Here is a 132,440-nt window from a genome sequence, read left to right as displayed (position 1 = left end):
GGCGTGGAGATATATTCAAACACAGCTGGCAATTCAGCTGTGTATTCTAATTTGATGTTTTTATTTATTTTTAATACTTACATTTAGATATAAAAATAAACTAGCTTTCTAAATTACAAAAAAATATATATTATTTAACCTAACCATGCCTCTGCAGCCCACTAGGTGGCGCTCTGAGGCCCACCAGTGGCACAGTGGTTGAGAATGTAAAATCTAGAGTTACAAAGGCACTGTTTTTGGATTAAATCATTAAATCATTAATAATTAAACAATTTTCATCACCTATGACAACATTTCAAGTTCAGATCATCCATGTTTTATTATGTGCAGTTTTATTATCTGAGAAGTTGTCGACGTAATTTCTACTAGGTGGGACCCCCAAGCTCGCCAGTGGAGCTTTGTAGCAAGTATGGCTACACCCAGAAGCACGGTGGGAGTAGCTGTACTCAATGGCAAGTAAGTGAATCCACATACATCCAAGTTAAAGATTCATTATAAGCTCGCGTGTGTTTTTTGGGACATCTGTTTGTTGGCATGTTGCTCTTGTTCTCATGGATTCTGCATGCACTTATTACAAGTTGCTTTGTTAAAAAGGAAAAAAATCAGCCAAATTGACGGATGGATTAACGTTTTGTGGGTTTTTTGTAAGAGAACTTTGTGGTGTGAGAACTTAGAGCTTCACACGCTCTGCTTGTTTGACGGAAACAGAGGTACGATTATGTTTCTGCTTTCCTGCATCACACTGCAGCATCAAACAGTACTAGCAACGGTGACGGTACTCACAGTGACACGGCAGACAACCACGGCCACAAATGCACACACTAACAGCGGGATTTCACTTCAGGACTCTTCTCACTTGGTTCAGAGTTCTCCTGCAGCCGACGGCAGAAGTTATAATTGCAATGAATATTGCACTGTTGTTTTTATTATTCAGTGCCTCCTCGAGACGCTATAGAGGAAGGCTTTTTAGATGCTAATTAATATAGTAAAAACTGATTTGTGCGAAGCATGCCCAGCAGTAGTGTGCGTGTGCGTGTGCGTGTACCTGCATTTGTGAGTGCATGGATGTTGTGAATTCTCTGGGCTATCTGCCTGATGGAGCTCATTACTTGCTTGACTGGTTCTGATCCACTTCTTTCATCGCCCTCCCAGCTCCACATCCATGGATGCCTGTGCACACACACACACACACACTGCACACACACACACTGAGCTGCAGCTCAGGGTTGCAATGCCTCCAAGAGCTTTGGGTGATTGATTTTGCTCACCTCATTTTGTCCCCGAATCCTGCAAAACACACGCACATAAATGCACCATTGTCAATCTGTTTCAGTGTTTAATTGAAAAGGCAGATTCCTGAACTGTGTGTGTGTGTGTGTGTGTGTGTGTGTGTGTGTGTGTGTGTGTGTGTGTGTGTGTGTGTGTGTGTGTGTGTGTCCAGAGGGTTAACAGCATCTTGTGTGTTCCTCAGGCTGTATGCAGTAGGAGGTCGTGACGGCTCATCCTGCCTGCGCTCAGTGGAGTGTTTCGACCCCCACACCAACAGGTTAGAAACGAGGGACTTAATTTGACCAGAATTAATTGCAGTGTCCTGATTTATTTGCCGTCTGCAGTACTTTCTGGTGAAGCGCCTCTGTGCTTTCAAGGTTATTTACCCACAGATCAAAGGAGACAGCTAGCTCTCTCAGGACGTTAGAATAGACCACATTCAAACAACTTCTGCTTATGAAGTACATTCATTATGGTCTTCACTGTAAGGGCTGAGACGAGGCTCTTAGTGGTCCCCTGACACTCATCTCCTTTTTAAAAAGACGGATCACATTTGTCAGGTTTTCCTCAGTGTTGGAGAAAGGGGAAACTATCATATACTATACTATCATCTACAGGTGGAGTGGCTGTGCTCCTATGGCTAAAAGGCGTGGAGGTGTGGGCGTGGCCACATGGCATGGCTTCCTGTACGCCATCGGAGGTCACGATGCTCCGGCCTCATCTCTGGCCTCTCGGCTAAGTGACTGTGTGGAGAGGTGAGTCTATATTCACTGTGTGTGTGTGTGTGTGTGTGTTGTAAAATTCTGAATCAAATCGTTTGACAAAGAGGACCTTTAATTCTATATAGTTCTAGGTTTGCATACCATATATTTGTTCCTATGTCAGTGTTTTTACTCTTATATTTTAAGAATATATACAACATGGAGATGCTTATGCAATTACACGTTTTCTGTTTTAAGTTACACTATTTACACATCTGTTCCCAACATTATTCAGAATCACCTCTTCAGTAATTAATAATTCTAATAATTATTATTGTCATGTTACCTATATACATAAGCAACACACTTCATATACTTCCCCTCTCATACCACTGTACCTGTATAATTAAACCGACAAAAACAGGTGTAATAGGAATAGAATGAATACAGTTAAGGGAAGGGCAAAGGGCAACTAGAGTTCTGGCATGGCTCGTATCAATGGTGTCCATCTGTTAATGCTGTTTTCAACTATGATTTCTTCATGATGGAAACATGTTTTCCCTGTCTCTGTTGTCATATAAAGACGAGACTTTCCCATTGAAAGTACAGGCTAAGTCATGTTTTCAGACCTAAATAGCAGCATGTTTTCATTCTCAGTGCATTTTTGATTATACCATTGGGGCGCCTTATTTGCTTTCTTGTCAAGAGTTATATGAACAGACCGATACTACTCAGTCAGTGAGGGACTACTGGGCTGGAGTCAGGCCATGATTAGCTTAGCGTAGAATATATAATCTGTTAGCGGGAAACAAACAGAAGACACTTTGTGGTTTTAGGCGGGGTGCTTCTGCGCCTCCAGCTGTAGCCCGAGTTGCCATATACAGTCAACGAGCACAGCCTTTAATAGCACCTATACCTAGATAGATACCTAGCAACCCCACAGTGGAGACGAGACTCCAGGAAGTTAGTGAGCCAGGAAATACTGTAGTTCAAGCACGTAATGTACTGCAACATTGTGTGTATGGATGAAACAAAATGAGTCTTCTCATCTAATTCGTGGAAAGGAGGCGAGTGAGTGTATTTCCAGTAATGTTGAACCATTGATGGTGATCTGTAATAAAATACTTATGTTAATGTAAGTCTCACTTGGTGGTGTGTGTTGTCTGTGTACAGGTACGACCCTCAGACAGACGTGTGGACAGCAGTTGCCCCCATGAGCATCAGCAGAGACGCTGTCGGTGTTTGTCTCCTTGGCGACCGTCTCTATGCTGTGGGCGGTTACGATGGGCAGGTGTATCTCAACACCGTTGAAGCTTACGACCCCCAGACAAACGAGTGGGCACAGGTACACACCCCAACGCACACACATGCAACACACACATGCTTCATGCAGTTTATATGGTCGGAGGAAAGAGTGTAGAATTGAATAACTCTACTCTCGTCTAGTACACACACACACACACACACAGGTTTATATGTCTCTTCTTGCTCATATGTACATAAACAAACTGACTGGTTCAATAAAAACAAGAAATAAATCACGATGTACACCAATAAAGTTGTTGTGCAAACACACACAGTCACAGATCGACCTGCTTGAGCTCCTCTCTCATGTATCTTGGCGTGATTCTTCCTTGTTATGGAAATGTGTGTTTTCCTTATGCTAATATCGTCCTTGCCGCCACCGCAGCAGCAGAAAGAAGGGACTATTTTTTCCCCCAAGTTGAACGATTTCACTCATACTTCAATTTATACCTCTTCTCCTGCATAGCCCCAGAGGATTTTCAACCAAAGTCGCTGAAAATCTGCTATTTCGGAGACACGCACCATGCTGAGAACAAGAGCAGCGTAGATGGGTGGATACAGGATACAGACAGCGTTCTAACTGACACGGGGATGTGAGGGGACATGTTGAGGCCGTTAAATGTGCCGCTTCATTGTCAGAAGCTGAAACAAACAAACCAGCGGATCGTTAGTCTGTCCTGTCCGAGTAGCACCACCTCCTCTGCTTGCTTTAGCACAAATCTGTCGATCATTTCACTTGAAAGACCAACGCCACGGATGGTAAGATGGTGTTTTTTAAATCATGTGACTGACAGACAGCTTTGACTATCAGCGTAGAAGCAGCAGCTACAAAAACTAACAGGACGAGACAACCACAAAAGACACAAAGCTTCCCTTAGAGCCAGCGGATTATCGTCTCTTCCTGCTCTGCTGAACTCTGCTGTGTCTCCTTGCAGCAAGTGATGAGGTCACAGCCTAGATGCCAAATCTACAGTCTGTGCTGGGCATATGCTCCATTCACATAATAATCCATTCCGGTCCTGTTGACCAGCTGTTGGCAAAACAATCTCACCCCGAGGGCCATTGAGTAGTTTTTCAGGATTTTGATCTGATCACATGATCGTGATCTGTATCTGGATTCATCCAAACACAAGCCTCTCTGTCATCACGTATGACCCACTAGAAGTGTGTCATGTCTCCAATAAGCAGGATAAATGGACCTGCTGTTATATAGCACCTTTCTAGTCTTCGGACTCAAAGCGCTTCACACACTGATGGGGGGGGGCACGAGGATAAGATTCAATTAGACGTCGAGCCACTCTACCTCTGAGTCGCCCCAGGGTGCAGCTCGTCCTCATTCTGGGCTCAAACAGCGGCGCGTTGTCACGGCCCTCGGCGTACCGAGGCAGACCGTACAGGCCTGCAGGCACGGAGAGAGCAGACAGGGTGACTGCATGCGTTAAAATGCTGCACCTTCCCACAGTGTTGTGGTGGGTTGGATCGGGATGGGAAGATATTGCGGTAATTAAAAAAAAATCACACAATAAGTTGATCGTGGTGGATTTCCATTATCGGGATAATCGTGTGCTGTGTAGCTCACTATCATGGTAGACAAGAGAAAAATAGAGCCTGATTTTAAACTCCAGGATATCATTATTTATTTATCCTTAATTTATTCAGGGAGAACTTATGATTTATGATCATCGTATTTAAGATTATTTGATTCTTTTTTGAATATGCTCACTAAAAATCGAATCAAATTCTTGCCAGGATAATCGCGACATGATATTTTTATATCGTGCCATGCCGAGGTGAGGATATGTTTATATGTGCTTTAGAGCGTAACCACTGTGAATAATAACTAATTCATGTCTTTGTTCTCACTAACGCTGGTCCCTCTCTTCATCCACTCTCAAGCTCACTCGTCCACCGATGCCCGCTCTCTCTCCCTCTTAAAGCATAAACTCGCTATGAAGCTCCATAATGCTGAAGGCAGCTACAGATTTGGTTGATAATTCTCTGTTCATCACGGCGAGTGGACTATTAAACATAACACACGGCCATTTGAGCCACTGTTATTATAATTATATGATATATATTATATTATATTTTCAATCTTGGTGAATGTGTTGGATTGACTCCATCCAATAGGTTTATTGAGTGTTGTGGTGCCCAAACTGGAGCATGTAGTCTTTGAACTCAACTGAACACATGAAAATGACTACACTTGTGTTGTCTCCTGTCCAGGTGGCCCCTCTGTGTCTGGGCAGGGCCGGAGCGTGCGTGGTGGCCGTCAGACTGTGAACACACGTAACGCTGACATCCCGTGGCCGACCGCACATGACGTGGCTCAGGTCGTCCGTGTCGCCGCCGATGTGGTCAGCGGAGTTCGCCCGCCAGCATGTGTCCAACGCCAGGAAGCGAGAGACTGACTGCTGAACACACTTTGACTCTCCTTAGAGACGGAGTCTCCGTGTTTGAACATCCTGATAACTTCTGCCACAGAAGTGAGCCGCCTCCGCCACCCATGATGAAGAGTGCAGTGTTTATCTGAGCATGACAGAACACCTGTTTCGCAGCTCCTTCGTTTTTCTCTTGCCTATTAGTTTGTTCCCGTAGACGAGGAGTGACACACACACACACAGACCTACATGGTTGCTTTCAGCTTCTATTTCTGCTGACAGAAAGGTGAGAGAGATGCAGAGAGATCGTGGAGACTGTTGAGGCGCCTCATCACTTTACGCGCCGGCTTCTCCTAACAATTTCTGATGCCGCGTATTGATGTTATTTTAATATATTCCCTGTTATTTTATGCTGCGGTTGGCGAGTTGCTCTCCTCCTCGTTCTCTCTCTTCCTCGCTGACAGGTGGAAGAAACACTTTTGACATAATCAGCACAACCTTATGAGCAGCCAGAAACTCTTTTTTCAGTCAGAAACACATCATCATGCTTTTATCTAATCTTTCTGTGTGTGTCTTCCATGTTGCATCAGCTCACATCTGAAGCACACAGCAAACTGTGATGTGCAATTTATTGTAGCTTCTTTCTTTTTTTTAAATCTACCTTCTATTTTTGGTTTGTTTTGTTTGTAACTTTGTCATTCTGCAGTCTGTGATCCGTTGGGTTGCTAACCTGAGTGCTAATAATGAGAGTTCAGGCTCAGCTATTTACAGGCTGGAATACAGGGTCAGTTGAGGGTTCCTGTCCTATCTCTCTGCTGTAGATACTTCCTGTGTGTGTGTGTGTGTATGTGTGTGTGTGTGTGTGTGTGTGTGTGTGTGTGTATGTGTGTGTGTGTGTGTGTGTGTATTTTTATCTCAAATGAGAATCTTCCCCCTTCCCCTCTCCTCATTTTCAATTCCCTGCTGCTTTTTCTTCATCCCCATTTTCCCATTTCATCACCACACACACACACACACACACACACCCACACCACTACATTTTAGAGCAGAATTGGATACCCAGACAAAATGAACAACAGATCCTATAATGAGACCATGAATTTAATAACGTTGATTCAGCTGGTGCCGGCATTTTGTTTGATGTGGAGTTCAAAGCGTTATTAGATTTGATGCCGCTGCACACAAACTATGAGGCGTGAGTGGAGAACGTATCCTGGGAAACCTGGGTTCATATTTGTGGCCTTGTTTGAGTAAACGTCCATGCCAAGAAATACAAAGATGCTGACTTTAGTTACTGACACACACCACTCATTTTATGCCTTACACTTAATTGTGTATTTCCCGTGTGTGTGTGTGTGTGTGTATGTGTGTGTGTGTGTGTGTGTGTGTGTGTGTGTGTGTGTGTGTGTTTAGTGTACAAAGAGCAAACTCCTGACAGTGAGAGGCAAAGCAGGCATCCTGCCTGAACTGACAGATCTAGAGCTAATGTAGCCCTCAGGATGCACTTCACAAACGCACGGTCATATCACACACACACACACACATACAGAGACACACTTAACCACACAGCTGAAAGCCATGTGCCCCAGGAGCCAGTGAAGATTGAAAAATCTCCCAGATTTGCCGGCATGACATCTAAAAAGCAGAGAAGGTGCCGGCTAGCGATTCCCCAGCCGAGCTGCTGTTTGTTCAAGTCTAATGCTCTGCTGCATTATTGTATTTTCTCCCCCTTCGAACCAGCCCGCTGTTTATTTAGAGAGCAACTCTCTTTAGATCCGAGCAGAAGTGTGTCACCTCCGCCGTGTAAAGGTAGTCGTAGAGTTTGACTTCAGTCAGAGGTTAAAAATAAAGAGACGTTCCAAATCAAGCTATATATATATATTGTGTATATGATGTATATAAATAAACATGTATCACACTGCGTTGTGCTGTATATGATGCGACTCTATGCCATGTGTCGTTGTGCTTTTCTTTTTGTACCATGAGTTGCGACGAAGAAGAGGTGTGATAATAGTACAGAAGCTCATCTCCTCTTTTTGTACCATGATATTACACCTCCTCTATTACAATATAAATTATGTATGTACAATATATGCTGCTGTAATATGCCGTTATTGGTCTTTTATACATTAAAGATGAGATGTGATTCAACACTAGTTTCTGTATTTTTTCTTTGTAAAATAGTAATGTACAGTTTTACAGCAACAGCTCAATCACATTTATGGTGCACATGTTTCTGCAGCTTCCATCTGTCACAGAAGCAATATAAATGCCGTTATGATGTAAAGTTGTGTGTTTATATGTGGCTCTTATCTCTTAACAGCATCCCTATCAGCAGAGCCCTGACGACGGTCTTCCCAGTTCAAAGGTTTCTGTGATTTTAATGCTGGTTTTCCTGCTCTGATTTAATTTTCCGGGCCTGCGGGTTAATATGAATCCACATTACTCTTAAGTGTGGATGCCCCATCTTAAAAGCTGCAGCCCGAGCCAGAGACAGCAGCAGGGTGAAACGTTCGCTGTGTGAAACGAGTGTGAGGAAGAGGAATGCTCACAATTTACAGATCCTTTAACCCCGGGACAGCAGCCAGTAGCCAACTGATTCACTCTGTTATTTATTACAGGGAAAGCTTTTAATCATAAGCAGCTCTGACAAACGGCTCCCGGTGGAGCCGGGAAATGACACCGGTGACCTTGTCTTGCCGCCTTAAGAGAACCTGAGTCCATTAATGCCTGACAGGAACAAGAAGGAGACAGGAAAGGGCCACAGCCCGATGCCACATGTTCCACATCCAAATGTTCAGGTAAGCTGCGAACGGGTCAGACATGCAGCTGCACATCTTTCTGGTCTACACAGGTGTACACATCTGTATGTAGCAGGCAGCTTCATGACCTCGCTATTTGTTGAAAAAACAGAGTATATAGATTTTATAAACAATCTGGAACATCTCTACAACACAACTACCCCTCCACCATCAACATTGTCATCACTGTAGATATTTTGCGATGTAAAGTCTACCTTTATTTAACGCTATTAATAGATAGCAAAATTCGGATCAGTTGTCGTTGCAATTTGAACATTGCAAACTCCATCATGGATGAAACCAAAAGCTCCAGAGCAGCTAATGGAGTTCACTCTGAGATGGTTTCTATTCATAGTGTCGTGATATTCATCACAGGCATATATTCAAATATGAGGGCCTCTTGTCATCCAGGACTGTCTCACTCTGGCCAACATATTCAGGACAGCTGCAGTTTGCATCCATGCATGTGTGTGTTGTTCTGTACAACTTGGACTGATTCAGCGTTGCTCCATTGTATTAAAGAATTGTAGCAAAGTGATCATGGACAAATGCCTGAAATGTTCTTTCTGATTTGTGATGCAGTATTTAAGCAGCAGCTACCAAACACAGGTACAGCTTCTCAAAGTTCACCAGAGTACATTCATGGTGCATTGACTTCTTGTTTAATTAGCGAAGCATGAATGTTTATATTCTGCTGATTCATGGTAACCTGCATAATAAGGTGTCCTGCAGGGATAGCCAGCAGTCTGATGGGAGTTAACCAGCCCATATCAGAAGCTACAGGAGTCCTGCAGTCCTCATCTACAGAGTCCTGCAAGATAAACAGATGTCCAGTCGGATGTCCAGTATGACTTTGCATTGCCCACCTGTATAATCCCTACAGGGCTCCTTCACAACTGAGTCTCTTTGAGAAGTTTTCTTGTGGGACATTCTGTTTGATCTCAACACATTGAATTTGATTAAACACAGGAAATCATTGACATTTCATGATTTATTTATTTATTATTTAAATTGGTCTAATTTATATTATTATATTATGAACAGTTTATTTCTTGAAAATGTGTTAAACAAATTGTCTTCTTTTGTTAGGAACTGTTCGTTATTTCCCCCCGGACAATTTATCAACTCAATATGTCACATCCCAAATATTGAGTGACGAATGATCAGTTATTAATACTTCACATCAATAACACGAACATCTGCTCCAGTGGTCCATTCCATACGGAACGGTCCCTTATTGGATTGTATAACATTAGAACATTTGGCTGTAAGACAATGTTCCTTAGATTAGAGAAGCATATCACCTCACTTGGGGGTTTATTGTCTCACTGGCAAAACACATTTCAAAACGTTCATTTTTCATCCAGTGTGCTGTTTTTCATCTCTCTGCTCTAATATCGCCGTTTTGCCTGGAAATCATATAGCTGCTTCCTCCAGTGCATCTTAATGAGATCTGAGTCAGCAGGGTGCTTCCTGCTTTGGCACAGTGAATATTTGTGTCACAGCTGGCATTTCTTTCCAGGTTTGTATAGCAATGATAAGCTGTCACCCTTTCATCAATATCTGGGGAAGCACAGAAGGTGCTGTGTCACCAGAGACTTTCCCTCTGCCTTTCATCAATAATGAAATAACAAGAGAGAGACACAGAGAGAGAGAGGGGGGGAGCAGCTGACCTTGATGTATTTCAGATGAACAGAATGGTACAGTGATCCTGCTCGGTAGATGGACGAGTTGAAGATGGTGTTTTATCTCTTTCAACAGCAACACTGATTGCTGAAAGGATCACAGGAACGATAAGAGCAGATGTCAGGAACGTGTAGTTTTTAAATGACGCGAGGTTGCCAGCTACTGGATCCATAGTGAAAGCACACGCTTTTAGGATCACAAGATTCAATGACAGTAAAACTGCTGTTCTGTGGTGTAACACCATGTGTGTTCAGCACTTGACTTCAGGTCTCATTCAAAATATATTTAAAGTGCCATAGTTAAGGCATTTATAATGCAGAGTGGCCCATTTGAGAATCATATTCTATTTAGGGATTATTGTTATTGATGAATGTATGTGTAAGCATCACTTCAATATTGTAGCTGGTAAAGGACTAGGTATGATTACTTTATATACTGTGGAGTAGTTCCATCTATAATACATCACCATTATTATTAATTGATTATATTTGACACATATATATATTTCAAAGTTACATTGTTTTATCCCTTTAAATTGTCCTAAGTATATTATCAACTTGCCATTTATTGTTGTATGTCACCCTGAAATAAACCAGAAACCAATATAAACATTGGAATTTATTTATATGGATTTGTCACACAAAACTGTCCATTTCTGTATTTTTCTGGTATCTTTTGAATTATGAAAACAGTCAAAGTTCACTATCACATCGCCATTTAAAACCTACACATGTGAATGAAACTTGTGTGGCTAAGCTTCGTCTGGAAGAGGTGAAAGATGAGTGAAGATAGAGAGAATAATTTACCACTGAATCGATGAAGCAGGATGTTTTTTCTCGACTTGAAAGCAGAGTGCTTGTGATTGGCACATCGATGCTCTTGAGGTTTGCAAGAAAGACCAGCAGACATGCCTTATGAGTACAAATGTACTATGTATTTATTTTGCAACAGGTGTGAAGATGTTACTGCATTGTGTTTGTAGATGCTGTCCCTTGCAGTGGTTTAAACAGGTGAAATAAATATGGGTCAGAGAGCAGCTTCCCTCTCCTACAGCCAGCAAACAAAGACATCTGCTTACTGTACATACACGAAGAAACAGCACGATCATATATAATGAAAGTAACAGAGAAGCTTAATTTTACAAACCGTATTACCACTAGCCACAGGAAACAGCCACTGGGCGATTCTACAGATTTACTGTTCATCTGTGGTGTCAGTATTGCAGCCTGGGGGGCGTTTACAAGCTGCATTTACGCAAATCCACCAGATGGGATCATCTATTCAGTAAGCGGAGCAACATTACACATGGCGTAACTTTGAGAATTAATAAATCAGTTCCACTATTTGCTGTCTTGGACTTCATGAAACATCCAATAAGTGTCTAGTTTGTTATTAATGAGCTGCTCTTTCAGTTAATTGCATTTGTCAATAAACTGTGAAATGTCATCTCAGCAAACACAGCTCGATTCCTCCAGGCTCGTTTTATATTGGGTTGTTTGATAACTTCTAAAGAGGCAAGGGAGTACACAGAACCTTTAAATCATCTTCAGCTTCACAACCTGTTTAATCCTTCAACTTTTAAGTGGATATATAATATGAGGCATTTTTCAGGTGTGTGTGGGTGGGTGTGTTGTGCAGGAAAAATCAGAAAAGAGGAGAAGGTTTTAAGAATCAGATTTGGACACATTGATCATTAATTAATTAATTTATTTATTTATTTAAGTATTTAGTTATTTGTTTCGTTTTATTAATATATGGTTATTTGATTCACACTCCATACCAGTTGGTGGCAATAATGCACCAGACAGTTGTTTGCCAACCGCCAAAAAAACTAGAAAGAAAGACAAGAAAGCTCGAGACCAAACTAAGCCATCATTGGCTGATGGCTGTTGCCATGACATCGCAGTCTTCTGTGGACGCTTCAGAGTGAAGTATTGTGGGATACACACAGCAGACGTGTCGAAGAAGTTTTGAACAGAAATATCGATTTAATGCATAAACGCCATCGAGATGAAGGTTAGTATCGGCGAATTAATTTACAACGCCAGCATTCCTTCTGGTCCCATTGTTCTAGGGTTGAGTTTTATCACGGAACCTAGCTAGCTAGCTAACCGGGCTACTTGCTAACGCTACTTTCATTGTATCACACTGGGAATGCTGTCTCGTTAGCTTGATCAGCTATTTTGTTGAGCGTTTTTAAAGTCAACTAAGTACCGTTTTAAAGTTAACATTTTACAGGTTTTCCCCAAATGTCAGGATACGTTAAACAATAAGACCATGTGTTGTATTAAGCAGAATAATCACAACAGTGTAGACGTGCTCACGGTAGCCTACATCAGCAATTAGCTGTTTGTCTGTAATCCGTGTAACGAATTTCAACTTTATAAATGAGGTAACATTACAAACAGGGTATGGGTTTATGCGGAGTGGAGATTCGTGTTTGTCACTCTGTATCACATTCATTCCATTAAAAATCGCCAAATTCCATCCAGATAAGAACCTGTTGATAACACCTGAAGATGTATCATTGTCAGCCCATGATAAATACATACACCTAACTGTTTGATATTTCTGTGGTTATGCTTTGAACAGAAACGGTTCAGACTTCCAGCACAGAGGCTTATTAATGTGCATCAAACAACGTGGGGGAAAGTTTGGACACAAAAGCCATGCCGGACCAAGTGTATGTTAAAGGGGCACTCCAGTAATTTAATACTGCACTTTCATATAGTTGGGGAATATCCCTCAAACTCCAAAAATGCCTGATCCTCAACATCTCATAACACAAATCAACACTGTCTTTCATCAGATTGTTACTGCTGGGACAAGAAAAAAAACGAGAATGCTAAAGTGATGTCACTTGAGTAATTTAAAGACTTAATTCCCTTGGACGTGTAACACTGGTGGAGTGCCCCTCAAAAACACAGAGACAGAAATAGCATTTTAAAAAATGTCAAGTTAGTTAAAATCATGTCTTCACTCATGTCTACACCTTACTTTTAGGTTTTTGAACAGATTGTTTACAATAATATTGCTCCGGGTTTGTCAATAATGCTGAAATAAAGTGTGTTCAAAACATTTGAATGATTACGAGCAGCTGAGCAGGAGTACTATGCAGTAATAGCTACCATGAAGTAATCTTTCCGGTTAGGATGAGTGGAAACTATTATTGAGTTTGGAAGTTATGGTATAAGTATCTGTAGAAAACTATGAACGCTATACTTTGATTTCAAATATTTGTATATATCTTTTTCAAAAGACACCTTACTTAAAACATAATCTTTCTGTGCACAGAGCGTTTTCGTCCTAGCCGACAAAGCCTGGACAGGTTCCGGCCTACTGTATAAGTGGCAGAAAAACCTTGGTAATTATATCGCTGTTGCAGGGTGAGTAAAAACCAAGGAAAACTGTAATAATCTACCTGTCCTTATACAAGATTTAAATCTATGCCGTACCTAAAATGTGCATGATATCTCTAATCATACAGACAGGACAACTCAGTGAAAATATTTGATCGACATGGACACAAGTGGTCTGAGCTCAACCTTCCGGGGTAAGTGTGAGAACACCATTTTTGGCTCCAGTTTTGTCTGTTAAATAGTATTTTACAGTATGTTCCTTTACCTTTTCTTCTTTCTCCCACTCCCCTTAGGCGCTGTGTGGGGATGGACTGGGATAAAGATGGGGACATTTTGGCAGTGATTGCTGCAAAATCCAGCTCCATCTATCTCTGGGATGCCAGCGTCAACAAAACATCCCAGATAGACAGCGGCATGAGGTATAGTGAGCAGGGAGAAGTTATCAGTGCCTTAATTCTCTGGAATCCAATGCCAGTGTTAAGGCATTCATAATTCCAGCCCATATTACTCAAAAAGAGAAGCTGTCATTTTTCTTGATGACAGTAGCTGTGGAAGTATTTTTAATCACTCCTTATTCTCTGGGTTTGGTTCCTGCTGTCATTTCAACAGAGATCAGATGTCCTTCATCTTGTGGTCAAAGGGTCCACTGTTAGCAGTCGGGACAGTCAAAGGAAATCTGTTGATTTATAACCAGCAGACCTCACGCAAGATCCCTGTTCTGGGTAATACACACACAACACACTGCACAGATACTTGTTTACGGTTTTGTTCGTTTTTTTTTGCCACTTCTGTTATATTGATTGTCTCTCTCACCACACAGGTAAACACACCAAGAAGATCACCTGTGGGTGCTGGAGTGTTCAGAATCTACTGGCTCTAGGGAGTGATGACAGCACTCTGAGCATCAGCAATCACGAGGGGGACACCATCAGACAGGTAGCATCAACACACAGGCGGCACACATTTTCAGACCAGGACCATTTCACTGTTTGCATCATCCAGTTGGACTCACAAATGCTCAGGTTTCTAGGTAATTCGTATTATGAGCAGCCAATGGTAAAAGTAATCATACTGCGGTCGCACTGTATGTGATGTGAAAAATGAAGTTGACTGTGCAGGACGGCACGGTATCACGAAGTAATGGAGGATCTAGATTTTCATTCTGTTCTTTTTCCAGACAACACTTCGTGGTGAGCCTGCTGAGGTTTACTTTTCAGTGATGAAGACTGATGAAAGGTCTGGGCAAGGAGAGAACACTGTACGTTTGTGGGCTTTTTTAGTGTTTGGCTGTTTGCTGTTTACTTTTGTTGTAACGGGGAAAAATATAAAAACACATTTTTATGAATTTTTTCGCAAAATATCAACCCTTCAGGTGAGTTTATCTGTGGACAAGAAGATACTGATGCTGTTCAATATCAACGAGCCAGAAAACCGGATAGAGTTGACCTTCCAGCGCCACTACGGACACATTGTGTCCTACCGATGGTACTGCACATTATCCCACACTAATGAAACGCTAGTACTGAATAATGGCGGTATTTGTACTAAAGTGAGTCCTCTGTGTGTCTTTTCAAGGTACGGTGATGGGTATATACTGATTGGCTTCTCCCACGGGTACTTTGTGGTTATTTCCACTCACATCAGGGAGATTGGACAGGAACTCTATCAGGCTCACAACCATAAAGATAGTCTCAACAGTGTGGCCATCTCACCAGCATTAAACAAGGCTGCCTCCTGCGGGGACAACAGGTACACACAGGCTTTCTAAGGAAACACACACGAGCTGTTTTTGTTTGTGAAAGTGAAAAAACTACAGCCCTGTGTTCTTGTTGCAGCATAAAGATCCACGAGCTGTCCGAGCTCAAAGATATCAGCAACGTCGTTCGTCTGGATGATGAGACCAAAGGTAAGACAGGCCTCAGGAGGCACGACACATTCATGACATCTTGAATGCACCACCCACTTCTCCTTCATCCGGCTCTGACTCTCCTCCCCCAGGCCTGGACCAACTGAACTGGACAGATGACGGTCAGCTGTTGGCGGTCTCCACACAGAAAGGGACGCTCCATGTCTTCCTGACCAAGCTGCCCATCCTGGGTGACAGCTTTGGGACCCGGCTCGCCTACCTCACCTCCCTGCTGGAGGTCACTGTGTGTAACCAGGTCGAGGGGGTGAGGACACACACACACACACACACACACACACACACACACACACACACACACACACTGCATACCTCCACCCAGGACGCACAGTTTTTAAGATGTATTTACCAATAGGAAATGTGTAAAGCAGAAATGTTCTGCATTAGTGATACAGAGTAATGCTGTGTGGTTGAGTAGTTGATGGTTGATGACATCAGTCCAAGGATGTCACACGGTGGTTCTGGTTCTAGGAATACTTGTGCTATAATATTGATAAGACAGCAGTTTTACAGCTCAAACCCACTCTCAATCACTCTTTGATGCATTGTGCATTTTTCCAGGAGAGTCCCGTCACCATAGAAGTGGAAGTGGAGCCTACTTTCATTGCGATGGGACCGTACCATGTGGCTGTAGGAATGAACAACAGAGCCTGGTTCTACGCCTTGGTAGACCAAGAACCTGGTGTGTGTCTAAACCAGGAAACCCATGTTGTAGCTGACATTATTATTATTATTTGTCATCTAAAGTATTGCCTTGTTTTGTCACTCAGGTTTTAATAAGCTAAAGGACATTGAGTATTTGGGGACGATAGCCAGCATGTGCCTGAACTCAGACTACGCAGCAGCGCTGTTTGAGGGGAAAGTGCAGCTCCACATGGTGAGCTAGTGCTTCGTGTCTCTTTTATTGATCAATTGATTGATATTGAGCATGCTTCATTATTTTATTTTAGGACAACCTGTAGCCCATAGAATTTACTACAGGTCTGTTTGTATGTGTTTAGATTGAAGGCAAAGACCAGGATGAGAAGAAGCAGATGAAATTGTTTCCAGATGATGAGAGAAAAGGCCGGATCCTTTGCCACGCACTCACCGCTGACTTCCTCTACTACGGCACTGATGTAAGGCTCAACGCATCCTCACAGTCAGTCCACTACATTCTTTTGTAGCGAGGCATAAGAGGAGGACACTATTTAGTTCCATGTTTCCTCAAGACTTTTCTGGAGCCTTGTGAATGTAATGTGTCTCCTCAAGCCAGTTCTCAATGAAGGTGCTGCACAAGTAATGAGTGGAAGCCTGAGTCCATGTTTGCTCTTTTCATCATCCTCCCCTGCCTTTGTCCCTTCCTCTTTTTCTAATGATGCTATGTGTTTCCCAGTCAGGTAATGTGGTGTGTGTCTTGGTGGAGGACTGGGAGACTGTGTGCAGCTATAGCCACTCGGTTGGTGTGAGGAAAGTGTTCCCAGACCTGAATGGCACACGGCTGGTTTTCATCGACGACAAGAACAGCGGCTTCCTGCTCTCCCCTTCCAATGTTAGTACATGTGGTTACTTAACACATCTATGCATGCATACCATTGATAACATTATTAATAACGTTTATATGGAACTTTTTAAAACCAGCGATGACAAAGTGCTTTACAAGGGAAAAGCAGTGTGATGTCATATAACAGATTTGAATTAACAGCAGTCTCAATCTGTGTTTGTGTGCATCCAATGCAGGCAACAGACTCCTGCTTTGAGCTCCCCAACTTCTCTCCCACCATCACAGGAGTGCTGTGGGACAACTGGCATGCTGACAGAGGAGTGTTTGTTGCTTATGATGACGACAAGGTCTATACCTACGCCCTGCACAAAACCACCATATATGGTAGGGCGATGCCACAAGGACATCATGCAAAAGAATCTGGCTGATAGTACCCATGACATACTCCTGTTAGCATAATCAAGTGATGTAATTGTAGGCACTCTGTGTGTCCAGGCCCCCGGGTGGTGTTGGTGGGGAGCACCGCACTCCTCTTTTCCCAGAAACCTTTGCTCTTGCACAACGGGGAGCTGACATGTCAGACGGCGAGTGGCAAGACCAGCGAAGTGTCTCTGAGCACTCACTCGTTCCTCAGGAACTCAACCGGCACATCGACGGATACACAGCCGGGGCTCAGCAAGCAGCTCGCCCAGGCACTGATGCTCAAGAGGTCAGCCATGTTGGAGATACTCATGATGTGTGCTCCTGATGGACAAAGAGATATCCATCTTTTATACATCTGTATATTTGTTTGTTAGCCCATAAGGAAAGACCAATCTGTGCTTAGTTGTATAAGATGATGCTGTTTAGGGTACATATGGATGCCCTAATGGACGGTTGATCTGTAATTAGGAATGTCCTGATCCCATCTCAAAGATCAGTATCAGTATCGGCTGCCACACTGTTTTTACTCATGCAGCCGCTGTCAACTCTCCAACTCTGCTGTCCGTCTCTCCTCCGCGGAGCTCCATGTGTGAGCTGGGGCTGATATATCTGAGTATGAGTAGCTCAGTATGAGAGTCTCTTGTGTCTCGCCGTCATCTAGGGTGCACGGTGTTTCACCGCGGACAACACAGACAGAGAGTGGTAGAGAGCCAAAAACAACCACACTCACCACGCTACTAAAAGTCAAAGTAATTTATCAACATTATCGATGCAAAAGATTTACAATTGATGAAAGGGAAAACAGAGGGATTTGTCCAAATGTATATGTCTATAGAATTGGAGAGAAAAAATGATGATGTAACTCCTGTCCCTTTATAATAATTAGAATAATTTTAATAATAATAATAATAATACATCAGTTTTATATAGTGCTTTTCCAGATCTTCACTTTCACAATAGCAACTAAATTCATACAAACAAAACGGAACAAAACAAACAAAATTATAAAAAAAGAGTGTGAAAAGGTGTGTTTTGAGGGCTGTCATGAAGAAAGGAAGAGTGTTGGCATTGTGGATATGGCTGGGAAGGGCATTCCTGAGGGAGGGGGCGGCTGCAGCAAAAGGGCTCTGTCGCCCGGGTACAGGGCTTATATCTTCCATTTATTGTTTTAAGGATACCACAAGTATGCACAACATGGTAGATGTTACATGTATTAGACAGTTTGTGAAAAATATGCAAAGACAAGACATGAATTGGTTTCTTCCGGACATATTTTCAAGATGCAGTAAAACATGCTTTTCTAGTATTTTTCTGGTTTCTGGTGGTTTTTTTTGTTTTTGATCTCATTCTTCTCACATCACCTTCAACTTTTGAAATATGTATGTGCGTATCTATATTCCTGTCCAGGTTCCATGAATCCTGTGCTCTGTGCAAGTCTGCAGGCAGTACCACAGACTGGGCAGAGGTAGGCAAAGCCTGCCTGATCCACATGGAGGTTGAGATGGCCATCCAGGTCTTTAGCATGAGCGGCAATGTGGGGATGGTCCTGTCACTGCAGGGCATCCAGGTACGCCTCACACACAAACCGTGGCTTGTATGTCACACCCTCTTGATGATAAACATTCGCTTCAGTCTGACAATTTTGATGCGCCCCCCCCCTCCCCCCTCTCTCTTTCTTTCTCTCTCCATCTCCATCTCACTCTGTCCAGGGTATAGAGGACAGGAATTTACTGGCGGGACATTTGGCCATGTTTCTCGATGAATACAACCTGGCCCAGGACTTGTATCTGTCCTCAGGCTGCCCAATCGCTGCCCTGGAGGTAAAAAGACATAGTTTCTCATTAACAAAGTCAGAGTATAGTATGTCGTAAACATTTTTATAATATAGTATGCCATAAAAAAAGTAATTACATGTGCTCAGTATGGAATTCAAAGCAAATCTATTGCCTCCACTTGACTCTCATTATCGAGACTGCTGGGCTGACGGCTCGCAGCTAACGGTGCTAACATTGCAAACAGTGCTGACAGAGCGAGGTGTTAACCTGGTGATGAACTGGAGGGTGCACGCTACGCATTCATGATGACATCAGCTAACGTATGAGCACAGAGCAGATTGGCAGCCATGAGCAAGATTAGGTCATCAAAGCATGTGGTGTGAACGACTATCTTTGGTGAAGTGGTCCTCACATTTGACTTATACGCATTGAGACAAAGTGTTGTGTTAATGTGTGTGTTGTAGATGAGGAGAGACCTGTTGCAATGGGACAGCGCTCTTATGTTAGCCAAGAGGTTAGCGGAAGACCAAATTCCCTTTATATCCAAGGAATATGCTGTACATCTGGAGCTCATGTAAGTACACACACACACACACACACAAACACACACACACACCAGTCAGTAGACCTGATCCATCTAAACCTCTTTCTCTCCTTGTAGTGGCGACTATGTGAATGCTCTAGCACACTATGAAAAAGGCATCACCCACGATAATAAAGTAAGTGCAGTATGTGAACTTTCTGCAGTGATAAGAGTATAAGATGTTTTCTTTATGTTTACCACATGCGACCTCGCTAGTGACAACTTTCCACCACTCATGATATATTATCTATTATTTCCTGTAATAATCAATGGCATGTTCAGTCCATGTTTGATGATGCTTCCTGGCTGAAAATACCTCCTAGTCGTATCTACTGTCCTTTCTACGCTGTTTGTATTTACCAAGAACACTTAGCAGACAGGTAGGGAGGTTTACTATACTTTTTTTATGATTTGTGTTTGTCTACAAATACATGGAAGGATCTAGTCAGTGTTAAAAAGGTGATCATAATGAAATCATTGTACTCTGAAGAAGCCTCTTTCCATCAGCTTCCATCTCTCCCCTGGCTCTGCATTTCCAGGAGCATGACGAGGCGTGTCAAGCCGGTGTAGCCAGGATGTCCATCAGGATGGGCGACACCAGGAGAGGAGCCGCTCAGGCAATTCAGCACCCGAGCAGAGTCCTCAAGAAGGAATGTGGAGCCATACTGGAGAGCATGAAGGTAGAGAGTCAGCCTTCCCTGTTTTCTTCTTCTAAACTATATGTTTTGGTCAATTCCCATATCACATATCCCATATCACATATCACATATCACATATATAGTGTGTGTTTCTCGAGCAGTGTTACAAGTATCTGAGCATCAGATAATGTTTTTCAATGAGAATGTTTATTCTTACAGCAATTCCCTGAAGCCGCTCAGCTCTATGAAAAGGGACAATATTATGACAAGGCTGCGTCGGTCTACATTCGCTACAAGAACTGGTGAGCCAAACGCCAACACCCTCGGACCCGCAAGTTTCTCTCCTCCTTTAAACAATTCTGCTTCATGTTACTCCATTCGTAGGGCGAAGGTGGGCGAGCTGCTCCAACATGTCTCCTCTCCAAAGATCCACCTGCAGTACGCCAAAGCCAAGGAGGTGGACGGCAAGTAGGTTCTTCCTGTGAATGTCTGTGATTTTGGAGATAATCACATCATTATAGAAGATGCCGATGTAATGTGTACTTGTGTGCACCAGGTATAAGGACGCTGCTCGGGCCTATGAGAGTGCAAAAGACTGGGACAACGTGATACGCGTGTTGCTGGACCACCTGAACAACCCCGAGGAGGCTGTTCGCATCGTCGGGGAGACACAGAGCATCGACGGTGCAAAGATGGTTGCCAGGTAGGACAAACAAGAGCACAGGTGTTTTCTACTTACCTAATTTATTGTCACGGCACAGGTATTACTGGTAAACACTCAGTTATGTTTCATAAACTTAAAGATTATATAATTTTTGTATTACTAATTGTCTCTGTCTCCTGGTCTCGTGTTTAGTAACATCATCAAGTTGCAAATCCCAATGGAAACGCTGAGATACTTACTTTCTTGTCTTGTTTCTTGATGACTCAAACCATCACTCAATTATCAGTGTGTTGCCAAATTATTTTCTGCGGACCAATTACTCAACTATTTGTGTCACCTCTGCCACGTTTTCCTATTCCTCCAGTAGACCTTGAACATGTGTTTGTGTCTCAGGTTCTTCCTGGGGTTGAATGACTACGGCTCAGCCATCCACATCCTGGTGCTGTCTCAGTGCAACAATGAAGCTTTCCAACTGGCACAACAGCACAGGCAGATGGAGGTCTATGCAGACATCATTGGTCAGTCTGTGTGTAAATGTTTATATGGACTGTGTAGACAATTTTACATTTTTCAAGCAAACATTCTGAATGGGTCTACCTTAAATGATTTAATTTATTTAGTGTTTGCTAGTGATTTTTAGCACTGCGGTTCCAATGAAACGGTCTGTATGACTGTTGAGGTGTGTGTTCATCAGGTCCTGAGGCGACGCAGGAGGACTACCAGAGCATTGCTTTTTACTTCGAGGGAGAAAAAAAACACCTGCAGGCTGGAAAGTTCTTTCAGAAGTGTGGACAGTACAGCCGAGTAAGAATGCTCCTTTATTATTTACCTCTATGACATGAATGCACCTCTTCAAACAGCTGTGGACTTTGACTCACTCTGACCCGTCCGTCCACCAGTCCAACCAATGTGTGGGCCTCTTCTTTCTTTGACTCTCAGGCTCTGAAGCACTTACTGAACTGTCCGAACACTGACGACAACACGGCTGTTGAGATGGCTATAGAAACGGTGAGAGGTGCTGGGGGTCAGACCGAATATCTTAGTGCAAATAAAAACGGTGAGAATGAAAGAAGAAGAATCAAATGTTTTTGATGTGTGTGTTTGTGTCTCAGGTGGGTCAGGCCAAGGACAGTTCTCTGACCAATCAGCTGATAGAGTACCTGATGGGAGAGACCGACGGTATGCCCAAGGTAATCAATACATCTTGTCTCAGTGGATGTGACTTTCAAAGCAACATGATTTTGCTGTGATCCAGTAATATATCATTGTTTTAAACATTTCTCTCTTTAACGGCATACTATACTATGACTTATATATTCGGTTTTTATGCATACTATACTAATGGAATTTTAATGGAATACTATACTGTTAAATAGCAACATTTACTAATAATTGTACATTTAAATGACATACGATGCCTATTTTCATTACATTTTGTTGGCATATGATACAAATATTTTTCAATGATTTCTTAAATGGCATAATATACGGTGACTTTTTAATGCGATTTTAATGGCATACTATATAATATATGTTGCAATGCTTTTTATGTTATTCCAGCATCACTTTTCATTTCCTTTGATTTGGCTCTTTTCAGACACTTAAGTTCAGCTGACACTCTGCCCTGCAGAATAGATGCACATGTATTAGATGACCCCCGTCCCTCATTGGGTCATTAGCAGTGACATTCATCACTGCTAATCACACAGAATACAATGCAAACTGAATGAAAGCTGCAGCACTAATGCACCCTGTGAATGTATGTAAATCTGTCTCTGGGTGCCGCTGTTAATTAGACTTGTGATGGTAAGTTGACCTTTACCTCCTCTTCCCAGGATGCAAAGTACCTGTTCCGGTTGTATATGGCACTGCAGCAGTACAGGGAGGCCGCTCGCACCGCCATCATTATCGCTAGAGAAGAGCAGTGTGCAGGTACATATTCACACAAACTCTGTGTACCAGTGATAACCGAAGATAGTTAGTTAGTTAGTTAGTTAGTTCAGCAGTTTGCTTCAATAGATATACATTTTTTATTTTCTGTTGTAATTCTGTCTGATGCTATTGTTTTGAATGTGTGGTTTACAGTTTTTGAAAACTGTGTTCAAGCAATGAAAAAAGAGCTAGAGTTTGGTCATCCTCACTGCTGCTGTGCAGACCGTAGCTCGAGTTTTGCACATGTGACTCCAGTTGTGCTCGCTGTCGTTAAGCAATTGGAAAAAAAACTGTGATCAAATGTGTTATGATTCCTGCTTCTTGTTTTCGCATGTCCTACAGGAAACTACCGTATTGCCCATGATGTGCTGTTCAGCATGTACATGGAGCTGCAGGCCCAGAAGATTAAAATCCCCGCTGAGATGGCCACCAATCTGATGATCCTCCACTCCTACCTACTGGTCAAGGTCAGTACTCACCTGCCATGTGTCAGTCCAGATCGTTTACTGTACTCATGGTGAATCTCTTGTTTTATACTCTCTCCAAATGTTTTATATCCTTTTGTTGGGAGGCATTGGACCTGCATTTATATAGCACTTTTCTAGCTTACTAGCTACTCACATATTCTGCTTGAAAATATTTTTTGTACAAACGTGACTGTAACACGTAGCATCTCATTAATGTTAACATTAACATAAGTGTGTCATCTTTTCTGGCTGTGTAAATGATATTATGTAGATCCATGTTAAGAGGGGAGACCACCTGAAAGGAGCCCGCATGCTCATCCGTGTCAGCAACAACATCAGCAAGTTCCCTGCACGTGAGTCTACTATTCAATCCATGTGTCAATCAGTTCAGCTGTCCAACAGAAGTCTTATCAGTGTGTGTGTAAGTTAGTAAGTAAAATGTATTTATAGAGCACATTTATAACAGTTCACACTGACCAAAGTGCTGTACATAGTGCATTAAGAAGGTCAACAAGTAAAAATAACATTGCTGAATAAAAATACACATAAAACACAAACATCCACATGCTAACAGACAAAGTGCAGAGGTAATATAAATAAAGGGGGGAGAAAGCAAGGGTTCGGAGCCTTGATTTAAAGGCAGAAATGGAGTCGTGTATGTGTGGTGGCAGTTGGTGGAGCCGCACCCGCAAAGGCCCTGTCACCTTTTTGTTTCAGTCTGGAGCAGGGGATGTGGAGAAGACCCTTATTACAGGATCTTAAGGACCTAGTGGCTGAGTGGGGGTGTAGATGGGGCCTGGCCATTGAGGGGCTGCATTCTGGACCATTTGGAGGCATGATATGAGGGACTGGGGAGACCAGGGTAGAGGGAGTTACAGTAATCCAGCCGTGATGTTGTAAAGGCATGAATAACTTGTTCCAGATTGTGATATGACAGCCAGGGAGTGTTTTATTTTAGAGATGATTCTGAGCTGGTAGAAGCTGTTTTTCACTAATACTAAAAATGACACCCAGATTTCTAGCAAATGGTTTTATGAATGGGTTCAGAATACTCAGGTCAATTAAGTGTGTGTGTGTGTGTGTGTGTGTGTGTGTGTGTGTGTGTGTGTGTGTGTGTGTGTGTGCGTGTGTGCGTGCGTGCGTGCGTGCGTGCGTGTGTGCGTGTGCGTGTGCGTGTATAGATGTTGTTCCTATTCTGACGTCAGCAGTCATCGAGTGTCACCGTGCCGGACTGAAGAACTCGGCCTTCAGCTTTGCTGCCATGCTGATGAGACCAGAGTACCGAAACCAGATCGACCCAAAGTACAGGAAGAAGATCGAGGCTATGGTTCGGTGAGTGATGGGAATGTTCAAGCCTGTGGTTTCCTTTGTCAAACTTCCTCTCCTGCCATTTCCTGACCTCCTCCTTCTTCACCTCACCTGGCCATCTCTTGCCTCCTTCATCCTCTCTCTCACCCACTCTCCCTTTCACTACATGTCTGGCCACACCACAGACGTCCAGACACATCGGAGCTGGAGGGGGAAACGACACCATGTCCATGCTGTGGCTTTCAGCTGCCACAAAATGAATTACTGTGCACCTCCTGCAAGAACAACTTGCCCTACTGCATCGCCACGGTACAAACACACAGTCACTGAATTATTCATAGACACACTGAACAAAATAGTTGCAGTGCACTTGTATCTTTATCATTTAGTACCTTTTTCATTCTTTCAGGGTCGTCATATGCTGAAAGAAGACTGGTCTGTGTGTCCTCATTGTGAATTTCCTGCACTCTACTCTCAGTTCGTTCTGTAAGTCCATCCTTTTTGTAAAACTGCCCAAACACAGGTATATGGATGTATGTTATATATTGATTCAGAAATTAGTTATTTATTTATTATTTTACCTGCAAGACATTTTTTATATAAAATGTTGAAAAGTGATCAGCTGGTAGAAATAAAAACCTACTTGATAATACTTTCTAAAATCAAATTAGTTGGTGGCAGTTGGCTGGCTAAAAGTACGAGCACCCATTTATTTTCTAATTTATGTTCTAATTTTAAGTACCACTATAAAGGTCCAGATATGTAGAGGAATTTCAAGTCTGGCCATACAGCCACCTACTGACAACTATAGGACACATTATCACTAGAGCTGGCTCACATTAGCCCTCCTGAATTTTATCAAATATAATGAACAGTTAGTTAGTTATTGTTAACAAAGATGTTCTATTTCACTCAAATACACCAATGTGAGTTTAGAGATGTAATGATGCTTCCTTCCTTCTTATATTGTTCTATACTTTGGGAAATATCCTTATTTGCATCCCCCATAATGTTGAACTATTCCAGTATAAGCACTGGTGAATCTATTCGCTCATTCATTGTCACATTCACAAATCTAGCCTGAACTGTTGTGTGTCCAGGTTGCTAGAGACAGAGACGGTGTGTCCCATGTGCTCCGAGACTCTGAGTGTCACACGGATCAAGAAGATTGCAGATTGTTCCAAATACCTGCAGACTGATGAGCTGGATGAATGAAGGAAAGACGACCAATGTCATGTATTTTGTATTTGTTTAAATATGTCAAATATACATATATTTTGGATGGATTGTATGCAGCTTTGAGTTTTGTATGATGTAAAAATCCAGGAATACTTTCAAAGATACTTGATATGCCAATGTTTAAAACACAATAAATCAAACAGAAAAACCTTTGTGTATGTAGGTGAAATGTTCTTTATTATTAAGAAAAGGTCTGAGTACCGTATGCTGAAAATAGTCATAAGTCATAGTATGGTACATCGAAAAAAGTCATAAAAGAATGTCATTGTATAATGTCGAAAAACGTCATGGTAGAGCATGTCGAAAAAAGTGATAAAGTCAAAGTATATCATGTCAAAAAAAGTGATGCTATTTTAAAATCATAAACCATTTTCTGAAAAGCATCCGTTAGAGAAATCAATCACTGACACACAAGCAACATATTTCTCTTTTAATCCTCATTACGTTGTTTTTTTTACAAAATTGCAATGTACAGGAAGATCTGTGCTAGCCGTGGAGCTAAAACATTTCTGTATCATCGTCATCATAGCAAAGTCTTTTACACCAGTCACATTATTTACAGCATGGACACCTGGAAGGAAACGCACTATACTCCTGATGTCACTACAGGTACAGATACATGATACTGGATGAACGAGCAGAGCACACACATCATTCGTTCAACACGGATGGAAACACAACAGGAAGTTAAAAAAGTGGAAAGACATTTCTTACTAACTTAGTGTGGTAAAGTCGAGTGTTGATGAGGGACAGATGAGTTACCTGCAGAGGTTAATACCAGTATCACTACATTCTGATAGTAAAGGATCATTGCAAGTGCAGAGAAAGAATATTACAGTCTGTGTGGGCCGTGGGAGGCGACCAGAGCAGCTTTCCTCCTCTTCGTCATTTCTTGGCCTTGCCTTTCCCCTTGCCCTTCCCCTTGCCTTTGTCCTTCCCAGGATCTTCCTTCTTTGACGGCCTGCTGGCTTTGGCCTTCTTCTGCTGCAGGGAGGAACAAGACAGAGACGACACATAAGTAGAGAAAAGCCTCTAGCATGGCATGTGCCCCAAAGTGTTTGCACGTCGTTAATGCTCGTACTTTGATCATGGCGTCAGTTTTGACGTTTTCGTCTTCAGATTCCTGCTGTTCGTTGTCCACGTCCTCTCCTCCCAGCCCTGCCTCCCCCCCGCCACCACCGCGGCGGCCCTTCTTCACAGCTTGCAGCGAGTATGGCGTCAGGTGAACTTCTTTGTTGTAGGCCCGCGTGAAGGCAGCCTTCACCTGCAAGGAGACGGAGTATTTCATGTAGTGACGTAAAGGACGTTGACTCCCATGAACGCTGATGACATGATCAATCATCAGCAGGTGGATGTCGAGAGCCATTAAGGACCTTATGATATGAGATGTTATCGGAGATCGGGATATAAAAACAAAAAAAACATTCACAATAAGTTGATCGTGGTAAATTTTCATTATTTTATTATTATATAAACGTAAACATCATAAGTGCCTTGTTGTAGTTCACGAAAGTAAAAATTACAGCGCAATTTAAAAATACACATTTATGAATGATTTATTTATGAAGGGAGACCTTATGATTACCTAATTTAAAATTGTAAATTTGTTGTTCAGTAAAATAAGTGTTCACTCAAGAATTGTTCTCTCTCTGATTTGAGTGCCATTTCCAAGCGTTTTAAGCACATTTGGATGATTATCGGGATATGATAAAGGTCTATTATGAGACAATTCGCTATGTTTGTTGTTAAAACAATCAGGACTGTGTCCCTTAGCTTTTTTATTTTAAATATTCCTTTAAACTGTTTAGGTGACAGCAAGTTTAAACGGTTCATTATTAACATCCCTACAACAGCATCATGTTCTATTTATAATTTGTTACAGTGAGAAAGTGAGGATTATCTGATGAAGTAGTAAATAAAGCAGAAGGATACTCTGAGATGCTGCAAGTGCCTTCAGCCAATCACAATGGCCTGAACTAACTGTGGTATAATTCCTTATACGTCACTTTGAACCACTGCTTCCATTCTGATCACCAATATCACACTCCAGCCCTCCCGCCTGCTGCTGACCTTAGAGTCCAGTTTGGAGTAGGGGTCTGCTTGTCCGCCCCAGATGCTGATCTCCATGATGCTGTCCACGTCCTCCTTGACGAGCTGGTAGTTGTCCAGCAGCTGCACAGCGTCACCGGCGCCCTCCGCTCCATGCCTCTGAAGCGGACTCAGCAGCGCTTGCCGCAGGTAGTGCAAGTAGTCCAGGTTCACCGCCTGTCTGCTGCTCATCGTCCTGCACGGGCCGAAACATGCAAACGCTCGAATGCGAGTTTGTGTTCGACGATGTGTAAATAGTTAAAGGTCGTGATCAAGGTCTACTCACTTCAAGCCCATGTGCGAGGCCAGCTCCTGGACGATGCGGGAATGTTTACTGGTGGAGGAGTGCTTACCGAGCCAGCTGGGGAAGGTGGGGAACTGACTCATGTAGCCTTTCATGAGCTCGCCGGGTAACACACTGGCATAGATGGCCTACAGCGCGCACACACACACACACACACACACACACACACACACACACACACACACACACACACACACACACACACACACACACACACACACACACACACACACACACACACACACACACAGTATTTACATACAACATTTATATGTTTGTACACATTTATGTTATGATTTGGTATGCCATAAAAAGTGTCATGAAATAAGTCATAATATAAGGTTAGGGTTTACTACTACAGCAATTATTATCATTATCAGTAAGCTAAGGGGCTGGAACTTTTCCCCCCGACCTCTTTCTGACCTTTTTGACAATTTGTGTTTATTGGGTACAATTTCTGACGTACGCTCCAGATATTACACATATTTAACTTCAATACATAATAAAGATCTGTGCTCCTTACTGGGCATCTGGTTATGTTTTAAAAAGGGGAAGGAGAAATATTGTAATTTAAAATATTTTTCCTGCAATTCTACACCTCCTAAACTTGTGTGTGAGGAGTCAAACCTTGTCCTAAAGACCTCTAAAACACAGGAAATGTCTGGTGACTTTTGAAACTGCAACCTTAAAAGCCTACTTTTATCAAGGACACAACAAAGAATGTCTAAAGAAATATCTATCTTTTTATCGTTTAGTCATTGGACCAGTGCTGTACACCTTAAAATACAAGCATGATTCCCACACTTCTTGAGTTATTGTGCAACTGAGTGTGCCCAAGTGTGTGTGTGTGTGCCCAAGTGTGTGTGTGTGCCCGAGTGTGTGTGTGTGTGTGACCTGAGTGTGTGTGCGCCTGAGTGTGTGTGTGTGTTACCTGAGTGTGTGTGCGCCTGAGTGTGTGTGTGTGTTACCTGAGTGTGTGTGTGTGTGTTACCCGAGTGTGTGTGCGCCTGAGTGTGTGTGTGTGTTACCTGAGTCTGTGTGTGTGTTACCTGAGTGTGTGTGCGCCTGAGTGTGTGTGTGTGTTACCTGAGTGTGTGTGCGCCTGAGTGTGTGTGTGTGTTACCTGAGTGTGTGTGCGCCTGAGTGTGTGTGTGTGTGTGACCTGAGTCTGTGTGTGTGTTACCTGAGTGTGTGTGCGTCTGAGTGTGTGTGTGTGTGTTACCTGAGTCTGTGTGTGTGTTACCGGAGTGTGTGTGCGCCTGAGTGTGTGTGTGTGTTACCTGAGTGTGTGTGCGCCTGAGTGTGTGTGTGTGTTACCTGAGTCTGTGTGTGTGTTACCTGAGTGTGTGTGCGCCTGAGTGTGTGTGTGTGTGTTACCTGAGTGTGTGTGTGTGTGTTACCCGAGTGTGTGTGCGCCTGAGTGTGTGTGTGTGTTACCTGAGTCTGTGTGTGTGTTACCTGAGTGTGTGTGCGCCTGAGTGTGTGCGTGTGTTACCTGAGTGTGTGTGTTACCTGAGTGTGTGTGTGTGTTACCTGAGTGTGTGTGCGCCTGAGTGTGTGTGTGTGTTACCTGAGTGTGTGTGCGCCTGAGTGTGTGTGTGTGTTACCTGAGTCTGTGTGTGTGTTACCGGAGTGTGTGTGCGCCTGAGTGTGTGTGTGTGTTACCTGAGTGTGTGTGCGCCTGAGTGTGTGTGTGTGTTACCTGAGTGTGTGTGCGCCTGAGTGTGTGTGTGTGTTACCTGAGTGTGTGTGCGCCTGAGTGTGTGTGTGTGTGTGACCTGAGTCTGTGTGTGTGTTACCTGAGTGTGTGTGCGTCTGAGTGTGTGTGTGTGTTACCTGAGTGTGTGTGTGTGTTACCTGAGTGTGTGTGCGCCTGAGTGTGTGTGTGTGTTACCTGAGTGGGCAGCAACGACCAGTTCTGCCTGGAGCGGATCTGCCGGTCCACTAGGTCTCCGTCAGAGATGGATTCAGCTGTCTTGCTGAGCAACATCAGGTGGGACTTCAGGTCAGCACTGTGAAAAGAGACACAAATTACTAAAGTAATAGTTTTACATTTGTTTTTTTCCCCCCGTCGAGAATTGAGAAGAATGACACCACTGTCGTGTTTGTGTATTAATGGAGCTACAAGGAGGCAATTAGCGTAGCTTAGCACAGAGACTGGAAACAGGTGGAAACAGCTAGCCTCTCTTACCCAGCAGCCTTTGGCCGGACGTGCAGGTAGTTCTCTTGGACAAAGAGCGGCGCTAGCGAGTAGTCGTGGAAGAAGAGGTCGGACTTGTCGATGAGGCTCATGTGGGCGGTCTCCTCCCCGAAGGCAAACACCTTCCTACAAACGTCAAACGGCCCCAGTTTCATGTCCTTGCGGGCGCTGGCGGCGTCAGACTTGCACTGGTCGTACGTCATCACCTTGTCTTTGGCCGACCACATGCTCAGGTTGTGGATCACCTGGAGGAAAGCGTGGTGAGAGGGGAGTCCGGTGGCGAGTAAAGACATAACCTCAGTGTGAATTTATAATACTACGTTGTCGTTACCTGTCGGACATCCTGATTGGAGGCTAGGATAATCTCGTTAAGAGCTGGGGGTGGGATCTTGATTCCCTCCTTGAAAGCGAGCGACATCATGGCTCCCTGAAAAATTCAAAAACAAAACAGAAATGAAGTGAGTCCCGAAGATTTATTTTAACCCCAATGCTGGAAAACCTGTCGTGTGTGTGTGTGTGTGTGTGTGTGTGTGTGTGTGTGTGTGTGTACCTTGATCTGTTCCACTCGTGGCCTCTGGAAGCGCAGATCGAAGCAGTAGTTGGCCAGTGACCTGATCTTCTGGTGGTTACGATCGTTGCACATGCAGATGATGGGAATCTTGGAGTTCCTGATCAGGCCGATCATCTCCTGCAGGAGGCGAAAGGTCAGAGGTCAGTATCAACATGATGTCTGCCCACCACTTGTAATTTTCAGTCCCCTGCGGCAACAGTGGCTCTGAGCAGTTAACTTAAACAACATATGATGATTTGACAGCAATCATTTCTGTAAATGCACTTACAACATTTAGATGAACCAATCTCATAACAAACTGAACTGTTGTTTTTTTACCTGGATTCCTCCACGGTCCTCGTTGCCAGCCATGCCATCGACCTCATCCATAATCAGGACGTGTTTGCTGCTCACTTTCTGAGATGTGCCTACAAAACACAACAAAATCATTTCACCTAAAGCTTATTGCGCTTTGTTAACGGACGTGTACATGCATGTGTTATCGTTAGTTACCGTGTACTCCTCCAAAAGTCACTTCATCACTTACTTTCAGAAACATTCTTAGTTTTTTCCTCATGCTGTATGTGACTACATACTATTAAAGCACAGGTATCTAAATCTAAGGCTTTTTTGACAACCTTAAACTTGGGGGAATAATAGCACCACAAGATGCTAACAGTTGTCAGGGTTTTCTTGCACTGCTGTTATGCAACCAAATCAAACTCAAGAACACAATTCAAACTTTCCAGAAGGAAACACGGAGAATCAAAAATGAAATGATGGCCCACCTTTGTAGAAGCCCTCAATGCTGGTGTTGTTAAGCGACTCTGCAACGACTTCCTTCAGACTATTTTTGCTGCGCGTACAACTTGCGTTCATCTCCACGTAGCTGAAGCCCAATTCCTGCAGGCCGACACAAACACAGTGGAGAGGTTTAGTCCAAAAGAGGCTGGGATCAAGGGAAAAGGTTTAAGACGTGATTCGTCCCAGATGGGAGTCATGGGTGCAGCAACACTGAAAAATAATAGACGGTTGTGAATACATAAAACTAGGGATGCTCCGATCGATCGGCCGCCAATCGTTATCGGCCGATATGGACCCTAAACAGGTTGATCGGCGATCGGTCAAAGTACCGATCGCATATTTATATATTTTTATTACCCGAGACTGTTTTTCTGCGCCTGACGCAGGGTGGGAATTTCGTGGCCGGTGGCCTGTCAAAGTTCCAGTGTAAACAACGCTAGTGACGTGTGGTGGGCTTTTATCAGCCACCCTCGTGCGCACAGTCGGCTCGTCCCGTGTCTGTTGATCAGAGCGCTGCTCCGCTGGGATTGTTCCAAAATACAACGTGCGCAACTTCGCGAGCCGCGCAGGTGAAGTATCAACATCACATGCAAGAACGTCAGCCGTTCGTCAGCTTAATTACAGCCACCCGAGTGGAGCTGAGCGAGCGGGCAGTGGAAGCACACAGCGGCATTTTTATTATTAAAGTACGCTCCGGTTCCCGTCCCGTTCCGCTCCCTGTTCCGCTCCGGTGTGCGCACATGTTTGTAGTCAAAAGGAGCGTAGCTGAACGAGCAAGTGGCCACGAGCGGGCAGCGGATTTTGCAGAGAGCGGAGCGGAACCGGACCGGTACTACTCACACCGCGAGTCTGAAGCCCAAGCCCGACCCAGAATCCTGCTGTGTCCTACACAGTCATCGACAGTATGTTCAGTCAGAAAACGGCTCTATCATTATTATTCTCCCATCCATTCTGTGATTGGTGATCGGTATCGGTATCGGCCGATTTATGATTTCTGTGATTGGTGATTGGATCGGCCCCCAAAAATGCTGATCGGAGCATCCCTAGTTTTATTCATTTTTTTTTCTTAATGCATTGCCAAAATGTATATGATCAGGAAAAATTATCGGGAATGATCGGAATTGTATCGGGAAATATCGGGATCGGCAGACACTCAAACTCAAACGATCGGGAGCAAAAAAACGTGATCGGGACAACCCTACATAAAACAATGCAATGAAAGCCTCCAAATCCATGCCTGTGGGGTTTTTCACACTGACCTCACAGACGAGGGCAGCTGTGGTGGTCTTCCCCACGCCCGGAGGTCCAGAGAGCAGAGCAGCTTTGTATCCTGATCCGTCATCTTTCCCTCCAAACTTACCGAACCTTGCAACTGCACAGCAGCAAACGGCACAGAGCACACACTATTTAATCATCACATTGATCAACTAAAATCCACTGAATCTACACAAGCTCTGGTGTTTGATCACCACTCACACACCTCAAAATCAAAGAGATAAACTGTCTACTACCTGGTGGCTTGGAAGTGCCCCCGCTGTGGTGTTTGGACCAGTTTTGCAGCCAGCGGATCAGCTTATTGGCACAGCTCTGATCTCCCTGTTGACCAATTACAGTCTTCAGAGAGCGTGGGCGGTACTTGTCCACCCAGAGCAGACTGAAGTCCTCCCCGGATGGAGACGGGGGCGATTGTCTCCGTGCTGGAGATGAAGACGTAGAGGAGGAAAGGCCCAGCCCCCTGCGAGCTGTGTGACCTGAACCTCTCCCAGGTGGAGTGCTGCCAGCTCTGGTCCTGGCAATGTGGCCTTGAGCCAGGCCCGTCTTTGATGGGCTCGGGGTCTGAGGGGACCTGGAATTCCCCTTGGAGGGAGAGATCTTCTGGGCTTTGGGGGTGCTCTTTGATATTTTGCTGGGGGGAGTCTTCGTCTTTGAGGCTTTGCTCTAAAATAAAAAAGAAACAAAGAAAAAGAAAATAGAGTTAAGAACTGAAATGAAGTTGCATGTTTCATCTGCTACAAGACACACATATGCTCTGTAAACCAGCCAATTGAACATTCAGATACATATTTGTTCCTTTCTTTCAATAAAACAACATTAAAAATAATATAGAATTTGATTTGTACTGTAAAAAAAAGGAGATATTGTGATTTATGTTGGACTTGGGGAAAAAAAGGAAAATGCAATGTCTAAACAGTGTTTATGGTAAATGTGGTCAACTGAAGCAATACATTCCTGTGCATGCTATATTTCTCCAGCACACAGAGCCGCACCAGCAGTGTATACATGTAAAAGGATGCATTGCACCATCAACGCTGATTGGACCTTCAAGTAAACATGTAAAAGCTGACCTCCGCCTCTGCAGCGATCTCGTACTTGGACTTCTTTCCTGGTTTGGTTCTGATCAGCTCCAGCAGACCATCCTCGTCTATGATCTTGGTACCGAGACTCTCCGCCTGAATATAAAGCCAACCGTACAAACGTTCTATATCATTTGCTGTACAGATGAAGGGAAATACTACAGAAAATAGGCAAGAAGGGCTTGCTTGAATACTTAATAATTAATCATTTCACGCAGGTCTCCCCTTACAGTCTTTTGGTTACCGAGATGATCAGCATATCAAATCATTTGCAGATGGATGACTTTTCTTGTTGATTACTATCATACATTATCATACATTAAGTATACGCATCCATTCCAATAACACAGCACCCGATTGAATTTTAAAATGCTCAGTATTGAACACTGATCAACATGTACAATGTATCAGTTGTATATGCCATGATGTATTACAGCAGAATGTAGCTCTGGTTTGCTCCTACTGCACCTATAAAGCACACTTCTGTGGGTGTGAATCTGTTAGCGTGGATCAGGTCACCTTCTCAAGCTTCGACACTCCGCTGTCTCTGCCCTGCACCAGGTAGGTGGTCTTCTTGCTAATGTTGCCCGTCACCTTGCCGCCGTAGCGCTCGATGAGGGATTTGGCGTCATCCCTCTCCATGGACTCCATGACCCCCGTCAGCACAAACACACAGCCCTCCAAACAGTTCTCTGCTCCCTAGAAGACACACGACATACAGCCAGTCACAACAAGACAAAAGGCCTGTGTGTGTGTGTGTGTGTGTGTGTGTGTGTGTGTGTGTGTGTGTGTGTGTGTGTGTGTGTGTGTGTGTGTGTGTGTGTTACCTGAGGGATTTCCTTGGAGCCCAGAGCTCGTGGTCCATCTCTGTTGAGGAAGTTCCTGAAAGCTGCAGAGTTGCCCTTCTTCTTCTCTGCGTCGTCCGGACTCGTACTGGTGCTCTGATCAGATCGACAGCCAGAGAGCATTTACTCGTGTACTATTTCAAATTGTTTTACTTTGCATTATATATGATGCTTTCTTTGTGTTTTATCAGGTACCACATCCAACTTGCTCACCTCTGGTTTCTTGGGAGAAGTTTTAACTGAAGCGGGTGTGGTTGCAGTTTTGGGTGTGAACTTCTTTCCAGGGCTCGGCGGATCGAGGGGCTCCTTTTTGGGAGAGATTTTTATTTTTGTGGGCAAATTTGCCGTTTTGCTCTTTGGCCCTTCGTCTCTGTCTTCTTCCTTTTTCTTCATCATGGCCAGTTTGGAGCTGGCTTTGACGGGGGCAGGGTTCTTCCTCGGAGACGGACTAATCACATCCTCCGACATGCTGCCCCTTCGCTTAATCTTTGACGGGCTGCTCTTGCTGCCAGCAGCAGAGTCTGCGCTGCTCCTTTTGGGAAATGTGGTAGCGGCTGCCGTTTCATCAGAGCCTTTACGAGCCTGGATGAGGACGCACAAACAAAATTATATTCACTCACCACTAATATCACAAGCCTTCCTGTTGTGGTCAATGCTTTTTTTTTTTTAAATCACCTTCTTCGATCGAGGCTCCTCGTCCAGCATGGCCAGAGTTCTGGCAAATTCCTCGTCCTCGTGGACCAGCTTCTCCAGCTGAGTGAAGTTGGATCGAGGTAGCACAAATATGAGAATTAAATTATTTAACGGAGCAGCAAATGTTACATTTTATTTTTAGAGACTTTTTTACATCCAAGTATTCAAGCAAACAATATATCATTATTTTGGATTTCATTTTCATATTTCCAGGCATGAGAGGCAGATGGATTGATGATGAATAACGATAATTTTCATTATTGATCAATCTGCAGATTATTTTCTCAAATTAATCTTTTTTGTTTGTTAAAATGATGAAAATTTTAAAAAAGCCATTATAATTTTCCAAAACCTACAATGATATTAAAACTGCTCGATTAATCCAATCAACAGTATTTAACAGTTTAAAATCACATATCATAAATAATACAATTCTAAGTTTTTACATGAAAAAAGACTGAGAAAGTTCAACTAATTATCAAAATAGTTCAATAGTTCAATTATCAAAACTGAGTCATCGAGTGCAATGCACCAGCAGCTGTCGTGTCGATCAGCCTACCTCCATGTCCTCATCCATCTGCAGCTGTTTGGCGATTTGCTCGTCACTCTTCACATCATCGGCGTCCTGAGTTGGCTGAGGAGAAAATTACTTTTACAAAGTCGGTTTGTTGTAAAAGCATGCACATTTCATATTGCAATGAAAGGCTGACAAAAAGGGGTTCAGCGGTACTCAGAAAGCCATCAATCGTGACGTTTGGATGAAAAAGCACTCACAGCCTTTCGTTTGTTGCTGGCTACGAGCTTCTTATCCGAGCGCTGAACGGCCGCACTGCCGAAGAAGTCGAGTACCGAGGTGGGGGTCCTTTTTGGTGGTGGAGGCGGGGCTGACTTTGGGGTGACGGGCACAGGAGGAGACTTCACCGCAGATTTGCCCTGTGTGGAGGCGGCCCTGGCAGGAGACCTCAGACTCTCTTTGACTCCTGGACGAGCGCCGCCTGCATCGGACTTCGCCTGTTTGGCCATGCCATTCTGCTTGGGGTTGGAGACCTTCTTCAAGCTCTGAAAGTTGTCACTGTCTGAGTCTGCATCCCAAAAAGAGACATAAGTCAGTTATATTCTTACTAATGAGTCTCACCAATATGTGTTGACAGGAAAACATTTATTTTGCCTGTTGCACTTCCTAACCGATTTATTTCCATGCTGATTGCTGAAATGCTTTTTGTGGTCATACTCTTATAAGTGCATAATCAGGGTTCCCACTCTTTCCTGGATTCTGAAGACATTTTCAGTGACAATCTAAATTCTATAACAGACACGGATCTCATTATACACTAATAAGTTCATAAATTATGGCAAATCGATCATGAAACAATAAAATAATAAACAAACCACAGTTACCAGATAGATAGATAGATAGATAGATAGATAGATAGATAGATAGATAGATAGATAGATAGATATTGTAATTGCAGGTTATACAACAAAACTACAGGAGGAGCATAGCTCTTGTCTTTCGTTCAAAGCTAGAAACAAAAAAATATAAAAATGTGAGAATATAAATATAAAAACGAAAACACGATAAAATGTTTCTGTTATTATGATCCTGAACATAACTTGTGATCTGTTTTGGGGAGCAAAAACAAATCATTGTTCAGTGGAAAACCTTTATTGTGCCGATTAACTGACACAACTTGATGGAGAATTAATCAGAGCTCCATTGGGAAGACAGGAAGAGTGTAGTGGTATTAAAAATCAAATCTGTTCCTAAATCTTCATCAAGGTAAACGGGTCATGTTTCACAGCCCAAGCATGCAGGTCTGCAAGATAATGGTCAAACGTCACACATTACCCGTTTCAGAGACATACTGCACGGGATCTTTTTTGGGCAGTGGCTCCATTTTGCTCTTCTTCCGTTTCTCTTTGGGGGATTTCTTTGACTTCCTCATTGGCTCCTCATCCTCGGAGTCTGAACATACAGAAACGAGACGAAAAGAGGCGGGGGAGATGAAGAGCAACGTATCAATCTGTTGACCATAGCTGGTCTGAAAGAGTCCCTAGCTTGTGCCGCTCACAGAGCAAAGCAGCTATTTTTATGAATAAGAAATCCTTGGAAATCTTGTTTGACAACATTATTTTAAAAAGGTATTTACAGAATCATCAAAGATGCTTCTAACCATCTGGATAAAAACATTCAGTTCATTAGACAATAATTCCTTTAAATTTATTCGTCTCAACTTAGGGAACATATTTTAAATATATATTTTTTCAATTCAATTATAAAACAATTTTCTGCATATTTTAAAGATAGCTTGAAAACATTGTTTATGTCATCTATAATGACAATAACAGAGGAGGTGCAGGGGAACGATGGAGCAGCACAGAAATCATACAAACCTGATCCGAGGACTGCATGCTTCTTCCGCCGTTTCTCGCCACTCTTCTGTTTCTCCTGTGGTTTGGAGCTTTTCACCTGAAGCACAATAAAACATGACGAATGAGACGAGGAGAAGGATGCAACTATAAGGAGAGCAGGGGGGAAACGTCATCTCCTTGCCTTGGTGGTCTCCTTCTTTTTCTTTCTCACTTCCTCGTCTGAGGAGAGAGGACTCTTCTCTGTTTTGATGTTTCCATTTGGTTTCTGCACCGCAGGCTTGGCTGCAAAGAACCGCCTGATGTCCTGTGGACGGAAACACGGACGGAAACACACACACACCACACACACACACACACACAGACAGACAGACAGACAGACAGAGACAGAGAGACAGAGAGAGAGAGAGAGAGAGAGAGAGAGAGAGAGAGAGAGAGAGAGAGAGAGAGAGAGATTTCAATTTCTGACACTTGTTTATGGGGAGAAAAGTGCGTCATTAAAGCGGTGCTAAGCAACCAGCGGGCTCATGTCATCTTCTACACGACAGCAGAACAAACGGTGATATCTACTGAGGTCCTCGTTGAACTTTTCCTCGCTAACTTCGGAGAGCAGCAGCTCATCTTTAGCCGTAGCTAACACTGCGCACTTGACGTTGCGACGTCAGTTAAACACGATAACAGGATTATTTCCGTCTCATACGGGCTCGTTGCTTCTACAGGCAGCTCGCAGACACCGCGAAGAAAGCGTTTAAAAGTGTAACGTACCATTATGAACGCGCTTTCTCGCGGTTTAGGGTCAGTTCAGCTGTCAGAAAAAAAGTAGTTAAATTCTATCAGAGATTGGCGCGAAGCTGGATACTGTCGCTGGGAGATGACGCACTACCGGGGAGTCGTTGGTGTACGTCACCTGCGTCACCGAGCGCGCGTTTGGGGTTTATTTGTTATACAAAACTAATTTATACAACGAGAGTGGGGACAACAAGGAAATCACTCAAAATACGAATATATATATATATATATATATATATATATATATATATATATATATATATATATATATATATATATATATATAATATCATATGTACACTAGAGATGATTAAAAGATCATTTTTTGTCTTGTTTTTTTACTCCAAAATTTAGATGAATTGTAGTTACAACATAACTTTGGTTAAACCTCTTTTGCAGTAGTGTCATGGCCAAGATAGCAGCACCACAGAGAACATAAAACATAAAGATTAGAAAAAATATAAGACCTATACAGACTTATAGTGAATGATAAAATCTCGGAATAATCACATGCTGTAACGTATGCTGTAACTATTACCCAGTGAAATATTCTAACTATTAAGATTAAACGAGAGGTTTGTTTTTGTCTTGTTTTCTTTTAAAGAATATGCAAATAAATGGGGGACTTTTTTTAACATTTGAAGGCACCGAGTTCTGTATACCTCTACAAAACGTGTGTATGTATATAAATACTGAAAATACACATTTTCAATATTTTTAGAAATTATATTTTTATAGAAAAATTAAATATACAGTTGTCCATCTCAATCTTATTTTTTTTTAAAACACATCTCAAAACACTGATATCAAATGAGTATAAATGGCATACAAAGGATCAGCGGCCCGCTATAAGCTTTTTGCCTTTTGAGTTCTTGGCTTACGGCGGCATTTTTTTTTTTTTGCACCCCTTTTTAATGAGTTCCCTTTTTTTGGGGGGTGCTGACTCCTTTTGAACTTTTAAAATTTTACCTCGACTGTTAGTATTTTTCAGTACATATTAGTACATAAAGTACATATTTTTCATGTAGGAACTATTTTCTTTCAACCATAATACGAAACATACTTGTTTGAACATTGGACTATTAAAGATAATCTGATGGAACTTTGTTTACATAGTACTGGCTATGTGTATGCTTGTTATGCCCAGTTTGTTATACAGCACAAGGGGAGAAACATTGATTACTGCAGTCACATGAAATTGAATTGAATGAGGACCACCCCTAGTTCAGTCTGATAGACCGTCAATACAGTTTCAGAGTTCACTGGCTTCCACATTTAATTATGTTTACTACACTTTGGGTGTGAACAAAGACGTGATAGATTAATGAATGGAGGTCCAATCTCCCTTTATCACATTAAATAATTCTCAATTTACCCAATTCAGTCTCCATTATGTCCCATTTGTGATCACACACACCTCTCTATTCCTTCCAGAGATCAGAGGAGCTACTTACTCAGGCTGCGAGGCTCCTGAACTCATCCTCCACCATAGAGGTCTATTAGTTTGGCTTCTTTTCAGCAGATTCCTTGGTAGCAAACTGAGACTACAACTGCAATTGGTTGTGCAACAACAAACAACTTACAATAAACAACAATAAAACTTGTATTCCACAAATGCTGTTTCAACTAAACTCACAGACAAGCTAAACAAATAGAAAGGTGACAAAAAGAACCGGAGGGGAAATTAATTGGAAAAGTTGGTAGTTTTATTGGTCATAACAGGACATGGTGGGACATGGTGAAACATTATTCAACATCTTGCTCCACCACGGTGGTCTTCTCGCTGACGTAGATGCCGTCCAGGAACTTCCTGATGTCCTTCTTTCTGACCGTGGTGGCCTGTTGGATCAAGGCCGCTGAAACAACAGAAATATATAACATGTTAAATTACTGAGGCCCGATATCCCCAAGACGTGAGCACTATTAAACACTATGTTTCCTCAGAAAACATTGAAATAACTCCGATATTAGATGCATGCCGCTTTAGTCAATATTAATTAGTCTCAGTGGAACTGTATTGTGGCGATATGATCCATGTAAACTGTCCTACTCCACATTAAACAAATTCTAATTATAAATACAGAGTGTTTACTTGCATGTAAAGAAGAAGCATCACTCCATTAACAACTCAGTGTGTTCCGCAAAACTTTGTATCTCAGTAGATAATTGTATTTTCCTCCACATACCAGGATTGAACAATTGTATCGACTATTTTGGTCAATTATTTCACTTCATTTTCAAGCAAAAATGCCAAACATGTGCTGGTTGTAGCTTTCTATATGTATGGTTCAGATGCTTTTCTTCATCATGGATGACAAATATATTCTTTAAATACTGGATAAAAGGTGGGATTAAAAGAGCAATTTACAGACAAGTCTTTGGACGTGATGATTACACTGAGCTTTAAATGTTTCCAATTTTAGATACAACAATTCTGAAAGAAAAACATTTGCTGGAAAAACAGACCCAAAAACATTACAATGGTTTGTCCATTGCAAAGAAAATGTGCAGAAATCCTACAGAGGAAAGAGCAATTAAAGAAATGAAAAAAAGGCAAAAGCATCACCAATAAGACAGACTGCAAGTAAACATGCAAAGAAAAAGAAATAAAATACGACAAAGGGAGGCGATGCAGAATTGTCTAACCTCAACGAATGCAGGCGTAACTTTTACTGAGGGGCATCCACTACGGTTCCCTTCTCAGACACATAAATACCGTCCAAGAACTTTCTGATATCCTTATTTTTGACTGTGGTGGCCTGTTGGATCAGAGCAGCTGGAACAGAGAAGGTGGGATGATGAGCAACACTTCACATCACACACAGGATCACAACAATCACAGAGGAGGTTGGAAGGGAGAGACTGAGGGGAGGAATTATACACACATCAGGGGAGGGGACCAAATGGATTTTTGCAGTAACAGAATACATAATCTGTCAGGTAGAAAAGTTGCTGGAGAAGGCAACTTACAAAAAACAGCAATGACAAAGATAGTGTCTTTTCTATAATATGTCATTACAGATATCTGAAGTCAGTGGGTTGGCACACATGCAACCTTCAATTTGCAGCAAGCCAAAAAACACTGCTGAGGAGCACTGAGTGTCATGTCTGAACAGCTCGACTGGTTTCACCTATAGGCCTACGTGCCTTACTGGTCAAAAACATTCCGTTAACAGACTCACCGTTAACATCCCTATACTGTACATTTCAAATCACACAAAGAAGGTGCCGTTTTCTGCATAAACACTTTTCAATGAAACAACTATGAGTGCACCTCAAAGAGTAATGAGGAAGACCACTTCTTTATGTGACTGGAAAAATACTATGTAATGACAGAAAAAATGTCAATAGTTCAGGGGACAAAAGGTGAAAACAGGGGTTTTACAGGATTCACTACAATACCATATGATGCAAAACTAGAACAGAAACGTCTACTGGTTTGGGGAAAAGGCTCCAGCCAATCTGACAATAATGCATCACCAGCAGATTTACTGATTCGTGTCTGGAAGTATTACACCATCGAGGTTCAAGGCAGCATCAATTAAACTTAGATTATCAGGGATCCTGCTAAGGACATAATGACAAAGCCCACAACATTTGAGTTGAGGAGAGTTTTAACATTCAGCAAGCAGAATGTTTGTTTGAACATGGGAAGGATCTTTGCAGGAATAGTGTTATGAATCGTTAAAATCTAACGTGGAGAAAAAAGGACGATGCCAAATAAAGAAAAAGGTGAGGCCGTACCCGAGTTTGAAACCAGCTCAATGTCGTTACCCTCCAGCACCAGCTCGTCCTTCTGGGCAGCAGAGACTGAACAATTCACACCTGTGTTAACAAAAAGATAGTTTTACTATTCACATTTACCGTCACACATTGAAGAATTAAATACAATAAGTGGTAAAACAGACTGCGCTTCTAAACCGGAGGACATGCTAACAACCTCCTCAATGTAGACATATCTTAAATGTACTTCACTTATAAAAGGCATATGAGAAACGTATCTTACAGAAACTTGATAATTACATTATTCTTGGAGCCTAACTTCTATATTTCCATAAGTTGCAGCAGACTCACCAGTCCTCATTCGGACACGGCGGATGTACTTCTCTCCCAGGAAGTTCCTGATCTCCACCATGGTTCCAGTCTCCTGAATGACTACGTTGATTGGGAAATGGGCGTACACAGAACGCATTTTGTACCGGAAACCCTGCAGTCAGACAGGCAAGAGAGGCATTGAGCCAAAACGTAGAGGAAAACTATTTCTATAGCAGCGAAAACAGCCAGAGAGAACAGAAACCATGCCTATAAAAACACTAATCCCACCATACAGGCAGGGCATGGTTGTTATTGTAGCAGTTTGGCACCTGCACAATTAGCTTTTGTCAATATCTCAGCATCAGACAAACTGAACTGCAGTCTCACCAGAGTGACTCCCTTAATCATGTTCTGGACGTGGCTGCAGATGGTGCGGACTGTAGCCAGCTCCTTTCTGTTTCCCCACCATTTATCCACACGAAGCTGAGGAAGACAGTACAGCGGCTCACATCACTTTCACGTGGAAAACCAAAGCAATTTAAAGACATCACTGATATCACTAAAAGCCATTTTAATCAAGTTATTGGCAATTTCCCAAAAAATAAATTCATTGTAAAAGAACTCAAATGTAACAAAATGTGGTCAATGTTAGCTTCAGTTCTAAACTGAATATCACAAAAACTACAGGATCCTCTTCAACAAATAGCTGATAAACAAAGTTATTATTAGTGCGTCAAGACAACAGCTTCTAAATATCGTCATCCAGCTTTGTGACGTTACAGACAACAATTTGACCCCCAACAACTGAGATGACTTATTGAACTTGAAACTCATTTGTCACATGAGAACAAACTCTTCATACCTGCAGACCACAGTTCACTGATTTGTGCCACCGTTTTAGCATCGGACTACAATTTCTCACAAGTTATCATGCTAACAATTCACACCAATCTTCCAGTGGAATTGGAGCCTGCATACACATTGCCATTACATTATAGCACAGAAGAACATGTTTACCTTCTTCATTTTCTTGCCCAGCAGACTGAGCTCCAGGTTGATGTGGTTGAACTCCCTGACGAGTTTGCCACGGGGCCCTTTGACAGTCACTGTCCGCCCCTTCAACCTCACCTCGACTGCAAAAAAACACCAACAGAAGGGTAAGAAGACACACTTCACACAACTTAGAGGTTAATAAATAAGTCAGGATTGTCCCGATGCAATGCAACAGTTGCTTACCATTGTCGGGGATATCAACGGTCTGACTGCTGAGAATGGTCTTCATTCTGTGAGAGAGACAGACGTTGTGTGGTTAACGCTGCTCTGAGGAGTGTTTGCATCCAGATGATACGTGACAGCTTTACTACTACTTTAGCGGTGGAAAGCTTCCAGGGCTGACCCGGCATGTGGTACATGACACTACAGGACAACGGTTGGTTTCACATTAAAACGTGGGAACTGTGATGCTAAGCAGCAAACATGTCAATGTATGAATACCAGTATAGCAGGAGCAGCTGAGCACAACCACACTGCGTTACCTCAAGTAGCATTTGTGCTAATGCTAACTGGAAGCTACGTTAAGCATTGGCAGCGGTTTTCGCACATGTATTACTATATAGGAACACGTCTGCAATACATTTTAGACGTAATTAGCAGCTGAAAACAGAAAGAAATACTGTCTTTAAAAAAACATAATCTAGTATAACGTGCCGCGGCCCTGAACACGATTAGCTCCAACGCTAGGCCTAAAACAGAGAGCGATATCGGTTGGACAACAACATACATATTTCTTATCAAACCAAAAGTTACGGCAAAAATACCGCCTATGTAGTGAATCAAAATAATGTCCGCGTCTGATGTTCTAAGAGTAAGCCCAAAATATGTTTATTTGACACAGATGGAGTTAGATGAAACCTAAGGGGTATTTGTTCAGTTATTCTCACCTCGCCGGTAGCAGAGGAAAGGGGGAAGGAAGGACGTCACGACGCAATTGTAGAGCACGTACGTGGCGTCATCAGGCATTACAAGACGATCCTTGAGACGAAGAGCTTATGATTATTTTCTTAGAATCTGACGGTTATAGCTATAACAGAAATGTAGCCATTAGCGTAACATTGTAGGTGCAAAATTGTAAACAAGTACCAACCAGTATACTGAAGTTGTTATTATGTCCATCTATCAGCGACATGGTCTCTCATTTAGAGCTGCCGCATTCACGTCGGCTTATAAAGACGAATAGTGGGAAATAACTTACTTCAGCCTTCTATATGTTGGGTCGTCTTTGGGCACAATATGTTTTCAGCTTGATTGGGGCATACCTTATTAATTAAATGTGGTTGATAAATTAATTTCATCAGCACATTTAACCTGTGTTGGAGTGATCCGTGAACGTCCAAAGTCTGTCACAAACAGGAGGTTGTTCTATCTTCCCATTCTGCGTACACCGCGTGAACGCAGCACCAGACCAAAGCAGCCACTCGTCGAGGTTTGTTCACCAATGACAGTCGCCTGCTAGCTAAAGTCATGGCGCTGCTCAAACAAAGTTGTTGTGTAGCCGGCCGTTTCTCCACAAACCATCTCTGGCTGAGCCCCCGGTGCATCCCACACGTGAGTATTTCTGCTGCTGGAGACTCTCCGCCTCTAAAACACCGACGGTACGGGCGACTATTAACGGCTACCGTCAGCTATAAGCCCGGCCACGGGCCTTGAAGTACGGTTGCGTATGTTTTTGTAACTCATCCGTAGTGACAGTGAGGCAGTTTTCAACTCCCCAGATAAATGTTTGGTTCGCGGACTCGTTAACCCCATGGCGGCATAGAATCATAGGAAGGGACTCTGACGCAGTGACACCTGAACTAACCCTCGGCTCTTCCTCTGCAGGTTTACACCACCAGCAGTCTGACAACTGTGGCGAAATCCTCCCCGGAGCGGGCGGATAGAAGGAAGGAGCTTCTGAGCGACGAAGGGCCGGATCTGCAAGACTTCATTTCAGGGGACTTCACGGAGAAAAGCAAGTGGGCGGAATACAGAGGCAACCTGAAGAGAGAGAAGGGAGAGAGGTGAGGCGGCTGACATAACAGGAAGCGAGAAAGTGGGAATTTCCAGTTCCCTGTTTTATCTGAGGGAGAAGGGTTCAAAGACTAGATGAGCCTTATCTACGAGACTGTGCTTCAGGGTTAAGTCCCATACTTTGAGGTGGCATGCTACCCAGCTACATCCTCCTAGTAATGGTTCATTCCTTGCGCAATTCACTGTAAATGTGTCTGATGTCAATGCAGGTGGCTGTTATTTCAGGCAGCTGGCCGACCTCTGCTGTAAAACACTGCAGGCCACCCTGCTCTTACATTAAATCCGTACTTCATTTGTTGACTTGAATCTAATAGGTTGGATGTAACAGGAAGTTGTTGTTGTGTCATCACTGATTCAATCACAAAGAACAAAGAAGAGATGCGCGTTGGCAAACACAAGCTCTGCTGATGTTTTTGTGACAGGCTGCGGCTTCCTCCATGGCTGAAGACTGAGATCCCCATCGGAAAAAACTACAACAAACTGAAGAGCACGCTGAGAGACCTCAACCTGCACACAGTAAGTTGTGTAGACGGGTGGCTAAATAAAGGGAACAGTCCGCAAACCTGTGTGGAGAAAAATAAACGTTACAGGTGCAGATGCTTCACACGTGGCAGACATTGACATCCCACGTTTGGGTCCACCTTCAACAAATCAATGCAATATTTTGCACAACAAAAGTAATCTAGTAATTTTAAGAAACATTTAGTTTAAAGAGCAGAAAATGATGTTGACATTTTTTAAGTTATTCATGCAGATAGAAAATGGTGGTTTGGCTGTAATATTTAGCTAGAAGTAAAATAAGGTCTCTGACATCTTGAAACTTACATACAGAAGAAATGTTTGCTTCAGCTTAATCTTCAAAATTTGAGGACCGTGCGTGTTTTTTTCTCAGGTGTGTGAAGAGGCCAGGTGTCCTAACATCGGGGAATGCTGGGGAGGGGGAGAGTACGCCACGGCCACAGCCACCATCATGGTAAGTCTCAAGACACACTGGGACTCTGGTGCAGTTCTGGTAAAACTATATCTCAAGGGATTGTCGTTGTGATCAGTGTTGCCCAACTGGGATGGAGTTCCACCCAGTTGGGTCATTTATGAAGCGTTGTTGGCGTTTCTGGCAAAGTCAGGATTAGGGTTGTTTTATTGAATTGGGCTGGAAACTGGCAACACTACTGTGGTCCATATCTGTCTGGATGACATGTAACTAAGTTTCCCCCTGCTGTCTTTGTATGTAGCTGATGGGGGACACGTGTACCCGTGGGTGCAGGTTCTGCTCCGTAAAGACGGCCCGTCGGCCTCCACCTCTGGACCCAGACGAGCCCTACAACACAGCTAAGGCCATCGCTGCCTGGGGGCTGGACTATGTGGTTCTCACCTCAGTCGACAGAGATGGTAACGGCTCCCCAAATCCCTAATCTCCCTAATTCTTCCTAGGTGTGACATTACACCATTGCTAGCAATTCAACTTTTTTTACAAATTACACATTTTTTACAGAATTAAAAATGTTCTCCAATTGATTAAAAAAAGATGTACAAAGTATTTACTGTAAATGCTTACACATTTAAAAATAACCAACCAACCAACTTTTATTAGCTAACAGTTCCGTCAACAGCGTGTAAAGCCCCGCTTGTCTTTATTTGGCAGATATTTCCGATGGAGGGGCAGAACACATTGCTAAGACCGTCTCCAACCTGAAGGAAAGGTAAAATCTCTTCCATCTCTTTTGGATTCCTGGCATGTCTGTGTCTTTTATATCTGTGCAAAATTAATAAATAAGCATCGTCTTCCTCATCTAAGGAGCTCACAGATCCTGGTCGAATGTCTGACCCCTGATTTCCGCGGTGACTTGGCAGCAGTGGAGAAGATCGCTCTGTCAGGGCTGGATGTGTACGCCCACAACGTGGAGACGGTGCGAGAGCTCCAAAGGTACGGACGGAGCCTCAGCATATTGCCTCTGGATTTGAACAACCTTTAGTTTATTGGCTGTATTATAACATACTGTATGGCTGTATTATATTCTATATAGAATATTATTTATGTATAGAATATTAATAGTCTCTCAGCTAACAAGCCAAATAATAACAGGTGTCTTGCAGAGGTATCGCTGAAAAATTGCAGACAAAAAATTATTTCAAATACATTGGCAATGCTTTGCTTTGCCACAAGAGGGCAGTCAGTCATAGGCAGGACAGTAATACACACACTGACCAGCAGGGGGAGCAGCAGAGCAATTTTTGTTTGGATAAATATTGGAGAAGTGTGAACACACAGCAGACACTCTCTAGAAGTTTAATAAATAATTATAAAAAAAGAATCTGGGGATGTATTTACCCAGATTGTTTTAATAATCTGGGTAAATACATCCCCAGATTACTTTTTAATAAATAATTGCTCAGGATGTCCATCCGTCTGTTTGTAGGTTTGTGCGTGACCCCAGAGCGAATATTGACCAGTCTCTGAGCGTCCTGAAGCACGCTAAAAAGGTCAAACCCACTGTACTCACCAAGACTTCCATCATGCTGGGACTGGGCGAGACCGACCAACAGATACTCAACACCTTGACCGGTGTGTACACGTAGACATATTTCCAAAATCGTGATGCAAAGTACAACAATGTTGTGACCACACTGTTTGGGTGCCATTGCAGAGCTGCGAGAGGCGGGAGTGGACTGTCTGACACTGGGTCAGTACATGCAACCCACTAAGCGCCACTTAAAGGTAAGCACATCACACTTTTCCCCATTTACTCTGGGAACAGTGCTGTGAGAACAATGTACATGTGGTAAATTAGTCCCTGATGTGCATTTGGGTTTAGGTGGAGGAATACGTCACTCCAGAGAGGTTCGCCCACTGGGAGAAAGTCGGGAACGATATGGGCTTCATTTACACAGCCAGCGGGCCACTGGTGCGATCCTCCTATAAAGCAGGTGAGGACAAACGCTCCGTCTACAGTTTGAATAAGCGCAAGTTATGGATGGCTGAATGTGTTCTGGTGACAGGAAGGACAGCTTTATTGAATCATTTTATCCTACAGTTACTGAACGAGTGAATCACTGTATAAAGGAGTAGAACAGCAAATTGCAAAAAAAAACACAATAATTTTCTCACTCTGTAGTAGTATCTAGACATGCAGATGGTTTGGGTTGGATGGCTGTTTCTGACACAATATGTTGAATATGATTTTGTTCATGCTGGAAATAATCTTTCAGTAATGATAATAATAATCCACACAAATTGCATTTGTTTGGCTATGAAGTGAGTGTGAGGATTAGTATTTTTTGTAATGTGGATAAACTGACCTTTTTCAATTCTTATGCAAAGATCAAGGTTTTCTCACGACACGCACTCTCAAGCACACAGCGATCATGTAAAACCAAAACGGGTCACAGGTCGGAAAGTCTGGTCACTGCTTACAGTCCTTATTTGGCTTCAGCATAAACTAATATACCATATATCCTAAAACAGTCTATTGAACTGTATTGTTCAGTTGGTCGGACATTTTCCCTGACCCACTCGACCCCTTTCTGGTCTCATTTATTAACACCTTCTTGTCTATTTTGTGTTTATTAGATGTTACACATATTTTTCTTTAGAACAGTAAATCATAACAAAGATCGATGCTCCTCACCCTGGGAGCATGGTTATATTTTAATAAGGGGGATGAAATATTAGGGATACTGAAAAAATATTGTAATTTAAAATAAATTTCTTGCAATTCTGCACCACCTACACATTTGGATAAAGTCAAGAAACAGACACCTGCACTGGTGTTGATCAGTATGACAGACTGCTAGGAAAAGCAAGCATGCATCAAGAAAGGTTTATTGGCAGAAAAATTCTGAGCAACAGAGAAACAAAGCGTGCATGTAACCATAGCAACTCACTGTCACTGTTGCATGCGTGTGCACGGTGTAAGAGGAGAGGTAGAGACGCTGACTGAGATTACTCTTATGCTTGTAATGAATTTAAATATACTAGATCTGTGTATATTTCTCACTTTATCCCTGATGGTCAAAATAATTAATGTGTTTATTTGTAAACTGATGGTTGAATAGCCCTGTCATAAAACATTAGACAGCCAGGTGAATGTGTTCATAGGCGTCGGACAGAATATATATTTTTCAAATCTGTCTTTTGTCTTTTCCAGGCGAGTTCTTCCTGAAGAATCTGCTGAATAAGAGAAAAGCAGAAGCCACTATAGCTGAATGAAAAGCACCACATCCTCCTTCGAGTCTCCGCCTATAACTACACACACTTAGTGACAGAATCAGCTTCTTCCCTGATGTACCTTAATGCATCATTGTAAGCACAGGAAACACTTTAACATATATGAGTCCTAACAAGTCCAAGGAGACGGCCGGTTGCTTTAGATAAGAGTAGAGAATGGTACAGGGACCATGCTGCTCCTTTCTGAGGTCCAGTGTTTAGGAGGAGATCAAAGAGAACAAGCAGCAGCCAAAGGCGTGCAGAAACAGAGATAAACAATACAACCTGCTGTCAGCAGCTCTAATTTGCAGTCTCTCCACCATAGGGGCCCCTAAATAACAAGAACCAGCATGAACGCCCTCCCCTCGAGGGCCCTGGACTTCAGGTAGAGCCGCTGACCTTTAACTGCAGCTCCGTCCATGGACTCTTTGATGTCTGCTGGTCCAAGACTGATTTAATGAAGCATTAAAGAGAGATTTCTTTTGGTCTGGAGGATCGTTCAGAGGCTCCATGACACTCGTAACACTGTCGAACACTGTGCTTACATTTTCTATTACATTCCAAAAAGTACAATTCAAGCCCAGACTGGCCTTTTGTTAGGTTCTGATAAAGAGCCAATTTGGACTCAAACTACTTTTTGTAATGTAAAAAAACTGTTTAAACTTTACACCTTGGAAAGAAAGACGTGCATTTATTTTGTACACTGTTCGCACAAAAGGAATCTCTTAAATGCACATTTATATTTAAAGAATTAAAATTCATAAGTGCACATTAGCTGGTTTAATGTTTGTCTATTTTTCTTCTTTCCGTTGATTTGAAATAATCAACAAGCACAAATCAAAGACATGCCTCACATTTTATTGCATTGTCATTTTTAGTAAAGTCACTGATACAGAGGACAATACTGATTTACAGTAAGATGATCTATAAAAAATATTTTTTAGAAAAAGTATAAAATTATTTTTGCAATTTAGCAACAATACTTGATTATAGTAAATACTGTAAGAAAGTAGAATCACGTTAATAGTGTTCATTTCAATAGTAAATAAAAGCTATGAGATTAAATGAATACAATGATGCACAGTTTATACATTTCCTTCTTCCCCTCAGACGTACTGCAGTTACACTGTTTTGGTCCTTTTTGATCATTCGGCGTACCAACAACAGAATGGGGGAGGGGGGTGGACCAGAATGAAATGCAATAAAAGTGTGTGTGTGTGTGTGTGTGAGTGTGTGAGTGTGAGTGAGTGAGTGAGTGAGTGAGTGTGAGAGTGAGAGAGTGAGAGAGTGAGAGAGTGAGAGAGAGAGAGAGTGTGAGAGTGTGAGAGTGAGAGAGTGAGAGAGTGAGAGAGTGAGAGAGAGAGAGAGTGTTAGGCCTTGGCTTTCTTGGTGGGAGGTTCACTGGTGGTGATGCGAGGACAAACGGCTGCCGGGGTGTAGGGGATCCTCGTTACCGTCACCTTCTTACCGATTGTCTCGATCTGCGGACAGAAAAAGCAGCAACGATGATAGAAGCTCAGTGTTTCATTTTAGTTTAGCGTAGTGTGTTTTCTGTCTGCTCACCTGGAAGCCGATGTCCTGGAGGTGAGAGTGGAGGTGGTCAAGCACTCTGCGACCATCGAATATGAAGGCCGGCTTCAGCATCTTCTTGTAAATCTTCTCATAGTCCAACTCCTACGGTGAGAATTAGAGGGATATGATGACTTTTTTTTTATCTCCAAGATGAAGAAATGTATAAGGTGGTAGGAAAACAACATGATAGTGACCTTAAACATGTCCCACTCAGTGCAGATGACCAATGCATGTGCACTCTGGCAGGCGTCATAAGGGTCAGTGGTCACAGTCACCAGCTCAGACACTAAGAAGAAGAAAAAACAAGTCTGTCAGAGAAGAGTTGCAGGTTCTCATTTCAGCTAGTGATCACTGCTGTATAGCATTCAAAAGAAGAAATGGCTCTCTTTTTAAAAACCCAACAAACCTGAGTTTGAGCTGGGTGTCCATTCAAATCAGGAAATACTGGGAACTACTTGGTTGGCCTGTTATAGATGTTCTTCTCAAAATAAATTACCTAATAACAGCTAAAGAACTAAATGCCTAAACTAAATATGATTCAATTAAGGCTGCGTTTTTTTAAATTTGATATTAAGCTGCCAATTCTTTTGGCGCTTCCAGCTATGAGCGCGTGCACATGAAAGAGGCAGCGTTTGCAGCATTTGACCAATCGCAAACATGGATCAGTGTATGGCAGCAGAGCGGCATATTTCACGTACGAGGAGCGAACCATAATCTTACAGAAATAAGAAGTTAAACGTATAATACAGGTAAAAGGCAACAATTTAATCTGCCAAATGCAGGAACAACAGCTGGCAAAGACTGGCCGACTGTGTGAATGCGTAACTTGATTAATAGTATTAATAGTAATTAACTCTGTTGTACAGCACTTTGGTCAACTGAGGTTGTTTTAGATGTGCTTTATAAATAAATTGTGACTTGACTTGACTTGAATAGTCGTATAATATGACTATCCCATCAAAAGGACACAACTAGATCTGACTGATAGGAACATAACCTGCTCAGAGTTAGCTCTGCAGCCTAAGTCACCATGGCGATGTACCCCGGTAAGAAGTGAACCACCGCTTTAGGACTGAAAATCCAGAGTTAACCCTGAAGTTACCTCGCTAAGCCCAAATCCTGCTTCGTAGTACAGGCCTCTGGTGTGCACCCTGCAACCTCCCCCTCCCTCTCTCTCCTTAGTTCTTGTACACTATACTTTATCTTATGCTATAAAAATAATAATAAATTCCTAAAAATAAAAAAGTGGTTTTACAAGCTTTCCAGAGCTGCATTTGAACCTTGGTAAGAACACACACCTCTCTCTGGGTTGTCCTCTGAGATGCTGGGCTGGGAGAGGTCATGAATGATTTGTTCCTTAAGAACTTTGGGATCATAGATGAACAGCTTGGCTCCCTCATCCATCAAATACTTTGAGATGTAGATACTTGACGACTCCCTGGAGTGTACACACGTACACACGTACACACACACACGTACACACACACGTACACACACACGTACACACACACGTACACACACACACACACACACACACACACACACACACACACACACACACACACACACACACACACACACACACACACACACACACACACACACACACACACACACACAGATCAGGGCCATAGTTCACCACAGTATGTTTGCAGGAGATCAGTGGAGTAAAGTGTAATCTTACAAACAATCATGGGTTAATAAATAACATTACAATGCTGTTGGAAAGAAGTATAAAAGAAAAAGAACTAGGAAGTGACAACTGTCCACAAAGGTGTGGGATAAAAATCCCAAACAACATGAAAGGAGACTAACCTTGTGTCACCGGTGTCTTTTTTGAAGGAGAAGCCAAGCAGAGCAATCTTTTTACCAGTAACAGTGTTGAAGAGACAGTCAATGATCCTGCAGGCAAACCGCCGCCTTTGGTACTCATTCATGTCAATCACCTGATCACAAACAGATTAGAGAACAAGGTGAATAAAGCCAGCAGAGAAAAACATAAAAACATAATAAATCGGTGTAGTTCTCACCTGCTGCCAGTAAGAGGCCACCTCAGGCAGGTTGAGGGCCTCGCAAAGGTATACCAAATTCAGCACGTCCTTCTGGAAACAGCTTCCACCAAAACCTGGCCAGGGTGTTAGAGAAGCAAAGAGACGGAAGGCAACACTTAATCTGTGTTTAAATAAATGCAGCCTTACATAAAAGCTCCCTTTAAGCATCTTTGGATGTGTAACTTACCTACGCTGGCTTTGAGAAACTTGCTGCCTATTCTCTGATCCATACCAATGGCCTTGGCAACCTCCTCCACATCGGCCCCGGTGGCCTCACACAGAGCGCTGATACTGTTGATGCTGCTGATCCGCTGTGCCAGGAATGCATTGGCTGCCTGCGTGAGCACACACCATGTTTTTAATCACAATTCAAACGACTGTTTTAGGCATTTTTAATTCAAAAGAACCAAACATTGGCTGGCTCAGGCTTCTCAGAATGTGAGTTTGGGACTATTCTTTGTCGTTTAACATCGTGAACTGAATATCTTTGGGTTATGAACTGTAGCCTGACACTTTTTGAGCCCACTGTGGTTGTAAATTGTATTTTACTTTTTTAAACAAAAACACATGACACACACACTCTCGCTCTGTGCCATCTGAAGTAGCAGATTGATCGATGGATGGATGGATGTCATGATATTATTGGTTCGAAACCGGGTGGTGGTACATGCTGATGTCAACACAATTTCTTTCAACATACACTATATTGTTAAATAGGTGCACAATATGACTGGGATGTGATCTAACAGGGTTTAAAAATGCGTTCACCATTTCAGTGCGACTTTAAAACAAGCAATTTAAATATGCCATCTTGAGGTTGACATTTTTCAGACAAAAAGATTAATACATTTGAGACAATAACCAGCAAACATAATAAAAAAGAAAAATGAAAGTAATGGTGAGTTGCCACACTCACCAGTTTGGACAGCTCGGATGACCATGTGTTGGTGGTAATAATGCGTGCTTTTGGCACCCAGTGTTCATAGACGGCACACAGCGCTCGGATAGCCCTTTGACCTTCGTCAGTTTCGTCTCCACCAATTAGGACGCGGTCTGGCTCCTTCAGATCCCGCACTGCTGTTCCTTCTGCAAGGAATTCTGGGTTGGACAGCACCTACAGCAGTGGCACGACAACTTCAGAGACTTGCAGGATGACAGAGATCGGTTTCATTCTTATAAAATAATACACACTTGTAGGTTGAGGCTGGGCTTGGTGTTGGCATCAAATATCCGTCTAATGCTCTCAGCAGCTCGCACAGGGACTGTGCTCTTCTCTGTGACAATCTTGTAGCCGTTAGACACCTCCACAATCCGCCGGGCACAAGCCTCAATGAACTTGAGGTCAGCCGCACGACCCTTCCCCATGCCATAGGTCTTGGTTGGGGTGTTGACCTGCGGGATGGGGGGGAGGGAGGAGGAGTACAACCATAATTCATGTATGCGTGATAAATGTCTGATTTATATCTGTAGCTGGTCATAACTGTGTAATTATATGTGTGTGTGTGGGGTGGAGGGGTATAACCAATGGACTCACAGAGATAAAGACAAGGTCCGCGTCCCTGATGGCTGAGTCTATGTCTGTAGAGAAAAACAAATTTGTCCCTCTGCATGATTCAACCACCTCTTTCAGACCCGGCTGTTGGACGAAGTGGAAAAACAAGACAGGGAGGGTGTGTCAGTGAATGTGCCAGACAGAAATGGTACAAACAGATACAAATGTAAAACTTGTTCTCAATGATTGCTCACTAACTGCCCTTTATGCTAGTAATGATGATGTAATACCCTGTGGTCTTGGCCGACGTAGAGAAGTTGCGACACCCCGAGCAGTCTGGAACTAATTTATGGATGGAGCAATAAGTAAAAACTGTGGCTGGAACAGTCGCCTGGCTGCATCTACTTTTCCAACACTACTGTTAAGTTCAACTAATGAAACTGGCAACTCCTTCCAGATATGCGGCTCTCAAAAGGGAGATGATAACGTAGGGGGGAAAGGAATGCACAAACTATGACCCGGTCCAAGTTAAACTTGTATTAATCCTGTTATAATACGTTCCGCCGAGTTTCTTTGAATGAGCCCATTGATATCATACCTCGTATATGGGCAGAGTGTCCGAGTTCCAGGCTTTGATGCGCGACTCATTGACATCCACGACGGTCACTGTGATCTCTGGACACATGTGGGCGATCACACTACATGTTGGGCCTCCTACATACCCAGCACCAATGCAACAGATCCTCTTTATCTGAAACATCTGAAAAAAATGTAGAGAGGGGGGGGGGGTATGAAGCACAACAGTAGGTCAACTTTTTACTGAGTCCTAATATAACTACGGTATCTGAATGTCATTTATATGTATATATTTTATACACGCACAATTACTACGTTCATGTTTAATTGCAGTTTATTAATGCTGTGAATATGATAAATATAGAGCCGGAACTTAAATTATAGCCTGGTCGATAGTGGGTTTCTGAAGCCAGCGCTGAAAACAATATTTGAGAGTTTAAAAAATCCAATCATGATATATTGGCTGACAGTAATTTATAAAGGCACGATGGCTTTTTAATTTTTTTTTATTTGTAACCAAATACATACTGAGTGGGACATTTATTTGTTATTTGCTCTATAAAAAGGTAAGACTATCGGATATCAGTGCATTTGGTTTTTATTTGTAATATTCCTGCTCAAATCAATTAAACTGGGTTCAACCAGTCTTAATTATTCGTTAATTAATCATTTAGAAACATTAAGTTATTCCAGTAAGTCTTTGTTTAGGGATTTCTTAAAACGGCAGTTTAATTGATCAATAATGAAATTAGTGGTTGAAGCGTTTCCATTCATCTGTCATTCATCCATATATTTCACTGTGCTTAAAAAACATGTCTCAACTTAAAAATGTGAGCTCAACAACAGACAGATTTACGAGCAAAGCTCCACCAGCGAAGCTGATCTTGTTGCATTTCTAACACTTTGATCTTCGTCTCTAAATCACCCGGGTCTTCACCAGTACTGGCTGAGCAGCACCAGTCGCACCGTTACAGCCTGCTAGAAAATAAAGAGCCTTTCATCGCAGCGCCACGTCCAACAGCGACCTCAACGGACCTTTTTTATCCCAGATACTTTTCAGATAGTTTACGTTAGCTGCCATAGAGCCAGCGTCAGTGATTTAAGGCTGACACTACACATTGACATGACCACAATGGCCTTCGTCACATCTTCTTTTCCAACGGCGGCGAGCGAACTAAACACAAGAAGTAAATGAATGGGCGTCTGTGTTGAACCCGCTAGCTTACGAGCGACCATTAGCTAGCTAACGTTACATTACCTTTGCCAACTCGACAGTCGGTCAACTTCAGGAATGCGCCGACAGTGTTAGCTCCTCTCTTAGACGTGTTGAAGTCGACCACAGCCGTCGGTTCCGGAGCCGGTGACCGGTTTGAAACTGTCTTTAACTAACACTTAAAACCGACGAGCCAACTCACACATCAAGGTTCCTCTCGCAACTTTTGCTGCACCACCTTTACGTACACTGAGATGCTTCTGCTGGGTAGGTATTAACGTTACCACCCCAGTCTGCATCACACCGAGAAGCAGCCCAGGGGACACTTCCGGTCCGGTATTTTCAGAGTAAAGCACCAAATAATCCACGCTCTGACGCTATTAATGTAAAATAATAGAAGTAGCCTACACTAACATTTTAAAACTAGTGGAGGAAGTTTCACATAATTGACTTAAGTAAAAGTACTAATACCTTATTTACTATGTTACTTAATGTACTCAAAGTACTTAAAGCTGAAGAGACTGTTATACTATTATATAGTGTATCATTAGATCATTATTGCTTAGGTATTAATGTAAAAATCAGAGTTTTTCATGTTTCCATTTTGTTGTGTCTCAAAAAGCCTCTAAAACAACAAACTAAAAATAGATATTATAACCTTAATAAAGGCAGTGTTTATTGCATGGCTGTTGTATCAGAATACAATCATTTTAGCAAGCCCAAGAAACTGGCAACCAAGCGTATTTAATTGTCATTCATTTTGTTCTCAAACTTGCGTCCCTTTTGCCCATGTAGTACGTTGATCCGTACCTTGATACTGACATGTCACCATGTCACAGGAACACAACGTTTCAACAACTGTCAACATTTCACCAAAAAACATAAAAATATAAACTTGCATTAGAGCTCCTGGCAAATATAAAACCTATAACATGTACAGAATAAATATAGAAAATTTAGCAGGTGCCATCAACTATGTTCAAAACACAACACGCAGTAGAAAACCTATAATTTAAAGGTAACATAGAACCCACAGATATTTTAAGTGCGGTATGTTACATCTCAAGCACTATTTTCGGAATGGTATCGTCTTATTCGGTGGGCTCCACGGAGGAGGTTCACTGTCTTGGAGTATCGCTTGTATTACTTTTTCCTCTTTTTGTCTCTTCTCTTCCAGATGTTTCCGTACCTGTTGGAAAAAAGAAAAAGAAACAATCAGAAACATGCACCCTTCCAGATACCTCCAATACTCACGTTCTGTGAGTACTGGGGTCTCAGTAAATGGTCAGCGTGGAAGAAATCACTGGTGCCACAAGCTATTCTACTTACCAGCCAGTTTTCATACATCTCTAGGGCCATTTTCTCTCTCTCTTCCTTAATGTAGCGGTCCTCCTCAGCTTTAGTTTTGATTCCTCCACGCTCCACTGTGACTTTCTCATGGAGAACAACTTTCTTCTTTTCATACCTGAAACCGTTTTAAGAAGAAATGTCAGTTTAGACGGTTGAAACACAGGTGATGAAATGTGGCTTAACTTTGGCTGCCATCTAGTGGTTGATGATGTGCACACCAAGATACTGTATGTTTGTGTGTGATGGGGCAGCACTGTTAGTGACAAAAGTACACACATTCTGTACTCAAGGAGAAGTACTTCTTGTGTTCAAAACGCTTTTCAACGCTAACTGAATCTCGCTTCATATTTCTAAGAAAACAGTAATTCCCCTCAAATGCATTAAAACTAAGGTAATGAGCCTGTTTTGAAAATGTAAGGAGTAGAAAGTACAGGGGTTTTTTTATGATGTAGGGAGAAAAATAAAAACTCAAGTAAAGTACAGATACCTGAAAATTCTACTTAAGTAAGTACAGTAACAAAGTACTTTGTTACCTCCTGCCTCTGGGTGTGACCATAGGTTAAAGAAACTGCTAATTGCCCCACACAACAATATGAAATGCACTGACTGTGCTGGCTCTACTGCTGAGATACTACAGCCACGGTTCGCTTCCTTGAAAAAGTCAACGATTTACACTCACCAGTCAGAAAATGCAGATTTGCTGTCCCTCTTTCTTTCTTCCTCCTTTTCTTGTTTTCCAAACTGAAGTTTACTTTCCGTTTCCCTTTGTTTTCTGGACTTTTCTTTGAGGACATGGTCATGCTCACATTTCCATTTTTCAAACACCTGTAATGTTTATAACATAACTGATAAGTTTGTGAAACAGAGGTGTTTCTTGTAATTCATAGTAAATCGACCAATATACCTGCTTAGCAGATAGCTTTTTGTCTTCTTTCTCTTCAGTCGCTCTTTGCTCTTTCGTGACCATTTCTTGCTTTTCTTTGGCTTTTGCTTTGAGACTCTGTGCTTTCTTTTGTTTCCAAGCCTCGTATGCTGCAATGGCGTCTTCCTTTTTAGCCTCCTCCTCCTGTTTTATTTTTGAAATAGCAGCAAGCAGCATGCAAACATGTTAAAACCTATTGTTTTTATAGTGATGCATAACAAGCGGTTCATCTTATTTCCACTTTGCATCACAGATTACTAACCCTCTTCTTTTTGCCTTTCAGGAGTTCCTCTTTCTTCTTTAGTTGCATGTTCTCTCTTGACTTTTCTTTTTTCTTCTGAAGCCATTCCTGTTAGAAGGACATGTCAGTGGTCCGGGATTTTAGTTGACAGAGAAAGCATGAAAAATAAGTATGCAAAAATATACATCTTTGTCATCCAGGTGCTGAGGAGAGATACAAACTAATTGATTTCTGCCTCCAAAGAACTGGCAAGTGTATAAGTATAAGATGGGGCTCCTCTGGACAGTGCTGAGGAGAACCACGCTGGTGGCACATTGTCCTTCCCCATAAAACACTGAACTCAGGAAAAGCACTGAGGAGATTTTGCTCATCATCACACTGACCTGGTAAATGGCAGCTCGGAGTGAATCCGCTGCTGGAGGCTGCGACTCGTCCAGTGAGACTTTGCGATCCAGAAGTTTGAGAGTTCCCAAATACTTTGATTCCACTTTCCTGGAGCACACACTCTGCGATCTCTGCGTGGCCTCAGAGGGAGAACTCCATGTCCTGATTAAAATGTTCAGTTAAGTCACTGCCCTGATCTCTCCACAAACCTACAGCAATATCTATTGTTGCTTGTTTACCAACCTGCTATCAAATGTTTTTTCATGGGCTTGAGGGACTTGATGCGAGTGATCTCCTGAGTCTGCCTGAGAGAAGGCAATAAACACATTAACTGACTAAGAATGATCGAGATAAGAGGCAGAGCATAGCTAAATATCACAGCCAGGCAATGAAGGTCTTACCTTAAACTCTTCAAATGATGAGGAGTACTTTCTCTCCTGCTCTTTGTTGTCATCAGAAATAAAGCCATCTGAAACATAAATACCAAGAGGATTAATGAGCTAAAAATACGATTAAAACATAAATGCATGATGCTGAAGATGCCAAGTATTACCTCTGGATCCAGAGTCAACTGTGGACTTGGTGAAGAGCTGCGATTGCTCACTCTTACTTGAAGAGGATTTGCCGAGGCTGCATGAATCTCTGAGACCTCCTTCTGTCCACTATACAGTGAAAGGAAATAATAAACGTGCGCCGATTAGAAGATGTTTCAAGCACAACCAGTGAATGACCGAGCATTGAGACATGATGTGGACCTCAGCTGCATACAGTGATATTGCTGGACATGTCGGTGGAGAGGGGAATGGATGCAGAGGAAGTCTGGGGCCTGCTGACATCCTGAGGTTCAGCATCTTCAGCTATCTTCTCTGCAGCTTGATGGCTCAATCCAAGAGTCCTTTGCCTTGGCTTCGGTCTGGGTGGCTCCCTCTTGGCATCTGAATAATGACAGTTCATAGTGATTTAACTTCAAAAGTCTGCAGGAAAATCTGCAAGAGTACCGTGCGCTGTGCCCTTTGTGACTTACACATGCAGCAGTGTAAACAAACCTGCTGAGGACACGTGCTGGAGGTCAGTAGCTGATAACTGCAGAGGTTGGGAGCCCCCCTTCTCCTCGGGACCTGGAGTTCCTGCCACACTGCTGTCAGATGGTAAGGGCAGTGGCATGTCCAGCAGAGTGTCATCGGATGTTTGGTATGACAGAGATTTACTTGAGCTCTCTTTTGTGACTTGAGGAGTGGCAGACTCCCTGTCGCTGCTTTTGAATCGTGTGTTATCTTCACTGAGCTCTGTGGAGCGTTGTGGGGAAAATGAGTCGTCATCATTGCCCCGATGATTGGTGGAAGACTTGGGCGGCTCGTTTTCTCGTGACTCTGACTCTGTAGTGTCTTCCGCGGGAGAGCCGATTCTTTGGGTTTTCAGAAATGAAACTCTCTTCGTCCTACTGCGTTTGCCTTCGTCGTCTGAGATGTCAAAGTTATTAATTTGGGATTTACCCTTTGCAGCCTTGAATGTACTGGCCCTCTTTTTTCTTGATTTGAGAAGTTCATTCAAAAAATCTGTGAAATATTGAAGATAACAAGTCAATGACAAATTAGCAACAACCATCAAACTATATCTTTTGAGCTTGACAAAACAATCAGAGTCATTCCTGAAAATCTCTTAACAATCTCTGCCTCAATCAATCAATCGTCATTGGACACAAATAAAGATGATGCACTGCAGACCACAGTTCCACATCCTGAGGATCTTCAAGCCCTCTTACCATCTTCATCGTCGTCGAAGTCATCAGAGTAGGAGAACTGATGTGTTTTGGTTTTGCTCGCCCTGGCGGAGACAGCAGCCTGAAGTTCATCCTGCAACATCATGTCACATTAGATCAGACGGACTTTGTTCTCCATCTGGGCGGCTTCTCTCCAGTACAGCAAAAGGGCATTCAACATACACACCACGACATTAACAGCATACATTTAGAGCAAATGGGCAGAGAATGAGTAACCCTAGATGGAACCGTTGTTCGTAGGACCAAGCTTTTACCTGAAACGTTGTTCTCCTCGATGTTTTCGGGCTTTTCGTGTGAGCCAGCGTCCCGAACTGCTGATCCGTCATTCTGAAAACTACACACGCTTTCCTCTGTTTGCGTTCATTCACGTTAGCATGCTAGCTAAGTTTGCCTTAGCTAAACTCACCGCGGCGAGTAGCTAGCTGGCAAGCTTCCAATGCTAATGGCATACAATTATAGCTGTATGGTTGTGCTGTCTGGTTCAATACACAACGTGCAGCTATTCGTCAATGGTACACGTTAAAGGCAAAGGAACGCTGACGTTCCGCGCTAAAGCGGTCGAACCGACTTGTTGATGGTTACCCTGGGAAACAAGAGACCAGTTCCGTTTCGCAACTACGCATGCTCCGAAGATTACATTTTTTTCTCAGTGAGATGACCTTACTTGTTGGATGTGATTTAGATGATCCCATCCTAAATCTGTTAAGATGAGTCAGTCATTCATATGTGGTTATATTATCCCTCACACAGACGTTGTCTTATGGTGTGTTCAGAGACCTAATTGAGGGTGGGATTTTAGTGATTTTTTTTTTAATTTAATGACAGAAAGTTGCTTTTATCCCTAAAACTAAAGTTGATTTGAAAAAATAGGAAATAAGTAAATACCATTGTAATGGAACTTTGTGGAACTTTGTCTCCACACTGAAGTAAATGCATTTAGTTATGGTTATACGCATTATATTGCATTAATGGACTAATAAATAAATAAATGACTCATTGGCCAAGTGTTGAGAGCCAGAAAATAAAAAATGTTATGTTGTGTAAAACTGTTTTAGTGAACGTACGAGCTTAGAACAGAACACAGGCAGACAGTGAGACTGAATTATTTATTTTATTGTTTTGTTATAGTAAAAGTGCATAGTTGAAGCCCTTTTTTCTCATCAACAGAAACAGTGTAAATCAAGGTCTCCTGTGGTACCAGACAGTCCACTTGTTCATCTCAACAATCTAGTGAAGGGTTCCCTCGTTATGAAATACACCTACTTATAGTTTGCTTAACTTAAATCTGTCCTTATATCTCCTCCCTGCCATCACCCATTATTACTACCATTATAGGGCATTATTCGCTCATATGGAAATTAGGAATCGCCAGCCACTGAAGACTGTTGGGATTAAATCGGGCCAAAGCTGTTACAGATCATATTCAGGTTCTGAAATCTCACCACGTATTCAAGAAAGACACTTCGATTTTAAGACTAATCCATGTATTTTCTGGTTCCAGGTACCCTAGAGTCCAAGGCTCAGTTACACTTTCATAGCGTGTTGCCATTATACCGGCAAATGACGGTGACTAGAAAAACAGGAAACCCTCTATCATGTACCGCAGTAGCCAACAATATTTATTTAAAAAAACACTTATTATATGCATTTTTTTCTTGAGATTGTATCAAAGTAGTGTGGATCTTCTTCTGGTGCTGTTGAACTGTATTATAACTCTCCAGCCACATTTACATACACGCTTAAGAAACAAATGACATTCACCACTAATTGTTCTGCGTGTCTATTTTTCTATTCACTGTTTATATTACTAGCTTTTTTTTAAATTAGTTGTTCCAGCGTCGAGCCCAGAACTTTAAATCCACATTGGCACCTGTCCTTCTAATGGGGTTGACATTCTTGTCACCATACAGATGCTGCAGGAGTAGAAAGTTTAGATGCTCCAATGAACCCAGACTGCTGCCCTCGTGTAGACAGCTGAACCAGAACAACACACCTTCATAAAAGAGACGGCATACCGCAACACAAAGTGCTAATAATATATGATTCTCTGCTTCTAACCGAGTATACAATACAGATTTTTAAAAATGCATTTAACCACAAAACAATTACAGTACAGGAAATCATCTCAATATGATTCAAAGGTTTGTGCCGAGTACATTGTTATATAATGACCATGATTAATGTAACTATGTGAAATGAGAGCATTTGAATGGTCAAATCTCAACCTCCAAAACAGATGAATTAGGATCCCTCACCGCCGTCTGGATTACTTATAGTACAAGAACAAAACCAACAGACGTGTTCTTGGAAACATAGGTCATATAAATGTACAGACTATTTGCTGGAGTCTAACTGAGATGAGTATGTCAACACAGAGAATTTACTGCAATATAATGATTTTATTGTAATCCTAATTCAGAATTGTATTGATCTGTATAGCCAATGATCATCATTCTGCTGGTTTGAATATGCGATTAATGCAACACGTGATATGACATGATTACTGGCACCGTTTGTAACTTTAAAGTGGAAAGAGAGGAATGTTTCAGAGAGACTGGAGAACCCACCACCGTCATTACTCAGCAAGCACTCGGACATCAATTGAACTTCCCCTTCCAGCTCCACCAACATGTGCGACACAGTCCTGCATTTTCAGTTCGGAGCGTCGGCACGGCGGTTGGCACGAGAGCCAGGACCAGAGAGCCACTCAGAACGACCAGAGACTTGGTGAACACCACATGGAGCCCAGCTGATACATCAACATGCTGATATTGTCGGCCAATATTAGCAGTCAAAACTGGCTTGCATGTCTGCAGATATGCAAAACAATGGTCTCACTACTTATTTCCAGTTATATGCTTGTGGAAAAGTAGACATGATTCCCAGGACAATTTCAGATCAAAAGGTTTCTGTCCCCGTAAAACACCCTGCCTCTAACTAACTATCTATGTGATTTTATACAACTTTGAAACATCAAATCCATATTAGCCTCATCGATCCAGTATCAGCTGGGCTCTAGGAACAGGAATCATAGACAAATCTACCCCAACAAACACAATGGCATTAAAATAGGAGAAAAGCAAAAGATATTTGAATGAAGGGGAGGTGACGCTGTCATTTGTCACAGTCACTAGCAAACTGTGAAGCTCCAGCAGTCAGAGCCGGTGGGTGAGTGCTGGTACCCTCCACGGTTAGTCAATAGGTGGTGCTGGAGGCTCTCTTCCATCGCTCTGCAAACCAGGACAAGAAAGCGTTAACTCCCCGAACCCTTAACAACAGAAACAAGTGGACAGTGTTGAGGAGGAGGAGGATGCTATTCTGAAACCACAACTGCAATGATGACGATTTTCAGCTCACTATAATAATAAGTGATCTTATAATTTGGACACATATGTTCATCTGGGTGTGTACAGGCTGAGTCACTGAGTTGGGGTTGACAACGTTGGAGAAACCATTTATCCAACTGAAAAAAATTTAAATTCAGCCCAGCATTTTGAAAGTAGCAGCACAAGCTCCAAAAATTGTTAATCTAGCAAGAACTAGCATGAATACAATCCTACAACAGAGAGGTTTTTTTTTCAAATTTTTAAAAACATTTTGTAACAATAACAACATTTGATTTATGAATTGCTGTCAGGATGTAAAGATAATTTCAACAAAACTTTAAAAAAAAGGGAGAAAACAAATTCTACAAACATTTCCCACCCTTGTTTTAAAATATAGCTCCACTTCACACCAGTGTGTAAATTAGTTTATGGTTCATCCTTTTGGGAGATCATTGCTAATCTTTGCAAATATTGACCAAATTTCTCAAACAAAGCAACTGTATACATAGCTTGCTAGGACTTGACTAAAATAGAATAAAAAACAATAAAAAAAAAAAAAATAATATTAACAGATTGGTCTAAGAGCAGGTGTAATTTCACACCAGCCTACAAAACCAGAGCTCACTGACTACAATTAAATGAAACAAACCAAAATCAAATGTTGACAGAATAACAACTGAAGTCATATTATAGCATTTTCCTGCACATCGTTTATTGAAAACGAGGCAGTAACCTTTAGAAGAGATGGGCTTCATAACTAGCATGCAGCAAAAATGATCAACTTAACTAATAGCATATATTTTGTGTTTCTAACAAACATGTTTACATGTTTAAAATGTCCAAATCCACTTTGTCTGCAAAAAAACTCAGTTTTAGCACATTTCAACAGAAATGCATTGGAGCCAACAGAGCTGATGGAAACAAACTGAAACGTAAACGCTCTAAATGTGGCCCAAAGTGCGACATGGTCTTGACATCATAGAGTTGTGACATCACTACTGTACGAAAGCGCTGATGGCTGGTTTAAAGGCACATTCTGACTCTGTATTTCTCTATGGACTGAGCATTTACTGTATGTACATAGTACTTTAACCTGCTTTAGAATTAAAAAAAGAATGTGGAAATCTCACTTCTTACAATATTGGACCTTTAAAGTCAAGCTGAAATTTAAAAAAAGCATGTTAAACCTTTTTAGATTACATCTTCAGTCATATGGATCACAATTTATGCCAATCATTTCTTTGTTTCGAAATCCAAATTCTTCTTCTTCTTCTTCCAGAACCACAACACAAGATGCATGTTAACGTCAGTTAGTACCAACCAATTTCAGCCAATAATATCATGACATCCATTCAATCATCTACAATGGTTTGCAGCACAGAGCTAGAGATAGTGGTGAGCTCATCTTTTCAAAAATCAAATCAAATCCCTCCCGACTTTCTGTGCTGCCTGCCGATCTTGTTTCACTCAGAAATAGGTCACCATACAGAAGATGGTGGTACTTTGTGTACTGAACCTACATGTAAAATATCATTGCTATGTGGTCGGACTGTGATTGATACTGACATTGTGGGGCCCAGTAGGTTTGCCTGTGGGACGGGAACCCCTGAGACTGGATGGGCGGAACAGGAACAGGAGCAGAGCCAGCACAGCCCAGCCCATCATAACCATGGGGAGGGTCAGGTCACCTCCTCCACCGACTTGCCCACTGGGACCTGGCACTGAAAACAAACACATCTTTTCACATTTAATAAACACTGGCGTATTGTAATAATGACACTTCAGTGGTCATACATACGTTCCTGAGGGCAGTCTGTGTCTGTGCAGTAGGACTGGGATTGCCTGAGCTGAGACAAAGAAATACAGGATCAAAGAAGATTTAATAAAACTCCACTCATTAAGGGTGAGAGAAAAGACAGCTAGTCTGTAAAGTCCCATTCAATAAAAAACAATCAACTCACAGCTTATAATTAATTACTGCACATGTTTACCTGTGGATGGTGTAAAACAACCTTCTGAGCTCCTACAATACACAGTTCTCACTGGCAAATTCTATGTAAATTATCAAGTTATTTGGACTCCACCCTTCCCTGCTGCAGGGTGAATCAAAACCCTCAGGGTGGTTTCAATCACTGAGCCAACTACAGCTCGCCATGCAAGTTACACCTGTGTACAAAGAGCCAATGAGGTCACTCTGGAAACTGACACAACATAACCACAAGCTGTATTCTTTCTTTAACAGTCTCTCTCAATAATTTCTGAGCTCATCTTTTCCCACTTTCCATTAAGACGAGCCAGAGAATATTTAGCAGTGTGAAGCACAATGGAGAGCAGCCAGTGCGATAAAGTGACACGTCTTTGTGCGGAAGTACTGATTGGCTCTCAAGATAAACACTTAGCAGGAACTAGGATATGTTGGCTCAGTGCCAGTCAGCAGCTTTTCATTTCCTTCTTATACATTTACCTGCTAGTTGTTTCTAACGTTAATCTCTTTGTGTCCTTCTCTTGATTTTGGCAGAGAACTCCGTGCTGCATACTTGGGTTACTTTGACCTGTCCCTGCACCTCAACTCTGTTATAAGTCCTCCACTTAAGATATCAGGCGACAGTGAAGGACACTCAGTTCCGTGACTTACCAGATTGATGAGGCGCCTCATAGCATACTCGTGGGTGCAGATGCACTCACAGGGGTCAAAGCCTCCCTCTGCCATGTCTCAGTTGACGATGGTCACCCTGGAACAAAACGAAAGGGCTGTGTGCAACCAAGACGTGCATGAAACCTAATGCTCCCTCTTGTCGGTGCTGTCCTCTATTGTTGTTTCACAGACACAGTTAAGAGGGAGGAGACTGCTCAGTTAAGGACAGTCAGCACACTCTGTGGTTGTATTATCTTGCTGCATGTAATCCAGGTCATGGTATTGAAAATAAACCCTAATAAGACCTTCATTTGCAACACACTGGATACTTTCTATGAGTTGATTCTGGTGCCATCCATGCATTTTACAATGTAAAAGTTTTTTTTAACAGGAGGGTGAGAACAAGCACATACGCTGAGTAAAAACAAAAAATATTAACAACTGTCCTGGCATATTGATTAATAACACACAAACAATGCTGCATTATTCCACCTGCCACTCAACAGATTACTATTGTTTTTGTTGGCTTGAAGCAAATCTAGCTGCCACGTGTATATTTTTACCAGCTTTTAGCTTGTGATAAGTGTCAACCTTAAGTTGCTGAATTTCTGTCTTCTGTATTGTTGTCATCTTTTGGCAGGATAGCGGCCAAAAGCAAGTCTGAAACCAAGCAAGTCTAATAACATCCCAAGAATAGTGACCACCAATATGTTTACAGAACAATTAGAGACTCGTGTCCTTTTGTACATAATGCTGTCTGCATTGTTTGCACTGCTTAAATGACTAGAAACATTGGCATCATGTTTGGCAAGTGTGTCCAGACAAAAAAAACCTTCTAAACTGTATGTTTCTTTCTCTTCAATGTTTGTCTAACGTTAGACTCTGTCCAACGAAGTAACTATGGCTCTGCTGGACCACGCGATGCTAACATTTAAAACGGTCTGCCACTGTGTAACACTGACTGACAACACTTCCTCAACTACAAACGTGTATCCGGGTTGTAACGGTACATCACAACAGGAGCACGTTATATTTTCCACGGCTGGTCGCCTGCATATTTCTACAATGACGAACAAACGAAGAGGCCAGTTCATCTTGAGCCCCGCGGAGATCCGTTCAAGGGCAGCAATCATCACTTCTTACTCGTCGGCCCCTTTGTTTTACTGGACAACAATAACACTGAACTCGAACTAAATGTATCTAACGTCGGGCTAGCTCCCTGCTAAGCTAGCCAGCTAAGAAAGCTCAGCGTTTCTTTTCTCCTCTTGACTGATAACAATGAACGACGGTTAGAGACAGGTTTGAGAGCGAAACGACATCGAAACACGACTCACTCGAGTGTTGTGGACGTTGATAAACCGTTAAAGGCCCCGGGTTGCAGCGCTGCTGTCCCCACCGAAACCATTAAACAGCAGACATGTCAATCTACCGTCTGTGTGTGTTTTGTTGGTGCACGTGAGCCAACCAGCTATTCTTCATGACAGACATCCGGGAACTGCGCGCACGGGGTGACTAAAACGTCACCCTATTGGCTCGCTACATTTGACGGGCGGCCTTTTGAGCCAATCACAGGAAGAGACGAAAATAACGCCTCGATAGTAAACAACAGTCTGCCGACCATCCTCGTCGCACAGAGGCGGACGAAGCGAGCTCCCGCCGTACATGTTGTGTAACCAAGAATACAGTGCTGGAATTTAACTATTTCTCCCCCACACCTCAACGTTGTACGCTTGCTTGAGTATTTTAATAGTATGCTACTTTCTACTTAACATTGCAGGGGAAAATATTTCACTTTTATGCAATTACAAATATTCGATAACTGTAGTTACTTTGCATATATTCACTATTTTATTGACAAAACAAGTCATCTGTTTATAAAATGTGATATATTGATAACGATCTGTACATAAAGCAGAGAAAATGTGAAAATTCTGATTAAACGTTCATCTAAAAATCTAAATAAATACATCTTAAAAAATCTACCACTAAGAGGGGCTATTTTGCTGCATTATACTTTTAAAATATACTTCCACCACCGCCGCATCAATGTATAAATATATTATAATACATTTTTTTTACTGAAAATGTATTCCATTACACTGCTGTCACACGTTTTGTAATTTCTTGACTTACACAAATGTGATTTTTTTCAGCTATCTGCGAGCAAGGATAGTATCCTGGTGGTTGTATCATAGTTAACAAATATCCAAGTCATGATAGCATTTGAACTGTCAGTGGTGAAAAGCTGAATTTGAGTTAAATATTCAGTTTAAAGTTGAAGCGCAGTGATTGTTGATGTGTCAGTTTAAATGTCAGCTGATATGTAGGCGGTGATAGCAGTTTAAGAGAAAAATGAGTTGAATCTGACATATTACCTTTATGTTTTTGCTCCATATTACAAAACAACAAACAATGAAGTAAAACCCCAATAAGACAATCGTGTAGGTGAGTGAAGGCAGGGGCGTCAATTGGGTATGCCAAGCTGCCACACCTTGGCTCCAGGGGAAAATGTAAATATTCGTTTTTTTTAATACATTTATGGAATTACTCTGTGTCAATTTGTATTGATTAATCTATTATTAATAGATATAAATAACTACAAGTGAAAATCCGAACAACACAATCGATTTCTCTAGATAAAAAATAATAAAATATATTATATATAAAAAAAAATTTTTATTTTGTCTGACAAATATTTTTACTATCAATAGAAATCATAACGGAATAGAAATAACTTTGTCCCCGAGGGGAAATTTGCCTTGGGCACAGTGCTATATTTGTTGCTTCACAGAAACAACACAAAAAACAATTATAAACACATCTCAAAATATGGAACACAATACATTTTAACAGTTTAGTTGTTCAACAGCTTGGTTGAAGTCAGGAAAAATGATAACTTCAGTCAGTATGATTTCTATTGATAGTAAAAATATTTGTCAGACAATATAATTATTTTTACATTGATTCAGCACAGTGTTGCCAACACAATGAGAAAAGGGAGAAGGTGTATTAAATGTACAACTACTCCAAAGACCACTCGGTAAGACAACAGGCAGATGACAAAGACCACAAGACAGACCAGTGTCTTTAGTGCCCTAGTGGTTGTGACCACTGGCCGTGCCAGAGACCAGCTGGTCCCGACCACACGGATCTTCATAATCAATAATAATAACAATATTAATCATAATAATTCTATTTTATAGACAAAAGACTATGATCGCTGACATTTATCCAGCTGACAGTGCTGCCAAAACGAGTGTAAAGGGGAGAAAATACTAAAGCTGCTTCACAGACCACAGGTACCACAGGGCAGATCACTGAGGAGCTGGTCGGGACCAGTATCTTTAGCGCCCCTAGTGGTTGTGACCACTGGCCGTGCCAGAGACCAGCTGGTCCGTGCCACAGAGCTACTGGTCGCGACCACTGAGGAGCTGGTCGGGACCAGTGTCTTTAGCGCCCCTAGTGGTTGTGACCACTGGCCGTGCCAGAGACCATGGTCCCTGGACAGACCACGGAATCGGCTACAAGTGTGTGTGTGTTTGTGTGTGTGTGTTGTCTAGTGTGTTTATTAAACTTAGATTTATGGCACTGTCTCTTTCTCTCTTTTGAAGGTGCATATAACAATCCAGCATGGGCAAAATTTGCCCCAACTGGAGCAATGCAGGACATGCTGCAAACGGGTCCATTGCCCATTCTGCAGCTCAACTTCGTTTCAGCCAACAAAGGTGAGCAAATGTAGAATCCCACCTACAGTCCCATTTTAACAGAGCTGTTAATTATCAAGGTAAAGTCTGAACACATTCTTGTAGGACATTCTTGACTTCTTGTCTTCTTACCTGATAGGGAAGCCCAGGTCATGTTGTCACACTTTTCAGACTCTTTTTATATATTGTAGGATCAGTGCATTATATTTTTAAAAACAGCATACCAAATGAAAGAATAATGTCTCAGGAAAATATGTCAGCAAGGACTGACTAGTAATTCAATTCAAATATGTTCTTTTGTTTAAGGATATACAGAGCAGGTCTTCCTGGCAGGGCCTGTTATCCATCAAAGGTAAGAGGAGAGAAGTAGGAATTTCTAAATACATTGATGGTTCTTCTATTCCAGTATTATTATTCCAGTAGTATCATTTTTGTCTGTTTCAGTGAAATGGACGAGTTCTTCAGGAGGCTTGAAAGGCAGAAAGTGAAAGCCTGTGCAATAAAACATTTGAAACCATTTCATTCCATTGTAGGCTATGTTAAGATTGTTTTGTCATTATAACCCCATGCAATAGAACATTTAAAAGCATGTCATTTCATTGGAGGTTAATTATTTATTTAGCCCAAACATTTTTAAAAGTGTTCCAAGCCTCACAAACAATTCGATTTTGGTGTTTTATTTGGATTTTATTTATTTGTTTAGTCCAAAAGATTTTTAAAAAGTTTAAAAGTAATTCAAGCTTCACAAACTAATAGATCTTGGTGTTTTATTTGGACTTTGCCCTGTCAAAAATCCATAAGGGTCCAGACTGTGTGCAGTTGCAGTTTTACAGTCAACCAGTAGGTGGCACTGTCAAAAAACCACAAGGGGTCTGAACGTGCGGGTCCAGAAGTGCGGGGGCGGAGCCAGAATTGCGGGGGTCTGAATCTGCAGGTCTCCGGGTCTGCAGCGACATCCGACATTTCCTAACCACACAGATAAGCTACATAGCAGACTTGTCACTCTTGTTCTGATTATTTGCTGGGCATGTATATTGATTTATACTGTAGTTAAGTCATGTGACTAGTAACCTTGCCATACCTTAGCTTTGGCTGAATTGACGCCACTGAGTGACGGTGCTGGTCACCAGCACTAGAAAATAGAAATCAGGTGTGTTCAGCACATGATGAGAAAATCCTGAACGGCACGTTTGAAAAGAATATAAACCCCATCATGAACCAGAGCCCATAAATGAAACTTCCAGTTTCTCCTCCATGTAGCTGCTCTGTGTGTGTGTATGGCAAGCCGTTTTAACATTTAATAGCTAGACTGAATATGTATTGCAGATATCTGTTATTCAGTTCTTCCTAGTCAAAAAGAACATTTCAGATATCCACAATGACATTCTTCCTATCCACAATTGTCATTTCAGATATCCACAATGGCATTCTTCCTAGGACAAATGACGTCACTTTTGCCATTCATGTGTATTGGGCTTTCAATTTCAGATATCCACAATTACATTCTGGATATCTAGAATGAACATTCTGGATATCTGCAAATGAATTCTTACTAGGAGAAACTCCCATTTCAGATATCTTCAATCCAATTGTTACTAGTCATAATTTTAATTTCAGATATCCAAAATGAAAAACTATTCCAGATATCCAGAATGTAATTTTGAATATCCAAAAATACACTGTGACTAGTAGAAATGTCGTTATGGATATCCACAATTCGTATTATGACTAGTAGAAATGTAATTTCAGATATCTACAATTAGAATTATGACTAGGAACAATATAATTGCAGATATCCACAAATGTATTGTTGATATCTGTTGACAGACAGGACGCCATTTTAAAACATTTTAAATTATGACTAGTAACAATTGGATTGAAGATATCTGAAATGGGAGTTTTTCCTAGTAAGAATTCAATTGCAGATATCCAGAATGTTCATTCTAGATATCCAGAATGTAATTGTGGATATCTGAAATTGAAAGCCCAATACACATGAATGGCAAAAGTGACGTAATTTGTCCTAGGAAGAATGCCATTGTGGATATCTGAAATGACAATTGTGGATAGGAAGAATGCCATTGTGGATATCTGAAATGTTCTATTTGACTAGGAAGAACTGAATAACAGATATCCTCAATACATATCCAGTTTAGCTATTAAATGATAAAACGGCCACTTATACTTTTTAAGGATTTTTAGATATCTTAAATTTAGTTTTGACTAGTACAATCAAAGTTGTAGATATCTTAAAATATCATTTTTACTAGTAAGAATGTATTGTGGATATCTTTAATTACCATTTCTCCTTGTCAAAATTACATTTTGACTAGGAGAAATGCTATTATGGATATCTAAAATATAATTACAGATAGTAGTGTGGTTCGATTAAATGTTTAAACGGCTTGCCATATGTGTGTGACCCGTATGTTCTGGACTGGGCGAGTGAGAGGAGAGGAGAGCATTGGAGCAGGCAGACCCCACATAGAGAGAGAGAGAGGGGGAGAGAGAGAGAGAGAGAGAGAGAGGGAGGAGAGAGAGAGACAGAGAGAGAGAGAGGCAGGCCCCGGGTCTGACTTCAAGGCAGCAGCAGTTCAGCAGACACAGCCATGGCTAACATCGCGGTCCAAAGGATCAAGCGGGAGTTCAAAGAAGTTCTCAAAAGCGAAGAGGTGCGGTAACGTCTGTCCATTAACGCCACTTTGATTCCGCTCCCTGTTTCTGTTGTTACTGTTTCAACTTAATTAAAACGAGAGTGGCTGTAGCTGCTATGGCAGATAACGTTTCCCAAACCCACCTACCGCTAGGTCCCGGTCCCGTGTTGCAGTAGGTCAGGCCCGAACAGGAGAACTTTAGCTAGCTTTAGCTTGGTATCGGTGCCTGGCCGAAACCTATCTTGTTATGTCAGGTGGGTGTTTTCAGGAAACACCGAGGATTCAGCTTTGTCAACTGACAGGCCCTCTGTTTTGTAACACATAGCACCGCATGCCTTTGGATACTTAACTACAATAAATATAAGTTGTATGGCAACGCACAAAATACCGTAGGTGTTTACTAACGCGAGTTACTTACTGACACTTGGAGCTAGCAGCTTTTAGCTTGCTAACGCTAACCTTTTTGACACCTCGACCACAGTTAGCATTAGCTGAGTTGTTATGATAGAGCTAACGTTCACCAGCCAGTCTCATTTACTAAACGCTCGTTTCCATTGGGAGGAATTTAAGTCGTTTAACGTGTGTGTTTTGTCATGCTACTGTCCCCAAGTCTTGTTATTGTGGGTTTGTAGTTACCGGTATGTCAACTTTTGCTAGCTTGACTCTAGTAGCAAGCCATCGTTGCCGCTATTAACGTATTTAAACGTTCCGACAGCTCCGTTTGAGCTCTGTAACAAACCGACTGGTTGACGTTGACAGCCAAGCTGTAATGTATGCAGCTTTACGTTTGTTTGTAGAAGTATGTGCTTTCATACTTGACGTAAACATGTCGATACACACAGGCTGAGGGCTGTGGCGACGTTGTTTCATTGGCTCCCTCTCGTTTGTCCCAACCCACAGACGAGTAAAAACCAGATAAAAGTAGATTTGGTGGATGAGAATTTCACAGAGCTGAGGGGGGAGATAGCAGGTCCTCCAGATACACCATATGAAGGTATTGTCACAGGCACCCAGCATTACAATGACCTGACAAAAATATTTGCTGCCAGACTTTAATGTTGGGGTTTGTCATGCTAAAGCATTTTTGTTTTCTCTCTTTCCAAGGTGGCAGATATCAGCTTGAAATAAAAATCCCAGAGACCTATCCATTTAACCCGCCTAAGGTATGTGTTACAGTTGCTGCCTTATGGAACTTTCCATATGTAATTTATGTCTCAACATGCTTTTACATGCGCACGCAATCATCCTTGTTAGCATCGTCATTTGGAGTCAATTTATTCTGGTTTCCAAAACTTGTAAATGCTCTTAGTCCTGTTTTGAAGGTGCATGAAGATGCTGACTGATCAGCTCTGCCATGTGCACAAGTTTGCCCTCAACTCTACTTACATGGTAGTATCAATAAAACGATAACGTGATGAGAAGAGTGACACTCTGCATGTTCAAATGAAAGAGAATGATGTTGAGGAATCAGAGATGCTCAAACAGAAACCTGGATACTGTACTCGTGTATAAAGGGAGCATTGAATCATGATGAACCACGTTAAAGGACCTTAAGTTGTATGCTGATGGTGTCATCATGTGTATATAACATCTACTCAAATGTCACTACAAGTATTGAAGTAAACAATAAAAGAAAACTGAACTTTCAGACTTTAAAGTAAATTAAACTAAACATGAATCGATAACCATCGTTAAAGAGTAAACATCAATGTCAAAGAATATAGAATCTGAAAAAAATCAAATATTTGGGGATACATATTCACACACTTAAACAAAATGTATGAAATGAGCAGCCTTTAGAAGACAAAATTAAATCCATAGATGGAAAAGGATACCACTTTTGCAGAGCAGAAATAAAGAGATCGTGGTGGTTTAGCCATTCCTAACCCTCAGAGAAGGGCAGCAGAAATAACAACAATAAAGTTATGGCAGAAAGAAATGTTGTTTCTGTTTTTTTACTTTTATTTATTTATTTATCTTTTTCTGTTTGTATCATTGGTTGTATAAATACAAAACAATAGTAATTTATATATAATATATAGTATTTATGTAGCAAATACAGATTTGAGCATTCTGTGGGTGTATTCATTCATGAGTTTATTCCAACAGTTGTTTTGAATAAATAATAATAAAATAACCAGAGATGAATGTCTGGTTCTGGAGAAATAAATACCTTAAAACAATGAATTACTTTACTTTGTCACATTTATGCAATCCAAATGAAAACCCACTATTTCAGTGGAGGATCAGGAAGCAGTTCTGCTCATTGATTTTAACATTGCCCACAGAAGCCTAATACACCCAGAGATTATTATTATTATTATAATCTACCCAAATCTGATCAAACCAAAGATGAGACTCTAGACCAGGATGCAAGTGTGCATGTAAATGTAGCCATTATAAACCACACATGCCCTTTTTTCTTCTAGTTAAACCATTTTTATTCAGATAACCTCTCATGCATGTTCTCCTCAGGTGCGTTTCATCAGTAAGATCTGGCACCCTAATATCAGTTCTGTGACGGGAGCAATATGTCTGGACATTTTAAAAGACCAGTGGTGAGTGAGTTGTATGTGAACCTACTGTACTCGATGTTCCTGTGTGTCCCCCTCCTTTCAAACGCCCTCCTTTAATCTGTCCCACCCAGGGCAGCTGCGATGACCCTGCGGACGGTGCTGTTGTCTCTACAGGCGCTCCTCGCTGCAGCAGAACCAGATGATCCACAGGATGCCGTAGTAGCAAACCAGGTGGGAAAAGTGTTTGGAAACATGTGGCCCGTCTCCCTCTGCCTTTTTACTGTTTGCTGATTTCTCTCTGTCTACTTCCTCAGTACAAGCAGAACCCAGAAATGTTCAAACAGACTGCAAGGCTGTGGTCTCACGTCTATGCAGGTGCTTCTGTCTCCAGTCCCGAATACACGCGCAAAATAGACAAACTCTGTGCTATGGGCTTTGATAAGGTCAGAACCACTTCCTGTATTTTTGATGTAGCTATGGTTGCGAAGATTTTCTGGTTCCACCCTCAAATGTACTTATTTTCATTTTTTAGTCTTCTGTGATAGGCTTATCTTCAGGACTGTTACAATACATGGTGTATTGGTCAAAAATTAAAATAGTCATTACAACCTAATATTTAGTGTTCATAATAGCCCACTTCAGAATAATTAAGTGTGTATTAACATGATCTTGCCATCAACACACGGACTACAATACAATGTTTTTGATACCCGTTTCCCCCTGGCATACAGAATGCAGTAATAGCGGCCTTGTCTTCCAAATCCTGGGATGTGGAAACGGCGACGGAGGTGCTCCTCAGCAACTGAAAAGCAGCCAGGTGTGAAGATCCCAAACTCCCTTCATCATAGCTCCTCCCCGGCATCCATTTCATCATTGCCTTTTGTGACACAGACAACACCCCCCCCTCCCCACTCCCCCATTCACCACAGCAGTCTGAGCCTTTCTTTTATAACAAGTTTGTTTGCTACAAACTCAACACTGGGTAGCACCATAATTGCCAATATGCACACCACCCTGTTACCTGTCTGACCCCGTATGTCCATTACACTGTCTTTTCTTCCACTAACTCAGAATATGTATCCTTGTAATATGCCACCAACTTTCATTAGTGCATGTTGTCTTCCATGCCCTTTATTCATATTGGCTATGAAACTTTAAAAAAAAAAAATGTAGATTTGTCCTGAACAGTTTATCATAGATGCTTCGATCGCCTGCCGTTTTTTTCTTTTTTTGCCTGTAGAATCAGAAAGATCACAAACAATCTCAAACATCTGCACAAAAGGAAAAACTTACCTGTAAATAGATGCGTGAAGTTTCTTTTCCTTACATGGCATTGTAAAACTATTTTAAATATAAACTATGCCTAGTTTACAGTTACATGGAAAGTGATCTTTTTATGATTTTGTGATCCATGAGATATCCCTCTGAATGGCATGTTGTTTTTTTTTCTCCTTAAGATTGTTGTTTGGGGATGGCACAGCCAAAAATCCTGACCCTCATGGGACAGGAGGGGACCGCCAGCTCTGGCCCCTGAAGGTCATTACATGCCACCATTCTGCTACACTACAATCCAGCGTGTCTTTTATTGTCCTTGCATGTTCGATGCTGCCTTTTTGATTTCATTTGGCCAAATGATGTGGTGAAGTGGGTGTCTGTTCGACCCACCGTCCCTTCAGAGACAAAGCGACGCCTGGAAGCTCCGTGCAGCAAAGCCACTTAAGCACAGTTTGGCGCGACATTTGTAGCGAACCAAAGTCTCTTCTGTGGAGCATGTTGCTGGAAATCTCTCTCTTCTGCTCTGGACGCAGGAACCGACAGGAAACACCACAAGAAGAAATTATTTTGAATCTTATCCAGGTTTTTTTCAAGTTTGCAATGCTGTGGGTTTTTTTCCTTACGTTTTTTAACTCATTTCAGATATATCACTTTCAACCAGCCACGGATTAAGGATCCATTCACCCCCGCAGTCCTGATGTTGATCATTAAGAGGGGGAGCTTTATCACTAATCACTGATCCAATCCAGCAGAATTGAACCGAAGCGCTGACGTTCCCAAACGCGCTTTACTACACAGCCAAATAAAACGCTCAATGAGGTCGTTTTTGAATGATGTCTTCTGTGTAGTCAAAGAGGCTGGAACTCCTCTGAAGCAGATAGCAGGCCTGCGGTGGTCTCAAACATTTTGATTTATTGCTACATGGACTGTAATGAAAAGTTTAGCATATAGTGAAGTGGGGTGCTGATGAATCCTCACACATGGCCTTTTTAAAAAGAAACTCTTCCTTCCAGTCCCTACCGACACAGTGGCATATTACAGTACAACACGGGGTTTTCGTGCTCCCTCTCCGTAGACAGTAAACAGTATGCAGCCAGAGCCAAAATTCTCCTTTACTCTGAAGTCCTCCAGTTCTCGATAAAGAGCTGCCTCCATATCACTAGAGTGCACCATTGATGGCTGGATCTATATTTTGTAAGAAAAAGAAAAGATAAAAAAAAGGGAGAAGAGGCCCCCTCCTCCCCATCTTCCTGGTTTTCTCACTATGTACAGTAATGCTCGACGATGACGCATAGATCAAAGGGGCTGTTGCATCTCAGTTTCTCCATTTGGATCGAGACTTATTTTCCTCCTTTGTTTCCTTGGAAGCGAGCATCGGCAGCATAAAAAGCATGGTTATTTATTGTGACAGTGTCATGTTTCTTTGATTAAAAAAAAAGTGGAAAATAAAGTTGGATTTCATTGGGTTTCTTTGCTCCTGAAAACGGCACCTCAAACACGGCGACCAAGACAAACTCACTGGTAACATCTAAAAGTATTTATTTTCAGGGGGAATTAAATATGATCATGAGAATATTTTAAGGACAAAAAATAGATTTCCACTCACTCGGTGCTTAAAAGCAGCAAATAACTGACAAAAGTACAAAAAAATATTTAATTGTAAAAGATGAACAAAGACCTGAACACATACTTCTATAGTAATATATCATTTATGCATTCCAAAGTGAAGCACCGTAAGCAGTAAAAAACAGAATAAGAGGGTAAATCGAACCCAGCTCAACTTCCGAGCCCCTGACCAGTCGAGGAAAGAGGTGGCTAACAGCTCGGAGCAGAGTATCCAGAAATGTTTGACAGCTTAAATGTGTCCATTAACACACTGGGAATAAATTGAAAAGGGCTTGAAAAGCATTACAGGTGGCAGTTAAGAGGCCAGTTTCTACCGACCCTCGAGAAACACTAACCAAGCTAAAGCACCTCAACATACCAAAGTTAGAAACCTAAACAGTAAAGTTCATAAAAAATGTTGGCGTTTGTACATCTGTTAAATGCATAAATCTTATGCCATGTTGTTCCTGTATTTCAGCTATTTGCTGCAATTTGAAACAAGCTTGGGTATTCAAAAACTTTAACTGCAAAGTTGCACATGGGTATTTACAAGACACAAGCGTGAACTGGGTGAACTCAACATAAAGATATTGTGCAACAGACGCGAGGATGAAGAGGTCAGGAGACATACGGTAGGATTTTTCCCAGGGAATTTAATAAGCAACAATCATAACCAGATTAAAACGTTTGTAAAATGTCCATCCTGTTTTTTTTTCTTAAAAATGGCTCCACAAAAGAAGCAAAGAGCAACAAACACAAAGGAAAAAAAAGAACATGTTTTTTGAGTAAGACCTACATACAATGAGCTTCAATCATGACTATAAGGTATTTAAAACCTTCTAGGATGTCAGTGGTTTGTGTGTGTGCGCGCGTGTGTTTGTTTTAAGAAAGGTCCATAATGTGTCCAGGAAAGCTTTAGAGTCAGAGGAGCGTGTACGTAGGGTTGGGGAGGTATGAGGAAGAGTCTGGCCCGTTCTCTACCGTCTTGATTTCACAAACACCAACGTCCTCTTTACCTGAAAGACAACAACGTTTAGAGTCAGCCCAGTCACAATGACAACCTAACAATCATATAGTTATCTTAGGCTGGCTGCTTGAAGAATACAGTTTTCCCCCCTTAAAAAGTACAGTACAGCACTAATTTTGTGAAGACAGCAACAAGTACTAGCCAATCAGAGGCAGAGTAGGGCAGGTCCTTGCAGATGGCACAAAAACTAAATCAAACTTCCAGTGTACAATAATAGGGATTCAACAGTTGGTTGCCTTTTTACTTGTTAATTATTTATTTTAAGCCTATCTTGCTTTTTTTAACCAATGTTTCTCTTATTGAACAAACTGTCCCATTTACTGCGGCAACACTGTAAATGTCCCAACGAGGGACAAATAAAGGACAGTAATTTTGGACAACCAGGTGAAATATATTACTTCATCTCCAAAGTTTAAATTGACATTAAAAAAGGAATCTAGGCTTCCAATCACAATCACTTTGCATTGAGAGAATTCAAACAGCTTTTGACCGCAGCCTGTGTTCAGAGAATTCTTGGACTAAACCAACTCACTGCCAGCTCCCTGATGGGCTCTCCCTGACTGCCAGAAGGAGCTCCCCTCCTTGTAGATATGGTATCTTCCGGCCTAAATGTGTTGGACCAGGCTGCACAGCTGCTCTGTCCTTCCTGCCACAGATACACTATATTGCCAAAAGCATTCTCTTGACTCGCATATGAATTTGAGTGACATCCCATTCTTAATCCATCGGGTTTAAAATGACGTTGGTCCACCCTTTGCAGCTTCAACTCTTCTTGGAAGGCTTTCCACAAGGTTTAGGAGTGTTTATGGGACTTTTTGACCATTGTTCCAGAAGCGTATTTCTGAGGTCACACACTGATGTTGGAGGGAAGGCCTGGCTCTCAGTCTCCACTCTAATTCATCCCAAAGGTGTTCTATTGGGTTGAGGTCAGGACTCTGTGCAGGCCAGTCAAGTTCATCCACACCAAACTCTCTCATCCATGTCTTTATGGACCTTGCTTTGTGCACTGGTGCACAGTCATGTTGGAACAGGAAGGGGCCGTCCCTAAACTGTTCCACAAAGTTGGGAGGATGGAATTGTCCAACATCTCTTGGTTTGCTGAAGCATTCAGAGTTCCTTTCACTGGAACTAAGGGGCCAAGCCCAGCTCCTGAAAAACACCCCACACCATAATCCCCCTCCACCAAACTTTACACAATGCAGTCAGACAAGTACTGTTGTCCTGGCAACCGCCAAACCCAGACTCGTCCATCAGATTGCCAGATGGAGAACCATGATTGGTCACTCCAGAGAATGTCTCCACTGCTCTAGAGTCCAGTGGCGGCGTGCTTTACACCACTCCATCCGACGCTTTGCATTGCACTTGCTGATGTATGGCTTGGATGCAGCTGGTCGCCATGGAAACCCATTCCATGAAGCTCTCTACAAGTTCTTGAGCTAATCTGAAGACCACATGAAGTTTGGAGGTCTGTAGTGATTGACTCTGCAGAAAGTTGGCGACCTCTGTGCACTATGTGCCTCAGCATCCGCTGACCCCCCTCTGTCAAGTGATTGGAACACCTGATTTCAATTATTGGGATGCGTGGTGTATGTTCTGGTTCCCGGACATAGAGCAGCCCTTTTAAATGATGCAACATGATTTTTTTTTAACCTAATTATCCGAAGTCTGCCCATATGATTTCCAAAAATAGAACTTACTGTCGAAGCGGTATTTTTTATGATATTCAGGGTCAATTAAAATAAAATGTTGACCCATTCTTTCACATGTTTGTAGGAACAGTCTGCATGCCTAGGTGCTCGCTTTTATATACCTGTGGCCATGGAAGTGATTGGAACACCTGATTTCAGTTATTTGGATGGGTGAGTGAATACTTTTGTCATTATAGTGCATCAGTCTCTGGGCTGGACTCCAGCTTTAGCTCAGTGTTGCCCTCGCTGCCTAGCAGGGCGGTGGCATTCCCTACAGCTCTCCCTGTCTCCTCTCCAGGCTCCTACTTTCTCTCTCTCTCTCTCTCCTCTCACATACGGCCACCTGATGAGAAAACAAAGTTGACATCTGAAAGACAATGAGACTTTTGTGCAATCTCAGGATCTGGTTAATTAGCCAGTGGAACTACAGAGTGTTAAGGGCCACTGTCAAGCCTTTTTGATAAGATACGCTACTTTGGTACGTTCCATTCTGTTGCACAGTTTCGCACTCCTCCACTCTCACCTCTGCAAGTCAATCTGTCTCTTTGTCCCTTCATCGTTCTGCTGCTGCTGTTTTGACATCTTGATGTTGATGGAGTCTGCCGACGGGTTGGAGTTGGGTTCAGCTGCTCTCTTCCTGCCTCTGCCAGCGCTGCCTCCTGTTGGTGCTGCCGCTGCCTCTTTTTCAGCCGCAGCAGGAGCAGCAGCGGCCGTCTTAGGTGGACGGCCACGTCGCTTGACGGGCAACGCTTCCGTCTCGTCGTCGGGGGTCACATTCTGACTGGGCTCCTCCTGAGAGAGAGAGCTCGGTCAAGATAACGCTGCAGCATGTGCATCTCCAGCAGACATGGTGCGGTCCTCTCTCAGCTTACCTTACTGCCTTCTTCATTCTTGATGACAGGGTTTTCGTTGTTCTCCTGCGCTCGGCTCTCTGATGACTCGGTGGCAGCATTGCTGTTACTACAAGACATGTTTAAAAAGTTGAATCAAGCAGTGACCTCTGACACGTGTGTGTGTGTGCGGGCATGCGTGTACCTGTTCTTATTGAGAGTTGAGGAGCTCAGCAATGAGGAGTTGGGGCTGGTGTTGCTGGCTGTGTCTGAGGCTGTGGTGGTTTTGTTGAAGATCCTCCTCCCTGGTACCGTCAGAGGCTTGTTCACAGCTCCCAGCACTGGAGCTGGTTTAGGCTGTGGAAAGGGAAGGTGACGTTGTAGGTTGCAGTTAATGGAATTAAGCTGTTAAAGCATGTGATAGTTTATCTCATCCCCGATGATTAGGCTTCATGTGTTCGTCATTATGTATTCGTCACCTCCGCCCTTCAAATCAAATTACACCCATTATAGTGTTGAACATAATTAACCTCATCTTTACAGTGGTCATGAAAACATTTACCTTTCCAGAGAGCAGCATTTGTCTCATGTCTGTCAACAGGTACTCTTTATCATTTTTGAAGTCCTGTGGAAATAAATTACAACAGAAAACTTTGATTAGCATAAATGGCTAAACTACAAGTTCATGATTATGTCTTCAATTGTAAAAGCATGCCCAGATTCATCAACCACCGAGTGGATGCAAGTCGTTCTTAAAGTTTCTCTACATGACATTCAGAGCATCTACACAGCAGCAAACAACTATTTGCTATGTAACGATATAGTGAAGTACCGTCTACCTGAGAACAGGATGAAGTTGCCCAGAGCTTCACTGTGCTTTGTTTACATAGCAGGGAGGGCCGCACATGTCTGTTAGTGCAGGTGAGCTCGACGCATTGGGTCGCTCATGAATTGTGCTATAACAGTCACAATAAGTTAGTATATAATAATAAGTACTCACAAAACAAATGTCTGCTTACGCATCTCATGAAACAATGCATAAATAAATGCAGAGTGATTTGTGTCTGTAAATCTGGATCTGTGCCAACTAATTTACAGCGCCAGCATTTGTACATCAACTTACTTTCAAAGGAGAGGCCGACTGATCTACTGTGCTGTTTCACACACACAAAAAAACATGTTTTTTTGCAAATCATGAAGGTTGCATTTTAAACTGTTAACGTATTTGTGTATCTCAGTGGATCCTTTTACCACGTCGTCGTGTCCCACACAAAAAATAACAAGTGCAGGTTAAGACCCAACGCTCTCCAGTAGATGGTGGTAATGCAATCTATGTTTGAAAACCACTGTTCAGAAGAAGAAAAGAAGCCTTCGCCAAATAAACTGAACAAACCAGGGGTCATCACTCCCACACTCCCCAGGGAATTTGTTTTCAAAAGGCTCAGCAGCCAAATTCTCAATTTCAAGCTTTTATAGATGAAAAGCATCAAAAGGTCAATGAAGAATAAGTATGGTACTATCAGCATAGTGTCTGTCTGCCGCATTCTGTTTTGTGGTTTATGATGCTTTATCATCGTATCTGTTTCACAATTTCTATCTGATGAAGTGGATTCCTGAGATGACACATGCTATTATAGCTGCTTGAACAGGAAACAACAGGAATGAAGCTGTCCGTCATGACACTTAGAACTATAGTGAAGGTCTTTCCTTCACACTGGTGACTCTCTTTACAGCCATCTGAAGGCAGCAGGTATCTGTTCTGTACCATCGGGCCACGTACAGCACATCCACAGCATCAGACTGTTGTACAACACAACCCCCGTGTTTATGTGCACATCAAATACTTTGATTATTTTGATTAGATATTCCTCAGTTTCTTCTGCGAACCAACAGGCAATTTGGAGACACATTTCCACACAGCTCAACAGGAGGAATGTGAATCACTCAAAACTTCTGGCTCTACTTATTACTCTCTGAGGAGCATCCTTTCTAATCCCACCTAAGACAGGCTGCAGTTCACATGAATAGAGCATGTGGTATCCTTTGTTTACAAGTGTAGGGAAGACCCACAATGTCTGCACAAGTCTCAATCCACACGAATCCACAAATACGTTTCCAGTTTAAAATGCAATGGTGACAACTGCAAATGAATATAAGGATTGGTAATGTTATTAAGCCATGCAAAGTGCCTTGTTTTAGTAAACATATGACTATTTGTACAGCTGTTTGTGTGTATTTACAAATGTTGCATTACCACCATCAGTATTGACAGAATACTCTTCAACATCAAAAAAGGAAGCGTGGAGGTTGGATTTAGTGCAGCAGCACCACGAGACTATCACCCTCCACGGCCGATCACCCAGCCACACCTGCCGGAGGAAGGTGAGCTAACCCAGCTAGGACCTAAAGCTACTCCACTACCCAGCATTCTCCGGGCTGTCTGATGTCCCATAGCAGAAAAATAAGATGGATGAAATAAGACCTCAGGCTAACCCTGCAGTGACTGTTTGTTCCGACATGTTTCAAAGAACTGGTACTTGGTGACCTTGGTGCTCTAACAAGGTCAACGTTGTTGGACTGTGTTTCCCTGCTGTTTAATGTAATGCCAGTCATGGTATTAGCCAAGAGAATTGTTTTTATCTCATTCATTCCTTCTGAAGCAAATTAAAACAAAAAAATTACTACAGGAATAAATGCACTACTCTTTTGTTGCCATGTCTGTCGCTCTCTTTTTTAGGAAATGCATCCCTGTTTTGCACAATGACACAACAAATCTTCAACAATAATATTAGTATTTGAACTTGACATCTGTTTGTGAATACGTATGAAGGCTGTTTAACACCATACTCATGGCTGCTACGCTGCAAAACCTCATACAGCGGTTAGAAAAAAGCGTCCACCGTCTGGTTTCCCGTCAAGTTAACACTGTTAGCGGTGAGCCGCTGGCTCAGCCGTCTCCATGTAAGGGAGGTGTGGAGGCACCAGACAGGCTCTGAATGTTGTACTGAGCATCTTTAAGAAGAGTTTGAAATGCTAACTGATGACACTTTTTTTTCCAAAAAGAAGTTTGGGAAAAGTTGTATTTATGCTTCAGATGTCTGATAGGTTTTGTTTTCTAATAATTTCCCAAACCCATAATGTATCTATGTGTGTGTTTGTGTGTGTGTGTGTGTGTATTGCCTTGTCCTGTATGAGGAAGAACTTGGAGGGCAGGATGGGGTCTTTCGGAGAGTCCAGGTGACATGCAGTGCTCTTGTTGGCGATAACGAAGAGAGCGACATCACAGACAATGTACAGCTTCTGTTAACAAGACAACAGGAGACACCGTTAGCATTGTTTGAGAAATTGTCCAGTTGTTGGTAGATCACCGTTTTTGCTTCCTTGCCTCTTTACAAAGACTACCTTCCCACGAATATAAATTTCCCACAATAATTCAAAAACATTACAGACACTAGCGTGTTTCCCTAATTATGCTTCATGTTTCAGAATTAATTAAAACAATTTTGTTTCAAGTAAAGACAGCAAGATAACGCACAGAATTCTCGATCAGTGTGTGTGTGTGTGTGTGTGCGTGCATGCATGCGCACGCATACCTCATTGGCTTTTGCATCATCAGGACACTGTGCATCCTTAGTCTGTTTGATGTTTTCTACCATCTTCCTTAAAAAGGCATGACTGTTGTTCTCATTCTTGGTCATCAGCACTTCCAACATGAACCACAGACACCTAAGCACATAAACACAATAAACATATCACAGATTCAGTATTTAACACTCATATCGCATTAGTTTTTATGTTCTTATAAGGATTTTTTAAAGACATATTCTCAGCTGTACACTGATGCTTTATGACAGAAAACCAAAAATATTTTATGTCAACACTCACTCTTTGATGTCTTTGAGCTGTTCATATTCTTGTGGTTTTGTGAAGTCTGGATCGTGGGCCAGCAGGTGAATCATATAGGGAACGACATACTCAGGAAGGAGGGAGACAAGTTTTTCTGTTGGGAGAGAGGGAATAATACAGTTTCCATCTTCTTCAACACAAAACTCACAAATATAACAAAACAATCAAATTATTGCAAAAAAAATAAAATAATTAAAAACAAAATGCGACAAAGTGTAATGGAAGCAATTGTTTTCATGGTCTTAATAAATGACGACTATGATAGGAGTGACTTATACTTCCAGGCTTGCATCTGCACTAATGAGGAGCCAAAAAAGTGCAGACAAACACATTAAAACTGTGTGATGGGGGTGACTGTAGTTGTCCTTTAAAGCTATATTTCTATGGTGGCTGGGATTTTGTTTAAATTCATATAAGAGGTTCTTTTAGTGACATCATCTTGTTGCCCTTCCTTCTTCTGCAATCGTTTACTGGCTCCCGCAAATGAGCACCACACAAACACAATGCTGTCATCTGGATCCACCCAATTCCTAATATTTGCATAAAAGAAGTGGATGGAAACAGGCACTCGTTGCTACTGACTGCTGTTCAATAAAGAGAGCCATATTCTCCAAGATGTGTAATAATGGCACGCAATACGTTTCTGCATGAAAACATCCATCGTGTGAACACTGACCCTGAGCGAGTGGGTTTTGTTTGATGTACTCTCTGCGGACGGAGATGTTTTTGAGCAGGCACTGTCGGGCGTGTGCGCGGCGCTCCTTCACCGGGTCCTTGGCACACAGGGCGAAGACGGCGAGGTACTCCAGGGGAAGCATCAGTTTGACGAGAGCCAGGTGCAACTTCTGAGCAAAGATCTGACGCACCTGATAGCACTCGTCCTGCACATATGAAGGAATAGATGTGAATCCATGTCAATCACAGAAGAGAGTAAAGTAGATTATTAGCACTGACTAATAAGAGGTTCTTTTCACCATATAGCACATAGGAAATGTCAAAAATAGTTCTCAATGTGTACATTGTGCATATTACAGCAGGTCTTTTTCACAATGACATTCTGACTACTATGCTGTCATAGTAGGAAAATTAGAGGTGTTACTAATGGGCTCCATTCTGACATTGATCCAAAAAACCAGGACAAAGCAGCTTATTCATTTGATCATTTCTAGCTGTGGTTCGTCTACCGAGACATGCCAAAATGGCGATATAAAAATGTTCTGTAAAAGCGAGACTGACATTGATTACGAGGCCGCAGAGCTGAAACTGTTCAGGTGTGATGATGTCATGGTAACAGGGCTCCTGGGCCAACTTCATAATGGCTCCTCCTGCTGCCAACCTCAGACGAGACATGTCTGACTTGCTGTGAAGAGGAAGACATAAAAAGGGAAGAACGATAAACATACAAAAACGGTTAAATTTGTTCTGCAACTGTACCCCTGAATGTGTAATAACTGAATTGCCCCAACTATATCTGAAGCCTCCAACAGCTCTACTATGACCTTCAAGCCCCAAGTCACCTGATCTTCTTCTGCTCCGTGAGGTCTCCCTCGCTGACCAACATGGCTGACAGCAAGCGCAGAGTGGAGTTTGCTGACTTGGATTGGTTGTTCTTCATTCCTAGTAACCAACGCACTAGCAGCTTGATGGCTTGCACCTGGGAGATCAGGGAAAGCATAAATCAATTGGCAAAGTGAGCTTCCCAAATTCTGAAAATATATCTATCTTTCTGTTTCTAAATCATTGTCATCAACACATGATCGTGAGTGTGCATGCTTGAAGTAAAAATGCAAAATCTAATTGGACAAGAAATGGAGAGAAAAAACCCCCCGCCAGCTCTTACCTTAGCTAGGACCTCAGGTGAAACTTCCTCATCAGCGGTCCACAGCTTCCCATTCTTGTTTCCCACCGACTGGAGACATAACAGGCACATAAACAGTCACATTCTCACTCTGTTGTTTAATGGGTTTATTTGTTGAAAGTTGGAATTGATTAAAACAGGATTCATGACATTGCTGTGAATCTATATTTAGCAAGCATTTTAGTACAGTTTTATCTCCACGCACCCGGTCATTCATGAGCAGGTCCTTGACAATGAAGTTAGCCACGATGGACTTCATCGGTGAGGCGAACTGATCTGGGGCTAGCATGGAGATGTGGCCCAGGGACACGAGGGGAGTAATGAGCTGTTCTGGGACGTCTGCATTCAGACTACGCGACAGAGGCTAGAGGTGAAGGGGGAAAAAACAATGCAAGTTAAAATAAATAAAAACATATGAGACTATTGTTTACTTATAACACAAGGTGCATCCTTGCAAATCAGTTAAATAGAAAAAATGACCCTAACCTCAAAGATCTGTGCCAACTGCACTTCCTTGTTGTTAAAGATGGCGTGGATGCAGTGGACAGCCTGCTTGGCCTGGTGAGGTGTTCCCCGCTTGGCTTTCTGATGCAGGACAGGAATCAGAGTCCTGATGGGCACACAAGAGCAGACATTAGGAAGACTTACACAATGTAGATTATTTCTTTAATTGACCATGATGTTGAGCAGTAGCACTGTGTGTTTAATAGGCGTGGGCCCTTTGCCGGTAGATTCATAAACAGACAAAGTAATTACTCTCTTACGATCTTATCTGTTGGAGCTCCGTCTCGATCTTCTGCCCTGTGTTTCTGAATATCTGAATGGCTGCTTCAGCCACTTTTTCATCCTCCATCTTCAAACACTGCAGCAGAGACTCGTAGGTTTCTGCTGAGTGGAATGCTGTGGGGTGGGTGAATGACAGGACCTACAAGGAGTGTGAAGAAAGAATTATTCACTTTAACATTCATGTCAATCGAGCCTTAAGAAGACCGTAACCGTATGTTGAAGCCCTCGTTAACTCATAATGACACACTTTGACAATTGGCCTCCATTTATTACAGCTCGCCTGGTCCCTGTTGTGTACCTTGAGTAGCTCTAGGCCAGAGCGGATGGCTGCATCAGGGGTAACGCCCTCCTCATCGTCGTCAGCTGTGCCCTCAATGGACTTGTTCAGCAGCTTCACCAGAGCACTAAAAGAAAACAAACAATAAGCCATTACCACCACTTTGTTAAAATAATCTAAATGTGGGGCGCTGGATAGTTCACTTGGTAAAGTTTACTGAGGCTAAGTCCTCACTGCAGCAGCCCCGGGTCCGACTGGCGGCCCTTTCACTCTCATGCTATCCTCTCAGTGAATAAAGGCAAAGGGCCAAAAAAGTTCACCCCAAAATTAAAAACACATATTTTCCCTCTTACCTACTTATCAACCCCGATTATTTTTGATGTGAATTAGTTTTGGAAACATCAGATTTAGAAATGTCTTCCTGTCTTCTCTCAAATATAATGAGAAGATATGGCATGTAACCCCCCCAATAAATAAATAAAAAATCAACAGCAATGTCTCTTTCCAAAGTCATGACCAAGGTACTGAAGATAATCCACACTTTGGGAGCATTTTCATGCATCAAACTGCTAACAAGGTCTGTAGATAAGCACTAGAAGTCATTCAGTATGTGTTTCCTCTTTCATGGTGTTTTTCCATAAAGCAGAAAGGGTTAAACCTGTTCCCTGCCTAAGGCCTGTAGGTACATCTCTCCACCACTAGGTGTCTCAGTGAATGAGAAAAGCCTGTTAATGGTATTACATGACAGAGAGCACATGAAGCTTCCAATCACTGAGATGCTCCCTATCTGCTGGTCGGGTCGTGTGACTGACTCTCTCTGTACTGTGCAAAAACACACTTCAATCAAGATTTACACTCCTCTTTCAATTTGAATCAAATTTACTCAAATTCTATCTGTGTTAGAATTTGGACTTGAAATATGTGTTGTAAAATTTAGCAAATACAAAAATACAACCCAACCGCAACACTTGATGTGTTGAACATCAGGGATTTTTCCTCACCTGATGGCCTCGGAGTCGATGTGGACGGGGGCGATGCGCTCCAGCAGGAACTTTACCATCTCCAGGAACGGGTTGGTGGGCTGTTTGGGGAACGTCAACTTCCGAGTGATCTCCCTCTGCACACAGTACACCGTTAACGCCAACATTTATACATTTGTTCTTATAAATATCTGCATGCACATTAACACCAAGGTAGGGCTGAACGATTTATCGTTTTCTGACCGAAATTGCGATTTCAGACAACGCGATCATGTGATCGCCAAAGCTGCGGTTTTTGCAGCGCTCCTGACTCACCCAGGATCTGTTGTCAACTATTTTACACATGCCGTCCTCCGACCATCCTGCCAGGCTCAACAATCAGACTACTCGTGAACAGGTCACGCTAACCAATCAGTATTAACCTGCTACGTATTTGTAATTAGTCAGAAATTACTTCAACTGGACCAGAAGCGGAGTTAGGGGATTTAATCGCCAAGAAAAACAGCACGTCCGTCATTTGGGAGTATTTCGGGTTTGAGGCTGCAGACGTGCACCAGAAACAGGTACTGTGCAAAACCTGTCGCGCTAAAGTTGCAACATTCAGCGGAAACACAACCAATATATACCGGTGATATAATCTCCCGCGAGAGGGTGCATTTCACGGCAGGGGCGCCGATTACGGCACAACACCGGCACTTGAAAAATCACCACAGACATTTGCATGACGCGTGCATGACGAAAAAGTCCGGTAAAAAGTCCGGTGCCTATGAGGATCAGGCCCACTGTAGCAAACAGACTACAATTACAGCATCTTTTGCTAGTGTAACTCCGTACGATAAGAGCAGCGGAAGACACCGGAAAGATGTATTTAAAAACCTCCTCCGCACGCTGGACAGATATACGATTCCCTCCCGCACCGACCTCTAACAGGTTGCCGTCCCACAGCTATACGCGGAGTGTAAAGAAAAAGTGGTAAGCCATAAATGAATGACCCACCTATTTTAATGTCTGACATATTTTTTAGAAGGGTCATTTTATTTCAACAGTTTTTGTATTTGATTTACAATTAAATTATTACAGTTAAGGATTTTTGCACATTTTAAGACAGTCAAAGATGGCTCTTTTAGTTCATTTGTAATAACTGCCATTGGTCAAGGACTTTAAAGAATGAACATGCATGTTTCTTGTTAATAAATTCATTTGGAAGCAATTTTTTAACTTTAGTCCTTGCATTAGAGTAATAGCATTCAATGTTTTAATGTTACTGTACATTGTGAATATTGCACTGAAGCTTGATTTGAAGGAAATCGTGAATCAAATCGAAATCGCAATATCTGTCAGAAAAATCGCAATTAGATCTTTTCCCAAAATCGTTCAGCCCTACACCAAGGTTCATATTACTACATCTATGACACGTATTACTACATCAGTCATTAACCCTGAATGCATGCTCATGTTAGCTTCATGTTTTATCAACTAAAGACATGAGTGTGACTGGTGATCTTAAGGTCTTTAATATTGATTATGTGGTGAAAACCCATTTAACATTATGAGGATAAAAACATTATAGTGGATGCTGGTTTGCTCTGGTTTATCAAGTATTGATTAATGCTGTACATGTGGAAGACATTTTCTGCTAGAACAATATAAAGTTATGTCACTTTTAAGTGACATCACCTTGAAAACAAGGGGAAACAATTTACCATTTCAGTGACTACCAAATTATCCTGCTTTCTCTTAAACATAACAATGAACAAAAAAACAGGGGATTTAAAGCGACCTTGAGTGATTCATGACTGCTACAGTACATCTATGGGCTCAGAAACTAAATCAAAGCACTGAGCTCTTAAAAAAAAAAAAAAAAAAAAGATAGAGAGTGAATGGCAATGGCAGCCTTTCCGCCTGTCTGTCTGTGAGTGTATGCTGAATGGGTAATTGTTCCTCTCACCACACAGATCTCCGCCTGTTTGCAGGAGCAGGTTGGGCTGATGAGCATCTCCAGCTGGACTCGGAGCTTCTCGTCCTCACCCAGAACCTGGTTGAACTTCTTCATGAAGTCCTGGGCCTTTCCAGCATCTGGCAGATTCTCTGTGGACATACAGGAGAGTTAAACTAACTTGATGTTGGGTGGAATGCATTTCTTTTTTGTTTTCAAGAAATTATGTTGAATGACAATGTTCTGAACATGTTTGTGTGGTTTCCAACTTACTGGCAATGCTCATCAACTTCCCAAACTGGGCTGTGTTATTGGCCTCAGACTACCAGGGAAAGAGAGAAGAATGTCAGATATATAGATAGTTTGCACCCAAAGACATGGAGGAAATGGTTAGTTATGTATGAAAATTTATGTCAACGCACAACTGGCAACTTATGGAGGTCAAGCAGCTCTTTGACAAGGCTTCTGAGCATGTTCTGACATTTCCACATCTCATTCAGGGCCCTGAAAGCAAATGAGCAAGAAGAGAAACAGGTGAGATGCCACAAAAACAAAGGGGACAATTAATATTAGTGTGTTTATAGATACAGCTTTGTTCCCACTGTGGAGTTTTCTATTTTCTAAAGAAGTGTTGGTTATAGCAAGACTTAGAAGTATTAATGTGTACAATACCAAAACATGTGCTTTTGCTGAAAGGTAGCAATATTGCAAGTTTACTTACTTGACAGCGTTCGTGTCCAGGCAGGCATACAGGTAGTACAGACACTTCATCTTCTCCTCTGTGTCAAGACTGTGAGGGACCATGTACTGAGCAAAGATCTTCTCTACTAATAACCTGAGAAAAGGAGGGGAGTGTTTCTGTGAATCATGTGAAAACAAGAACAATCTGAACAACATCTGTGCTAATATCACTAGCCTTAGCTGGTCCATTTGGTCTGTTAACAAGTCTCTCAACAGCAGGTCTCAAAGAAATAAAGACAAGTTAACTGGCTGTATCACATTTTTCTTTTAATGTTGATGGCATTCCTCACGGCAACCTTCAATAACTAGTGTTGAAATGTCAAAAACAGCTTTGTTGCTCTTTTCAAGATGAAACAACGTATCTGTATGCTCACTTGTCGTCAATGCTGTTTTGATAGTAGATGTGCAGCAGTTTGTCTTTGATCCAGCTGATCTTCAGGGCAGACTCTTTCCCGGCCTCGTGGTGCAGACAGTATTTCTTAAAAAGCTGAGCGAGGCCCATCATGGCCTCTTTACGCACACGCCACTATAGGTGGAGGGAGGAAAAACAGAGGAGGGAGCAAAGAAATGAAGACAGGGAGAGCCAGTTTGCATTTCTTCAAGTAAGAAAAAAGCAACCTGGTATTGAGGAGAAATCCTGTACAGCTTTCATGCACTCAGTCATCAGCAAATTTAAACTTTGAGAATCTGAATGTTAATGTGGCTGATATGTCTCTGATAAACAGACTGAACACAATATTAAAGTTGCAGAAAGTGCTCAAATTGAAAAGCCAAATCAATGTATCCACCTGCTTCTACAACTACCCAAGATGCCATGTGATTCATTCCCTACACAGCTATAACAACATCTGCATAACAGATGCACCACATGAGTGCAAAATTTTGCTCACCCTCTTGTCCAAGGTCCTCTCTCGTACGAAGCCCAACAGCTGGTCATTGACCAAGTTGAGGTCTTTCTTCCCGGCGTTGATGATTGTGACAATGACGTCATGACGGATGGCTTCCTCTGGGTCATGGGAACGCACCTTCAAATACTCTGATTGGACAACCAGGAGAAAGACATGTAACCTCATTTTTGTTCGGAGCATGATGTGATTGAATTCAGTCCTGACTGAATTAAGAGGGGAGTGAAGACAGTGAGTCAGAAAACACAAACACACCTGTCAGGTCTCTGGCCAGATCTGGGTGGTTCATGAGGCAGTGGCTGGCAAACTTTACACACTCTAGCCTGACTGGAACGTGGATATCATTGAACCTGGAAAAAAACATAATTTAAACGTAATGAATTCACCTGAATTATGCATCAAACTTTGAGAAAGCACTTGAGCCAGCCAGCGACTGACTGAGGAAATACTAATTAAATGTCAGGAAGACTACAGTTCATTTGCACTTTCAATTCAGATTACTTAATATGGATGATCCAGATATTAGCCTTGACTGATCCTCCATTAACAAATTAATTTAGGATGAACAAAATTTCAAAACTATTCTTCACTTGGCTGCTCTCTTCCTTTTGGGCCATTTGCCTTTATGAATGGAGAGGACAGTGACAGAATGGAAAGGGGAGGGAGGGAATGATGCGCAGCAAAGAGCCACAGGTCGGACTCAAACTTGAACCCTGGGCTGCTGCAGGAACTCTAGCAAATGAGCTATCTGAGCCCCCACTCAGCTGCTTCCTCTTTCTATTTTCATTTCAGTGCTACACAGACGTGACCCACCTCAACCACCTGATAAGAGTACGGATCAGATTCCCGTGCCCATTTCCTTATCATGTTCATGTAACTCACCGTCCTAAGAAGCATTGCCACAGAGGTCTGTTCTGAGATGCCAGCTCTGAGTCTTTGGCTCCAAACAACTTAGCGAGCAACCGTACAACAGCGAGACGCTCCTCACCATCATTGCTCTGTAAACACAAAACACATAAAATACAAGTTACCTTTTTCGGTCTCTTTTTCACAGTAGGCCCCGTCGTTACATAAGTCAAGTTTACCAAATGAGCCAGGCTCATTTAGGTTAATGTGACTCACTTTCAGTATATTTACTTCCATAAAGCAAATTCAACAGACTAAAGCTCAGTTGCTATGGCAATTTATGCTGGGGACACCAACGTGGTCTGAGCAGGTTAACTGTCAGGCTAAGCCTGGGTTGTCGCCAACACTGACATGATGGGAAAGGTAATGATTTTGCCTCCGACTTTCAGGAGCGCTGCCACAATATTTGACTTTATTAACCTTGACAAATCAAAAATAAAGTTATACTTAAATAAATGATACAATGTTAAATGTATAGTCCTGAATATGTGCTTAAGTCCTCTTGCATGCCTTTGAATTGGCCTTTATGGATCTGCTTTAGCCCGGATTTATATGTTAACTCAAGTCAAGTTAAGCCCCACTTTTCTTAACTTGCTTTATGGAACAGGCACCTGCTCACTGCAACCCAAGTGAGCCAAACTGTTAAACATCCCCGTCTTGTGCTCTGATCTGATATCTGCACATCCTGTAGCACAATGACGTCACATTTTATTGAATGCCTGTTGCCTCGAGTCCTGTCTGCTCTCCTATCTTCATTGCCTTTTCCGCTCACATCTTGGACTACTAAGCGGTGAAACCAAATCAGAGTGAAACACAGACTGTGGAAGCTTTAAAGTCTAGCAGTTGGTCCATTAACACATGCAAGGCATCAGGAGGACCTAAACCTCTGTGACCTAAGGTGAGGTGTAAGGATATCATGTGGTGTTAACCTTGAGTTTGAATTCCAGCTGTGGCATGACAGAGGTAAGCAGCATAGGGTCGATGGCAAACAGTTCCTGGATGAGGTCAAAGACATGCTCCGATAGGTCGCTGACTGATGACTTGCCCATCACTAAAACCTGATTGAAGAACTGAGGAGGAAAAAGAACACTGCGTGAGACACATGCTCGATTAAATAAGATGCACCGTAGATACAGACAACAGTAATTATGTAGACAGTCTGAGGAAGAGAGTGAGAGAAACTCAAAATCCTTAAGTGAGGCCGTAACTCACGTTAGCAATGCACGTCTCGATGGTCTGGACGGTCCTCTTCAGCAGAGTCTTTGCAAGATCATACGCTTGCTTGTTCAGATTCTGTTCCAAGGAAAGTTGAACAGATTAGTTTAACTGACAATGAACAAATCACTCACAAAAATGCACTGATTGCTTGTCTAGTATGTCAGCTGACAGTGATCGAGACTTAGGCAAGGCTGAACATTTTTAAGATTACATCTTTCATTAAAAAAAAACATAATTTAGATAAATATGTCCTTTGAGTTTCGTGTCTGTTTTATACTTAATATTCAACTTTTTTTTTTTTATATATAAATATGACCAAAGAAATGAAAACACAGTTGGATAATTAGATCTAAAGATCTTTGTAAACTGCGTGGATTTGTTTGTGTGCACCTTGTGTGCAGGGATGAGGTTAATCAGGATGGTATCCAGCAGCTCCTGTGTGACTCCGTCACCCTCCATGATGATGGAGCTCATCAGGTCTATCATGTGCATCTGCACCTTCTGATTATGGCTGTTGCTGTGGAGGAAGAGATGAAAATGAAAGAAAAAGTGAAACTATAATAAATAACAAAAACAAAGAGTGATTATTCATTGCAACCTATTAACTTGGTGTTAAAATGGGGGATTACTAGGAATCTATTTTTCAGTCTGCAGGTTTCGAGGTAAACCACATGTTGGAAAAAGGCCTATGAACAAATATATGAAGGAATATAGAGAAAAATTAAGTTATAGAGACCTGAAGAGATTTTCCACAAAAAGGACACAGTGGCAGACAAAAGGGGCCTTACTTGATGACAGAGAAGAGCGTCTTGAAAAGCTGGATAAAGATCTCGTTGCAGTCCTCCAGTTCGAAGCATATGTTGTATGACTTCACCCACGCAAGGTTCTAGAGAAACACATGAAGACACGTTACTCCTTTATCAGCACTTTGTTGTACTTGAACCAAAATTAACAAAACACAAGTTTAGCCCCCATAGTTTCTACCACATAATGTGCCTTACCTCCAGCAGGTAGAAGTATCTGTTGAACTGAGGGCTCTTAGTGTCTTCCAGACCCTTTAACTGTCTGGTGATGAACAGGAAGATGTCCTGATAAAAAACAGTTGAAAAACAAGAAAAAGCAGAGACAAAGTGAAATATGACAGTCTGCAATGTCAGCCAACATTCACCTTAGGTACCAATTGTAATCTCTCAGATCTGATGTTCACTTTGGTTTTGCAGGAAGGACTTGTTTGTTCTAGATGGCACTTTGATGTGGTAATCCTGCTGCTAAATTCTCAGTGTCTCTTCAGTTCAGATCATAGGCTGTATAAAACATGGACGTCACCCATAGGTGTCTGAAGAGGCAATATGAAGCTCAATGTGGCAGTGTAGACTTTCCCAGGAATAGAATTGATTTTATTCCACTAATTTTCTCTAATGAAAAATAAAAATAATAAAATCTGCAGACGGCTGTCATTTCAACTGCTGTTATCAGCAAAACTGAAAAGCTTAGACTGCTTTTGAAAACAAGTCCCTTGAAGAGCGTCATTTGACAGAAGACTACAGTTATCGAGGGTCATCTCCAAACCTTGAGTTTGTCGTGGGAGGTGTAGGGCGCCTCCGGAGCATAGATCCTGAAGATGTCAGCCAGGCAGCAGGCCACCAGTAGCCTTACATCTTTATTGGGGTTCCTGAGGAAGAGCTCTGAGGCGAGGTGGAGTGCCAGGCCAAGATACTGCTGCTTCTCCTCTTCAGAGTCTTGGTCCATGTCCATGTAGGTTTTCACCACCATCTGTGAAACAGAGAAACAAGGAGGATGAGAAGGGATGTTTGGGAGGCCAGAAGCAATTTGAATGTTCTGCATTAAAAATCTAGCCTGCATCACAGCATTTCTTAGATGGTTTCCCGTAGTGCATGAATTACTGAAATTTCAGCAGCACCACTTTTATCTGAGGTGGATACACCTGCAAAATGTAATTGAGATAGAGGCAGGCGTCCACTGATCAATCGGCCACTGGTAGAAATTGGCTGGTCTACTGGTCTGGACTTATCTGATCTACGCATGTGCCACATGAAGGTTGATGTTATGCACACAGACACACAGTGGCAGCACAGAATACAGCCACACACACACACAATTTAACAAGTTATTCAGTGTAAGTGAAGAAGACAAAAAGCTTGTGATTTGTAACACCTGCAAGTCAAAATAAGTTGTGGAGGAACAGCCTGAAAAAGACCTGTAACTTGTTAAAGTTTTGAAGAAAATGTAACCTATTTAATAGTTAATGTTTTATTATGAACATATGAATGAAAATCTTCCATGAAAGAAAAGATATTTGCTTACACTGTCAATTATAGTTCTTTGAAATATATTCACAGAATCAGCAAGAAATTGCAATCAGTGCATCTCTACAAATGATGCTGTCTGTTATTAACTGTAAGCATCAAACTATTTATATAACATCTCAGCACACAATGCAGTGCTAGCATAATGTATTCACATTGACTGCTTGCCCTCCAGCCAAAACAATTTCCCCATCAAAATAATTTAGAGTTGCGAAAAGATCAATGACCATGGATGGATGGATGGATGGATGGATAGATAGACACACACACACACACACACACACACACACACACACACACACACACACACACACACACACACACACACACACACACACACACACACACACACACACACACACACACACACACACACACACACTCTCTCTCTCTCTCTCTCTCTCTCTCTTAACAGGACACAACACATTGCTTTTGACATTGACGTACCGAAAGCAAATGAGGAAGGAACATGGAGAGAATCTTAACCAATTATCCAGTGCACCTTATAATCCGTCTCAGTTACAAGTCACTTGGCATGTCAGAACTTGTTTGCTGGATACTGCTGCATTTAGTTATATGTGAGGGGTGAGATTAGAGCAGAGAATCAACCACACAGTATTTCTGTGACCAGACAACCAAATCTAAGAGCTAAATGAGTTTAAAGCAGTGCAGAGCTTCAGAGCACATGTGATCCATCCATCGTCCCTGTATTCAGGGAGCCGATCCCAGCTAACATTGGACAGGACACTAGTCTATCAACATGTAGAGACAGACAACCATTCACACTCACATTCACACCTACGGGAAATTTAGAGTCACCAATGAACCTATCCCCATCCTGCATGTCTTTGGACTGTCGGAGGAAGCCGGAGAACCCAGAGAGGAACACAGAAGGAACCCCAACCCCAACTAGGAATCGAACCCGGGACCCTCTGGCTGTGAGGCGACAGTGCTACCCACTACACCACCGTGCAGCCCTTTATCATTAAACAGTTACTGAATTAAAAGACAATGCATTTGAGATATTCAAATGGTTTTTAAAGTATCACCAGGGCAATTAGGGCTGCAACGATTCATCGAGTTACTCGATTAACTCGATTATGAAAATTCCTCGAGGCAAAACATCTGCCTTGAAGCCTCGTTAAATTCCTATGACGCGCCTATGTGCAGGGATCCGATTGTTCCACACGGACCGTTGTTCAGGAAGCACACCAGCGCGTCATACACGGTCATTCATTCTGAATTTAGTTGGCGCGATGGCGGAAAGTCAGCCTCAGAATGTCCGTAAACGACAGAGAGTATCGGGGCTAAACAACGGTATCCTGCTTGCCCATGTGAGCGATTTATTTCTGACAACAAAACGAATGCGTAAAGTTGTAAAATGTGTGACTAGATGTCTCCTCGTCTCCGTGGCGCATTTATCCGTTTTGTTGTATATCGATCACTTCTCATCCGCCATCTTGCGAGTGACGTATAGAGTTACGTTTATGCATCGGACGCTCGTATTGGCTCCCGTAGCGGCTTTTACAGCCAATCGGAAAGCCTGATTTACGCTTGGCTGTGAGTTGTTGTGTTTGCCCAAACGGACGGAGGAGTTCAAAGCAGAGAAAAGAACGGTCAAACAGTTACTGTAGTGATAGAGAAAGCTAAATACATAAATGGCACAGAAGAAGTACATTATATACACACATATTTAGGACAGGGAGAGGAAAGGGCCATTGCTGGCAAAACAAAACGTAAATTAAATGTTATCCATGTTTTATCCAAGTTGATTTAACTGTATTGTTGTTAAATTCTCACTGGCACTTAATAAATGGGCTTAGTTTTGGAGCCAAATTTTGGAGTTGGAATGAATACCTCCGTTTATTTTTTTTTAGAAATGCTTGATCATTTTACAGCCACATCATTTTCGTTATGCATTATTTGTTTTGGTTGTTTAAAAACGCAATTTTTTTTTATCCGATTCCTCGATTAATCGATCGATAAAGTGCTAAATTAATCGATTACAAAAAGAATCGATAGCTGCAGCCCTAAGGGCAATGCAACGCAAGAAACAAATTCCCCTTACTAGAGGTTTAAATTATTTAGCGTTAAATCACTGAAATAATAAAAAAAGACTAACAGCATATCTAAGATCCTAGTTTCATTTATTCTTGTTGAAAACAAGTGGTTATTGTAGTTGACCATTTGGATTACATCATAGCAAACAAATAAGGCCCAATGTTAAAATGACAGGAAATAATATCCATTCAGATTTTATTCAAGTTATTATTTTTGTGACCATCTCAGGTAGTATGGTGTGCACGTCAATGTTATCAAACATCTCAGTTCTTATAGAAATGCACCAGGCTGCCGTGCTTTACACTATCACTTCCTCTGTGATGATGAGTGAGTGTGTTATATGAGAGGGAGGCGAAGCAGAGCAGTGGAGCTCGCTATACAGCCAGGCAGGGTGGGGGATGGGCCAATCGCTTGAGCAGACTGCAGAGCACTACAATCACTCTCTCACACACCAGCCCTCTGCTGTTCTTAGCTGACACAGTCACAACCCAGCCAGTGAAGGCTGTCTACTACACTGAGACGATTATGCATGCGCCTCTACACTTTAAATGTATTGTTGTTTATACAGACAAATTTATAGCTCACTGGCTGAAATTAAGCCACAATTTAACCTTTTAATTCATGAAAGCAACTCTGATATCTAATAAACTGTAAGCCGATATCCGTTATCTTCCCCTGAAAGTCAAGCGTGGCCCTTGTGATCCCCTTCATGTAATTCAAACAGCTTAGCAGAGTATTGAACCCTGTGGCTGTGTTCAAATAGACATTAGCACTGCATGAAATAAAACACCCATGTCTCCCATTCACTTCAACCTGACAGCACTGTAGAGTAGGCCTACCGGCGAAAAGGAGGAAAAATAACAGTGCAGTCCGGTAAACACAGTAGAGCCTTGCGCAACTTTTGCTGAACTGGAGAGTCAACTGGCAATGCAGGTAGTTAGCAAATCAAATATGTGCAAGCTCACATCCTGCTACATTACTCTGGGAAATAAAAAGGACAATTATCCAGTTTACATGGCCCTAAATGCCACAGTGGATAAAAGTGTTGCCTTCAAAACGTACCGATCGGTTACTATAAACTAGTTTGAAATATATTTTATCGTCTTACTTTTAACTGAAGCAACAGACCCCATCAACACAGACAATTGTTTATTTAATCTCAACACCTGGTTTGATTAAAAGCAACATGATATTACTATAATGTACAGTGAAGGCCTAAGATAATATGATATGGAACAATTAACTCTCAGCAAGAGCAGAGGTATCTCCAAAATGTTACACTATTTATTTAGCTAGAAGAATGCTTTTCCCCGCTGTGAAAAAAATGTAGTTTGAAACCATCATATCTACAAGAGAGATCAAACAGATGTGTGCTGATTCCCCATCTTCTGCTTTTGTACACAGAGCTTTTCTTTCATAGATCAACGTGTACATGACTTGTTGGTGCCAGTGAAAATACATTGGGTAGACTCAGTTAGCTGTTACCCTTTCAAAACTAGACTTATTTGGCGTATTGCATCAGCAACATGGGCTCTGATGAAAGCTGTTAATAACTAAAATAATCTTTATTATTACATAATTTTCTTTTAGGGAGGAAATGAAAGAGCTTATTTACTATATACTACCGCTATGACCCATAACCACTATTTCATTACAAGCATTTAAAAAACCTGATCATTTATATACAGTAATATATCTTACCATCTTTATCCACTAAATTATTAAGTGCTTTCAATCTTGAAAAGTTTTTCAACGAATTAGATAAATTACCTTTAAAACAGCATAAAGCTGAAACCTTTTCAACACACACTCAGCTAAAGTTCAGGTAGCTGATCAGTTTCCTTACAGGGCGAGAAGCCTATGGTCTCAGAATATGATTTGTGGTTAAAGACTTATTCTCGATTGAATATTTAGAAAGAGGGGGAGCTTTTTTAGGTCCACTGAAACACAAAATGAAACATAACTGCCAGCAAAGCTAACTGGTCTTGATGGAGGTCACTGTCCATGGCTTTTTATGAATGAACTGGCTTAAGTTTTGGTCAGTGCAACAGTGTGTAGTAGTTAGTAGACTTGCTTACTAGAGTTTGGCGTTCTGCTTTGACAACATCTGCCTCAAAATAAACACCACCCTTTGTCTTGCCAAGCCATTTAATAATATAATAATAATAATAAATTATGAGCCAAGTTAGTAAATCCAAAATGTGCCTAAATATTTGCCTTTTTTTTTTTAAAGCTATCTCTAGCGCATACAGTGCCCCAACTTTTTTCATTGGCGAACATAAAGATCGTTTGTGTGAATCGTTCAGAATCATTGAGAAGAATCAAGATCTTTTCCTATTTCCTTACCATGAAACCAGATGGGCCTAACAACAAACCACCATTAGCAATCAGGTAATTGAAAAAAATAAATAAATAAAATTCAGTGAAGAAGAATTATGAATGAAGTTGAACCTACTTAACAGGCTTATCTTGTTAGCTACTACACAGTTCTGCAGTGACCTCCATCAAGACCAGTGTATGTATGTGTGTACGTGTGTATGTGTGTATATATATATGAATATGTAAAAGACAATACAAATAAACAAACAACAACAACGTTGAGCCCCAGAAAAACCTACAGTTCATTATAACAACTCCTACTAAACCGAACACAGACAGTCCGGGCACAAGGCCAACACATGGCAGGCCAGGGGGAGACGGTTAATATAAAAGGATAGACTCTATAAAAAACAGACTGTAGCGACTTAAAGTACTAAACTTAAGCCTACAAATATACCGATAACATAGCTGCTGTTTTGATATGGAGCTCAGACATATATTATAGACAATACTTAAGTAATATTCACGTCAAAAAATACCTATTTTCTTCTTGTGTTGCATACTGACGGGACAGGGCTCAACAATAAGGATTGCATGCTTGCCCTGGCAAGTAAAATGCACACCAGGCTAGTAGGGTTGTCACGATACTAAAATTTTCAACTCGATACCGATACTCAGGAAAATATTCGATACTCGATACCATTTTCGATACCACAAGGATGAAAAAAAGACCCCAAAATTTAAAAGAAATATTTTTATTAACAAAAAAAATGCAAAAATAACAAGTTTCAGGTCTGAGGTAGTGCAAAAAATAAATAAATAAAATAATCGATACTTTTGAAAATGAGTATCGTATCCGGATACAACATTTTAGTATCGATACTTTTTTGAGTTTCGATACTTTTGACAACCCTACAGGCTAGTAAATCTAGCGACTCACTTGCCTGACGCTTACTCAAGATTGGATGACCCAATATTTTCTTTCAAGAAGTGAGAGGACCACAAAATCCTCCTCACTGCAGGATGACTCTGTTTCTATATCTCACACACACACACACACACACACACACACACACACACACACACACACACACACACACACACACACACACACACACACACACACACACACACACACACACACAAATATATCAAACAAACAACAACAACAAATATAACAAATTAATGTTGAAGCCTGAATGGGTATTCATTTGTAAGTGTACGCTTAATGAAAAAAGTGACCTGCTGCTACATGGACTCCCTCCTGGGACATCAACTTTATTAAATAAATTGCCAACTGGCTAATTGCTCTGCTGGCAGTAAAACACAAATTCTTAAAACTATTCCATCAATTTGCTAATTGCACATGCAATTAGTGTCAGCCTTTCCAACTCAGCAGTATACAGCAGAGGTTATCTGGATCTGTAACCATCTGTCTTATGCAATCAACAACCTGCTATTCAGCACATTTGTCTAGCTTGCCAAGGGTTGTTTATTTTATGGTCACAACGCTACTCTATATAGAGCTCTGGGATGTAAAAAAAAAGTCAGTATTACTGTTGTAAACATTCTAATGTGATTAAGAAGAGTCACAAGATCCCTGTAAACACAGACACCAACTTTGAAACTGCCGAAAAATGAGGGTGTGTGGGGAAAGGTTGGACATCTAGAGGTACCATGAGAAGGTTTAGCACCCACGTTTTAAGTGGCTATACTCAATATTTTGTTAATACGACGTGGAAACAATGTGACAATGTAAACAGGTTCACTCATAGTGTTGAACCTACAGGGAATTATCACCTATAACTGGAGATCACCCCAGCTTTAAAGCAAGTTTTAGCTCATTGTTAAGCTGCCGCAACTTTAGTGTTTTGATTAACTCTCACCACATTCGTAGCGTCACGAAATAGCTGTAAAAACACACAGTGCTCCTGCACAGCAACAGCAAATATACAGTTAGCAACTAGCTGGAAAACATAGTGGAGCAATTAACAGCTAACGGCAGAGGCAGAAATTTCCTTCAGGAGTTTGTAGAGACCAACAACTGAGTTAAAAGAGAGTGAACATTGGATTTAAATTCACCACCTGGCCAGAAACTATGATATGACCAATGATAATGCAGCTCTGTTACTGCTGGAAATGAGCAACTGTTTGCAAGTCCAGCATGCCAACTCAAAAAGGTCATAACTTGTTTCCCCAAAAATCAGTATGATATATATATCCAAAACTATATATTAAAAATATAGTCCTTCTTTGGAAAAAAGGCAAACGTGACTCACAGTTTTTGAGTGCAGTAAAAATAGCTTCAGTGTGTAATGTTTGCTTTTCTTGTGTTTACATTTCAGGATTGTCCCATTTTCAGTCTTAAGGCAGTAAAACAAACTGCTTTACTTAGATGGTTCACTAGGTCTGAAACAATAGTATCTTCTGTATCATGTCACACTGGTTGAAAAACATCCCAACTTTCTGCTAGTGCTTATGTGCATGAGTGTTGTTTGTTTACTGTCTGAGAGAGCTCAACAAAAAGACAGCAGGGTTGGGAAGCCAGTCTTCCATAAGAGAATAAGGGTCTCTTATAATGTGGCTAATAGACAGTAGTTTACAAATTTAGGAGGGTTTTTGCATCTGCCAGCGGCTGGATGCTGATAAATGAGGTTAGGACTTGCAGAAAATTAATCTCGACACCAAGAAACCCCATCAACATACCTTCAATCGTTTGACAACCTCATCGTTGCTGATTTTGTCCGTAATCTCCTTCACTCCCGGTGGATAGATGATCTTTCCGTCCCCCGCCGGTTTCTGCTGTTGCGGGAACTCCATGCTTGTTGGTGTCTGGTCCACACGGTCTTCTACTGGCCTCTATGGGTCAGAAAACAAAAGTTCAACACAACCATGCTACCGCACTTATCTAAACCTCGTTTTAACCACCATTCTCATTTGCCAATCATACATTTCCCCCCTTAAATTGACAACACCATACCTGTATATTTAACGATTTTCTAAACCAGAAAACTTTTCGGAAAGAAAGCCAACATTAAACCAGCATTGTGCATATTGTTAGCTTGCGTGCTAAAACACCCCAGCTAAACATCAGCTCCATATTTTCCGTACATTTCTCATCAAACATGGTATCGCTAGAGAAACAAGTTCAACTGTTATTCCGGCAACCTCACAACGATTTGAACCGCTAAGCTGTAAGAAAGCCACTTCTGAAACGACACGAGACCAGCCGGTGAATGTCTACTGTCATACAGGTTATCAAATTAGCTAGCTAGCTACTTGCACTGCAAACATCACTGGCAAGCGGCTAGCATTTTGCGGGAAGGAAGTAATGCTAGCAGCGAGCGGCTAATACACGTTAGCCGTACTAGCTAACTGGTTAGCCTACTTTGCTAGCGTACAGGCCGCAAACTACTGAGGTACCCATCACATCTCCAGCTACAGACAATCACAGAGGAAGTGAAGTATCATATCATCTCTGCCTAAAACAGCCATGCTCGTGGTCAGTCCCACCGGTTTACAACAAGTGCAACTACTTTGTGAAGTTTAAAAATCAAGCTTATTTACTTGTTTCTGTCTTTTTTCAACTTCGATGCATCGCTCCGTACTGCCGCTAGTTTACAGGCGAAGAAGGGCTGCTACCGTCGCCCTGAGCCCTCCTCTCTCACCACCAACTTGCCCCCATACATGATTTTAACACCCTAACAACTGCTAAATTAATCTATGTACAAATATACAAGTACGACTAAAACAGCAGGATATTTGCCACGCGTCTCCTCGTTTATATTTACCTCTCAAGTGGGCCGTTTTAATTCATTAGTCTGACACAGGTTGGGTTTAGTTTTCGGCACAAAGCTCTCTGTCCGTTCAGTTCAGTCAGTACGGTCTGTGTGAAGGCTGGGTGCAGAGCGCCCCCCTCGGTCTCACATGAGTACTACAGCACAAAATACATGGCGGGAGTCACACACAAACAGCTTGCAATAAACACGTCGTCCTCCAGCGTCTTCTCCTTGGTAGTCTGTCAACACGTATTTCTGCCACCAATACGTTTACTGGTATTGTGCTTTCTTCTTATCATTGTTATTACTACCAATATTAGGCCTACTACTAGTAGTATTAACACTACCTGAAGTACTAGTATACTAGTAATTATTTGTGGTTGTAACAAATTCAACACGTCTCTATATAATGACTTGTGGGATTAGTGACAACTGGTGGTGAGCTGGTAGTTAACAATTGATTAACTGGTTCAACTACACCTTTGATAAATGCTCCAGGCCATCTGCTTGCTTTTAAATAAGCTGCTTTTTTTTTTTTGCAAGAATCCTGCCTTTCTACTATTTTATAATTTCAGTAACATCTTACATGACATAATGTTGGTTACGTGTTGGTTATGTGCATTAATGATAATAGGATATGCCTGCCCTGTAAAGGGGAAAATATCTCACAACCCGAAGAAAAGCAAATCTCCCTGCACAGCCACAGTTCCTCAGGTGCAGGTAGGTAGCAGGAGTGCGTAAAATCAATAGAAAAAGACGGCCACCGCACACTGATAAGACTCTGCTGATGTACTTTTATTATGAACAACGCGTTTCGCTTTCAGCGTCGTCAGGTTCCAGGAACCAGGAACCTGACGACGCTGAAAGTAATAATAAAATAAATAATAATAAAACAAAACAAGAATAATAGATAAAATGGCCATTAAACATATACAGAAAATTCTAAATAAACTAACTGACAAACTAACTAACTAACTAAATAAATATTATATGGCTGGAAAATAACTAGGAAGAAGTAAATACTGATATGGTTCTACCCCTTTACTTAAAGTGTGTTGCAGTATACAAAGTACATTTAATTAGTTAAAATGATACTGACATGTTATAATATATCACCAATAATAATCTAGTATAATATCATGACATTTTTACAATGTCAGGGCTGCATGACTACTAATGATACTCAAATCTCCTGTGCCAGAGAAACCTCTTATTTTGAAGCCACACACAAACAAACAGTCTTGATTTCCGGTATTAATCGTTCTGGCGGATTTGGCAGGATTCACGCTTTCTGATGTATTTCCACCACCTGGGGTGCTGTGACATATTACAAACGTGAGTTGTTGCACTTTGGTTGCTCTACCCAACGCAACAGAAACATGTTTTAAGCTCCGGGCCACCTGTTTTTTTTTGGTTGTAGCTCAGTTAGCTCCCTGTAGCCGCTAATGAGAGCAACCGGCGGCTACAGCGCGACCACGGAATGCCTCGGAGAAAGAAGAACGGCCAGAGCCCGGCCAGAGTCCCCGGTGGGCCGCTAGAGGGGGGGAGCCTCGGCCACAACACGGGCAACCGACTACCTCAGGGATTTGACGGGGCCATGGCCAACGAATTTCCCTCCAGCGGCGCGTTGTCCAGCTCCGACAAAGAGAACATCATCAAACGCATGGAGGAGGTGTTCTCACACCTGGACCCCGAAGTGATATACATCGTGCTGTCCGAGTCTGATTTTAAAGGTAGGACGAAACACGGAAGACGGTTGTCTGACTTGCTGTGTGCGTGTGTGTGCGTGCGTGTCAGACTCACAGGAATGCTATTAAGTGTAATTCGTCCAACCACTTGTTAGCTCGTTAGCTGCGTACTTCTGACAGCATTTCACCGTACAGACGACCCTGCTGTATGGTGGGATCCGCGGGGGTCGAGGGTGTGTTATCAGCGCCCTCAACCTGCACCTGTTGACGTGAGCCCCTGCGTCCTGTACCATACACACGTATTCTGTCACGTTATGTGTCAAGCTATTGGTAGCAGTGAGCATCACAAAGTGAGTCTCGAGGCAGAAACAGACCAAACAAAAGCCACCAGTGTCTGTACAAAGCAGACACTTGTTTAAACTGTCCACGTTGCTGATGCAAGTTTGGGAAGGCTGTTTCAGGCACATTGTTACCATATCCACTGTGACGCTTAAATGGTAGTAAAATTAGTCGTTGGGTGGTTGTGTAACAGCTCTTACCCAGAGGGTGCAGGTCCTCACCACCTACTGTGCTGTTGTTATTCATGTCACTGTAATGGTATGTGTGAATCTGGGTTCATTGTTGCTTGTTCTCTCTTTTCATTTTGAATGCATTCATCAGTACAAATGTCTATAAAGTGCGTTATGTTGAATCGTGACTTTGACCCACTCTTTTCTCTTTTTGCTTTCTCTGTTTGCGTTCCAGTTGAAAATGCAATGGACTCTCTCTTGGAGCTGTCTGTGGCTGCTGAAGAAGCAGCCCCTATACTATCTCACGTCTCCGGCTTCGAGCGCACTGCTGCAGCCCTGCTCAGCCCATGCCACTTCTCCGAACCTAGACCAGACCCGGACTCCTCCAAACCGTCGCAGCGGCCTGCCTCTTCTCCCTCCACCAACCTCCTGACAGATGAGTTGGACCTGCTCATTGATCAGGAGCTAGAGACACTAACTGCACAACAAAACATTGAGGAAGAGCACCACGGCGGCCAGCATTTATCTGCCGGTACATCCCTTTCCTCTCTCCCTCTGCCACCATTCCCTCAGCAGGTCCTCCCTGAGCTGCTTCAGGCCAGCCTGCAGCCTGGATCTAGGGCCCCCCCTGGAGGTGACCAGCTGGAGCACATATGTGGAGCCTCCTCTCCACTCAACCAGCTCAGCATTTGGGAAGACAAGATTGTGAATGAGCCGCAGTCGTCGGTGGATTTTACTCATCTGATAACGGAGATGCCTGCAGACAAGCCTGCTTTGGACCTGGCAACTTCAGGACGTCCCTCAGCTTTCCAGGTGTACAAAAAACCAGACCCATTATACACTGCCTCAGACGAGGCTGGGGTCATGCCCTCCAAAGCGATGTTCGGAGGAGCACGATCTAAGGTGAACATGTTGAATCAGGAGCCTCTCGGGTATATGTCATCACCCTGGAACCCGCAGGCAAGAGCGTTTTCTCCCCGTGTCCATGTAAACCAGGGGCCAGCCTTCATTACCCCCGTGGCTTCCAACTGGCCCTGCCTACCCAGACAAGCCTCTCCATGGCTGAGTCGGGCCCAAGCACCTCTCAAACCTTCTGCCACTATTCCAAAGTCCTGGGCCTTGCCTGCCATCCCACATCCTCCTGCCCAGTACAGCAGGTTTCGTTTGGAAGGGAAGGTCCTTGTGCTGCTACGTGGTGCTCCAGGGTCTGGCAAGTCAACCTTGGCAAAGTAAGATTTAGGGATGGGACCATATAGGATTTTAGCTTGTTTTAAATAAATAGGCATTCAGGAATTATCAGAAAGATCAGGCTACCACAATGTTGCAATTTTCTTTTGAATTTATGCATTTCTTTAAAAATGATTGGTCCTATATGATCTTATCTGTAACGTAACAAAATATTTATTGTGTTAAAAAATGTAAAGTAATTTAGTATGTTTTAGTGCCATTTAAGAGTTTTAAGCATATTTGACTGATTAATGGGATAATATCGTGAATAGATAGGATAATCCTGACATGATATTTCGTCCCATGTCTTCTCTAAATAGCAATACGTTATGCATTCCAGTAGTGCCTGCTGGTCAGGTGGAGTGCAGGTTTTGCAGTTTCATCACAGCTACAGCCAGCAGAGTGGAGACTTGGTTGCATGTCAATAATGCCAGAATAGTTATAACAGCCATTTACTGGAAAATATTAATTTGGCAAACACACTGGTACTTAATTTTTTTTTCAACAAGCAACATAATCACAGACACAACTCTCCTATTGGAAAAACAATAATTGTTCACTCTTGATTTGTTTGCTTGTAAACTGAGCCTTTGGGTCATTCCACGCCAACTCACCTACATTTCAGGAACCTCCCTAGGTCAGCTCCTCAGATTTTGCTGGAAAAATTCTTAAATCTAGATCTATATGTTTCTTCCCACCATGCAAAATATTAGCTTTGAATTCCTCATAGTTTCAGAAATACAGACCTTTGAAAATTGACCCTGCCCCCAAAAAAAACATGTGCGAAAAAGGCATTTTTTCCAACTTCAGGAACTTATATTTTTGTTATGGATTGATCAGGATGCCAATATTGCAGATATTAACTAAATGGCATCCAGTCAAACCACCAACAGCAAAACCATTATCGCCTTTAGTTTTTAGCCTTGACCTTGGCGCAGTCCAGAGTCCCGGCTCTAAAGACCTGAGGCCCCTCAGGGGTAAGAGGGGCCTGACCCTCGAACGCCTTTTAGGTCAAAGTCAAATTTAAAGATCATCACTAAAGGAGTCATTCCATGCCAACTCACCTAGGGGCCCCCAGGTCACCCCCTCAGATTTGGCTGGAAAAAACCTTAAATGTAGATCTATTATCTATTCATATGCATATTTTTGCCTGGATAACACAGTGAGGTGATATTAGGTGTTAAGGATTTAACATCAGCCCTTTCCTCCGAGGGCTCTAAAATGGGCCATTTTTGCCCCATGATTTAACCATGTGTCTCGGGGTTACGGATCTTCAATAAGAAGAAACATTTGAGTAACGTTATAAATATCGTACACAGTCTGGTAAATGAGATGTTTGCAATTTGAAAAAACAATCACAACAGTTACATGGCTTGAAATCTGTGTGTTTCTGCAGAGACTTGGTGGAGCATAACCCCGGTGGAGTTGTGCTGAGCACCGACAATTATTTCTCTCGCCACGGAGCGTATCAGTTTGACCCCACTGCTCTGGGGGAGGCACATGAGTGGAACCACAAACAAGGTAAACGACACGCATGGTTCTGATAAGAAGCAGCCAGTTTGCAGTCAGTTACGACTGTTTAAAGATGGTTTTCATCAGTGTAATTGATTGCCATTGTTTCCCTTTAATTGTTGTGTGTAAAGCGGTTTGTTTTTCTTGTGCCAACTTTGTTCCACAGCCATTGAGGCTTTTAAAAGGGGGGCTAACCCCATCATCATTGACAACACCAACCTGCATGGCTGGGAGATGAAACCTTATGTGGCTCAGGTCAGTCAGCTTGCTTGGTAGAACTTGTGTTGCTAACAGATTCTGCTGAAGATCTTCATAAACTCTCTCCTAAATAATGTTAAATGCATGACACTGTAGGTCACTAGTGTGGTTTCGGCCACCAGACCCACTTCAGCACCTGAGTGAAAACATGCAGCCTGATCAAAGATATTGTAATTGCTGCACTTTCCGGTTATCTTAAATCCTCTCTTTGAGCATATAAACCAATAAAGCTATTAATGTATTCCTCCAACTGCACTTCCTAGATTGCATGTCATTGTTGGTACCTACAACGTGCAGCCTTATATTTTGTTTCTTAACAAATATATATACTGGGAGTAAGTAAGTATCTGTTAAACCAAGTGGCTGGACATAGGACACATATATAACTGTAAGAGACGGCTGGTCCCCTGTCTGTTCCAGGCCCTGAAACATGGATATAAGGTCCTGTTCCGAGAGCCAGACACTTGGTGGAAGCACAAACCCAGAGAACTGGAGAGGTGAGAGGGAGAGAGGAATTATAGAATTATTAGTGCACACTGTCAACTAAATACATTTTTTGCACATGAAGAGCAAAATGCTGTTGTAAACTATTGTAAACAATTTCAATTTCCTGTCTTGCATGTTTTTTTATTTGTGTCTCTATATGCATATGCAGACGTACCACACACAATGTGCCAGTGGAAAAAATTCGACGAATGCTTGATAATTATGAGCGCTACGTCACAGTCCAGTCCATTATGGGTTCACAGATACCTGAGATGAAACAGCGCCTCCCTCTGGAGAACAGACTTAGCTCACAGTGAGTTTCACCTACAAATGTCTGTCACGATCAGGCAGCAATTTTATATTTATCTTTACCTAGAACTGATGAAACCTAAGTTATTTATACCAATCTTATCATCTCTCAGTATTTAACTGCATTACATTTCTTTCTACAGTAGATGGCGCTCCATCGCTCTATTGGCTAAAGTGAAACAATGTTTTTATAGTCATCATCAAAATGGATAAAACTGTTTTTATAAATACACAGAAGGTTAATATTACCTGGTAACTTAAACTATATGCTCATCTATTAAAGGGGAATCATCAAGCATCATTGGACTGTTGTGCTTGTTATGTTAACTGAACCATTCCTATCTCTCTTGTTTTCCCTAGACTGGTGACTTGTGACGCACATTGTCCTGACCTTGTAGGGCTGTCTGGATTGACTAGGGGTTGTAAGAAACCCTGCCCTCAGCTGTATTCCTCACTACCTGACGTGTCTTTTGGCCGTTCTGCTGAGGTGGGAATGCTGGAAGACGCCACGCACAAATCTACGGATTCCCTCAATTTCCAACCTACAGGAAAACCTTCTACAAACCCTGAAATGTCGGATGGCGACGACAACATGGATTTGGGGGAATTAGATTCTGAGTTGGACGCCCAGTTAGAGCTGACTCGTCCAATAGGAGATCAGAGAATCCCTGACTGCATTGTGGAGTCGGTGATGAGCGATGACCAGCGTGTGGATGAAATGCCGGTGGCTTTCTCTGAGTCAATCGCACAAAGAGTGAGGAGAGAGAGACCAAGCAGGAGGTCTGATTTTGACAGGTTGGAGCCTGCAGATCTGGTGAAAGATACTAAGCAATCAGATGGCGAGGCAAAGGAGACGGATGAGGCAAAGGAATCAGAAGGGGGTGAGATGGTGAGGGACGGGGGAGACAGGGGAAACCCTCCGATGTTGGAGTTTGTTGGAGATTGGCCGTCTGAGGGATTCCTCGAGCAGCGACGGGTAAGGAGAAGAGAAAAAGAAGGAAATGCAAAGGAAGATGAAGGTGTAATTCCAGAAGCTAACAAAAATCAAACGATAGTGCAGTCGGGACTCAATGCGACAGAGTTTCAGAAGCTTCTCGATCTCATTCAGACGGGAGTAGCTGACATTCCGACAGGCTCATCCCTTTTCCGGAGCTCTGGAGAAGAACGGGAGAAAGAAGAGGAGCAAGGCGGCAGGTTTGAGGAGCCCCGGGGCAGTAGATGTAGCAGTGAGGAGAGGGAACAAAACACAAACGGAGTTCCCAGCAGCAGAGCTGAATTACCTGACTGTGTGTTAGACTGGAAGGCAGCGGACTCCTTTAGGGTCAGGGAATCTAGAATTGATAATTGGGAGGGACTTGAAACTGAAAATGAAGTGAGCGGTACCACAGGAGGGAATACTAATGTGTTAGACATTGATGGAAAAAGGGCTGTGGAGGCAAACGTATGCCATGCCATGGCGGGACTCCACAACACTGAAGGTGAGGTTGGAACACAGCCTGCTGCTGCTCATACTGATACAGACAGGAATAAGTGCACAGAGACCGGCAGAGGGACTATAGTTGAGGCTGATGGGAGTCATATTAGTGAGGTGTGTCAGAGTCCTGTGTGTGAGGGCTCTGGGGAAGCAGAAAACAGTGCTTTCAGTGGAGGCAGTCAGGAGAGAAAGCAGCGTCAGGGGCGTAGATCGGGGAAACAGTGCAAACTAGCCCTCACCTTTACTCAAAACTGCCCTGCGCCTTCACTGAATCTCCTCGAATGTCCCAGTACCACAGCCCAGAGCATAAACAGCACTAACCCAGATGTTGAACCTGACTTTAACACTCGTCTTCACCTCCAACCAAGCTTTGACCTGTTCACCGAGTCCAAATCTGAGACACACCTGCAGCCATCTTCCCCTCTTCCTCTGGTAGACACAGGCAGCCCCGCCCAGACCGAGCCGCAAGACTTTGCCCTTCTTTGGCGCCTCAATCGCCAAGACAACCGGGATGACGCGGCCGTCACCGTGTGCAGCCACCCCGGTGACATCACAGTCCTATCCGGAGACTCTTCTCGCTTTGTGCCGGAGCTGTCCTCTGCCGCCTCTGCAGCGCTCGCGGTTCACCCGTTGGGCCACAGAGAGGTACCCTACCACGTGATGCATGACAAAGGCACACAGGTGGAGGAGAACGAGCTCAGGGCCGGTCAAGACCGGCTTGAGAGCCTGCGCATTCTCAGCCGCCATTTCAAACTGGTTAGTTTTGATACGTTAGAAGACCTGTATGACAAATGCCACCAGGACCTAGAATGGACGACCAACCTGCTGCTGGACTCTGGAGAGAGGTTCTTCAGAGATGATGATGATGATGGTGAGGACGGTAGTGAAGATGAGCAGAACACATCCAGTCTGTGTGGAGCTTTAGGCAAGCCTGTAGGGATCAGAGTGTATCCTAATGCATTAGATGAGCATCACTCAGAAGGCTGGCCACCGGGAGAGCTAACTGGGTTCGAGGAGGTGACTCAGCAGTCAACCTTTGGGACAGTAAGCCAATCAGATGGGAGCGACAATGATACGGGTGTGCCAAGTTTTGGAGGCGCAGCTGTTCCAGTTAGAAACAAAGATCATCCTGTTACAACCTCCCACTTAAAAACATCTCCTCAAGCTGAACTCGTTCTGCCTGCAGTGAACGAAGGAGAGCCAAGTGGTGACACTGAACACAGAGTGATGGCGCACCGAGAAGGCAGCGCTGGCGGTGGGAGCTTAGATGAAGGGGTAATAGTCGAAGAGTCAAGAGTTGAGATCGATGAAGAGATTGCCAGCATGGACGAGGTCCACCGGCTGCTGCAGGCTGAGCTCGAGGAGATGGAGATGGAGCAAAAGCTGAAGGAGGTGGAGAGGACTGAAAGGAGGCACATGGAGGAGAGGAGGAACAGACACCTGGACATTCAGAGTGTGGAGCTGAAACTACCCACTGAACTGGCACTGCAGCTTTCTGAACTGTTTGGTCCCGTCGGAGTAGACCCAGGTAACTAACGCACACGTGTCTCATGGAATAGTGGTACTCAGATGACAATGCGGGCCTGAAAAAATATTTAAAATACTTGAAGTCATTTTGTGCAGAGAGAAATTAACTGTGACAGAAGTTTAAGTTGTGTTGAGTGCAGCAGATTCTGCCATCTGACATGAGGTTTCACACGCTGTTAGAGAGCTGACAAGCAGGTTTGTCAGAAACATACTGAAGGCATGTTTTCATTAAAGAGAACCTATTATGCTTTTCTGCTTGTTCCTTTTCCTTCAGTGTGTTATTTATTCATGTAAAAGGTCTCCAGAGTGTCAAAGCCTGAAGTCCATGTCCAAAGGGAGTAACTCTCCCCCGCAGAAACTCTGAACTGATTTAAATGCCTCAATAGTAAATCTAGCCTTTTCTTTCATAAAGTGGTGATGTCACCAAGTAAAACATTTGCATAATATCTGCCCAGCTTGTTTGGCACACGCCCTCATACAAAGTTGGTATGAGCTGAGCATGGAGTCTCCATGTTGAGAAGACGCTGTATTCTGCTGTGCGAGTACACATCCTTTGTATGGATGTCTAAAGGAAGAGGAGGTGAAGAACAAGTGGTTAAAATAATTTCTATCATTAATCCTCAGCAGTAAAACTCCTGTTATCTGGTTATGGTAAGGGGTTTCTGATAAAAGCACTGAAACTCTCTGTTAGAGCTCCTGCCCCTCCCTCCCAAAAAGCCCAGATCTCAGCCAGGATGGAAAAATAAAGTGTTATAATTGAAGCATGTAAACATGTTCTAGTTGGAACCTGAAAAACAAATATGCACCAGAATCAGAACTGACATCAGGTTCTCTGTCCTCCCCGGGTCCAAACATTCAGCTTCATGCTCCATTGATGACTATGCAGTCCAGATGGACCTGAACCTGGCTCAACTGCTCCACCAGAAGTGGAAGGAAACCATTCAGGTGAGATATCTTAAAGCCACTATAATCCATGTAAGTAACAACAGTTTAACAAATGACGGGAGATTGAGTGGCCTTCCAGTAATCGGGAGGTAGCTGGTTCGATCCCTGGCACCCGCAGGCTACATATCAAAGTGTGCTTTAAACACACCGAACCACATGGCTGTGCCATCGGTGTGTGAGTGTGAATGTCTATCACGCCTCTGCCCTCTGAACGTGTGTGTGAATGGGTGACTGCTGCCTTGTGTTGTAAAGAGCTCGGAGTTCTATAGATGCAGCTCATTTACCATCTGCTGCTTCACAGAGCTTTATAGTGGTTTCCATCTCTCTGCAGCTGTCCTATACATCCATGTTGTGTTCACAAGTTCATTCTGATCCCTCTGTTTGATACTCTCATGCAGTTTGACTCTGAATGCTGTTTTACAGGAAAAGCAGAGACAAGCAACTCTTGCCTTTCACTTGCTTCAAGAAAGTAAGTCTACACACACACACACAGACACAAACACACACTTACATACACACCTTATTAGGAGTTATTAGGCTACGTATAGCATGGACCTAGACCATATTTTAAAAACATCCCCAAGAACGCATTGAAAAGATGTTGAAACCACACCTAGGCTAGGTCTACCAAACTTTCACTTTATTTCACTTTGCTTTATTAATTAAACCTAGACGTCTACAGACAAATACATGTCAAATCAAATTGCTCAAAAGGACCTTGGTTCAGCATATCATCAATATTTTGTTACATTCATACACACATTGTTTTCTTAGTTCAGTTGCTTAACCGTGAATCTATTTTATCCGTATGTTTGTTCGGTTGTTTTACCCTGAATTCAAAAGCCTAACCAGTAACGGTTTTTCAGTGCAATTAACATTCAGAAATATGTCATATATACATTACATCTGCTACATTTTATTGGTATTGTCTGAGTCAAACAAACAAATACTACTTCAAAACCTTTTGAACGTGTAGGTTCAGCACACTGGCGTGAGTCACAGCTGGCCACACCTGGATCACGTGAGCAGACGCCGCCAGCACGTTTCCTGCTGACTGCGGATGGTTCCTCATCACTGGACAGTCACCCAGAGGCCCGTGGTCAGATGCCATTCATGGACCACTGGAATGTCTCACGCCCACAGGTGTCTCTTAGAGATATTATTAAAGAGGAGCAGGCTTTGCAGGAGAACGTGGCAAAAGTAACGCAAACACACACATGCATACATATCCTGCTCTGTTCCTCTCTCCCTCCCCCACATCCTCACCCCTTTCCCATCATCCTTCTCTCAGACCAGACAAAGTCGCGTAGACCTCGACCGGCGTGATGGAGCCGCCCTGCTTAAAGAGAACCAACTTTATTCCCTCTTCCCCACCATTGACAGACATTTCCTCCAGGACATCTTCAGAGACCACAAGTGAGAAAATAACTTTTACCTCCATTTAGAAACCAAACAGGTTTCATCCATCATGGTTGAAATATCCATGGTTGCTGCTTTGTACATGTTGTCAAATCCCAGATAAGCTGTGTAATCGGCCAGGTAAACGGGCTGGTTTACCACAGGTGGATCAACCCTATTAAGCTGTGATTTAATTAAAATAATCGGATAAAAAAGCATGCAGAAAGAACTTTATGATGATGGTGATTTGTGTAAAGTTTATTTCTGTCTGCAAGGCGACAAGCAAACTATTAAAATGCTTGTTTTCTGAATGGAGTCTGGACTGATGGGTGCTAGGCTATGCTAAAGTTGTAGCTGCTACATCAACACTCCAAATAAGGTCAGCTAGACATAAATATGACACGTACAGTTATACACATAGTTCGGGCTCTGTACTAATATGAGCTACTGTCATAGACCTCTGGGTGACCACAGACGGATACAGCATTATTTTTCTCTATTTCTGATTCAGCGACATCAATGAGAGAATCTCAACACTGATGGGCTTTTCGCGAAATAACACACATTTTAAATATGTAATATATGCATCACATCTGTTGCATTCATGTCAGATTCCATCAAGATGAAATAATTCAACAAATGAAGCTAATTTTGCATATTTGCCTCATGTGCGTGATATATGCGTTTGTCTTTACAGCTACAGCCTGACCCAGACGGAGCTGTTTCTTCGCGCTCTACTGGACGAGGAACCCGTCAAGACAGTGATCGCCCCCGAGGCTCCTCACTCCGACCACCTCAGAGCAGCCAGCAAGGAGAGGGAGAAGGTATTCACACACGGTGTACATGTACAGTGGCAAGAAAAAGTATGTGAACCTTTTTGAATTTCATGGTTTTCTGAATAAATTTGTCATAAAATGTGATCTGATCTTCATCTAAGTCAAGGGTATTGACAAATATAATGCATCATGTCGGCCCCGTAATAGACAGGTTACCTGTCTGTCTCTACATGTTGATAGGCTGGTTACCTGTCTGTCTCTACATGTCTCCCTGTGATAGACTGGTTTCCTGTCTGTCTCTACATGTCGGCCCTGTGATAGACTGGTTACCTGTCTGTCTCTACATGTCTCCCTGTGATAGACTGGTTACCTGTCTGTCTCTACATGTCTCCCTGTGATAGACTGGTTTCCTGTCTGTCTCTACATGTCGGCCCTGTGATAGACTGGTTACCTGTCTGTCTCTACATGTCTCCCTGTGATAGACTGGTTACCTGTCTGTCTCTACATGTCTCCCTGTGATAGACTGGTTTCCTGTCTGTCTCTACATGTCGGCCCTGTGATAGACTGGTTACCTGTCTGTCTCTACATGTCAGCCCTGTGATAGACTGGTTACCTGTCTGTCTCTAAGTGTCTCCCTGTGATAGACTGGTTACCTGTCTGTCTGTACATGTCAGCCCTGTGATAGACTGGTTACCTGTCTGTCTCTACATGTTGGTCCTGTGATAGACTGGTTACCTGTCTGTCTCTACATGTTGGTCCTGTGATAGACTGGTTACCTGTCTGTCTCTACATGTCTCCCTGTGATAGACTGGTTACCTGTCTGTCTCTACATGTCTCCCTGTGACAGACTGGTTACCTGTCTGTCTCTACATGTCAGCCCTGTGATAGACTGGTTACCTGTCTGTCTCTACATGTCACCCTGTGATAGACTGGTTACCTGTCTGTCTCTACATGTCAGCCCTGTGATAGACTGGTTACCTGTCTGTCTCTACATGTCACCCTGTGATAGACTGGTTACCTGTCTATCTCTACATGTCTCCCTGTGATAGACTGGTTACCTGTCTGTCTCTACATGTCAGCCCTGTGATAGACTGGTTACCTGTCTGTCTCTACATGTCGGTCCTGTGATAGACTGGTTACCTGTCTGTCTCTACATGTTGGTCCTGTGATAGACTGGTTACCTGTCTGTCTCTACATGTTGGTCCTGTGATAGACTGGTTACCTGTCTGTCTCTACATGTCAGCCCTGTGATAGACTGGTTACCTGTCTGTCTCTACATGCCAGCCCTGTGATAGACTGGTTACCTGTCTGTCTCTACATGTCTCCCTGTGATAGACTGGTTACCTGTCTGTCTCTACATGTTGATAGACTGGTTACCTGTCTGTCTCTACATGTTGGTCCTGTGATAGACTGGTTACCTGTCTGTCTCTACATGTTGATAGACTGGTTACCTGTCTGTCTCTACATGCCAGCCCTGTGATAGACTGGTTACCTGTCTGTCTCTACATGTTGATAGACTGGTTACCTGTCTGTCTCTACATGTCAGCCCTGTGATAGACTGGTTACCTGTCTGTCTCTACATGCCAGCCCTGTGATAGACTGGTTACCTGTCTGTCTCTACATATTGATAGACTGGTTACCTGTCTGTCTCTACATGTTGGTCCTGTGATAGACTGGTTACCTGTCTGTCTCTACATGTTGGTCCTGTGATAGACTGGTTACCTGTCTGTCTCTACATGCCAGCCCTGTGATAGACTGGTTACCTGTCTGTCTCTACATGTTGATAGACTGGTTACCTGTCTGTCTCTACATGCCAGCCCTGTGATAGACTGGTTACCTGTCTGTCTCTACATGCCAGCCCTGTGATAGACTGGTTACCTGTCTGTCTCTACATGCCAGCCCTGTGATAGACTGGTTACCTGTCTGTCTCTACATGGTGATAGACTGGTTACCTTTCTGTCTCTACATGTTGGTCCTGTGATAGGCTGGTTACCTGTCTGTCTCTACATGTTGGTCCTGTGATAGACTGGTTACCTGTCTGTCTCTACATATTGATAGACTGGTTACCTGTCTGTCTCTACATGCCAGCCCTGTGATAGACTGGTTACCTGTATTTCTCTACATGCCAGCCCTGTGATAGACTGGTTACCTGTCTGTCTCTACATGTTGGTCCTGTGATAGACTGGTTACCTGTCTGTCTCTACATGCCAGCCCTGTGATAGACTGGTTACCTGTCTGTCTCTACATGCCAGCCCTGTGATAGACTGGTTACCTGTCTGTCGCGACCCTGATTACAAGATAATTCCATTTATTTAGCGGTTTGTTTCCCTCTGTCCTTTTTAAAATGTGTCAGAGGCTGAAGCCGCTGGAGTCAACTATACCCAACTATCAGGACACGGAAGACCCAGAGTATGAGGACTTCCGGGCCGAGGCCAGCCAGCAGAAAAGCTTACAGGTGGAGTCTTTCTCCAAGGCTGCTGAAGCCTACAAGCAAGGACGCAAAGAAGTGGCCTCATTTTACTCACAGCAGGTGAGAAGCTGAATATGTCAATGTGATATTTTCACCTCCGTAGCACTCCAAACTTTTCATAGACTTTCCCTGTATTAGCGGTTTCAAACCTGATCATTTAGCTTTCCCACGTTTGTTTATCTGAAGGTGCAGTTCTTCTTTTAGCGATAAATGAATCTCTGCTCGTAGTAGATGAATTTGCATCACCTCTCTTGTAGGGTCACCTGCACAGCCAGCGGATGCGCGAGGCCAATCACCGTGCAGCAGTTCAGATCTTCCAGAGGGTCAACTCTTCGCTGCTGCCCAGAAACATCTTGGACCTCCACGGGCTGCATGTAGATGAGGCCCTGGAGCATCTGGCCCAGGTCTTACAGGACAAAACCACAGGTAAGAACCATATACTGTACCGTATCCACACGGTTGGAAACAGGTGGCTTATTCTACAGTATTGCCCATAAATGATCACTAGTGTGTGTGTGTGTGTGTTTAATATCAGTGCCCATTCAGGATAGTTCAGGCTGTTTGGTGGCTGAGCTCAAGAAACACAGAGAGCCCAGTCTGTGTGTCCTGGGACAGAGGATGTTGCTGTACAGATTGAAAAGCCCTGTGAGGCAAATTTGTGATTTGGGGCTATATGAATAAAATGTAATTGAAATGGTTTTGCCATATGATTGAAGTGTCAAAATACAGAAATGACCATAAAGCACAAAGAGGCGAGTCCTGCCCCATCTGGTGTTCCTCAAAAGAGAATTTTGCTCGTGAAAAATGTCACCATTAGTCATCTTATTTAGTGTGTGAAACAGCTCAGTGAACTACATCTATAACTTTGTGTACTGTGTGACTTCCGCTTGCTACTAGTTTACAGTTCTGGAGGGGAAAAGCTGTGTAAAAAAAACATCGCTCATACACCTAAAATTCCTGTTGGATTATGGGTAATGTGACAGTTCTTTTTATTGTTGCGGTTTAAGCCTAGACTCAAATGGGAGTGTTAAAGTGGTGCACATCTAAATCATGTTAGGGATCTGAATATCTAGAAGTTCCCTCCTCTTCACTGTTTTCTGTGTGTTGCTCCTCTTTGGCCTCTTTCTGTGTAGATTGTGAGCAGGGTCTGTGTCGACCTCAGCTCTCTGTCATCACAGGAAGAGGGAACCACAGCCAGGGGGGCGTGGCCCGCATCCGCCCCGCCGTTATAGACTACCTCACCAACAAACAGTACAGGTACACACACACACACATGCAAAACTCAGAAGCACATGTTCATCATCACCCACCTTTCTCCTATCTCTCTCTATCTGTCAGGTTCACTGAGCCAAAACCAGGTCTCGTGTTGGTCTCTTTGAAGTGAGAAGAACCTGGTTTATCAGCTTTGAGCTAAAGCTGCTCTGGAGGAACACACACACACACACACACACACACACACACACACACACACACACACACACACACACACACACACACACTAGTAGTAGTGTCTTAAGAATAGTTTGCTTGTGTCTTTATGAAAGATAACTGCATAGGCATTAAACACAAATGATGCAGCTGTTAAGCAAGAATGTATGTACATTTTAAATTTAAAGGAGTTTTATAGTATGGTGTCTTTCCTACATTTAATCTTTTATGCCTTTTTTTGTTAAGTGTGAGAAATTCCAGTGTTTTGAAGGCGTCATGTTGAAATGAGGAGTCATGTTTGAGATGTAATGTGAGGATTTTATGAAATCTTGATTGGGTTGTGTTTGCATGCTGTCTGTTTGGAGGTAACTCTCTAGGAATTTAGAAGATATGACGTCCTCTTTTATTTGATGCCAATTCTGTTCGCAATCTGATTGTAAAGGTTCTCACCAAACCACATGCTCCTGGTTGTGGGGTTACAGTACTTCTTGCTGGTTAGGAGCCTGAATCTGTTCAGATGATCCGCTCTGCAGCAGTCGTTGTCCTTCGTCTTAGCAGCTGCTTTAGCAACATACTGCAATGGTCATTTACTTAAGGCCAAGCTTAGCTACTAATATATTCATATTCAAACTCAGGTAAAGACTCATCATTGTTAGGTTCTCTCTATCAAATGCCAGTTGGTTGTAGATTTTTTTTTAACCCATCGTGCCAAATAGTGTAGCAGTTGTGTTCCTCAGGTTGCTACCCTATTTTTGTAGGTTTAAAACGGCTTCTGTTTTTCTTTCTGTGTGATGTTTTTTTTTAACTAAAAGGTTGTCAGCGTTGACCAATTTTACTGATTGTATACAATGTTGTGAACGTGTGAATTAAGAAGAGAAAATTGTATTTTTGTATTCATTCAAATGTTTTACAGAGTATATTGTAATGCGGAATAAACTATTTGTTTACAGTTTTAGGGGTATGTGTATTGGTTATATGTCTCATAGTGGAAAACATAATCCTGTGTAATGGCTGTTTTCACACACACACACACAAAATATTAGTATTAAAAGACCATGTAGTGCCAAATTAAATGAGACAATAATCTGAGTGAGTGGACACAACTTAGTTGACTGAATTTGTATCTGTGTTTTTGGCCATAAAATGACAGCTTGCTTTGTAGCCAAATGTTGGAAAAAAACAAATTTCATCTACCAGCCCAAACCCTATTTTTCCCCACCCAACATACTCCATCCAAAATCGATATAGTAGATGAATCGTTACACCCTTAGACGTTAGTATGGCATTTCAAACACAGACAGGACACAGGTGAGCAGATATGCAGACAGGCTGACAAGACGAATCACACACAAGTGATACACATAAAAAGTGACACTAAAACACAAAAATAAAACATTTTTTCAAAACACTGATCAATTTTACACTCGGTCTCGCGTCTGATAATAAAAGATACACACTTATCCACAGATTATTTTGCTTGATTATGGATATCATCAACGTCTCTTCACCTACACCTGCCACTCTAAGTTCGGCTGCTGTTGGCTGTCTGCAAGACTCCTACCGAGTAGGACCGAACTGAGGAGTCAGAAGGGGATCTTCTTGATGGCAAGCTCTCAAAATGACACGCTGCTAAACCGTCAGCTGTCGAGGGGCCTTCACCAGGATCAGAACAAGGTCCATGGGCTTTATTGAGTTGCTTTCTAAACCCAGAAAAGCACCATAAAGTTGTGAAGAAACAGCCTGACTGCATGTAAGACGACGTGAATCTCCTGAACAAAGTCTGTGCATCAAGTTAAAGTGCTTTGTCAGAGAATTAGCATTCGCCTATTGACTTTCGCAAAAAGTACACATCTATTAATCTCTTAAAGCTGCAAGAAATACAACTTGTGCATTAGGAGGGACGTTACGATCAGTTCCAACTTAGCTACATGCCAATGTAAATGCCAGTAATTTCATTCATTTTTTTTGATCATGTTCTGCTTTTGTGTCCACCATGAACGGAAGTGATCTTTATGAAATATTTTATTCTTGACAGCTGTGAGCTCTCCGGCTTTGTGAAATACCAGATAAGTTGGCAGAAATCCACAACATAAACCCCCAAAAAAAACGTCTTTTAACACAGCTGGTGTGGGGGAGGCAAGCAGAAGATTGAGTCATATCTGCACAGGCAGTCAGCTAGCGGATGTGTTTTACTCTTCTCTTCTGTGTCACCTCCCCACTCGACTTTACAAACCTCCGTGTTGAGACACAGGTGGCAAAATAGTTCTCCTCCGTCTCCGTTTCGTCTCGAATTAACTAATTGACTTTATTGATGGTGTTTAGAGTCTCCACGTTGGCAGATTCAAATGAATGGGAAACTGTTTCTAGAGTTTACAGGCTTTTGGCTTCTTTTTTTGTCCGTATCGTGAAGTCTTCAAAGGCGGCAACGAGCATCCGCCCTGAAAGACTGAGAAGAAAGGTAATTCTCTTGTTCTTTGTCTTGATGCAACAACACTGTTTTGCTGAGGTTTCTTTTCTATTATATTCTATTCTGTTCTATTGTATTTCACAATTTAATTAAGGCTCCATAATGTGGGCAAAACCCTAAACTTGTTTCAACATAAAACCTTTGGGGGTGTGGATGTTTTTACTCTGTTATTTGAACAAAAATATAATTATGAATGTATTGTTAAGAACTAAGAGGGGTGTATGAATCAGTTTAACCAGTTGCACTAAGGGCTTTACTCTTGTTTTCTGACATTATTTATCTTTGAATTTTTATTGTTATTGCTTTAACAGTAGACCCTGAGTGACTTCTTCTTGAGAGAGAAGTTCAATTGTGGGGGGAAAAAAAACAACAACCACTGATTAAAGTGTCCCATTCACCTTATGGAGGTCTTTCCATGTATGTGTGTGTGGGCGTGTTTTACCACTCATGTGGGGACATCATCTCTATGTTTTCATATCTGAAAACACACTCGCATTTTTGGGGACATGGCACGTCCCAATAACGTGAATCATGGCAGGTGGTTTTGAGGTTATGACTCGGCTACTTTAATGCAATGGAAACTGTCAATTTAACACAGAAAGTTCCTAACAAACCATCTGCCGAATTGTTGTGTTGATCACATTCAAAAGAACCTTTCAAATGTATTTTTAAAATCACTATAGCATAACAGTAACACAACCTCTTCTATATCAGATGTTTGTTGATGGTGCAAACGGCAGAACCAGGGCTCGTTATGGGAGATCCATTAGATTAATAGGAGAAGACAGGTCTTATGTATGTGCTTTATAATACAGCAAACATGTATTTGTTGGTAAAGAGTCTTCAGTCTTGAGCTGTGAATTCTGGGTCACACCCAAACACACGGATCTCTACTTCCGTATTTAATCTGTACCGTGTTATACATGTCATCTTTTCCTTTCACAGTAAATATAAAATATGTCTGCCACAAAAAAACAAAAACAATATTGATATCTGCTGTTGATTACGACGGTCGTGTTTTACGGATATTCCTTATTTGTCTTGTTTCCTGGTTTCCAAATAGTAAAACGATTGCTGTTCTATGCTCGGCTGCATGTTGCTTGAGGAGAATCTCTGAACTCAAGGTTTCAGTTAAATGAACAATTTGCTGAAGCATTCGTTTTAAAGTAATATGACAGATTGGTTAATGCTACCTTGTGTTTGTAACATGTCCTCTCTTCCTCAGCAGATTTCCCTCCTCATCTCCGGGAGGTTCGATGCGTTTGAACAGAATGACAGCTGTCTTTGGAGAGACGGACCAACTCCTGACGCCTGTACTGTACAAACTGTACAAACTCCTCCATGTGAGACACATTTAAGGACATTATAGGTTGGTAAAACCAGCTGAATTACCACTGAAATCTCCACAAGGCAGGGCGATGAAAACGACCACTTGATCACGGAAGTACAGCACACATAGAAGGGTGATCGTCGCCTTTGACTTCCTTGTTGGACCCTGTGTCTCTATATCCAGAGAAACTAACATCTAGAGGAGTGAGACGGTCAGAGGCAGCCATGAACGGCTTGGAAGAGATGTCGGTGAAGTGTGTCCTGGTCGGGGACAGCGCTGTGGGCAAGACGGCGCTGCTGGTCCGCTTCACCTCGGAGACCTTCCCAGACGCCTACGTACCCACTGTGTTTGAGAACACAGGGGTGGAGGTGTACATGGACGGCGTTCAGATCAGTCTGGGCCTGTGGGACACGGCGGGCAATGACAACTTCAAACAAATCCGCCCAAGATCCTACCAGCAGGCCGACGTCGTCCTCGTCTGCTACTCGGTGGCCAACCCCAACTCGCTGGCGAGTGTCCAGCAGAAGTGGATGGCGGAGGTTCGAGAGAACCTGCCCAAGGTGCCTGTGCTGGTTGTGGCCACCCAGACGGACTTGCGGGAGACGGGCTCGCATCGGGGCGGCTGCATCTCAGCAGCGGACGGGAGGCGCGTGGCTCATGAAGTCCGTGCTAAAGGCTACCTGGAGTGCTCCTCCTTAAGTAACCGCGGCGTGCAGCAGGTGTTTGAGTATGCAGTGCGGACGGCCGTCAACCACACCAGGAAACAAGCTAGGAGACGGATGTTCAGCGTAAACCAATGCAAGGTCTTTTGACCTTTGACCTTGACCAGATGGGCTGCTGAGCCTTCATGAAATGACTTCATATATGATGCATCCAAGTGCTCTGTTCAAACTAAGCGGGGGCCCGTACAGGAAGATCCCCCCGAGGCTGTTTTCCACTGCTTCACTAACTAAAAGACTCTCAACTCAGAACATATTTAAAGACAAGAATATACTTTGATTTTGGGATGCAAATGTGCACAGGTGGAAGTTCTACTTTTGTGTGATCCAGGGAAGAAAGCGTTTGTGAAGTGAACCACAGCACATGTGAAACGGAGCATCAGAGGGATTCTGCGTTTCAGAAATACTCCATGAAGAACTTTTGTGTGAAAGGCTTCCTTAAATTACAGCATTTCAAACTTTAATAATGAAACTGTCGTTCAGTCAAAAAGGAACGTATCATACTGTCAGTTTGTGGTTGAATCAGCAAATTAACTTTTGAATAGGTTTCTTCTCTACCATAAATAAAGTGAGTTTTATAGTTTTACAGTAGAGTGATGCTTTTATGATTCGTCAGATGTTCTTTTCAGAGTGAAGTTAATATGAAATCAGTAAATAACGGTGAAAGCGTGTTCACATTGTCAGCAACCACTTAAACTCTTCTGAATAAGGAAATGAGCGTCGGCTCAGAGATTTGTATTGTTTGAAATGTTTACTCAGACATACAAAAGGCACATCAGTCTTAATAAAACATTAATAACTCAATTATATTGATATATACAATATATAATTGAGACGTTTATTTTATATGACAGAGGATCCAAACTTCACTTCACATTTTATTGAAACCCTTTGCCGTCTCTTAGCGGCTATTCAGGGTTATTTGTCAGATGTCATTTTTTTAATTGAACTGCATACCTCCTTTAAGAAAATATGAGAACTATAAAGCAAGACCTGCTCCACATGCATAAATTAAAACTAAGGATTCAACACTGACACAGTATTGTTTCATTTATATGTGCAACAGTGGCTGCGTTATCTCGTCTGGTTTCCCTTTCTCTCTTTTTCAGGTAGTGTGCTGTAGATTTCAGTGGAAGTGTGAACATGTCGAAAAGTGTGCATTCATTATGAAAGCACCCTTTTCTGCCTCACCCGACTTACACCTTTTCTCTTAAACGCTAATAGAATCACAGTGTAATTTACACGTTGTACGTGAACATCTCATTTACTTCGGGTTTGTTGTCTTACATGACTATGGCCACTTACAAACACATTTCATAGAGTATGTGATCCTCATATTACATGTTTTGTATTTCATGCTGTATATGAACAAACAATAACCTCTGCCCGTCTGCGTGTTCGTCACATATCTGGAGACGTGCTTATCTTGGCGGGTGAACAGCTGCTGACCTAACGGACTGCTTTTCAAATTTGGTACAATTTATTTAGAAACATTCAATAAACAATGCAAAAGTGCTTTGTGTTGCAGATTTTAATTCTAACTTATAGGGGTTATGTCAAGGTGATAATACACCAATATGGAAATGAATACCTCTGACATGGATTTAGAAATTTGAAAAACATCACACTAACTTAATTAATTTTTCATCTGTTCAAGGTGGGGCTTTCAGGTCTTATAATTATGGATAGTTTTATGAATAATAATATTTAAATGTTATATTGTTACGAGTCAAATCTGAATCTGCAACGTAACCAGCAACATTTCTCTGTCAGGTAAAGGTGGTACGAGTACACAGAAAATAGTCGGCTATACTGCCGAGGCTTATAGCAAAGGGTATTGGTTGCCTTTTGTGAGGTCTTTCAGGGTACAATGAATTAGAATACTTCAACAAAAACACAAATTTATTATTCAAACATCATAATAAATCGATCTGGTTGTGGTAAAATTGGCCCCTGTTGTTCATGGGAGCCAGACTCTGGGTCTTTTTCAGCCTTGTTTCTGACGGCGACTCGGGAGCCAAGGAAGCGTAAGTTGTGTGTATGAACGGCAGCAGCAACACCACAGGCCAAGCCCCCGTTCTGATCAGGAAAAACAAATATCAAAATGTAAACTAGCATTTGCCAAACACAAATCTACACAAATACATTCATATTTACAATGTATGATTCTAATTGTAATTTCTTTTCAGATGATCAGAATTGATGAGTAGCCTATCAACAGTACGGCCAGACGTCAAATATAATGAAAATAATGCAAAAGCGACAGACATTGATTGGCCAGACATGCTGTACCATACACACAGTATGGAATACGTGCACTTTTATATATAAGTACCTGCAGAATATATTTAATGTCTGTAAATGTGACACGTGTGAGTCTGTATGTGGGGTTTGAACGAGAGGAATGAAGGCTGTTTTCAAAGTTGCATTGCGGCTGAATGATAATGAACGTGCAAAAGGACGACCAGGACCGACAACCTACCAGGAAAGGTTCAAAAGAGCTGTTCCTCCCCCCTCAAGCTGCTCTCCCGCACTTTCTCTCCACTTCCCTGCCTCATGTGGCGTTCACAGTCGCTGAGGACGAGAGATACGATGCAGGCTTTTCAAGGATCCGCTTAACCACATCCCAACACACACACACACACACACACACACGCACACGCACGCACACACACACACACACGTATAGTATAGTATAGTATAAAGTCAAACTTGTGCTGATGTGGTTAAATACCTTATACATTCGCACGCATGATACAGAGTCATATAGATAAGATTCACAGTACACAGAACATAGTACAATTTTCATTTAATTTAAGTAATAAAATAATAACCTATCACACTTTTTATTCTTTTTCTATAATAAACCTCAAATTATTATCGTCTTTTACAAATGGATCAGAACACATTCTGTGTGATTTGAAACAGTGTGCACAGATTCCTTTGAAAAACAGCTCCCTTGTTGAGTTTTACAACAATTAATCCAAGACCATACACATAATCAAATATAAATATACATTTAAATACTGTCTGTGTGTCGATAAAGCTAGTTAAGTGAGTGACAAAGAACGCTTGACTGCATGCTGTGGCCAGATCTCTCATCTCTCATTGTGTTCTCTGCCACAATTATATAAACCCCGTCCCCCCCCCCCCCCCTCTCTCTCTCTCTCACACACACACACACACACACAGTACAGCGTGTAGACAGTGCAAGTCTTTCAGACATACTTCTCAAGGGCCTGGTGTGTTATCCAAGGAGCTGGTAAATCTGTCACAAGAGCCCGGTGTAACTAATAACATTCGTCACTTTATTCCGGTGCTGTTGTTCCAGGGTTCTGGTGTCGTACACGGAGGCTAATTGACGTGGTTTAGTGGTACAGCCAAATGCAACAGAGCAGTCGTTAATGTTATCTGCCGCTCTGCTCTTCCTGACTAATTAAATCAGTTATTTCGGTGGTGGAATAACTGTAAGTTCATTAACTCAACTAAAGTAATGGGGTTTTCCATTTTATTAACATGTCAGAGGAAACTATTGTATTTGTCCATGTATTTGCTAATTTTAGCTACTAATAACTATTACTATTACTATCTATTAAATTAGATTATTAGTCTAAATTACAAATCACAAACTTCCCAGCAGTATATCAATTCATTAAATTACAAATACAAAGGAGAACATAATCACATCAACAACAACATTAAGGCAGCACAACAAAAACCTCAAGATTTCAAGCGTGACGGGTTGATTTTAGCCACGATTCATTTTGGATGTAAAATCATTGAGGCTGCATCGCTAACATGGCACTGAGCTCCAACAGTGAGCCCACAAACTCAGTAGATCTAGTTGGTCTCCTCCAATATCTGAACTCATATGATGCCAGGAGCCAGATTATTGATCGCCTTGTACACTGAACTACAACCAGCAAGACACACAAAGCTGTCAAAGGTCAGGAGATCACTTCTGGCAGCAAGGTTTTGTTGTGAGTGTTGTTCGAGAATGAGATGTGTGACTTCATGTGCAGTTTTGCTGCGGGCCAGCTGGTTTCTGGAAACGTGAAGTAGGATTTTATTGTGTTGCACACCTGCTTCATGCATTTCTTTAAGGGCCGCTGTCTGTCCTTAAATTGTAACACAAGTTATTTTAAGAGTATTTCTACAAGGCTGTATTGCTACTTTAAAGATCTTCTTCACAGCCCTGCTCAGTGCGTACTATGAGTCGTTAGTCGGAGGGTCGGTTCATTGCTGCGTGTTTGTTGACCGTAACACAACGATAGAATATCACCAGACTCAATCAAGTGTTTGCCTAGAATGACTTGTATGTTTGTGTTTCCTTAACTGTTACTACACCCTGCTCTTTCCATTCTCTCTGTCTATCTTTCACTGTCTCACCCTCTGAAGCTCCCCCACTCTCTTTCCTCTCACACTCCACCTTCTCCCCCCTTTACTGTCACGACTCCGACTCACACACCTCTGATAAGCACGATTGTCCACGAGCTCCCCGTGTCCCTCCTTGTTACAATTGCTTACGTTATATTGTACTTTTCACTGTTCAGCATACAAACCCACATCGGCCTGTCTCCTTATCCGTCTGTCTGTCTCTCTCTCTCTCTCTCACACTCACACTCACACACACACACACACACACACACACAGGAAACACCTGTTCTATGCGAGCTCACTACCACAGAAACTCAGTGACACATTAACACATCACCGTGCGCAGTACTCTGCAGAATAGAGTAGAAAAATGTCAGTAACATTTCTTGCTGATGTTTGATGAAAAAGTTTAGATTTACTGTAAACTACAAGGACCGTCTGCTTCGTGTGAAGTGGTTTC

The 132,440-nt window shown here is 42.3% G+C and overlaps 12 protein-coding genes across 20 annotated transcripts in view; 6 read left to right on the top strand and 6 right to left on the bottom strand.

Moving 5' to 3' along the window:
- klhl5 (kelch-like family member 5) overlaps positions 1–7,807 on the top strand; it is a 55,750-nt gene extending 47,943 nt beyond the window's left edge. For 2 of the 3 annotated variants that reach the window (XM_084005024.1, XM_084005023.1), the window contains exons 9-13: positions 370–456; positions 1,472–1,546; positions 1,887–2,024; positions 3,144–3,315; positions 5,502–7,807. In XM_084005024.1, coding sequence (XP_083861150.1) covers positions 370–456; positions 1,472–1,546; positions 1,887–2,024; positions 3,144–3,315; positions 5,502–5,558 — 529 coding nt within the window. In that variant the 3' untranslated portion in view covers positions 5,559–7,807. The remainder of the gene's footprint in view (positions 1–369; positions 457–1,471; positions 1,547–1,886; positions 2,025–3,143; positions 3,316–5,501) is intronic. The other variant, XR_014596805.1, reaches the window with a different exon arrangement.
- Positions 7,808–12,036: 4,229 nt separating this feature from the next.
- wdr19 (WD repeat domain 19) lies at positions 12,037–26,079 on the top strand. The gene is made up of 36 exons (XM_084005849.1): positions 12,037–12,159; positions 13,438–13,529; positions 13,631–13,696; positions 13,796–13,921; positions 14,112–14,224; positions 14,323–14,438; positions 14,680–14,760; positions 14,875–14,987; positions 15,078–15,251; positions 15,338–15,408; positions 15,501–15,673; positions 15,988–16,108; positions 16,197–16,303; positions 16,428–16,544; positions 16,802–16,957; positions 17,146–17,293; positions 17,405–17,618; positions 18,740–18,899; positions 19,042–19,152; positions 19,572–19,681; positions 19,769–19,826; positions 20,230–20,370; positions 20,548–20,630; positions 20,713–20,796; positions 20,885–21,031; positions 21,386–21,510; positions 21,687–21,796; positions 21,932–22,000; positions 22,105–22,182; positions 22,828–22,924; positions 23,267–23,391; positions 23,663–23,744; positions 24,573–24,723; positions 24,885–25,008; positions 25,109–25,185; positions 25,800–26,079. The coding sequence occupies exons 1-36, from the start codon at positions 12,154–12,156 to the stop codon at positions 25,912–25,914; spliced, it is 4,041 nt and encodes a 1,346-aa protein (XP_083861975.1). The 5' UTR covers positions 12,037–12,153; the 3' UTR covers positions 25,915–26,079.
- Positions 26,080–26,353: 274 nt separating this feature from the next.
- rfc1 (replication factor C (activator 1) 1) lies at positions 26,354–39,036 on the bottom strand. The gene is made up of 23 exons (XM_084005850.1): positions 38,912–39,036; positions 38,331–38,453; positions 38,171–38,246; positions 37,626–37,742; positions 36,551–36,858; positions 36,336–36,410; positions 35,759–35,836; positions 35,297–35,665; positions 35,066–35,179; positions 34,758–34,937; positions 34,230–34,334; positions 33,396–33,822; positions 33,144–33,256; positions 31,869–31,983; positions 31,420–31,508; positions 31,081–31,218; positions 30,862–30,957; positions 30,522–30,775; positions 30,225–30,342; positions 28,313–28,458; positions 28,009–28,222; positions 27,020–27,202; positions 26,354–26,922 (listed from the first exon to the last, which is right to left on the bottom strand). The coding sequence occupies exons 1-23, from the start codon at positions 38,912–38,914 to the stop codon at positions 26,824–26,826; spliced, it is 3,540 nt and encodes a 1,179-aa protein (XP_083861976.1). The 5' UTR covers positions 38,915–39,036; the 3' UTR covers positions 26,354–26,823.
- A 1,620-nt stretch (positions 39,037–40,656) lies between these two features.
- Positions 40,657–44,959, bottom strand: rpl9 (ribosomal protein L9). Its single transcript, XM_084006113.1, has 8 exons — positions 44,911–44,959; positions 44,207–44,253; positions 43,988–44,103; positions 43,358–43,453; positions 43,010–43,142; positions 42,680–42,760; positions 41,582–41,711; positions 40,657–40,791 (listed from the first exon to the last, which is right to left on the bottom strand). Exons 2-7 carry the CDS (start codon positions 44,250–44,252, stop codon positions 41,605–41,607), a joined length of 579 nt encoding a protein of 192 aa, XP_083862239.1. The 5' UTR covers position 44,253; positions 44,911–44,959; the 3' UTR covers positions 40,657–40,791; positions 41,582–41,604.
- Positions 44,960–45,432: 473 nt separating this feature from the next.
- On the top strand, positions 45,433–51,009 carry lias (lipoic acid synthetase). The gene is made up of 11 exons (XM_084006112.1): positions 45,433–45,574; positions 45,848–46,026; positions 46,459–46,552; positions 46,929–47,009; positions 47,269–47,425; positions 47,679–47,736; positions 47,832–47,960; positions 48,454–48,599; positions 48,682–48,752; positions 48,850–48,961; positions 50,182–51,009. Exons 1-11 carry the CDS (start codon positions 45,491–45,493, stop codon positions 50,241–50,243), a joined length of 1,173 nt encoding a protein of 390 aa, XP_083862238.1. The 5' UTR covers positions 45,433–45,490; the 3' UTR covers positions 50,244–51,009.
- A 144-nt stretch (positions 51,010–51,153) lies between these two features.
- Positions 51,154–57,423, bottom strand: ugdh (UDP-glucose 6-dehydrogenase). Its single transcript, XM_084006111.1, has 12 exons — positions 57,190–57,423; positions 55,954–56,115; positions 55,398–55,499; positions 55,055–55,255; positions 54,780–54,977; positions 54,051–54,198; positions 53,843–53,937; positions 53,628–53,758; positions 53,111–53,250; positions 52,007–52,098; positions 51,804–51,914; positions 51,154–51,721 (listed from the first exon to the last, which is right to left on the bottom strand). The coding sequence occupies exons 2-12, from the start codon at positions 56,113–56,115 to the stop codon at positions 51,611–51,613; spliced, it is 1,491 nt and encodes a 496-aa protein (XP_083862237.1). The 5' UTR covers positions 57,190–57,423; the 3' UTR covers positions 51,154–51,610.
- A 398-nt stretch (positions 57,424–57,821) lies between these two features.
- Positions 57,822–62,399, bottom strand: map9 (microtubule-associated protein 9). Its single transcript, XM_084005450.1, has 13 exons — positions 62,076–62,399; positions 61,804–61,894; positions 61,088–61,597; positions 60,810–60,976; positions 60,595–60,703; positions 60,443–60,510; positions 60,285–60,346; positions 60,041–60,203; positions 59,679–59,765; positions 59,399–59,560; positions 59,174–59,319; positions 58,474–58,609; positions 57,822–58,333 (listed from the first exon to the last, which is right to left on the bottom strand). Exons 1-13 carry the CDS (start codon positions 62,145–62,147, stop codon positions 58,214–58,216), a joined length of 1,893 nt encoding a protein of 630 aa, XP_083861576.1. The 5' UTR covers positions 62,148–62,399; the 3' UTR covers positions 57,822–58,213.
- Positions 62,400–62,918: 519 nt separating this feature from the next.
- On the bottom strand, positions 62,919–69,260 carry smim14 (small integral membrane protein 14). The gene is made up of 5 exons (XM_084005233.1): positions 69,117–69,260; positions 67,783–67,879; positions 66,946–66,994; positions 66,714–66,868; positions 62,919–65,051 (listed from the first exon to the last, which is right to left on the bottom strand). The coding sequence occupies exons 2-5, from the start codon at positions 67,855–67,857 to the stop codon at positions 65,013–65,015; spliced, it is 318 nt and encodes a 105-aa protein (XP_083861359.1). The 5' UTR covers positions 67,858–67,879; positions 69,117–69,260; the 3' UTR covers positions 62,919–65,012.
- A 4,738-nt stretch (positions 69,261–73,998) lies between these two features.
- On the top strand, positions 73,999–79,388 carry ube2kb (ubiquitin-conjugating enzyme E2Kb). 2 transcript variants are annotated; one of them, XM_084005195.1, is made up of 8 exons: positions 73,999–74,158; positions 75,041–75,134; positions 75,245–75,303; positions 76,616–76,698; positions 76,788–76,887; positions 76,971–77,099; positions 77,388–77,473; positions 78,114–79,388. In XM_084005195.1, exons 1-7 carry the CDS (start codon positions 74,096–74,098, stop codon positions 77,460–77,462), a joined length of 603 nt encoding a protein of 200 aa, XP_083861321.1. In that variant the 5' UTR covers positions 73,999–74,095; the 3' UTR covers positions 77,463–77,473; positions 78,114–79,388. The 2 variants fall into 2 exon arrangements, with proteins under 2 accessions (XP_083861321.1, XP_083861322.1); XM_084005196.1 differs by lacking the exon at positions 78,114–79,388 and having other exon boundaries at positions 77,388–77,917.
- Positions 79,389–80,169: 781 nt separating this feature from the next.
- Positions 80,170–107,218, bottom strand: pds5a (PDS5 cohesin associated factor A). 5 transcript variants are annotated; one of them, XM_084005190.1, is made up of 33 exons: positions 107,093–107,218; positions 106,008–106,160; positions 98,164–98,367; positions 97,596–97,682; positions 97,383–97,480; positions 96,985–97,111; positions 96,589–96,669; positions 96,306–96,446; positions 95,353–95,468; positions 94,726–94,820; positions 94,456–94,601; positions 93,940–94,091; positions 93,546–93,659; positions 93,247–93,328; positions 93,098–93,146; positions 92,837–92,976; positions 90,910–91,025; positions 89,930–90,035; positions 89,610–89,770; positions 89,332–89,455; positions 89,051–89,209; positions 88,828–88,896; positions 88,505–88,641; positions 88,224–88,347; positions 87,664–87,868; positions 86,967–87,081; positions 86,675–86,807; positions 86,262–86,381; positions 83,644–83,706; positions 83,287–83,438; positions 83,124–83,211; positions 82,775–83,043; positions 80,170–80,552 (listed from the first exon to the last, which is right to left on the bottom strand). In XM_084005190.1, exons 2-33 carry the CDS (start codon positions 106,119–106,121, stop codon positions 80,549–80,551), a joined length of 3,891 nt encoding a protein of 1,296 aa, XP_083861316.1. In that variant the 5' UTR covers positions 106,122–106,160; positions 107,093–107,218; the 3' UTR covers positions 80,170–80,548. The 5 variants fall into 5 exon arrangements, with proteins under 5 accessions (XP_083861316.1, XP_083861319.1, XP_083861318.1 ...); XM_084005193.1 differs by having other exon boundaries at positions 83,124–83,205; XM_084005192.1 differs by lacking the exon at positions 107,093–107,218 and adding an exon at positions 106,869–106,887.
- A 1,192-nt stretch (positions 107,219–108,410) lies between these two features.
- On the top strand, positions 108,411–124,045 carry n4bp2 (NEDD4 binding protein 2). Its single transcript, XM_084006456.1, has 16 exons — positions 108,411–108,813; positions 109,513–110,506; positions 111,901–112,025; positions 112,183–112,271; positions 112,695–112,771; positions 112,930–113,073; positions 113,430–116,071; positions 116,930–117,015; positions 117,439–117,484; positions 117,992–118,215; positions 118,307–118,431; positions 119,111–119,237; positions 121,543–121,719; positions 121,917–122,085; positions 122,793–122,916; positions 122,998–124,045. Exons 1-16 carry the CDS (start codon positions 108,561–108,563, stop codon positions 123,041–123,043), a joined length of 5,448 nt encoding a protein of 1,815 aa, XP_083862582.1. The 5' UTR covers positions 108,411–108,560; the 3' UTR covers positions 123,044–124,045.
- A 1,259-nt stretch (positions 124,046–125,304) lies between these two features.
- rhoh (ras homolog family member H) lies at positions 125,305–129,071 on the top strand. 2 transcript variants are annotated; one of them, XM_084005445.1, is made up of 2 exons: positions 125,305–125,545; positions 126,783–129,071. In XM_084005445.1, exon 2 carries the CDS (start codon positions 127,109–127,111, stop codon positions 127,694–127,696), a length of 588 nt encoding a protein of 195 aa, XP_083861571.1. In that variant the 5' UTR covers positions 125,305–125,545; positions 126,783–127,108; the 3' UTR covers positions 127,697–129,071. The 2 variants fall into 2 exon arrangements, with proteins under 2 accessions (XP_083861571.1, XP_083861572.1); XM_084005446.1 differs by having other exon boundaries at positions 126,780–129,071.
- Positions 129,072–132,440: the final 3,369 nt, after the last annotated feature.

This window comes from Eutrigla gurnardus, assembly GCF_963514095.1.
Source record: "Eutrigla gurnardus genome assembly, chromosome: 3".
In the NCBI taxonomy this organism is placed as follows: Eukaryota; Metazoa; Chordata; class Actinopteri; order Perciformes; family Triglidae; genus Eutrigla; species Eutrigla gurnardus.
This window is presented reverse-complemented; position numbering and strand designations above follow the sequence as displayed.

Excerpts from the sequence above, each read along its gene's own strand:
- wdr19 (XM_084005849.1), top strand. Across the intron at positions 15,674-15,987 it reads TGTGTAACCAGGTCGAGGGG|GAGAGTCCCGTCACCATAGA; the intron begins GTGAGGACACAC and ends GCATTTTTCCAG. Across the intron at positions 24,724-24,884 it reads AAGATCGAGGCTATGGTTCG|ACGTCCAGACACATCGGAGC; the intron begins GTGAGTGATGGG and ends GCCACACCACAG.
- ube2kb (XM_084005195.1), top strand. The coding sequence starts at position 74,096 with ATGGCTAACATCGCGGTCCAAAGGATCAAGCGGGAGTTCAAAGAAGTT. Across the intron at positions 74,159-75,040 it reads AAGTTCTCAAAAGCGAAGAG|ACGAGTAAAAACCAGATAAA; the intron begins GTGCGGTAACGT and ends CCCAACCCACAG. Across the intron at positions 76,888-76,970 it reads ATGCCGTAGTAGCAAACCAG|TACAAGCAGAACCCAGAAAT; the intron begins GTGGGAAAAGTG and ends CTACTTCCTCAG.
- rfc1 (XM_084005850.1), bottom strand. Across the intron at positions 35,666-35,758 it reads AGGAGCCTCGATCGAAGAAG|GCTCGTAAAGGCTCTGATGA; the intron begins GTGATTTAAAAA and ends GTCCTCATCCAG. Across the intron at positions 35,180-35,296 it reads CTTCTCCCAAGAAACCAGAG|AGCACCAGTACGAGTCCGGA; the intron begins GTGAGCAAGTTG and ends CGATCTGATCAG.
- smim14 (XM_084005233.1), bottom strand. The coding sequence starts at position 67,857 with ATGGCAGAGGGAGGCTTTGACCCCTGTGAGTGCATCTGCACCCACGAG. Across the intron at positions 66,869-66,945 it reads CACAGACTGCCCTCAGGAAC|TGCCAGGTCCCAGTGGGCAA; the intron begins GTATGTATGACC and ends GTTTGTTTTCAG. Across the intron at positions 65,052-66,713 it reads AACCTACTGGGCCCCACAAT|AGCGATGGAAGAGAGCCTCC; the intron begins GTCAGTATCAAT and ends CCTGGTTTGCAG.
- rhoh (XM_084005445.1), top strand. The coding sequence starts at position 127,109 with ATGAACGGCTTGGAAGAGATGTCGGTGAAGTGTGTCCTGGTCGGGGAC.
- ugdh (XM_084006111.1), bottom strand. The coding sequence starts at position 56,115 with ATGTTTCAGATAAAGAGGATCTGTTGCATTGGTGCTGGGTATGTAGGA. Across the intron at positions 55,256-55,397 it reads CGGACCTTGTCTTTATCTCT|GTCAACACCCCAACCAAGAC; the intron begins GTGAGTCCATTG and ends CCCATCCCGCAG. Across the intron at positions 53,251-53,627 it reads AAAGACACCGGTGACACAAG|GGAGTCGTCAAGTATCTACA; the intron begins GTTAGTCTCCTT and ends TGTACACTCCAG.
- pds5a (XM_084005190.1), bottom strand. The coding sequence starts at position 106,121 with ATGGAGTTCCCGCAACAGCAGAAACCGGCGGGGGACGGAAAGATCATC. Across the intron at positions 92,977-93,097 it reads GAAGTTGATGAGCATTGCCA|AGAATCTGCCAGATGCTGGA; the intron begins GTAAGTTGGAAA and ends GTATGTCCACAG. Across the intron at positions 91,026-92,836 it reads AACAGGCGGAGATCTGTGTG|AGGGAGATCACTCGGAAGTT; the intron begins GTGAGAGGAACA and ends TACTGTGTGCAG.
- rpl9 (XM_084006113.1), bottom strand. The coding sequence starts at position 44,252 with ATGAAGACCATTCTCAGCAGTCAGACCGTTGATATCCCCGACAATG. Across the intron at positions 44,104-44,206 it reads CGTTGATATCCCCGACAATG|TCGAGGTGAGGTTGAAGGGG; the intron begins GTAAGCAACTGT and ends GTTTTTTTGCAG. Across the intron at positions 43,143-43,357 it reads TGATTAAGGGAGTCACTCTG|GGTTTCCGGTACAAAATGCG; the intron begins GTGAGACTGCAG and ends GTCTGACTGCAG.
- map9 (XM_084005450.1), bottom strand. The coding sequence starts at position 62,147 with ATGACGGATCAGCAGTTCGGGACGCTGGCTCACACGAAAAGCCCGAAA. Across the intron at positions 61,895-62,075 it reads CGAGGAGAACAACGTTTCAG|GATGAACTTCAGGCTGCTGT; the intron begins GTAAAAGCTTGG and ends ATGATGTTGCAG. Across the intron at positions 58,334-58,473 it reads AGATGTATGAAAACTGGCTG|GTACGGAAACATCTGGAAGA; the intron begins GTAAGTAGAATA and ends TTTTTCCAACAG.
- lias (XM_084006112.1), top strand. The coding sequence starts at position 45,491 with ATGGCGCTGCTCAAACAAAGTTGTTGTGTAGCCGGCCGTTTCTCCACA. Across the intron at positions 47,010-47,268 it reads CGGCCACAGCCACCATCATG|CTGATGGGGGACACGTGTAC; the intron begins GTAAGTCTCAAG and ends CTTTGTATGTAG. Across the intron at positions 48,962-50,181 it reads GCGATCCTCCTATAAAGCAG|GCGAGTTCTTCCTGAAGAAT; the intron begins GTGAGGACAAAC and ends TGTCTTTTCCAG.
- n4bp2 (XM_084006456.1), top strand. The coding sequence starts at position 108,561 with ATGCCTCGGAGAAAGAAGAACGGCCAGAGCCCGGCCAGAGTCCCCGGT. Across the intron at positions 108,814-109,512 it reads GTCCGAGTCTGATTTTAAAG|TTGAAAATGCAATGGACTCT; the intron begins GTAGGACGAAAC and ends TTTGCGTTCCAG. Across the intron at positions 112,026-112,182 it reads TGAGTGGAACCACAAACAAG|CCATTGAGGCTTTTAAAAGG; the intron begins GTAAACGACACG and ends TTTGTTCCACAG.